The sequence below is a fragment of the Theropithecus gelada genome, chromosome 19, assembly GCF_003255815.1.
Source record: "Theropithecus gelada isolate Dixy chromosome 19, Tgel_1.0, whole genome shotgun sequence".
Lineage (NCBI taxonomy): Eukaryota > Metazoa > Chordata > Mammalia > Primates > Cercopithecidae > Theropithecus > Theropithecus gelada.
In genome coordinates, this window is record NC_037687.1 from 44,773,186 (window position 1) to 44,883,737 (window position 110,552).

The window sequence follows — 110,552 nt, forward strand, 5'->3', positions numbered from 1 at the left end:
TGGAAGGATGGATGAGTGGATGGATGGATGGATGGATGGATGGATGGATGGATGAGTGGATGGATGGATGGATGGATGGATGAATGGATGGAAGGATGGATGAATGGATGGATGGCATGGGCCAGGTGGTAGGTGCAGGTGCCCTGGAAGTGGGCTATGGCCCCATTGAAGGTGAAGTAATGAGGGTCTCCAGTGGCCACGCAGGTGCCCAGGGGGCTCTGGCAATCCAGCTGGCTGCCCTGCAGACCACAGATCTCCCCAGTGGGGCAGCACGCCGGGCTGCAGCAGAAATGCCCTGTTCTGTCACAGCTGCAGCGGCGGCGGGTGCATCGGTTCAGCCAGACCAGGTCCCCCACCTGGGGAGAGAGGCCAGATCAGCTTGCCCTGCCCAGCCCAGCCCAGGTGGACCCAAGCAGGGCCTCGTGGAGGCCCGAGGCTGGCCTGGCAGCTGACCCAGAAGAGCAGAGGCTCAAGGGGTGGCTCAGCATGGGATGGGCATGAATGCCATGCCCAGAGTCAACAACTGGGGTCTGACTGTCACGACAGGCTACTGCCTTACCCAGAGGGCAGCAAACTTGTGACACCTGTTTTCTCTTAGTGGAAAGCACAGCCTAGTGGTTAGCAGCACAGTTTTGGGATCAGAGAGACCTGGAGTCCAGACCTAGCTCTGTCCCTTGAGATCTCTGTGCATCTTGTAGCCTCAGTTTACCCCTCTGCACATTGGGGGCAACAAAGGCTGTTTGAAGGTCAGTGCGGTCATACGCATGAGGCTCTCACCACCCCGCTAGCCTACAGTAACCAAGTTCTTGACATATATCTGATACCTTTATTAATAACATGCTGGCCCAGTGCTCAGGGCATAATATGCACTCAGAAAATATTACCTTTGATCCTGATGACAGGATTACACACGCAGCAAAGGACCAAAATATGTTCACAATGGTTATCATTATAGATCATTGAGTGGTTAGCACAGGAACGCAGCAAATTCCTGGTACATACTAGCCATTATTGTTAATATCACCATTATTTTAATATGCTTACACAAGGCACATTGTAAATGCCCAAACTCTTCATATATTAGCCATTATTATTATTACTATTCATAAAGTGCTTAGCCCAGGTATGAACACAAAGTAAATATTCAACACATTGTATTTCATTTTATTTTATTTGTTTACTTTTTGAGATGCAGTCTTGCTCTGTCACCCAGGCTGGAGTGCAGTGTTGTTAGCTCACTACAACCTCTGCCTCCCAGGTTCAAGCGATTCTTGTGCCTCAGCCTCCCAAGTAGCTGAGACTACAGGCATGTGCCACCATGCCCGGCTTAATTTTGTATTTTTCAGTAGAGACAGGGTTTCGACATGTTGCCTAGGCTGCTCTCCAACTCCTGACCTCAAATGATCCACCCACCTTGGCCTCCCACAGTGCTGGGATTACAAGTGTGAGTCACTGTGCCCAGGCCCCAATACATTTTAATTTTTTTTTTTTTTTTTTTTTTGAGACGAAGTCTCCTTCTTGTCCCCCAGGCTGGAGTGCAATGGCGCAATCTCGGCTCACTGCAACCTCTGCCTCCCGGGTTCAAGCGATTCTCCTGCCTCAAGCCCCCGAGTAGCTGGGATTACAGGCGCCTGCCACTAAGGGAGGAGACCACCACTCACATTGTCTTATGCCTAACTTCTGCTTCCAAAGAAAGAAGCAGTAAAAACTAAAAGGCAGAAATGAAATCCACAGGCAGACAGCCCAGTGCCACACCCTGGGCCTGGCAGTTAAAGATTGACCCCTGACCTAATCGGTTATGTTATCTATAGATTACAGACATTGTATAGAAAAGCACTGTGAAAATCCCTGTTCCTGTTCTGTTTCATTCTTACCAGTGCATGCAGCCTCCAGTCACGTACCCCCTGCTTGCTCAATCAGTCACGACCCTCTCACGCAGACCCCCTTAGAGCTGTGAGCCCTTAAAAGGGACAGGTATTGCTCACTCAGGGAGTTCGGGTTTTGAGATGTGAGTCTTGCCGATGCTCCTGGCCGAATAAAGCCCTTCCTTCTTTTGGTGGGTGTCTGAGAGGTTTTGTCTGCAGCTAGTCCTGCTACACCACCACGCCCAGCTAATTTTTGTATTTTTAGTAGAGACAGGTTTTACCATGTTGGTCAGGTTGGTCTAGAACTCCTGACCTCAGGTGATCCACCCACCTTGGGATAAAGGAATAAAGCCCTTCCTTCTTTTGGTCGGTGTCTGAGGGGTTTTGTCTGCAGCTAGTCCTGCTATACCACCACACCCAGCTAATTTTTGTATTTTAGTAGAGACGAGTTTCACCATGTTGGCCAGGTTGGTCTAGAACTCCTGACCTCAGGTGATCCACCCACCTTGGCTTCCCAAAGTTCTGGGATTATTGGCGTGAGCTACCATGCCTGGCCACATTTTATTTTTTATTTTATTTTTATTTTTATTTTTATTTTTTTGACGGAGTCTCACTCTTATCACCCAGGCTGGAGTACAACAGTTCACAGAAACCTCTGCCTCCCAGGTTCAAGCAATTCTCCTGCCTCAGCCTCCCAAGTAGCTGGGATTACAGCATCTGCCACCATGCCCTGCTAATTTTTGTATTTTTGTAGAGACAGGGCTTCACCATGTTGGCCAGGCTGGTCTCGAACTCCCAGCCTCAGGTGATCCACCTGCCTCAGCCTCCCAAAGTGTTGGGATTACAGGCGTGAACCACCGCTCCCAGCCCACATTTTAATTATTAGTAGTAGTAGTATGGGACCTGATGTGTGATCACTATTCAAATGTTGGCCATCAAAATAATACAAACGGTTTGGGTGTGGTGACTGACGCCTGTAATCCTAGTACTTTGCGAGGCTGAGGCAGAAGGATACCTTGAGGTCAGGAGTTTGAGACCAGCCTAGGCAATACAGTGAGGCCTCATCTCTACAAAAAATTTAAAAATTAGCCAGGCATGGTGGCACACAACTGAAGTCCCAGCTACTCAGGTGGCTGAAGGGGAGGATCATTTGAGCCAGGGAGTTTGAGGCTGCAGTGAGCTAAGATGACACCCCTGTACTCTAGCCCCAGCAACAGAGCAAGACCCTATCTCAAATAATAATAATAATAATAATAATATAAATGAATAAAAATAAATAAAAATAAAAAATAAAAAAATAGAAAATAGCACTGACCACAATACTAAAACATGTAGGACAGAGTCTTGTACCTATTAATGATAAATAAAATGAGCTGTTTTGATTATTGTTATTATTACTACTATTACATTGCCAAAGTATGTAGTGGGGGCCATGCACTCAATAAATAATGGCTAATATTTTAAAAAGTCAATAGTGCTAACAGTAATAATAATAATACATATATTTTTTGAGACAGAGTCTGGCTCTGTTGCCCAGGTTGGAGTACAGTGGCGCCATCTCGGCTCACTGCAGCTTCCTCCTCCGGAGCTCAAGTGATTCTCCTGCCTCAGCCTCCCAAGTAGCTGGGATTACAGGCGTGGGCCATAACATGCAGCTAATTTTTGTATTTTTAGTAGAGAAGGAGTTTCGCCATGTTGGCCAGGCTGGTCTCAAACTCCTGACCTCAGGTGATCCACTGGCCTCGGCCTCCCAAAGTGCTGGGATAACAGGCGTGAGTCACCCCACCCAGCCAATAATAATATTATTAAGCACTTAGCACACAGGTAATGACCTTAGTAATTAGTAGCAGTATTGGAATCATCAGTAATAAAGCAGGTCAACACATTGTGAACCCACAATGTGCCATCCGCACAATTGAATATAGGTGTCCCGGATTGGGCGCCCATCCCTGGCATGTTTTGGGGGCTCCCTGACCCCCATGATGGAACGACCCCCTCACAACAGCAAGACCCTGCCCCCAGCTCACCTGGTAGGAGGGGCCGCCGTGCGCGGAGCCGCACTCCTCCGGGTGCGCGCACCTGGCCCTTGCCCACAGGTGCGCGTTATCGCAGGCGCTGCCCTGGGAGCAGGCAGGGCGGCCGCGGGGCGGAAGCAGCGCCGGGGGGACGCAGAGCCGCGCCCTGCGCGGATCCAAGCATTGCTGGTAGCTACTGTGCTTCGGACACGTGGCGGCTGTGCAGGCAGGAGAAACGGCGCGGGTAAGGAAACAGGATCTGCAGGCCACACTTGCCCAACTCCCTGACCGCGTGCTTAAAATCCCGGCTCTGTAGTGGTGCTTAACCTCTCCAGAACTCCGTACCCATCTCTCCAAAAAGAGTACTGACCTCAAACTGGCTTTGAAGGTTAAGCAAGTTAAAATAAATTAAGTGGTTGGGACAGCGCCCAACACCCTGGCAGCCCTGGATAAATGCCACCTATTGTTATTCCAGAAATAACCCCTAGGTGGCCCACCTTTCTCACTCCAAGAACACTGTCTTACCCCCCACTCCCCTACTCCAAACCCTTTGAGGGTTCCCTATGGCCCAGGTGTCAGAGATTCACATTTGGCTCTAACATAGGTGGGTTAGGACCTGGTTTTAGGGGTGTCCTGACCCCCAGGATGGTACCGGACAGGCTTTTGTTGCCTGTTGGTTGAGCAAGAAAGCGGCACCTTCCACCCCCACCCCGTAGAACATGACCTTGCCCCGATTGCGCACCTCATGTTGGAACCAGCTAGGAACCCTTAATGGGCAAGCATCAGGGGCCAGCAAAGCTTTGGTGCAAGGGAGGAAAGCAGGATGTTTTAGGAACAATCAGAAAAATCTGAACATGGACTAGGCTTTTCATGACATCTGGGAATTACTGCTTATTTTGTTAGGTGTGAGCAAATCACAGCAGGTTGTTTTGTTTGTTTGTTTTGTCTTTGTTTTTTGAGACGGAGTTTCGCTCTTATTGCCCAGGCTGGAGTGCAATGGCGCTATCTCGGCTCACCACAACCTCCGCCTCCCAGGTTCAAGCGATCCTCCTGCCTCAGCCTCCTGAGTAGCTGGGATTACAGGCATGTACCACCACGCCCGGCTAATTTTGTATTTTTAGTAGAGACGGGGTTTCTTCATGTTGGTCGGGCTGGTCTCAAACTCCTGACCTCAGGTGATCCGCCTGCCTCGGCCTCCCAAAGTGCTGGGATTACAGGCGTAAGCGTGAGCCCCGCGCCCGGCCGCAGCAGGTTTTTTCTTTTTAAAAGTCCTAATCTATTAGAAAATCATGCTGGAGTATTTACAGGTTTACACGATGTCTGGGATTTGCTTTACACAAAATAAATCAATAAGGGAGGGGCGGAGGTGGACACAGGTCGGCCACAACTTGGCTGTTGTTGAGGCTGCCTTCTGGGTACAGGGGCATTCAATAGGTTATTCTCTCTACTTTTATGCTCAAATTTTCCATAATAGTTAAATAAGAAAGAAAGAATTGGAGGATATGGCTATTAATAAAACTTGTCTCTGGAGAAAGTAAGTCTTGGTTCAAGTCTTAACTCTGTCTGTTGTGATTAGCTGTGGACAAATGGCTTTACCTCTGGGAGCCTCTGTTTTCCCAAATGTAAAATGGGAATAATAACAGTTATTGCCTCTCACTTGCAGGGTGGTTCTGAGACCGTGGTGGCAAGAGGTACACAGAGCCTTCGGCCCCATGCCTGGAACACTGTAGATGTTCAGTAAGTATTAGCAGTTGTTGGGATTATTATTGTGGCATCTCAAGTCAGGCTTTCTGAGGGTGGAAAAGGACATCCCCTTGATGTCAGGGATCCCATCACCCCAGGGTGGTAGTCAAAATACATAGCGGACTGGTGCCATGGCTCATGCCTGTAATCCCAGCACTTTGGGAGGCTGAGGTAGGTGGATCACCTGAGGTCAGGAGTTCAAGACCAGCCTGGCCAACATGGTGAAACCCCATCTCTAACTAAAAATACAAAAAATTAGCTGGGTGTGGTGGCGGGCACCTGTAATCCCAGCTACTCGGGAGGCTGAGGCAGGAGAATGGTTTGAACCCGGGAGGTAGAGGTTGCAGTGAGCTAAGAACATGTCACTACACTCCAGCCTGGGCGACAGAGTGAGACTCTGTCTCAAAAACAAAAACAAAAACAAAAAAAATAGCAATCAGTAGCAAACAGGCCGCCTACCAATCCACATGCGTCCAGCTGGAGCCTAGGAGGAAGGCCCGGAAGACCTTCCCGTGCTGGAATTGGAATATCGGAAGTGGCTGGGGCACTCAGGCAGCCCAGGAGTGCGGAAGGATGTCAGTCTGTGTGTGGCCGTACAGAGCATGCAGATGAATTCCTGCCCTGCTCAACCATGACTCGCCACAGAAGGAAGAACTCCTCCCGTGCCTGAAGGTGACGTTGGCGCCCTGGCAGATGGCGGCATATGTCTGCACGGCCAGGCAGAGGATGTGGTCGTTGCCTCCAGCAAGACGCAAGTCATTGACACAGCTGGAAACATATGAGTCTGGGTTGATCTCCCAGTGGCAGTGGCTGAAGCGTTCCTGGGGGTCCTGTAGGAGCCAGCACTGCCTCCTGGCTGACACAATCTGCCCCTGGTCATTGCAGACTGAGACTGGACAGGCAGCCCCACAGTTGTCCCCACAAGCCTTGCTCTGCTTCTCCAAGGTAATGTCAGCCTCAGTGGTCACTGGGGTCGCTGTTGAAGTTGCCACAGAGCCCACAGGTGTGACCCTCGTAGAGGTGGGGCAGGGTGAGGGTGAGGCTGTAGGTGAGATCTGTGCTGAGCCAGTGGCCAAAGTCCCACTGCAGCAGGGAGAAGAGGCCATTCCAGTGGACAGCAAGGCTGCCCCCGTTCAGGCTTACGGGGAGCGCTGTTGTCTCACCATTTACCTAAGGAGCAGGCAGAATCAAAGGAAGGCTTGGGGGCATAGGACCACAGTTGGGTCAGTGTTGCTTGGCACATAGTAGGTGTTCAAATACATGTAAAAATGTTGGTATATTTTTGATATAGGGTCTCACTCTATGCCCCAGGCTGGATGCAGTGGCATGATCATGGCTCACTGCAGCCTCGAACTCCTGGGTTCGTGCGATCTTCCCACCTCAGCCTCCTAAGTAGCTGGGACTACGGGCATGTGCCAACACACCCAGCTAATTCTTTTTTAGAGACGTGGTCTTGCTATATTGCCTGCTTGAGACAGGCTGGTCTTGAACTCCCGAGCTCAAGGGATCCACCCGCCTTGGCCTCTCAAAGTGTTAGGATAACAGATGTGAGCCACTGCACCTGGCCCAAATACATGTAAAACATTTTTAGATGATGGAACAAAGACAGAACTGTAATAGCGACCATCTCTTGTTTTATCCTGCTCTGCGTTCATTTCTCCTTTCTCTGGATTTCCCTGAGAACTCCCCCCTCCAAAATCAATCCATGTGGTTCACAGGAAGTCAACCCCACCCTAACTTCCAGCACATGACCCAGGCCCAGCCAATCAGCTAGTCCACCAGGGATTCAGGGGTGGTCACATGACTCAAGCTGGGCCAATGAGGGACACTTTTCTTCCAGTGACATTTGCTAACCTGGCAGCTGTCCTTGTCCCTACAAGGCGGGATGGGATGTTGCATGTCTGAAAATGAAGGAAAGGAGAGCCCAGAAATTGAGACAGATTTGAGACATATTGTTCAAGCATCTGGATCCAGCTATGCCTGAATCCATACACCTATAGTTTTTTTTCAATTGTGTAAATCAATAATTCTTTTTTTTTTCTTAAGCTGGTCTGAGAGTGTTTCTGTTATTTTAACTGAATGCATCTGATGGATATAGTCAAAAATGGGTGTATAATCAGAGAATAGAGGTAAAATGTAGAAATAATGGAGACAGAGTAAGTTTTTCCCTTGGGGCTATGGGTTTGGATGAAGGGTTGGGGTTCCTAGGAATGACATGTCCCCAAAGCTGGTGCTTACCTGAGTCATGCCTGGGCTGTCCCTCTGCAGGTGGACCTGGGTGCCATTAACCTGGACAGATACCTCCATGATAAGCGTGAGGGGGCTGCTGGATCTGTTCTCCTTTCCCGGCTGTACCCTGAGGAACGGCAGTGAGCTGGAGGAGCCACAGGATTCGGCAAAGACAGACACATAGGTACCCGAGAACTCAACGGTTTTCCCATCAAAGGTGATGATGTGTGAGTGCCCAGCTGCTTGGCAGGTGCCACAGGAGAGCAGGTGGCACCCAAAGATGCCCCTGAGGGTCCCACATCTCTGCCCCGGCCCACAGGAGGAGGGGGAACAGCACATGGCATGGGTGGAAGCCTCACAGTGGCAGAATTGCTCCCAGTGCTCCCCAGCCCAGAAGGCCTCTCTGGCCGGATGGTACCTGCCTCCAGTGGAGCAGCCGCACTAGATGGGGGGCACACAGTCCGTGCCACTGAGCACAGACCCTGGGTCACACTGGCAGCCATCCTGGCATGGTGTTGGGCAGCTGTCGGGCAGGGCAGGCTCGCTGCAGGAGCTGGGACAGGAGAAGCCACACAGCTCGTAGTGGCTGTAGCGGGGACAGGTCAGCTCTGGAGGAACACAAGTCATTCAATGCAAGGACGTCAACTCTCTGCCCCACGTTCAAATTATGTTCCCTGCTATCTCCCCAGAGCCCAGCTCATGGCAAACCTCAATGCACATTTGTTGGAGGAATTAATGAATATATCGAAGCCTTCTCTATAGCACATATTTGTTCAACTTTAGCATCCACTATATGCCAGGATCATCCCAGGGCCTGGAGACACAGCAATGACCAAGACAGAGATCCCTGACTTCGTGAAACAGATGTTCTAGTGAGACATTGACAGGCTACACCCCGGGGCCCAAATCTGGCCCTCCACCTGTTTTGGCACAGCCTACAATCCAAGAATAGTCCTTACATGTTTAAGTGGTTAGAAAAAAAGAAACCAGGCCGGGCGCGGTGGCTCAAGCCTGTAATCCCAGCACTTTGGGAGGCCGAGACGGGCGGATCACGAGGTCAGGAGATCGAGACCATCCTGGCTAACACGGTGAAACCCCGTCTCTATTAAGAAATACAAAAAACTAGCTGGGCGAGGTGGCGGGCGCCTGTAGTCCCAGCTACTCGGGAGGCTGAGGCCGGAGAATGGCGTGAACCCGGGAGGCGGAGCTTGCAGTGAGCTGAGATCCGGCCACTGCACTCCAGCCTGGGCGACACAGCGAGACTCCGTCTCAAAAAAAAAAAAAAAAAAAAAAAAAAAGAAACCAAAAGAAGAAATTTTGTGAGGTGTGAAAATCATGTAAAATTCAAATTCCAATGTCTATAAATAATGTCCTAATGGAAGCCAGCTTGTCGGTTCGTGTATTGTCTGTGACTGTTCTTGTGTTACAACAGAAGCTTTGTGTAGTTGTGGCAGAGTGTGGCCCTGAAAGCCTAAAATATTTATTATCTGGCCTTTTATCATAAAAGTATGCTGACCTGTTCTAGAGTGGGGAAATGGGCAACAAACTAGCAATAAATAAAAGATAATTTCAGATTGAGAAACTGTGTCAGATCTGTGTTACCCAGCTTTAGGTAGCACAGAGTGGCCAAGCCCCATGGGCTGATTTGAGGACAGTGGCTAGGGAGGCCTTTCTGCAGAGGTGACATTGGAGCCGAGGCCTGAATGATGGAAGGAGCCAGCCATGTGTACGTCTGGGAAAGAGCATTCCAGGCCGGGGGGACAGCAGATGCAAAGGCCCAGGGGTGGGAAGGCATCTGGCCTGGTTCAGGGACAGCAGAGAGGCCAGTGCGGCTGGACCCTCAGTGTGGAGTGAGCTAGACAAAGACAGTGTAGGAGGAGGCAGGGTGAGCAGGGAGAGGCAGCCGTGGGGGCCTCTTAGGAGGAGGCCTGGAGGTCATCTTTCATTCCAGAGGCAGGGGGGACCCAGGGATGCTTTTAATCAGGAATCTGATGAGATCTGACCTATGCTTTTGTATTTTTTTGAGATTGAGTCCTGCTCTATCACCCAGGCTGGAGTGCAGTGGCACCATCTCGGCTGACTGCAGCCTCCACCTCCTGGGTTCAAGTGGTCCTCCCACCTCAGCCTCCCAAGTAGCTGGGATTACAGGCATGCACTTGTTGTGGGAAGTCAGGGACCCCAAATGGAGGGACTGGCTGAAGCCGTGGCAGAAGAACATAAATTGTGACAATTTCACGGACATTTATTAGTTCCCCAAATTAATACTTTTATAATTTCATACACCTGTTTTTACTGCACTCTCTGAACATAAATTGTGAAGATTTCATGGACACTTATCACTTCCCCAATCAATACCCTTGTGATTTCCTATGCCAGTCTTTAGTTTAATCTCTTAATCCCGTCATCTTCATAAGCTGAGGAGGATGTATGTCGCCTCAGGACCCTGTGATGATTGCATTAACTGCACAAATTGTTTGTAGAGCATGTGTGCTTGAACAATATGAAATCTGGGCACATTGAAAAAGGAACAGGATAACAGCAATGTTCAGGGAACAAGGGAGAGGGCCTTGGTCTCTGACTGCCAGTAAGCCGGACAGAACAGAGCCATATTTCTCTTCTTTCGAAAGCAAATAGGAGAAATATCGCTGAATTCTTTTTCTCAGCAAGGAGCATCCCTGAGAAAGAGAATGCACCCTGAGGGTAGGCCTATGAACGGCCCCCGTGGGGGCGGCCGCCTTTTAGGTCGAAGCCAAAGGGATGAAATAAGCCCCGGTCTCCTGTAGCGCTCCCAGGCTTATTAGGATGAGGAAATTCCTGCCTAATAAATTTTGGTCAGACAGGTTGTCTGCTCTCAAACCCTGCCTCCTGATAAGATGTTATCAATGACAATGTGTGCCCAAAACTTCATTAGCAATTTTAGTTTCGCCCCATCCTGTGGTCTTGTGATCTAGGTGTTCCTCCATTTGCTTTGTGATATTTTATTGCCTTGTGAAGGATGTGATCTCTGTGACCCACACCCTATTCGTGCACTCCCTCCCCTTTTGAAAATCACTAATAAAAACTTGCTGGTTTTACGGCTCAGGGAGCATCACGGAACCTGCTGACATGTGATGTCTCCCCCGGACACCCAGCTTTACAATTTCTCTCTCTTGTACTCTTTCGCTTTATTTCTCAGACCAGCTGATACTTAGGGAAATAGAAAGGAACCCACGTTAAATATTGGGGGTGGGGTTTCCCCCAATATCCACCACCACACCTAGTTAATTTTTATGTGTGTGTGTATGTTTTTAGTAGAGACGAGGTTTCACCTGTTGGTCAGGTTGGTCTTGAACTCCCGACCTCAAGTGATCCACCCACCCTGGCCTCCCAAAGTGCTGGAATTACAGGTGTGAGCCACTGTGCCCGGACCTGACCTATGCTTTTAAAGGCCTTATGGCAGGTTCTGGTGACACATTTGTGATCAAGACAGACCCCATCTTCAACCCTTGTCTTTGGGGGTTTCACAGATCAGGGGAAAAAACATACTGGAGGAGAGATTGCTGGGGGGGGGGGGGGTGTGCGTGAGTGCTGGGGGTGGGGGCTGCCCCCCAGTCTCAGGATTAATAAAGTCAGAAAAGGAGAAATGTCCAGGCGTGGGATGTGGGAGATTTTCTAGCTCAAAGTTCCTCTTGATTTGGGCGCCCAGAGTCTGGGGGCTGGGGGAGATGCCTGTAGCCTTCCTGGATGGGTTTCCTGGGTTCCCGCTGCCTGGAATGTCTCCCCTGCTCCCCCAGCCGGCTCGGCTCCCTTCCCCACCTCCTTCAGTCTCCACTCCCAGGGCACCTCCCTGCACTTCAGTTTAATACTGACCCCCTAGTTTAATACTGCATGCCCCTTCTCCAGCACTCCCCAGCACTGCCCCGCCTGACTTACTGTTTTTTTTTTTTTTTTTTTTTGAGACGGAGTCTCGCTCTGTCGCCCAGGCTGGAGTGCAGTGGCCGGATCTCAGCTCACTGCAAGCTCCGCCTCCCAGGTTTACGCCATTCTCCTGCCACAGCCTCCCGAGTAGCTGGGACTGCAGGCGCCCGCCACCTCGCCCGGCTAATTTTTTGTATTTTTTAGTAGAGACGGGGTTTCACCGGGTTAGCCAGGATGGTCTCGATCTCCTGACCTTGTGATCCGCCCATCTCGGCCTCCCAAAGTGCTGGGATTACAGGCTTGCGCCACCGCGCCCGGCCCTGACTTACTGTTTAATCACCTACTTATTGGCATTCTTTCTGTCTTCTCCACTGGAATGTCGCCTCCATGAGGGCAAGGTTTTGTCTGTTTGGATCACTGCTGTGTCTGCAGTGCCTAGAATGCTGCCTGGCGCTTCGTAGGTGTTCAGTTAACCTTAGTCAAAGCGTGTGATGCCCCCAGGGCTTGTCTCTGGCTTTGGGAGGAGGGGTGGGCCAGGCAGGCCAGAGGCCAGAGCACCCACCAACAGTCCCTTGTGTTGGCCTTTGGAGCTTACAACGGGCTGTTTCCTTTGGACAAAGAGAAATTTTGTTTACAAGATGCTGAACTTGATTCCTGCTCTGAGAGGAGTGGGGGACTATGGGCAGAGAAAAGGAGTTGCGCCTCGGGGTCCTGGAAGTTAGGGGCCCAGTCCTTCAGGATAAAGTCCTCACCTTTTGCCTGCCATTCAAGGCCCCACAGACACAACCCAGGACCATGCCTCAGTCTCATCACTCTCCAGGTTCCCCCACCTCTGGCTGAACTCTACACAGCCGCTGGGCTTCTGAAAACCTTGTGCCTTCTCCCTAGAACATTTGGCATCTCCTTGCTTATCTATTGGCTTTGACTTGTTATTCAGGCCTTAGCTCGCGTGGCCCTTCCTCTGGGAAACTTGGCCTGACTTTCCAGGCTGGGCCAGCCCCTCCTCTGTGCTCCCATGTGGCCCTACGCTTCCATCATCTGAGCCCTGATCACTCTGTCATGGCCGCCCCACCTCAGACCCGGCCACCCTGGCAGCATGTGAGCCCTACGAGGTCCGAGACCCAGCACTTCTTAGTCCTGCCATGGCCCCTGCATCACCCAGGGCGAGATCAGGCTCAGGGGGACCCCTCCCTGCCACTCCCTGGCTGTGCAGCTCTGTGTCTGCTCTTCATCTGTGAGATGGTCCTATTGTCCCATTCACACCAAAGCAATAAAAAGATGACTCAGGACCATCTCAGCTGCCTGCTGGGCTGGGGAGGGTATGGGCCTGGCTGATCCCAGGCCCTCCCCAGGACAGGCTGACCCAGCCTCTGGGATAAGGCCTGCCAACAGCAGGGCCCTGTGGTTCTCAGGACAGAGTGATGTTAACACAGGTTAAAAATCAATTTTAGGCTGGGCGCGGTGGCTCACATCTGTAATCCCAGCACTTTGGGAGGCAGAGGCAGGTGGATCACTTGAAGTCAGGAGTTTGAGACCAGCCTGGCCAACATGGCAAAATCCCGTCTCTACTGAAAATACAGAAATTAGCTAGGCATGGTGGCGTGTGTCTGTAATCCCAGACACTTGGGAGTCTGAGGCATGAGAACTGCTTGAACCCAGGAGGTGGAGGTTGCAGTGAGCCGAGATTACGCCACTGCACTCCAGCTTGGGTGACAGAGCAAGGCTCCATATCAAAAATAACAAAAAAAAATCAATTTCATAATGACAGCTGATACTTGTAGAGCATTCACTATATTCACTACATTGCCAGCTACTGTTTATTTGTTTGGCTCTCACAACAATCCCACAAGAGAAGTGCTATTATCACCATTCTTTCTCTTGTTAAAGGGGAAACTGAGGCACAGAGTGGTTAAGTGACTTCCCCAAGAGCACACAGCTGAAAATGGTGGTACTGGCATTCTAACCAAGGCAGCCAGACTTTGGGATCTGTGTTCTTAATCTCAATGCTATGCAGATCAGTGGGAGCGTTCCCTGCTTTGAAAAATGAAATAGAATAGAAAAGAATGTGGCCGGGCGCGGTGGCTCAAGCCTGTAATCCCAGCACTTTGGGAGGCCGAGACGGGCGGATCACAAGGTCAGGAGATCGAGACCATCCTGGCTAACACGGTGAAACCCCGTCTCTACTAAAAAATACAAAAAACTAGCCGGGCGCAGTGGCGGGCGCCTGTAGTCCCAGCTACTCGGAGGCTGAGGCAGGAGAATGGCGTGAACCCGGGAGGCGGAGCTTGCAGTGAGCTGAGATCCGGCCACTGCACTCCAGCCTGGGCGGCAGAGCGAGACTCCGTCTCAAAAAAAAAAAAAAAAAAGAAAAGAATGTAATGCAAAGTATTGAGTGCATTTTCCTGTTTGGTGACACTTTGTGTGCTGTGTATGCATACATTGGTGTGGTCAGCTGAAGAACGGCCCCTCAAAGATGTCCACGGTCTAATTGCTGTATCCTATGTTACATTACATGGCAAAATGGACTTCGCAGATGTGATTAAGGTTCTAGACCCTGGGAAGGGAGAGATTAACCTGGATTATCTGGCTGGGCCCAGTGTAATCACATGGCCTCTTAAAAGTGGAAGACGGAGGCCAGAGAGTCCATCAGAAAGAGGCAGGGGATTTCGAAGCATGACGGGGACTTGACCTGCTGTTAGTGGCCTTGAAAATGACGGAAGGGGCCATGAGTCAAGGCATGTGGGTGGTGTCTAGAAGCAGACACCAACCCTCAGGTTACAGCCAGCAGAGACACAGGGCCCTCAGTCCTATAACCATCAGAAACCGAATTCGGCCAACAATTGAAATAATTAAGGAAACAGTTCACCCCTAGGGCCTCCGAAAGAAATGCCCTCCTGCAGACACCTTGATTTTTAGGCCAGTGAGAACTGTGTTGGAATTGTAAGAAAAAATTTGACATAGCAAGACCCCATCTGTACAAAACATTTTCAAAAAATTAGCTGGAGTTGGGCCAGGCGGGGTGGCTCATGCCTGTAATCCCAGGACTTTGGGAGGCCGAGGTGGGCAGGTCACGAGGTCAGGAGATTGAGACCATCTGACCAACATGGTGAAACCCCATCTCTACTGAAAATACAAAAAATTAGCCAGGCATGGTGGTGGGTGCCTGTAGTCCCAGCTACTCAGGAGGCTGAGGCAGGAGAATTGCTTGAACCTGGGAGGTAGAGGTTGCAGTGAGCCGAGGTTGCACCATTGCACTCCAGCCTGGGCAACAGAGTGAGACTCAAAAAAAAAAAATAAAAAAAAAAAGAAAAGAAAAAAAAAAAAAATTAGGCCGGGCGCAGTGACTCAAGCCTGTAATCCCAGCACTTTGGGAGGCCGAGACGGGCGGATCACGAGGTCAGGAGATCGAGACCATCCTGGTTAACATGGTGAAACCCCGTCTCTACTAAAAAATACAAAAAACTAGCCGGGCGCAGTGGCGGGCGCTTGTAGTCCCAGCTACTCGGGAAGGCTGAGGCAGGAGAATGGCGTAAACCCGGGAGGCGGAGCTTGCAGTGAGCTGAGATCCGGCCACTGCACTCCAGCCTGGGCTACAGAGCGAGACTCCGTCTCAAAAAAAAAAAAAAAGAAGAAAAAAAATTAGCTGGGTGCGGTGGCTCACGCCTGTAGTCCGAGCACCTTGGGAGGCTGAGCAGGAGGATTGCTTGACACTAGGAGTTTGAGACCTGCCTGGGCAACATAGCAAGACTCTGTCTCTACAAATAAAATTTTAAAAATAGCCAGGTGTGGTGGTGTGTGTCTGTAGTTCGAGCTACTCAGGAGGCTGAGGCAGAAGGATCACTTGAGCCAGGAGTTGGAAGCTGCATGAGCCATGATTGTACCACTGCACTGTAGTCTGGGTGACAGAGCGAGATCCTGTCTCAAAAAAAAAAAAAAAGTGTTTTTTTAAGCTGCTGAGTTTGTTGCAATTTGTTACAGCAGCAAGAGATAGAAAACTAATAGAATTGGATCCTGAAATGAACTATATTTTGTATTGTGGGTCTCCATCAAAAATGTTTGAAAGACTGCTTAATGCTCTTGACAAAGACCGTTTGGCAGCAGGACAAGGATGAGAGGCAGCAGACATTTGTCCTTTGGGTACCAGCCAGTACTACTGCCCACTGCTAATCTCATCCCAACTTCTGCCTGGGCCCAAGGGCAGAGCCCGGGGTCAGGCAGAAGTCAACAGAGACTCACATTCCCCTGGCCACAGTGAGTGGTACAGGAAGAGGTCAATTAAAGCCACAGAGACGCAGTGCAAATCATGCTGGAGCTTCTGGGACCCACGGAGCTCTCTTTCCTGCTGGGCTGCGAAACCTGAATGGCTGCAAGGTGTGGAGCCACTGTGGTCAGGGTGAGCCTGTCTGGATGTGGAACCAATCTGGTGGGAAGCATGAAACCAGGGCCAGTGACATCGAGCGCCTCACTGGGCCAGGCCTGAAGGAGCTACTCTGAGATCATTAATTATGCAGCCCCACAAAATGAGCAGAACTGGTTTTCTGGACCTGGCTGGCAGACTGTGCTGGCTGGCACGGAAAGGACACCACTCACTGTAGTCCACCAGGTGTCTCCAGGGCTTCACTAGGAGGCCATGCTGCTGGCACTGCTGGGCATGGCTCCCCGGAGCCTCGCACAGGATCTGCCGCGAGCCCCTTATGGCACAGGTCGTGGATGCAGTTCTCCATGTGGACTTGGGCCTGGGCCAGCTCATCGCAGGCCTGGAAGGGCCTGTCATGGGCAACCAGCAGCCCACAGAAAGCCAGCAACTGGTACTGGCCCTCTCGGTCGTGGGGACACCGAGGGACGATGGAGCAGCTGGCTGGGGAGTCTAGGTCCTTCCAGCTGAGTGCAAACACCTCCGGGTCTGGCAGGAGGGAGCTATCAGGGGCACGAAGTCATCATGGGGTTCCCCGTTGAAGTCCCCACACAGGCTGCAGAGAGTGCCAGCGTAGGTCGTGGGCACCATGATGGATGGTGGTGCCATCGTAGGAGACCAGCGTCAGTCTCCAGCATGGCTCCAGAATCGCTGAAATAGACGTGCACTTGGCCGCCGGCCAGGCTTAGGGCAGGTGGGCCTGGGTCCTGTTAACCTGGAGACACACCCGGGGCCATGTCCACATCAGACACCCCTAGGTGGGTCTGGGAATCCCTGAGAACCTTTGGGGTGAGGCTGTGTCCCCTCAAGTCTTCCTAGGATGTGACTGGGTCCTCTCCAGACTCCTGAGTCTAAGCGCACCCTTCTGGGGCCGGATCCCAGCCCCTGCCCAAGCTCACCTGTACCCTCCCAGGGGTCTGAGCCTCCATCATCACCTTCACCCTGTGCACGTCCACCTCGATCCACTGAGCCCCAGTCATGAGGGCTGTGGGGCTTAGGTACTCACTGTCGACCTACACTGTGAAAGCTGGTGCCCCCAGTCTGGCCCGACAGGTGCGGCTCAGCACATAGCGACAGGCACCCTGGGCTGTGAAGGCTGCACTGTTGAAGGTGCAGTAACGGGGGTCACCTGACACCCAGCTGGTACCTCTCTGGACCCCACAGTGCCAGGCCCCAGTGCACAGGAGGCAGGCCTCCCTGTCCCCACTCGCCTGGGGACTGCAGTGGGGTGGCTGCCCAGCCTCCCTGCACTCACACAGCTCACAGCAGTTGGGGCTCAGCTCCTGCACCCCCAGGTGCAAAATGTGGCCCTGCCAGGGACAACCACAGAGAGCCAGGGACACACAAGCGCCACCGCTGAGCAGGTAGCCGGTGTCACACACGCAGCCCTCCCGACAGTGGCTGTGGCAGGCCAGAGACAGAGACACGTCCTCCTTGGGGCAGCTGGCCCCGCAGATATCGGCACACGTCTCCCAGTGGCTGTTTTCAGGGCAGGAGGGTTCTGGGTTGAGCAGAGAGAGGAAGAGAAATGGGCACTTGACTCAAGACAAACACCCACACCCCCACCCACAGCTCCAGGTCTCTGAAGGCCCTGACTGCTCCAAGCCTTAGAGCTGTGTTGTCTTCAGCCCTTTCCCCCCACCCCCAGCCAGGGCAGGGCTGTGTCCTCTCAAACCTCAGGGCCAGATATTTTTGTGCAGTTCACAACCTGTGCAACTGTATGCAGTGGTCTCGAACCCAGCTCCCCTGCCATTTCGTTGCTACCTCCCTCCAGCTCACCACAGAAGGCAGGACTATGCCAGGTGCCCACGGGGATGTCAGTGGCTTGGCAGGCCTAGGCGAAGGCAGCCAGTGCCTGACAGAGGACAGGCAGGCTTCCGTTGGCTGCACACAGCTCCTCGACACAGCTGTCCACGAATGGGCCCACAGGGCCCACAGGGAGGGCCCAGGCGCGGGCTGCAAAGGGGCCCCTCAGATCTGAGAGCCACCCTCACGTGGCCTGAGCAGCCCGGCTGATCTGCAGGTCGGTCCCTCCTGCCAGTTGGCTTGGAATGGCTCGGGCTCCAGCAGGGGCATCCAAGGGGGTCAAGGCATCGCGCCCACACAGGCCCCTGGTAACAGTGACCCCAGCTTCTGGCACCGTGAGTTCCCAATGCCCATCTTGGATCCACAGTTCCAGGCCTGTGTCCGTGACCAGGCGGATGGCTGAGCTTTGTGAGTGCGCGGCAAGCCCAGCCTCAGGGAGGGAGAGGAGCAGGGGAAGCAGGCGCCCATTCACCTGTGAGGACAGGAGCCAGCTCTGGGGTCGGGGCCTTGGCGTGGTGGCGCAGGCTCCCAGCGGGAGGCATTCGGATAGAAATGCATTTGTCAGCAAGAAGAAGATGCCATGAGGCTCCGAAACATAGCTGGGACTACAGGTACAGACCACCACACTTGGCTACTTTTAAAATTCTTGTAGAAATGGGTTCTCACTATGTTTCTCAAGCTGGTCAGGAACTCCTAGACTCAAGCGATCCTCCCACCTCAGCCTCCCAAAGCACTGGGATTACAGACATGAGCCACTGTGCCCGGTCAGGTAAAATTCTTAAGAGGAAAAGTAGGAGCAGACTGGGGTGTTTCCAGCAGAAAGCCTGGATGAGTACACAGGAATGGGTGAAGGTGGGGAGGAGAGGAGGGCAGGCTGAGCCCTGGGCACTCCAGTGTTTAGTGTGTGGGCTGATGGGGAGGCACGGCTGGAGGAAAACCAGGAGAGTGTGGGGTCTTGGAAGTTGGGAAGAGTGTCTCATGGAGAAGGGAGGGACAGGGCTGTGTCAGACATCACTGGCTGTCAAGCAGGATGTGGCCTGAAGATTGACCACTGTCCTGGGGGGACCTCATTGAGAGTGGTTTTGGCTGCATGAAGTTGAAGGTGGAAAAAGCCTGACTAGAGAGGGTCAGAAACAGAATGAAGAGAGGAACTGATAGCCAGCCATGGTGGTGTGTGCCCGTGGTCCCAGCTACTTGGGAGGCTGAGGTAGGAGGATCATTTGAGCCTTGGAGGTCAAGCCTGCAGTGAGCTGTGATTGCACTACTGCACTCCATCCTGGGCCATGGCGTGAGACCCTGTCTCTCGAAGACAGAAAAGAGAGGAATTGGAGGCGGTGAGCCTGACAACTCTTCTGTGTGCTTTTGTTGTACAGGGTGTCTGAGAAACGGGGCAGTGGCTAGAGACAGATGAAGGATTGAGGAGAAACGTTTTTGAAGATAGCACAAATTGTAGCCTGTTGGAATGCAGTGAGAAGGATCTGGTAGAAAAGGGCAAATTGGCTAGGCGCAGGGTCTTATGTCTGTAATCCCAACACTTTGGGAGGCTGAGGTGGGCAAATCATTTGAGGTCAGGAGTTTGAGACCAGCCTGGCCAACATGGTGAAACCCCATCTCTACTAAAAATACACAAATTACCTGGGCGTGGTGGCACACGCCTGTAATCCCAGCTACTTGGGAGGCTGAAGCAGGAGAACTGCTTGAACCCGGGAGGCAGGGGTTGCAGTGAACCGAGATTGCACGACTGCACTTCAGCCTGGGTGACAGAGTGAGACTCCAAAAAGGGCAAATTGATGGTGAAGCTGCTCTCATCCCCTCTCTCCTTTTCCTATTCTCTGCCTCTCCATCTGATCATCTCATTCCTCTTGCTTGCTGTCTTGCCTCCTTTCTCTTGCCATTTCTCTCCCTGTTCGTGTCTTCCATCCTCTTTCTCACCTGTTTTCTCTCCCTCGCTGCATCTCCATGCTTCCCTCTGTCTTTCTGTCTCTCTCTTCTCTCCCCTTCTTTCTATCTCTCTCTCGTTCCCCCATCTCCGTCTCTCCTCCGTGGTGTCTCCTCCTTGCCTAGGAATCCAAGCCCTTCTTCCCCAGAGGTTGGGTCAAACAGCCTCAGCCTGGGCCCTTCTCTGCTACCCGCTTCCTCACCTGGGGACCAAGTGCCCCGTAAAAGGGAATTTGGTCCCACGTGGCCACCAGCAGGGCGCAAGAGGTGGGTGGGGCGTGGGGCAAGGCCGAGGCCAGGTCTTGGGCCGCCTGCTGCAGCAGCTCTGGCTGGCGGCTCTGCTGGTGCCACACCCAGCCCCTGCTCAGCATAGACCCATCGGCCCAGAACGGGACTGCGAAGTCCTGGCCCGTCTCCCGGGGAAACGCCTCCAGTGTGAACAGCGCCACAGGCTCCCCAGAGGACACCAGCCCCTTGGTGCAGAACTGGGGGAAATGAGGAAGGACAAGACCTGCAGGGGGATGTTGGCAGGGCAGGGGGCAGAAGAGGGACAGGGCCCTCCCCAGCAAGACAGAGGATGAAGCCAGAAGGAGCCAGGAGCTATAGATATAGACAGGCTCTGAGTTAAGAGTGAGGTGGGGAGAAGAGAGAGAGCCCAGGGACCGCACGGTCAGGGCCAGGGCATTCACATAGGCCGTCCTGTGTGTGGCCTCGAAGAGCATGAAGGGATCCAGCAGCCGCAGCTCCTCGGAGAAGTCATCGTCCTCTGCAGGGAGAACCTGATCCCCATGCTCCAGCCCGTAGGGGTACAGGAGCGAGGCTGGGGACACGAGACCACTGAGGCTATCCTCAGAGCCCCAAGTCAGGGCTGTGTCCCCTCAGTCCCCAAGTGAAAGCTCCAGGTCCCCTGAGGGACTCTGGGGTGGGGCCACGTTCCTCAGATCCCTAGAACCCTCCCTGCCTGTCCCCATGGCCGTGTCCTCTCTCCAGGTTAGGGAGCACGTCCGTCCTCACCTCTGATCTCCTTGCTCCAAGTCACTTGTTTCTGTAGGACTGAGGGGAAGGATGTCAGCTAAGGGCTGGGGCCCACACACCACAGCCAACCCCCTTCTGGAGCCCCTACTCCTACTCACCTACCAGCAGAAGCCACGGCATCCCCATGGTGGCTGCAGGTGCTGCAGGCCAGGTGGGCTTATACCAGGGCAGAGGTGGGGCCAGGGTGGGGACAAGGCGGCTGGAGCTCAGCTGCCATTGTTCATAGGTCCAGGGGGCCTGGGAGTCTCCCAGGGATCCTGGTTCCCATCCCGTCTGCCTGAGGCTGGGCCAGGTCTCGGGGTGGTGGGCAGGGCAAGGGAGGAAAGAGGGGATGGACATCTTCTAGGGCTTTCCCAGGGGGTCAGGTTGCCAGACCCTGGAGGAATCCCCCACCTGTTAGCAGGGCTGGGCACAAGTCAAGCAATCCACGGTGGGGAAGCTGAACCACTGCTTGGTGAGGAGCCGCTGCTGACAGATAGCTGAACATGCAGGGAGCCTCTTCCCATGGGGCCCTGCTGGTTCTCTTGGAGCAGGTTAGAGATGAGCGCACAGCGTCAGGGAACAGAGTGGGTGTGCATCAAGCAGGGCCAAGATATGTGGCTGGGGAGACTAGTGGGCTGCAGGCCAGCCCCGGGGGCCCAGGGGTGGGCATCTGCAGGGCATGGCTGGGGCTGCCATGGTGGATACTCAAGGTCGGGCATTCAGGAGTGTTACTGGGGGACCCAGAAGGGGAGATTCGCCTGGAGAGGTGAACGGGGAGAGGGGGAGGAGGAGCATACAGGCAAGGGGGCTCAGTATTGTGCACCTGTGAGATTCACGGGCCACCCTGGTGGAGGAGGCTCAGAGTTAGGCACTGGGGACTCCATCTTCAAAGCTGTGTCCCAAAGGGGTGCTCCAGACCCCCAAACCCCAGACAGCCCTTCACCTGGTCAAACCAGATGGGACAGAGGGTCACCTGTGTTCCCGGACCACGCTGAGGATTGGGCTATTTCTCATGACCCAGTAAAGAGATGCAATTGAACAGGGAGAAAAGGGAGGTGTTTGTTTGTTTGTTTATTTGAGACAGAGTCTTGCCCTGTCGCCCAGGCTGGAGTGCAATGGCGCTGTCTCGGCTCACTGCAACCTCCGCCTCCCGGGTTCAAGCAATTCTCCTGCCTCAGCCTCCCAAGTAGTTGGGATTACCAGCACCCACCACCACGCCCGCCTAATTTTTGTATTATTAGTAGAGATGGGGTTTCTCCATGTTGGTCAGGCTGGTCTCGAACTCCTGACCTTAGGTGATCCGCCCACCTCGTCCTCCCAAAATGCTGGGATTACAGGCGTGAGCCACCGCACCCAGCGAAAAGGGAGTTTTTATTTCTGTAACTGGTTACAGGGCGAAAGCCTGGAAATCATCCCCAGACCAACTCAAAATGACAAAGTTTTCCAGAGCTTATATACCTTCTAAGCTATATGTCTGCGTGTAAGTGTGCATTCATCTAAAGACATAAGTGATTAACTTCTTGTAATCTATTACTAAGATCTGAGTCCTGAAGACCTTCCTCTGGAACCTCAGTAAATTTACTTAACCCAAATGGGTCCAGGTCCCTTATTTTGTGTCCTGCTAAATCAGGGAGGTTTAGGGAGGTCCTTCAGACTCCCAATGAACTTGTTTGTAGAGGCCTGGGGAGTTTCTTCAGACCCCAATTAAACTTGTTTAATCCTAAAAGGGTCCTGTTAAGAATTCCTTTGTTATCTTGTCATGCTTTAAAGCCCAGGAAAGGCCTGAGCAAAACTCTTGGTGGGCGTTTGTTACATCCTAGCCTCTGTATAGGGCACTGGCTCTATCAGCTTTTAATATTTAACTTAGCCACTCAGTTGGTGCTGAAACAGGTGTTATGGAGGCCTGTGTTAGTGAGACCTGGCCTGCCACGCCTGGGCCCCATCCTGATTTGAGGGCTCCTTTTTGCACCACCAGTCCAGGAAGTGTTTGGGTTAAGGCATCCCATCTTTTTCCCCAGAACACCCCCAGCGTCTGGAGACATGCACTTCCCTAGGGGGCCAGGAACCCCCCTCCAACCCCATCAGGGAGAAAGTGTCCGAACCTGCTCAGCAGAGAGAGACAGGAAGTGAGAGCTCAGTGCCATATCCCGAGCTGGTCCAGCCCCAGGTCCCAGCGCCAGCCCTGCCCCTCGGATGTGGACCTTGGACGGGCTATGCAGCCCCTCTGTAGGACAGCAAACCCCACAGCCGCTTCTTCCCAGCTTGCATGGAGATGAAACAAGTGTTTCCCGAAGGGCGGCACATGGGCTGCTGGTGGGACACCCCGGGAGAGTACAGGATGGCAGTGAAGAAGCAATTGTTATTATTTCACTAGTATTTGTTTATTTAATACGTTTGTTTTGATTTATATTGAAAAACATATGTCTGCCACCACCACATCAAACCCACAGTTTCATAAACACTGTTAAAAGTCAAGGCTGGGCCGGGCGCGGTGGCTCAAGCCTGTAATCCCAGCACTTTGGGAGGCCGAGACGGGCGGATCACGAGGTCAGGAGATCGAGACCATCCTGGCTAACCCGGTGAAACCCCGTCTCTACTAAAAAAATACAAAAAACTAGCTGGGCGGGGTGGCGGGCGCCTGTGGTCCCAGCTACTCGGGAGGCTGAGGCAGGAGAATGGCATGAACCCGGGAGGCGGAGCTTGCAGTGAGCTGAGATTGCACCACTGCACTCCAGCCAGGGCGACAGAGCAAGACTCCCGTCTCAAAAAAAAAAAAAAAAAAAAGGTCAAGGCTGGCAGGGCGCAGTGGCTTATGCCTGTAATTGTAGCACTTTGGGTTGCCAAGGCAGGTGGATCGCTTGAGCCCAGGAGTCTAAGACCAGCCTGGGCAGCATAGTGAGACCCCATCACTACCAAAAATACAAAAATGAGCCAGTCTCATAACCCGGTCTCAAGATAAATAAATAAATCGATAAAAATAATAAAGTCAAGGCTAAGTTTAAAAAAAGACACACACACACACAAAAGGAAAAGAGATAATTTGAATAAAATAATACAGCTGGCACCGGTGGTATTTGTTCATTGTCTGTTTGCTCCTAAGCTCCATAGGGCAGGGATGTGGGTGTGTGTCAGGCCTCTGAGCCAAAGCCAAGCCATCGCATCCCCTGTGACTTGCACATATATGCCCAGATGGCCTGAAGTAACTGAAGAATCACAAAAGAAGTGAAAATGCCCTGTCCCTGCCTTTACCGATGACATTCCACCACAAAAGAAGTGAAAATGGCCGGTCCTTGCCTTCAGTGGTGACATTACCTTGTGAAATTCCTTTTCCTGACTCATCCTGGCTCAAAAACCCACTGAGCACCTTATGACCCCCCACTCCTGCCCGCCAGAGAACAACCCCCTTTGACTGTAATTTTCCACTACCTACCCAAATCCTATACAACGGCCCCACCCCTATCTCCCTTCGCTGACTCTTTTTGGACTCAGCCCACCTGCACCCAGGTGATTAAAAAGCTTTATTGCTCACACAAAGCCCGTTTGGTGGTCTCTTCACGCCGATGACATTTTGGTGCCGTGACTCAGATCGGGGAACTCCCTTGGGAGATCAATCCCCTGTCCTCCTGCTCTTTGCTCTGTGCGAAAGATCCACCTACGACCTCGGGTCCTCAGACTGACCAGCCCAAGGAACATCTCACCAATTTTAAATCTGGTAATTGGCCTCTTTTTACTCTCTTCTCTAACCTCTCTCACTATCCCTCAACCTCTTTCCCCTTTCAATCTTGGCGCCACACTTCAATCTCTCCCTTCTCTTAATTTCAGTTCCTTTCCTTTTCTGGTAGAGACAAAGGAGACGCGTTTTATCCGTGGACCCAAAACTCCGGCGCCGGTCACGGACTCGGGAAGACAGTCTTCCCTTGGTGTTTAATCACGCGGGGACGCCTGCCTGATTATTCATCCAAGTTTCAGAGGTGTCTGACCACACAGGGACGCCTGCCTTGGTCCCTCACCCTGAGCGGCAAGTACCGCTTTTCTGGGGGGGAGGGGCAAGAACCCCGACCCCTTCTCTCCCTGTCTCTACCCCTTCTCTGCTTTTCTGGGGGGCAAGAACCTCCTGACCCCTTCTCCGCTTTTCTGGGGGTCAAGAAACCCCCGACCCCTTATCTCCACACTCCGACCCCTTATCTCCGCGTCCTGACCCCCTTCCCGCTTTTCTGGAGGGCAAGAACCCCCAAATCCCTTCTTTCCGTGTCTCTACTCTCTCTTTTTTCTGGGCTTGCCTCCTTCACTATGGGCAACCTTCCACCCTCCATTCTTCCTTCTTCTCTCTTAGCCTGTGTTCTCAAGAACTTAAAACCTCTTCAGCTCACACCTGACCTAAAACCTAAATGCCCTCTACTTTTCTTCTACAATGCAGCTTGACCCCAATACAAACTCGATAGTAGTTCCAAATAGCCAGAAAACGGCACTTTCGATTTTTCCATCCTACAAGATCTAAATAATTCTTGTCGTAAAATGGGCAAATGGTCTGAGGTGCCTGACGTCCAGGCATTCTTTTACACATCGGTCCCTCCTTAGTCTCTGTTCCCAATGCAGCTCGTCCCAAATCTTCCTTCTTTCCCTCCCACCCGTCCCCTCAGTCCCAACCCCAAGCGTCGCTGAGTCTTTCTAATCTTCCTTTTCTATAGACCTATCTGACCTTTCCCCTCCTCGCCAGGGTGAGCTAAGTCCCAATTTTTCCTCAGCCTCTGCTCCCCCACCCTATAATCCTTTTATCACCTCCCCTCCTCACACTTGGTCTGGCATAGTGTTTCATTCTGTGACTAGCCCTCCCCCACCTGCCCAGCAATTTCCTCTTAAAAAGGTGACTGGAGCTAAAGACATAGTCAAGGTTAATGCTCCTTTTTCTTTATCCGACCTCTCCCAAATCAGTTAGCGTTTAGGCTCTTTTTCATCAAATATGAAAAACCCAGCCCGGTTCATGGCTCGTTTGGCAGCAACCCTGAGATGCTTTCCAGCCCTAGACCCTAAAATGTCAAAAGGCCGTCTTATTCTCAATATATATTTTATTACCCAATCCACTCCCGACATTAAATAAAACCGCAAAAATTAAATACCAGCCCTCAAACCCCACAACAGGACTTAATTAACCTCACCTTCAAGGTGCACAATAGTAAAGTAGAGGCAGCCAAGTAGCAATGTATTTCTGAGTTGCAATTCCTTGCCTCCACTGTGAGAGAAACCCCAGCCACATCTCCAGCGCACAAGAACTTCCAAATGCCTGAACTGCAGCAGCCAGGCGTTCCTCCAGGACCGCCTCCCCCAGGAACTTGCTACAAGTGCCGGAAATCTGGCCACTAGGCCAAGGAATGCCCAGAGCTCAGGATTCCTCCTCTAAGCCGTGTCCCATCTGTGCGGGACCCCACTGAAAATCAGACTGTTCAACTCACCTGGCAGCCACTTCCAGAGCCCCTGGAACTCTGGCCCAAGGCTCCATGACTGACTCCTTCCCAGATCTTCTTGGCTTAGCAGCTGAAGACTGACACTGCCCGATTGCCTCAGAAGCCTACAGGCCCATCACAGACACTCTAAGTAACTCTCACAGTGGAAGGAAGTCCGTCCCCTTCTTAATCCATATGGAGGCTACCAACTCCACATTACCTTCTTTTCAAAGGCCTTTTTCCTTTGCCTCCATAACTGTTGTGGGTATTGACGGCCAGGCTTCTAAACCTCTTAAAACTCCCCAACTCGGCCGGGCGCGGTGGCTCACGCCTGTAATCCCTGCACTTTGGGAGGCCGAGGCGGGCGGATCGCGAGGTCAGGAGATCGAGACCATCCTGGCTAACAAGGTGAAACCCCGTCTCTACTAAAATACAAAAAAAATTAGCCGGGCGCGGTGGCGGGCGCCTGTAGTCCCAGCTACTCGGGAGGCTGAGGCAGGAGAATGGCGCGAACCCGGGAGGCGGAGCTTGCAGTGAGCCGAGATGGTGCCACTGCACTCCAGCCTGGGGGACAGAGTGAAGACTCCGCCTCAAAAAAAAAAAAAAAAAAACAAAAAACAAAAAACTCCCCAACTCTGGTGCCAACTTAGACAACATTCTTTTATGCACTCCTTTTTAGTTATCCCCACCTGCCCAGTTCCCTTATTAGGCTAAGACATTTTAACTAAATTATCTGCTTCCCTGACTATTCCTAGGCTACAGCCACATCTCATTGCCACCTTTTCTCCAGTTCAAAGCCTCCTTCGCATCCTCCCCTCGTATCTCCCCCACCTTAACCCACAAGTATAGGACACCTCTACTCCCTCCTTGGTGACCGATCATGCACCCCTTACCATCTCATTAAAACCTAATCACCCTTACCCCACTCAATGCCAATATCCCATCTCACAGCACGCTTTAAAAGGATTAAAGCCTGTTATCACTCACCTGCTACAGCATGGCCTTTTAAAGCCTGTAAACTCCCCTTACAATTCCTCCATTTTACCTGTCCTAGACCCAGACGAGCCTTACAGGTTAGTTCAGGATCTCTACCTTACCAACCAAATTGTTTTGCCTATCCACCCTCTGGTGCCAAACCCATATACTCTCCTATCCTCAATACCTCTCTCCACAACCCATTATTCTGTTCTGGATCTCAAACATGCTTTCTTTACTATTCCTTTGCACCCTTCATCCCAGCCTCTCTTCGCTTTCACTTGGACTGACCCTGACAGCCATCAGGCTCAGCAAATTACCTCGGCTATACTGCCGCAAGGCTTCACAGGCAGCCCCAATCACTTCAGTCAAGCCCAAATTTCTTCCTCATCTGTTACCTATCTCGGCATAATTCTTATAAAAACACACGTGCCCTCCCTGCTGATCGTATCCAGCTAATCTCCCAAACCCCAATCCCTTTTACAAAACAACAACTCCTTTCCTTCCTAGGCATAGTTAGTAAGGTCAGAATTCTTACACAAGAGCCGGGACCGCATCCTGTAGCCTTTCTGTCCAAACAACTTGACCTTACTGTTTTAGCCTAGCCCTCATGTCTGTGTGCAGCGGCTGCCACTGCTGCTGCCTCAATACTTTTAGAGGTCCTAAAAATCACAAACTGTGCTCAACTCACTCTCTACAGTTCTCTTAACTTCCAAAATCTATTTTCTTCCCCCCACCATCGCTCAAGACAACGCTTATGCTGATAAGGTAGCTAAAAAAGCAGCCATCAAAAGGCATCAGATCCCGTCTCTCAGGACAATGCTTATGCTGATAAGTTAGCTAAAAAAAGCAGCTAGCGTTCCAACTTCTATCCCTCACAGCAGTTTTCCGCCTTCACATCGGTCACTCCCACCTACTCCCCCGCTGAAACTTCCACCTATCAATCTCTTCCCACACAAGGCAAATGGTTCTTAGACCAAGGAAAATATCTCCTTCCAGCCTCACAGGCCCATTCTATTCTGTCGTCATTTCATAACCTCTTGCATGTAGGTTACAAGCCGCTAGCCCATCTCTTAGAACCTCTCATTTCCTTTCCATTGTGGAAATCGATCCTCAAGGAAATCACTTCTCAGTGTTCCATCTGCTATTCTACTACTCCTCAGGAATTTCTCAGGCCCCCTCCCTTCCCTACACATCAAGCTCGAGGTTTTGCCCCCACCCAGGATGGGCAAATTGACTTCACTCACATGCTCCAGTCAGGAAACTAAAATACCTCTTGGTCTGGGTAGACACTTTCACTGCATGGGTAGAGGCCTTTCCCACAGGGTCTGAGAAGGCCACCGTGGTCATTTCTTCCCTTCTGTCAGACATAATTCCTCGGTTTGGCCTTCCTACCACTATACAGTCTGATGGCAGACTGGCCTTTATTAGTCTAATCACCCAAGCAGTTTCTCAGGCTCTTGGTATTCAGTGAAACCTTTATATCCTTTACAATCCTCAATCTTCAGGAAAGGTAGAATGGACTAATGGCCTTTTAAAAACACACCTCACCAAACTCAGTCACCAACTTAAAAAGGACTAGACAAATACTTTTACCACTTTCCCTTCTCAGAATTCAGGCCTGTCCTCGGAATGCTACAGGTTCCAGCCCATTTGAGCTCCTGGGTGGACACTCCTTTTCATTAGGTCCCAGTCTCATTCCAGACACCAGACCAACTTTAACCGCACCCCAAAAACTTGGCTAGAGCCTAAAAACTCACCAACCAAGTAAGTGATTATGCTGAACCCCCTTAGGCTCTGTCCTAGGTCCTCCCAATTCTTAGTCCTTTAATACCTGTTTTTTCTCCTTCTCTTATTCAGACCTTCTGTCTTCTGTTTAGTTTTTCAATTCATACAAAATCGCATCCAGGCCATCACCAATCATTCTATATGACAAATGCTCCTTCTAACAATCCCACAATATCAACCCTTACCACAAAATCTTCCTTCAGCTTAATCTCTCCCACTCTAGGTTCCCATGCCGCCCCTAATCCCACTCGAAGCAGCCCTGAGAAACATCGCCCATTATCTCTGCATACCAACCCCCCAAAATTTTTGCCACCCCAACACTTCAACACTATTTTGTTTTATTTTGCTTATTAATATAAGAAGACAGGAATGTCAGGCCTCTGAGTCCAAGCCACGCTATTGTATCCCCTGTGACTTGCACATATATGCCCAGATGGCCTGAAGTAACTGAAGAATCACAAAAGAAGTGAAAATGCCCTGTCCCTGCCTTAACCGATGACATTCCACCACAAAAGAAGTGAAAATGGCTGGTCCTTGCCTTAAGCGATGATATTACCTTGTAAAATTCCTTCTCCTGGCTCAGAAGCTCCCCTGCTGAGCACCTTGTGACCCCTGCCCCTGCCCGCCAGAGAACAATCCCCTTTGACTAATTTTCCACTACCTACCCAAATCCGATAAAACGGCCCCATCCCTATCTCCTTTCACTGACTCTCTTTTCAGACTCAGCCCGCCTGCACCCAGCTGATTAAAAAGCTTTATTGCTCACACAAAGCCTGTTTGGTGGTCTCTTCACATGGATGCACATGACAGTTTGTTCTGTCCCCTATATTTCTCCAATACCTAGAACAATGCCTGGCCTGACTTGGTCATCATGGAGCAGAGAGAAGCTGTGCCTGCTATTCCCTGTCCAACTTTCTGAGCCGCAGAATCCGTGAGCATTTACTGTACCCACTAGCTTTGGGTGGTTTGTCATGCAGCAAGAGCCAAAACAGCTCCTCGCTTGGTAACTGCAGGACTGAAACAGTGTTACCTTTTATGCAGAAACTAAAGTCCATCTCCCTACTTATGCCGCTATCTGAATGTTCACAATAATTATTTCTGAATATAAAATGAATGGCCTTCACCGTCATTGCTAATCATGGCCATGATTTTATGTATGAAATAACTTTTGTGGCAGAGTAACTGTACACTTCTCCTTCAACCCGACTGGGAGAATGCCAACTTATAACCACATATGGAGCTATCTGTTCCAAGTGACATCCAGAAAGCTTTTCTATATTTGAAAGGGACTATGTAGATATAAGTGCTAAATAGGAATGCAAAGCATGTCTTGGGTTCCTGATATAGTTGCACTAATTCCATAAGATGGGTCAAATATTTCTGATTCTGAGCAGCACCGCAATGACATAGAAGTAATTTTCATATTCAGCTTTTCTAAAGACCGAGACCCTGGCAGGACCTCAAAGCAACCTTGTCACTGTTATTATTCTTTTTTAATATCTTCCTGGCTCCTTGGGGTGAGTGGCAAGGTTGTTGGGAGCAGGAGGAGAAACTGAGGCTCACTGACCCCTGGCATACAAGGGAAACTAGTGAATGGCTGTTGAGTGAATCACAATCTCCCCAGCCCCTCCACTCCTCCAACAAAGCAATAATGCAGACAGAACTCAGAATGGCTGTCAGAGGCGTTTGAACCAGAGCAACTCCATCTTGAATAGGACCTGGATAAAGTAAGACTGAGACCTACTGGGCCGCATTCCCAGTAAATGAAGGCATTCTAAGTCAGAGGATGAGATAGAAGGTCCGCACAAGATACAAGTCATACAGACCTTTCTGATAAAACAGGCTGCAGTAAAGAAGTCAGGAAAACCCACCAAAACCAAGATGGCCCCGAAAGTGACCTCTGGTTGTCCTCACTGCTACACCCCCCACCAGCGCCATGACAGTTTACAAATGCCATGGCAACGTTGGGGAAGTTACCCTATATAGTCTAAAAAAGGCAGGCGTGAATAATCCACCCTTCATCTAGCATAACTAAACAAGAAATCAAGACTAAATCAAAAAATAACCATAACAATTTGCAACCAGCAACCCTTGGGACTGCTCTGCCTATGGAGTAGCCATTCTTTTATTCCTTTACTTTCTTAATCAACTTGCTTTCACTTTACTCTGTGGACTTACCCTGAATTCTTTCTTGCACGAGATCCAAGAACCCTTGGGGTCTGGATTGGGACCCCTTTCCGGGAACATGGCCACCTGGTTTTTATTTTCCCAGCAGGCTGCCTGTTGACTTTTAATGACCAAATTTCCATCGGATCCCCTAGAATAAAGCCACATCCCCCCAGACTTCCCAGGGCAGGGCCAAGCCTTCTTCAGTGCCCCTCACACCCGCCCTCCTCCTCACCAGGGCGAACCGTGTCCCTCCAGGACATGGTCACGTCGGTTCAGAACCCCCAGGGTGGACCGTGTTCTCTCAGAGTCCCCAAACTTCTTAAAACATAGGTACAGTACGTTTCTCAGCTGGCAATTACAAAGGAAAACTCAGTCACTCCTTGTTGTAACTCAATATGTCTCCAGCAAAGCAAGCCTTAGGACAGGTCTCAAATTACATCCCACATCCTCTGGGTAGAACACGACAGCCAGAGGTAGACGTTTGGGGAAACTGCACTGAGGCTCTGCTAACGAGTTGTGGGCCTGGGGGTTCCTGACCAACAAAGTCGTGGTGGGGCTCAACCTCGCCAGGGGTGTGGGGGTCAGGGACTGACGCTGGGATCGTTTTCCAAATGCATAGTTGTGTTTCTCAAAGGAGCTCTTGTAGGTTGTTTACATTTTAGGAAGTTGGGCTGGGCGCAGTGGCTTACGCTTGTACTAGGAGGCTGAGGTGAGCGGATCACCTGAGGTCATGAGTTCGAGACCAGCCTGCCAACATGGTGAAACCCTGTCTCTAGTAAAAATACAAAAATTAGCCAGGTGTGGTGGTGGACACCTGTAATCCTAGCACTTTGGGAAGCTGAGGTGGGTGGATCACCTGAGGTCAGGAGTTTGAGACCAGCTTCACCAACATAGTGAAACCCCGTCTCTATTAAAAATACAAAAATTAGCTGGGTGTGGCGGCAGACACCTGTAATCCCAGTGTCAGGCCTCTGAGCCCAAGCCTGCACGCATCCAGATGGCCTGAAGTAACTGAAGAATCACAAAAGAAGTGAAAATGGCTGGCTCCTGCCTTAACTGATGACATTACCTTGTGAAATTCCTTCTCCTGGCTCAGAAGCTCCCCTACTGAGCACCTTGTGACCCCCGCCCCTGCCCGCCAGAGAACAACCCCTTTTGACCGTAATTTTCCACCACCTACCCAAATCCTATAAAACGGCCCCACCCCATCTCCCTTCCCTGACTCTCTTTTCGGACTCAGCCCGCCTGCACCCAGGTGATTAAAAAGTTTTATTGCTCACACAAAGCCTATTTGGTGGTCTCTTCACACGGACGCGCGTGACACTCAGCACTTTGGGAGGCCGAGGAAGGCGGATCACCTGAGGTCAGGAGCTTGACACCAGCCTGGCCAACATAGTGAAAGCCCGTCTCTACTAAAAATACAAAAATCAGCTGGGCGTGGTGGCGCACGCCTGTAATCTCAGCTACTCAGGAGGCGGAGGCAGGAGAATTGCTTTAACCTGGGAGGCGGAGGTTGCAGTGAGCTAAGATCACGCAGCTGCACTCCAACCTGGGAGGCAAGAGTGAAACTCTGTCTCAAAAAAAAAAAAAAAAAAAAAGGAAAGTGCTTGGGAGCTGTGGCGGTTGGGTGATGTATTATAATTGTTATTATTTACAGTCGTGGTTAACAGGCCCCCCGCTGAGCCTTTCTTCAGCAGGTTTTCAGCAACCCGTGGCCGATTCCAGGCAGAAAAACCCCTTAATGTGTCACAATGTTGAGGCAGCAGTGCCCCCTGGTGGCCACCGGGGCTGCATGAGGCTCTGCAGAGGCTCTAGAGAAGGGGGTTCCCTCCCCAGAAGCTGCCCAGATGGAGAAAGGGTTGGCGGGGAGGCTGTGTTCCCAGCGTCTAGTGTCCCTGTCTCCACCCTGCAGGGCCCCATTTTCCGTCTTGGTTCAAGGTAGATGTCTTTTTTGCTCCCTGAGCATCTACTTCCACTTCTGGAAATAGCACCCTATTTTTCTTTGGGATTCCCACACTCAGGTCACATGGTTCTTGAAGGCCTAGCTCCTCCCACTCCACCCTGCTCCGCCCCTACCCCGTGCATCAGGTGCACAGTGATTTGCCTAGGGATGAGCACGTGACCCAAATCTGTACAATGGGAGCTGGGCCTAGAATTTTGTTGCCTGGGACTTTTTCTGCAGAAGTGATTGGGAAAGAGTTTGTGTGGAAGGGGCCATCTCCCTCGCTGGTTGTAGGAGAGGCTGCTTGGAAATGAAGCTAACACAGAGTAAGGCAGATTTGAGAGAGCAGCTGGATCCAGCTGTACCTGAAGCCAGTGTGCTCCAGGAAAATTCCAGTTAAGTGAACCAACTAAAATCTTATATCTAAAATCAGTGGTAACTGAGGGACCCACACTCTCTGCCTGATTTGCTCCAGGTCCTAATTCATCTCCCTCCCGCCAAAACGTCCTCATTGCTGTGTACATTTGTAAGCTCGGAGGCCGCATTAATCAAAACCATCTTTATTATTTAAAGAGCATCCCGTCATCAGGGGCACCTAGAGAGGAGTCCCAGACAGCAGAACAATATTTACATGGGGGTCAGGAGGGTGAGGTCGGGTGGTCTCGGGGCTGAGTGGGCCCGCCACTGTGGAAGAGAGGACCCTGGAGGGAGGGTGTCCTTGGACCTGTGGACCGGGCCCAAGAAGAAAAATGTCCCATCCTAGGCCCAGCGTGGATCCCACCACCAAGATCACCTCGGGCCCTGGAGGCTGCGCAGCGAGAAGCCACCGGTCAGAGCTGGGTCACCATGCCGCTGGCTTCGGAGTGAGTCTGGGGAAAGACAGCTGGCGGCTCCCGAGGTCTGAGAGGCTTCCATATCCCACCACTGGCCTCCCTTCCCCAGGAGACCTTCAAAGTCCATCTGTTCCTGAGGGGGGCCCTCTTCTAGGCCTGAGCGTAGGCCTCCTAAAACAAATCTCTGCCTCCCTTTCCCCATTAGAGGCCCAAACATCCCCACCCTGGTTCCCATCTGGGCCCAACTTTCACCTTTATGGCCTGGAAGATCCACTCCCGGAAGTCACCGACTTTGGTGTAGACGCCTGGCTTCTGGGCCAGGGCACAGCCAGTGCCCCAGCTCACAATGCCACACAGCCGCCAACGTGGCGTCCGAGAGATGCTGTCCTCACACACAAAGGGACCACCGCTGTCACCCTGGGAGGGGAGAGGGAGGCCTGGCTAGGGGCCAAGGTGGTTGGACAGGAGGCGCCCCTCGGGATGACCATGGGCTGTGGCCCCAGAGCCCTCAGGCTTTTAGATAGGGAGCCCAACCACCCACTCCCCTGCGTCTCCATCCCTGGGGTGGCAGCGGCCAGGGGGCTGCCCCTACAGAGTCCCTCACCTGGCAGGCATCAATGCCACCCTCGGGGTAGCCAGCACAGAACATCTTGGGCTTGATCTGGTTTCCATAGAAGTCAGCGCCATTGCAGACATCATTGCTGATTATGGGGACTCGAGCCTCCTGGAGTACCCCGGCCTGTTGGCCTGGGGGTGTGCAGGCAAGGCTGGCCAGAGCTGGGGGGTGTACACATCCCCCTTCCCTCCTGGTGCCCACCCCATTCCCCTCAGCATCCCTACTCCTCATGGTCAAGACTCATCCAAGCGGCCACACTGCCCATCCCCAGCCCAGTTCAGAGTCTCCCAAACAGTGGCATCAGAGGCAGAGGACAGGACTCACCATAGTACTGCGTGTTGCCCCAGCCCGTCACGGTACAGATCTTGCCATCCACCAGGGCCTGGCCAGCAGCTGGGAGGCACACAGGCTGGATGTATTCTGTGAGAGAGACCATGCTGGTCCAGCCCCCGCTGGGCTGCCCCACCTGGTACAAACCTCTGTCTAGCTCCCACCATGGCCCCTAACACACCCTGCCCTCTGTCCTTTTAAAATAACCACCATAGGCCAGGCACAGTGGCTCATGCCTGTAATCCCAGCACTTTGGGAGGCCGAGACAGGAGGATCACTTGAGGTCAGGAGTTTGAGACCAGCCTGGCCAACATGGCGAAACCTCGTCTCTACTAAAAATACAAAAATTAGCCGGGCATGGTGGCACACACCTGTAATCCCCGCTACCTGGGAGGCTGAGGCAGGAGAATCACTTGAACCCAGAAGGTGGAGGTTGCAGTGAGCCGAGATCGCGCCATTGCACTCCAGCCTGGGCGACAGAGCAAGACTCTGTCTCAAAAACACACACACAAACAAACAAAAAAAACCACAACAGAAGTTGCCATCTACCGAGAACTCATTGCATACTAGGCGCCTTCCTGCACCATTTTCTTTAATCTTCCATCAGTCCAGAGAGGTAAGGTCTGTATTATCCCATTTTACAGAGGGGGAAAATGAGGCCAAGTCATGTGTCCAAAGTTTCATAACAAGTCTGTTTTAACACAGCTTTTCTTTTTTCTTTTTTTTTTTTGAGACAGAGTCTCGCTGTGTTGCCCAGGCTGGAGTGCAGTGGCGCAATCCCGGCTCACGGCAAGCTCTGCCTCCCGGGTTCAAGAGATTCTCCTGCCTCAGCCTCCAGAGAAGCTGGGACTATAGGCGCCCGCCACCACGCCTGGCTAATTTTTTTGTATTTTTAGTAGAGATGGGGTTTCACCATGTTAGCCAGGATGGTCTCGATCTCCTGACCTTGTGATCTGCCCACCTCGGCCTCCCAAAGTGCTGGGATTACAGGTGTGAGCCACCACGCCTGGCCGCTTGTTTTCATTTCTAAGCCTGCAGTGTCACCCAGGCCAGAGTGCAGTGGCAGGAACATGGCTCACTGCAGCCTCGACCTCCTGGGCTCTAGCAATCCTCCTGCCTCAGCCTCCCAAAGCATTGGTATTACAGGTGGCAGGTGCCTGTAATCCCAGCTACTCGGGAGGCTGAGGCAGGAGAATCGCTTGAACCTGGGAGGCAGAGGTTGAAGGGAGCCAAGAGTGCACCATTGCACTCCAGGCTGGGCAACAGAGCAAGACTCTGTCAAAGAAAGAAGGAAAGAAGGAAAGAAAAGAAAGAGACTCCTATCTTGAGACATTTAACTTCCACCTGTCAGAAGATCATAATAATAAATACACAGGTCTACACAGAGAATGGCACCCCTGAGATGTGGTGTCCTTGTGCTGTGCACAACCTATGCAAGGGTTCCTGGCAGCCCTGCCTGTTGCCTGCAGCCTGCTGATGACATCACCTGCCTGAGTCTTCCAGCTCTCAGACGTATAATGGAAAGACGTATAATGGAAATCACTTATCCCCAGAAGTTGTAGTGAGAAATTGGTGAGTCATTGAGTAGCATGCCAGGCAAACAGCAAGTGTTCATATGACTAGTAAAAGTATTAACAACAGTAGCAATTGCTGCTAACATTTACCAGTGTTCACTATGTGCCGGCAGTCCTCTAAGCTCTTTACTCATATTAACCCTTTTAATTGTCTCGATAACCCTGGGAAGTCATTTTACAGATAAGGGAAACTGAGGCACGGTGAGGTGAAGCCCTGTGTCCAAAATCACGCAGTTGGCAAATACCTGAATCTGACCCCAAAGCCCATTCTGTGACCCCCTCGGCCCTGTGTCTGAAACCCCAGTGGCTTCCACCTATCTACCTGTGTCCTCAAAGACACATTCTTACTTCAGGGTTAACTCCCTCACTCTTTTCACTAAGTCTGAGAAGGGTGTGGCAACAATCTTGGCTCACTGCCACCTCCACCTCCCGGGTTCAAGTGATTCTCCTGCCCCAGCCTCCAAGGTAGCTGGGATTACAGGCCCCTGCCACCACGCCTGGCTAATTTTTGTATTTTTAGTAGAGATGCGGTTTCACCACGTTGGTCAGGCTGGCTTCGAACTCCTGACCTCAAGTGATCTGCCCGCCTCAGCCTCCCAAAGTGCTGAGATTACAGGCGTGAGCCACTATGTCAGGACAGGGTTTGGTTTTAAAGAAAAGCATGTATCACTCCCTTCAATGGGAAACCAGTATCACAGATCATGAAAAAGAAAATAAACATAAAAATAAACATAATGCCAACCCCAGCATGGCCGGATTCTCCGTCACCACAGCGTGGGGGCCACAAGCACAGATTCCAGTGCCAGTCCACCTGGACGCAAATCTTTCCGTTTACCAGCTGTATGAATTCGGGGCATTGTTTGCCTTCTTTGGGTTGGGACCTTTTCCCAGGTGGTAAAACAGGATCTAAAGAGAACGCCCCCTTACCAGGGTGTGCTGGGGTTGCTGTGAGAACTAAGTGAGTCCATACACGGTGCCTGGCACACAGGAAGCTGCGTGCCAGCATTGGTGTTCACTGCTATGTTTACCAGATTATTTTACTGTGTTGTGTACACTCATCATGATCGCTATTACTACTTCATGATCATCATTATCACCGTCATTATTATTATGTTTTGAGACAGGGTCTCGCTCTATTGCCCAGACTAGAATGCAGTAGTGTGATCATGGCTCACTGCAGTCTTGATCTCCTGGGTGACCAGGTGATTCTCCTGCCTCTGCCTCCCAAGTAGCTGGGACCACAGGCACGCACCACCATGGCCAGCTAATTTTTTTTTATTGTTTGTAGAGACGGGGTTTTGCCATGTGGCCCTGGTGAGTCTTGAACTCCTGAGCTCAAGCGATCCCCCTGCCTTGGCCTGGGATTACATGCCCGGCCTATTTTTATTATTATTATTACACTGTGGGCTGCTGAAATCTGAAGCCCAAGGCCTGTTTTTAATCCAAAAGGAAGATGTACGTGTTGGAGAGGTGTTAAGGACACGTTGGCACCCAAGTGAGTCTTTCTCAGTAAGACCAAGGAAGTACTCCAGGGAATTGCAGAGGGAATGACTCCTAACTTACTTTCTAACTCTGATTCATTCATTTTTTAACAAATTTTCTTCTCATTTATTAGTTTTTTGGTAACAGCTTCATTGAACTATTATTCACATATTACGCAATTCCTTTCAAAGGCACCAAGTCACTGACTTTTTGTATAGTCACAGACAAGTGCAACCATCATCATGATCGACTTACAATCTTTCATCACCCAGACAAGAAACCTTGTGTCCTTCACCAGTCACCTCCCAATCTCCCATCTCCACCTCCCACCCTGCCACCATCAATCAACTTTCTATCTCTACCAGTGTGCCTATTCTAGACATTTTTCTCTCTTTTTTTCTTTCTTTCCTTTTTAACAGACAGGGTTTTGCTCTGTTACCCATGCTGGAGTGCAGTGGCACAATCCTAGCTCACTGCAGCCTGGAACTCCTGGGCTCAAGTGATCCTCCTGCCTCAGCCTCCTGAGTAACTGGAACTACAGGTATGCACCACCTCACCTAGCTCATTTTTTTAAAGTGTTGGGGTCTTGCTCTATTGCCCAGACTGGTCTTAAACTCCTGAGCACAACCAATCCTCCCATCTCAGCTGGCCAAAGTGCCGGGATTACAGTCATGAGCCACCATGCCCAGCCTTGGACATTTCACATAAGTGGCATCCTATAGTACGTGGCCTTTGTGGCTGGCTTGTCTCATTCAGCACTGTTCTTAAGGTTCATCCGTGTGGTAGCATGAATCAGTACCTCATTCATTTCTATGGTCCAATATTCGCCCGTTGTATGGATATACCACATTTTATTTTTTTGTTATTTATTTATTTTCGAGATGGAGTCTTGCTCCACCCAGGCTGGAGTGCAGTGGTGCGATCTCGGCTCACTGCAATCTCCACCTCCCCGGTTCAAGCGATTCTCCTGCCTCAGCCTCCCGAGTAGCTGGGATTACAGACACCTGCCACCACGCCCGGCTAATTTTTGTATTTTTAGTAGACATGGAATTTCACCATGTTGGCCAGGCTGGTCTCAAACTCCTGACCTCATGATCCGCCCAACTCGGCCTCCCAAAGTGCTGGGATTACAGGCTTGAGCCACCATGCCCAGCCAATATACCACATTTTCTTTATGCATTTGTCCGATGAAACGCACTTGGGCTGTTTCCATCTTTGGGCTATTATGAATAATGCTGCTATGAACATTGATGTACAAGTTTTGGTGTAGACACAGTTTTCATTTGTCTTAGGTATATATCTCCTACGCTAGGAGTGGAAGCGTTGGGTCCAATGGTAACTTCATGTTTGCTTCTTGGGGAAATGCCGGTAAGTTTTCCAAATTGACTGCACTGACCATTGATAGTTAAGGCTCACTTTGTGCTCCCTCGAGATCATTCCCCTTATTGCCAGGGATGCCTGAACCATAAGTTGATTCCCCTGTGCCCGTGGTCCCCTCCTCTGTCCTCCTGGCCTCAGGTCCCCAAGTCCCAAGGCTTACCCCTCAGACTTACCTGTGAGGGGCAGGGGACTGGAGAGGTGGACCAGGGCAATATCATTGCTGTTCTCCTCGCTGTTGGGGTCCCGAAAGGGAAGATAGCCCCCGTGGTAGACCACAGCCTGCACCCCCAGCTGCAGGCCGTGGGGAGAGGCCTGGGCCACGGCACCGGCAAACACTCGCCATCGGGACAGGACCCGGTTCCGCCTACCAGGGAAAGGGGTGGAGGGTGGCCACCTGCCTGGGCACAATCCGCCCCCCTCCCCACTGTCTCTCCGCTCCTCTGCCTCCCCCTCATCAGCACCATGGGGGGCACTCACTCCGGGAAGCAGTGGGCAGCTGTCAGCACCCAGTCCCCGGAGAGCAGGGACCCCCCGCAGAGGTGCGCTCCATCATAGCGAAGGCTGACTTGCCAGGGCCACCGGCCCAAGCTGGTGTCCCGGCCTCCCACGATGCGGTCCACGGGCAGCTTCCTGCGGCCACAGTCTGTGGGACAGGGGTCAGCCGGGGGCGGCGACAGGGGACTGGAGCCCAGGTCCCCAGAGCCCAGGTTTGGCCCTGCCCTAGGGGGTCTGAAAGGACACAGCCCCATCCTGGGGAGCCTGAGGGGACGTGGCCTCCCCGAGGGTCTAAAGGAGAGGGTTCTGAGTTTTAGGGTCTCACCTTGGCAGACGGTGGCCAAGAAACGGCCTCTGGGACAGTCACTGGGAGAGACGGGATTGGAGACACAGAAAAAAAGGAAATAGACCAATTAAGACAGGTGGAAGGAAAACGGGGAGAGGGAGTGCCTTGGGGGTCTGAGGTGTTGCCCCACCTGCCCGCTGCCCTCCTCACCACACGGAGATGACCTCCAGCAGCCTCTGGGTGTGTGGCAGCCTCCCCTCATCCACACAGAAGAAGCCTGACGTACCGTTGGCGCCCGCCGTTCGCACGTCCAGCTCGGAGTGGGTCAGTGCCCTGGGCAGGGCCGGGGTTAGGCCTGCTCCCCCACCCCTCCCGGCTCGCACCCCTCTGAGGGCCCCCAGTACCTGAGGAAGCCCATCTCCTCGCAGCTGAGTCCGGCTACCCTGGTGTTGGAGCGCGAAGAGCACAGCAGCCGCCACGTCCCTTCCGTCTTGTCAAAGACCATGAGCCGAGCGTCCGCAGAGCTGACCTGCACTGCAGGGTGACAGGGCCCGGGGCCGCCTGGGTCCCACAGCCAGGCTCCCCACGTGCTTCTCCAGCCGGAGCCCCTCCTGGCCTGTGCTACGGCCATGTGGTGTAGACGTGAACCCCAGCCCACTGGAGGGCTGCAGCCCCCACATCTGTGATTGCATCTGGAATCATGACTCAAGGACTTTTTTTTTTTAAGACAGGGTCTCGCTGTGTTGCCCAGGCTAGAGTATAGTGATATGATCTTGGCTTGACCTCCCAGACTCAAGAAATCCTCCCACCTCAACCTCCTGAGCAGCTGGGACCACAGGCATGCACCACCACACCTGGCTAATTTTTGTATATTTTTTGTAGAGACGGGTCTTGCCATGTTGCCCAGGCTGGTCTCAAACTCCTGGGCTCAAGCAATCCTCTTGCCTCAGCCTCCTAAAATGCTGAGATTACAGGTGGGATTACAGAGCGCCATGGCACTCTGCCAGACTCAAGGACTCAGGACTGACCAATGAACAGCAGCCTTGGGGCTGTGGCCGGCCCCTCGGCAAACTGGGGGAACTTCCCTTTCCCCTAGAAGTCCCAAGTTGGCTGCTCAGGAGCTGCAGGTCTGGAAGGTGACTTGGACATTCAGGATGATAAAAAGACATTTAACCAAGTTCCCAAGAGAATCCAGCACAGAAGGCTGGATCTGTTAAGGGTCATCTTCACTCTCTTGAGGCAGAAAGTAAGCTAATATGGAGGACAGCCAAGAGATCTCTGATAACATTTTATTTTATTATTGTATTTTTTGTGGAGAAACTGGAGCTGTTTATTAGTATGTTTATCATTTGTCTTTTTCCATTTGTCTTTGGCCACACTCTTAACTCATATAAAAAGACCTCTCACTTTATATGTACACAGACAGCATATGGAAAATAGAAGAACAAATTTGTTGCCAGTCTGTAGATCGTAGCCTGATTTCTTCATATGAACTTTTCCATAGCTATATGGAGTATTATTATTATTATTATTATATCGAACAGATGAACTCTCCTTCCAGAGTGATTTCTATCTTTTAAAATATGTATTTATTTAGAAGGCCGAGATGGGTGGATCACCAGGTCAGGAATTCAAGACCAGCCTGGCCAAGATGGTGAAACCTCGTCTCTACTAAAACTACAAAAATTAGCTGGGCGTGATGGCAGGTGCCTGTAATCGCAGCTACTCAGGAGGCTGAGGCAGGAGAATCGCTTGAACCCGAGCCGCAGAGGTTGCAGTGAGCTGAGATCTTGCCACTGCACTCCAGTTTGGCCAACAGAGTGAGACTCCATCTCAAAAAAGTATATATATGTATTTATTTTATTTTTATTTATTTATTTTTTTGAGACAGAGTCTCACTCTGTTGTCCAGGCTGGTGTGCAATGGTGTAATCTCAGCTCACTGCAACCTCTGCCTCCTAGGCTCAAGTGATTCTTCTGCCTCAGCCTCCTGAGTAGCTGGGATTACAGACATGCACCACCATGCCTGGCTAATTTTTTTATATTTTAAGTAGAGATGGGGGTTTCACCAAGTTGGCCAGGCTAGTCTCGAACTCCTGACCTCAGGTAATCTGCCTGCCTCGGCCTCCCAAAGTGCTGGGATTATAGGTATGAGCCACTGCGCCCGGCCTTAAAGTATGTATTTACTTTAATTGACAAAAATTATATAGATTGATAGTGTACAAGATGATATGAAATAAGTATACATTGTGGAATGGCTAAATCAAGCTAATTAACACATGCACTACCCTTTGTGTGTGGTGAGAACACTTAAATTCTCTTTTAGCAATGTTCAAGTATATAATATATTGTTATTAACTATAATCACCATGTTGTTCAATATACCTCTTGAACTTATTTTTCCTGTCTAATGGAAATTTTGATTTCTTTGTCCAACAAGACATTTACATCTTTAAATCAAATAATATTTAATAGTTTTGGTATAAATACTTCTCATTTCTTAAACTTACCCTTCTACATTTTATGAAAAATAACTTTAATAATATAGTATACATAAACATCAGTTTTTAATATCAGAATTCATTCCCCATCGGATAACTTTTTTTTTTTTTTTTTTTGGAGACAGAGTCTCACTCTGTCACCCAGGCTGGAATGCAGTGGTGCAATCTTGGGTCACTGTAACCTCTGCCTCCCAGATTCAAGCCATTCTCCCTCCTGAGTAGCTGGGGCTACAGACACGCGCTAATTTTTTGTATTTTTAGTAGAGATGGGGGTTTCACCATGTTGGCCAGGCTGGTCTCGAACTCCTGACCTCAAGTGATCTGCCTGTCTCGGCCTCCCAAAGCACTGGGATGACAGGCGTCAGCCACCGCACCTGGCCCCCATCTGATAACATTTTAAAGCCCCTTGATGCAACCAGGTTTAAAGAATCTATGTGATTGTCAGTTAAGCGAGTTAATCATATCCCCTTTTGTTTTTTTTTTTTTTTTTTTTTTTTTGAGACAGAGTCTTGCTCTGTCGCCCAGGCTGGGGTGCAGTGGCCGGATCTCAGCTCACTGCAAGCTCCGCCTCCCGGGTTTAGACCATTCTCCTGCCTCAGCCTCCCGAGTAGCTGGGACTACAGGCGCCCGCCACCTCGCCCGACTAGTTTTTTGTATTTTTTAGTAGAGACGGGGTTTCACCGTGTTAGCCAGGATGGTCTCGATCTCCTGACCTCGTGATCCGCCCGTCTCGGCCTCCCAAAGTGCTGGGATTACAGGCTTGAGCCACCGCGCCCGGCCCATCCCCTTTTGTTTTTAGCCATTTATTTTTTCTTTTTGTCTTTTGTAGGCTGAAGACCCTTGACTAATACACCAGATTGCCAATCTTGACTATTGCCAGATTGCTAATCAATATCCTGTAGTCAGAAAGAAAAGAAGAAGGAAAGAAAGAGAGAAAGAGCCGGGCGCGGTGGCTCAAGCCTGTAATCCCAGCACTTTGGGAGGCCGAGACGGGCGGATCACGAGGTCAGGAGATCAAGACCATCCTGGCTAACACGGTGAAACCCCGTCTCTAGTAAAAAATACAAAAAAATAGCCGGGCGAGGTGGCGAGCATCTGTAGTCCCAGCTACTCGGGAGGCTGAGGCAGGAGAATGGCGTAAACCCGGGAGGTGGAGCTTGCAGTGAGCTGAGATCCGGCCACTGCACTCCAGCCTGGGCGACAGAGCAAGACTCCGTTTCAAAAAAAAAAAAGAAAGAGAGAAAGAAAGAAAACAATAATGATCTTTTCTGCAGGACTTGTCAGAGCCTTGAATATGCTAACGTGCATAATTCTCCAAGCAGTGAATGGAGTATTCATTCACTCAGCAAGCGTTAACTGGACACATACTCCATGCCCAGTGAGGGGTGATGCTGGAGACACAGAGATGACCGAGACAGCCCTGAGCTTTGCTTTTGGCAAACCACATTATGGGGGATAGGGAGACAGATGGCCATAGAAATGTCATCCAGCCAAACACATCATTACAAATTGTGACATGAGGCAGGGCTGGAATATACGAGAAGGCTAGAGGGAGCTCCCGGGAGACTGTTCATGTCTGGGGCTGGTTGGGGGGCAATTTGTGGTGAGAACAGATATTCCCTGAAATCCCTCAGTCTGCTCCCCACACACCTCAGAGGAACCTGTTAACACCTAAGTCAGGTCACAGCCCCTGGGGTATTGATTTCTATTTATCAAACACTTTGTACCTGCCAAGCTCTATTTTAGGCAGTGAACAAATCACCACTGCAATGAACAAATCAGACAAAAACCCTGACCCCTGTGGAACTCAAAGCCCAGTAGGTGAGACAGATCATGAACGGGACAAATAAGTAGGATATATTGTGTGTCACAAGATAGGAAGGGGCCACGGAGAAAAATAAAATGCCACCGAGGGAGGAGAGTGCCAGTGTGGGGGGTGGGGTGAGGTTGCACTTTTCAATCACTGCAAGGAGAGTGTCCCTGGGAAGGTGGTGCAGGAACAAAGACCTGCAGGGGGTGAGAAAGTGTCAGGCGGTGTGTGAGATCAGCATGGAGACAGAGAGACTTGCAGGTGCAAAGATCCCAAGGCTGGTGCGGGGGATTGGGGGGAGTTCTCCAGGAACAGCGGGAGGCCGGAGCAGAGTGAGCCAGGGATGGGGAGATGAGGTGGGAGCTAGAAATAGAGCAATATCAGGGCTTTGCTGGTACCTGGTGTGAGGTGCAGCCAGGAGCGGGCCCTGACCTGACTCAGGTGGTCACCAGCTCCCTCTGGCGGCAGCATGAGCCATCACACCCGGTCCCCATCTGATAACGTTTTAAAAGCCCCTTGAGGCAGCCAGGTTTTAAGACCCTCCAGAATTGCCGGTTAAGTGAGTGAGTAATATCCCCTTTGTGGGATATGATTGGGGGGCAGGGATGGGAGCAGGGAGGCCAGGGAGGAGGTTCTGGAATGTCCAGCAGGCAGCAGGAAGGGGAAGGGGGCTGGAGCAAGGTGGGGGCAGTCGAGGGGAAGAAGAGTTCAGATTTTGGAGAGGTTCTGTGGTGGAGCTGACAGGGCTTCCTGCAAGATCTGATTCATGGGTGGCTGGAGGAACTGGGAGGGTAACCGAGGGGTTTGGTCTGAGCCTGAAAAGATGGCTCGGACAGAGATGGGGACAGAGGGAGCAGGTTCGGGGAGAGATCAGCTGTGAACGTCTTTGTCCTTTCCTTTCCTTCTCCCCGCCATCTTTTTTTTTTTTTTTTTTTTTCTTTTTTGAGACAGGGTCTTGCTCCATCACCCAGGCTGGAGTGCAGTGGCACGATCATAGCACATTGCAGCCTCAACCTCCTGGGCTCAAACGATCCTCCTGCCTCAACCTCCCAAGTAGCTAGGACCACAGGTGCATACCACTGCACCCTGCTAATTTGTTTACTTTTTTATGTTAGGATAGAGCTGAGTGACAATAGCCAGGTTAGCATCCAGCAAAGCCTGAGCTAAAAACACCTTTTAAATTTATTTTTTTCTGTAGAGACAGGGTATTGCTATATTATCCAGGCTGGTCTCAAACTCCTGGCCTCAAGCAATCCTCCCACCTTGGCCTCCCAAAGTGCTGGGATGACAGGTGTGAGCCACCACGCCCAGCCTTTTTGTCCTTTTCTCAGGAGCCTCCCACCTGGCCTGGGCTCTGAGAGCACATTCTGGGAAACTGAGTCATATGAAAACTTGCTTTTGCATCCTCTTAGAAGGAACCTGGTGAGGCTACACACCAGCTGAGGGATCTTCCCACAGCCCCACAGGTCAGGATAAGGAGAAGCAGGACTTCCAAGTAGAACTGTCCCCAGCTGAGGACCTACTGTGTGCCCCCACCATCAACCAAGGCCTCGTCGCACGCCCTAGGAGCCACAAAGATCATCCCCCATTTCCAGACGGGGAAGCTGAAGCTCAGAGAGGTGGAGTGGCTTCCCCACCACCACCAAGTTCATGAGAAGCAGGGAGAGAGGATTCGAAATCAGGTCTGAGTGACTTCAAACCCCAAGTTTTAACATTGCCCTGGACAGCTTCTCAAGAGACTTCCCCTCTGGAGGGTTAAACAACAGCACAGTAATTATAGCACTGGCTATGTTTACTGGGGGGTGTCAGTGGGCTGGCCCCATGCTATGCATCCTATCCAAGTGGCTCTTTCTTTTTTTTTTTTTTTTTTTTTTTTTTTTTGAGACGGAGTCTCGCTCTGTCGCCCAGGCTGGAGTGCAGTGGCCGGATCTCAGCTCACTGCAAGCTCCGCCTCCCGGGTTCACGCCATTCTCCGGCCTCAGCCTCCCGAGTAGCTGGGACTACAGGTGCCCGCCACCTCACCCGGCTATTTTTTGTATTTCTTAGTAGAGACGGGGTTTCACCGTGTTAGCCAGGATGGTCTCGATCTCCTGACCTCGTGATCCGCCCATCTCGGCCTCCCAAAGTGCTGGGATTACAGGCTTGAGCCACCGTGCCCGGCTCAAGTGGCTCTTTCAATCCCACAACCACTTTTTTTCTTTTTTTTGAGACATAATCTCGCTCTGTTGCCCAGGCTGGAGTGCAGTGGCGCCATCTTGGCTCACTGCAACCTCTGCCTCCCAGGTCCAAGCGATCCTCCTGCCTCAGCCTCCCAAGTAGCTGGGACTACAAGCGCCCACCACCACACCCGGCTAACTTTTGTGTTCTTAGTAGAAACGGGGTTTCACCATGTTGGCCAGGCTGGTCTCGAACTCCTGGCCTCAGGTGAGCCACCTGCCTCGGCCTCCAAAAGTGCTGGGATTACAGGTGTGAGCCACCATGCCCGGCCAACAGTGACCACTTCTATGCCCATCTTACAGATGGGAAAACTGAGCCTCAGAGGAATAAAGTTGCCCAGGGGCCATGGCTAACCAGCAAAACCAGGACTTGAACCCAGACCTGCATATTCCCTGTTCCTTCTGTGGGTCTCATACAAACCCTTGCGTGTCTCCCTGCCTAATGTATTCAGCTATGGCCGGGACTGAAAAGCCACCTGGCTGGCCTGCCTTAATTATGGCCTCCTGCTCTGGGGTTGGGGCAGGGAACGCCTGGCATCTCTGGCTGTGGGGTCCTCATCACACCATGAATTCCAAGGTCAAGTCCCGGGGTTTGAAACACCAACTGAGGCGGGGAGGGGGGTGGATTCTTATTTTATTTTATTCTATTTTAAGTTTGTTTTGAGATGGAGTCTTGCTCTGTCTCCCAGGCTAGAGTGCAGTGGCAGGATCTCAGCTCACTGCAACCTCTGCCTCCTAAGTTCAAGCGATTCTCATGCCTCAGCCTCCCAAGTAGCTGGGATTACAGGCACCAGCCACCACGCCTGGCTAATTTTTGTATTTTAAGTAGAGATGGGGTTTTGCCATGTTGGCTAGGCTGGTTTCCTGACCTCAAGCGATCTGCCCATTTGAGCCTCCCAAAATGCTGGGATTACAGGCATGAGCCCCCGAACTGGCTTGGCCTGCCTTAATTACGGACTCCTGCTCTGGGGTTGGGACAGGGAACGCCCGGCACCTCCAGCTTGGGGGTCCTCATCGCCCCATGAATTCCAAAGCCAAGGCTTGGAGTTTGAAACACCAGCTGGGGCGGGGAGAGGGGTGGATTCTTATTTTAAAATGACTGCTAACTGCTCTGGAAATGTGATTTCCAGAAAATGTGAGGTTTTGGCGGGGGGGGGGGGAATCACTTTATAGATGTGTGTTGGGGGAGACGGGAGTGGGGAGAGAACATCAAATGTCCCCTCTGGCTATTTTTAAAGTCACACTCTCTGCCGCTGTTTCTCACTTTTCAATTCTTTATTCTTGTTCCTATCATTTCAGACAACACAAAAAGGATGTTCTGGGTCACCTGGTGTGCCTGCCAAGTTGTTGGATATATTTAGAAGTGTGAAAATCCCAGGAAAAAAAAAAAAAAAAAAAAAACACGAGGTGGGGATACAAGCTCGGGGTTGCTTTTGTTTGTTTGTGTTGGTTTATCATTTCCCTGAGTTGTTGAAAAACCCAAGTACCACTACAGGGCGGGGGCGTGGCGCCAGCCAGAGCCCGGTATGAGTGCTGACCTCACTCCCATCCAGCTGGAGGCCCATGACTCTCTAGTTCATCTCAGTGTTTTGGCTTTGGGTGTACTCACAACTCAAGGATTTCCTGAGCACCTACTATGTGCCAGGCACTGTCTGACCACAAAAGGTCCCTGCCCTCCTGGAGTTTGCCAGGAGTAAATAATTCACAGTGAGTGAGGAGGGTTTTACCGGGCTGGCAGGGACACCACCATAGGGTGAGGGGCCATAGAGTCCGGAAGATCAGGAAGATCTTGCTCAATAAATTTCAAGAAAGAATTTCAAGAGTGAGAAACAAAAGCCAATGTCCACTGTGCTGGTTAAGAGCCAAGTACTGCATGGCTTTTTTTTTTTGTTGAGACAGTCTCGCTCTGTTGCTTAGGCTGGAGTGCAGTGGCGTGATCTCAGCTCACTGCAACCTGCAACCTGTGCCTCCCCGGTTCAAACAGTTCTCCTGCCTCAGCCTCCTGAGTAGCTGGGATTACAGGCGCCCACCACCATGCCCGGCTAATTTTTGTGTTTTCAGTAGAGATGAGGTTTCACCCTGTTGGCCAGGCTGGTCTCGAACTCCTGACCTCAGGTGATCTGCCCGCCTCAGCCTCCCAAAGCGCTGGGATTATAGGTGTGAGCCACCGCGCCCCGCCCAAGTACTGCACAGATTTTTATCTCCTCTTATTCTCACTGATTCTTCTTACCCCCATCTCACAGATGAGGAAACTGAGGCTGGGAGAGGGTAGGGACTGGTGGGAGGCCCTACAGCTCAGAAGGAACTGTGCAGAACTGAAATCTGCCTCCAGGTGTGAGCTAGAAAGAAGTGGGTGAATAGAGACTTCTGTGTGAACACGTCATTTGAGCGAGGTACTGGGCCCCGAGGGTGCTCGAAGCCAGTGTGAGGTGGGGGTAGAGAGGGGCCCCCACACTAGGAGCCTTGGAGCCTGTGATGGGTTGGGATTTTATCTCAATGCCACGTGTTGTCATGGAGGAGCTTTTGGCAGGGGCATGATCCCTTCGCTCTGTCTCTTATCTGATGTGTGGTCTCGGGCAAGTCAGTTTGCTTCACTGGGACTCAATTTCCCCCACATGCAAAATGTTGTGACATTAACAGCCCCAACTTCATAGGCCTATTGGGTAAAGGCTGCAGCCAGGGCCCGGCATATGTTAGTCTTCACTATGGCAATGAATTCAGCTCTTCTTTTTTTTTTTTAAACAAGTAATCAAGTGTAGACATTATATACAGTTGCTACGCAGGCTGCCTGGGTTCAAATCCCAGTCCTGACACTGACTAGCTCCATGACCTGGGGCAAGTCACTCAGCCTTTCTGTGCCTCAGCATCCCCATAGGAAAATGGGTTGTGGTGGTGCACACCTGTAATCCCTGCACTTTGGGAGGCCGATCTGAGAGGACTGCTTTGAGCTCGGGAGTTCAAGACCAGGCTGGGAAACATAGCAAGATCCCATCTCTACTAAAAATTTTTAAAATGAGGTTGGGTGCAGTGGTTCATGCCTGTAGTCCGAGCACTTTGGGAGGCCGAGATGGGTGGATGGGAGGTCAAGACGGGCGGATCACCTGAGGTCAGGAGTTTGAGACCAGCCTGGCCAACATGGTGAAACCCCGTCTCTACTAAAAATACAAAAATTAGCTGGGCGTGGTGGCACGTGCCTGTAGTCCCAACTACTCGGGAGGCTGAGGCAGGAGAATCGCTTGAACCTGGGAGGTGGAGATTGCAGTGAGCCAAGATTGCGCCATAGCACTCCTGCCTGGGCGACAGAGTGAGACTCCAGCTCAAAAGATAAAAATAACAATAATTTAGAAAATGTATATTAGATGGGCATGGTGGCATTAGCCTATAGTCCCAGCTACTCAGAAGGCTGAGGTGGGAGGATTGCTTGAGCCCGGGAGATGTAGGTTACAATGAGCTAAGATCGTGCCACTGCACTCCAGCCTGGGCGACAGAGCAAGACCCTATCTCAAAAAAAAAAAAAAAAAAAAGAAAAAGAAAAAGAAAAAAAAAAAACAGGTTGTTGTGAAGACTTCATGAGTTGACACCATAAGATCCCAAGGCCTTGCCTGGTGCATACAAATGCCAAGTGCTGGTAATGATGACTAATGTTGATGTTGGCTTTCCTTGTCTGGATTTTCATTTCTGATTTTAGTGTGAACTGAATCCTTTATGGAATTAGATGAGGCTCATAGACATGAAAAATATATCCCACCACCCAACTTCCCCTTTTTTCCTGCTGTCCTGTACCAGGGAACGGCAGCTTGAAGTTGGCATTTGGGAATATTCATTCATTCATCCCACAGTTTCTTTATCTATTTATTTGTGTGGCCATTCATTCCATATGCCTGCAGACACACCTACAGTGGATAAGTCTAAGAGCTGTTCCTGGCCCCTCATTCCCCAGCTGCATGTCCTCTCTGGTCCTCATTTTGCACATCTGTAAAATGGAACTAATAACAGCAACTACCAGGGACAGGCGCGGTGGCTCACGCCTGTAATCCCAGCACTTTGGGAGGCTGAGGCAGGTGGATTGCTTGAAGTAAGGAGATTGAGACCAGCCTGGCCAACATGGTGAAACCCTGTCTCTACTAAAAATACAAAAATTAGCCGGGCATGGTGGTACATGCCTGCATTCCTAGCTACTTGGGAGGCTGAGGCAGGAGAATCGCTAGAACCTGGGAGGCGGAGGTTGCAGTGAGCCAAGACTGCACTATTGCACTCCAGCCTGGGTGACAGAGCAAGACTTTTTTTTTTTTTTTTTTTTTTTTTTTTTTTTAATAAACCCTGCCTTCTAGGAGCGTTAGAAGGGCCCACTGAATTTATACCATGCCTCGCCAACATGTTTTCACCATGCCCTGTAGTAAGAAACACATTTTTACATCCTGATGTAGCCTGTAGCTCTGTAATCTGTGGCAAACTATCACACTGCTTGAAGCCTCAGTTTCCCCAACTGTAAAATGGGGAGAATAACAGCCCCACCCTCACAGCGTGGGGATGCAGTGGGATTACATGTATATGGATGCAAAAACAAAACAAAACAAAAATTAGTGTAACCTTTGCTTATTGCGAGATGCACCGTGATAGTCTGTAATTTAATCTATTTCATACTTTAAAAAAAAAAAAAAAACGTGGTTTTCCAACTCACTAATTTAATTTTATGAGGCACTCATGAGTAATACACTGGTGTCTGAAAAAGTCTGGGTTAGACATGTGGGGTGCTTAGAATAGTGCCTGGTACATAGCAGGCACTCGATACAAATGCACTATTATGATTCGCATTTCTGCATGCATTTGTACATTTATTCAACAAATACGATTGTTGAGCTCCCGCCAGATACAGGTGTCCTCCGGGGCTCCCCCAGAGGGTCCCAGCCTGCTCCACTCACCTGGGTAGAGCGGCTCCTGGTCACTCCTGAGGAGAACAGCCACTGCAGAGAAGGGAGGGGTGAGGGCAGGCAGGCTGGAGGCTGCAGGGGCCAGGGGAGGTCAGAAGCACAGGAACCGCTCTCACCAATGGCCCAGGATGCCGCCCCGATGGCTGTCAGAAGTAGCAGGGTCCCTGCAGTGAGAGCTGCCACCTTGGGTCCGGAGCAGCATGGCACAGTCCGGCCACCTGCAACAGACACCATGCTGGGGCCACAGCCAGGCCTGTCCTCATTGCGGCAGGGTCTGGGCACGAGGCCAGCTCTGCCCTGCCCCCAGGGCTAACTTACTATGCCCAAGCTTGCCCTCCCTGGGCCCAGTTTCCCGAGGCCGGCAGTTGACAGGGCTGTCCCTCCCCTGCCACGTGAACAACCAGGTGCCCAGCTCCCCCAGGGTTCCAGCTGGGAGGCAGGCATGGCCGGGCCACCTGCCACCGTCTCTGCCTCCGCCCTGCGCTTACTGGCACTTAGGGAATGTCTCCTCCCCAGTGACACTGTGCTTTTGTATTTCTGTCTTTACTTTGGGTCGTCTCTTCTTGGGACTGTGACTCCCAACCTTTGCCCTCTTGGTAGCTCTCTTTCCTGCCGCTGGCATTTCCTTGCTGCCTCAGTTGTTTCTGCTGTTCTCGATACTTTGCCCCTAGATACCCCCTAAATCAGACCTCTCTCACGGTACCCAGTTGCAAGATCAAATTTGCCCCTCCACTTGAAAATCTGCCAGCCTCATTTGATTTTATGTATCTATTTTTTACAGACGTGGTCTTGCTACGTTGTCCAGGCTGGTCTCAAACTCCTGTGCCGAAGCGATCTTCCTTCCTCAGCCTCCCAAAGTGCTGAGATTACAGGAGTGAGCCACTGCACCTGGCCAGCCCCATTTAAAAATATTGACCCAACCCCTTCCTAGCTGGGATGCAAGGCAGGTGCCATCCTATCTTTGAGCCTCAACTTTCTTATCTATTAAATGGGCATCCACTGAGCACCTACTTGTAAAAATAATAATTTAAAGTTATTTTCAAGAAGAAGAAGAATAGCCCAAATTGTATAGATGCCTCCTAGGTGCTAAGCACTGATCTAAATACATCAGCTCATTTAGTCCTTATTTCAATCCCACAACTATGATTCCTGTCTTTCAGATAGCTCAGAGAAGGGGGGTCACGTGCCCACAGTGACAGCCTGGAAGAGGCAGAACAGCGTCCTGAACCCTGAGCAGGTTTGACGCCAGGTCCCCTGTGTACAGCCACGAAGCCCTCCAGTCTGTCACTGTGCAGAAGTGCCTGGCACATAGCAAGTGCTTTATAAATGCTTTATAAATCATTAGAGCTGTGTGGGCCTGAGCGACTCCCCTCCCCTCGCTGAGCCTCAGCCTCAGTTTTTTCTTTTCTTTTTTTCTTTTTCTTTCTTTTTTTTTTTGAGACAGCGTCTCACTGTGCTGCACAGGCTGGAGTGCAGTGGCGCGATCATAGCACACTGCAGTCTCAAGCTCTCAGGCTCAGGTAATTCTCCCACCTGTCAGTCTCCTGAGTAGCTGGGATTATAGGCGCACACCACCACATCCGGCTAATTATTGTATTTTTTGTAGAGACGGGGTTTGCCATGTTGGCCAGGCTGGTCATGAACTCCTAGACTCAAGCTATCTGCTTGCCTCAGCCTCCCAAAGTGTTGAGATTGCAGGTGTGGGCCACCACGCCTGACCCTCAGTTTTTTCATCAGCCTAATGGAGCTTTATTTGTTTACCATCCTACTGAGCATCCGCTGTGTGCCTGGCACCTTTCTAGGTTCCGGGAACATAACCCAAAGAAGACAGATAAGGTTACGGCTCTCAGGGGTTCACATTCTCATGCGTGTGGGTGGGGAGTGGGAGACATTAACAAGGAAACAAGTAAATGAACCCGATAATTTCCAGATTGTGGCAGAGGCTGTGAGGAAAACCGTGCAGGCTGGGGGCAGCAAATGGGCTGCTGCAGGGGGATCAGGGATCAGAGGGCCTCCCCTAGAAGAGACTTCTGAGCTAAGCTCTGAAAGGTGAGGTGCCAGCCATGCACAGACCGCAAGGAAGGGCACTGTGGGCAGAGGGAACAGCACAGGCAAAGGCCTTGAGGCAAGAATAAGCAGGCTCTGTTATGTCAGAGGCTGGAGAGGCCATCGAGACGACCAGATGGCCGGAGCTTGGGGAAGGTAGTGGGAACCAAGGCTGGGGCCAGCTGGGGAGGCCTGGTGGCATAGGAAAAGGGATTTTATTCCCAGTGCAAAGAGGTCCTGGAGATTAAAAGCCAACCGCTTCACTAGGGATTATAAGAGGACCAAAGAGTAAAGGCTGCTGAAAGCCTTCAGCTGGGCCTGGCTTGGGCTCAACTGCCCTTGGCAGCCGCAAAGCACCCCTGGGGCAGCAGAAGCTCCCAGCTCTCCCATCTGCACCCATGGTGGTGTGGCTGGTGAGCACGGCACCAGGCCAGCGCCCAGAACAGAGCAGGGAGTGGTATAGGACCTTCCCGGGGTGGACATTATCTGGGTGTCTCGAGAATTTGAGAGCTCAGCTGGGCACGGTGGCTCATGCCTGTAATCCCAGCATTTTGGGAGGCCAAGGTAGGCGGATCACAAGGTCAGGAGTTCAAGACCAGCCTGGCCAATATGGCGAAACCCCGTGTCTGCTGGGAATACAAAGATTAGCTGGGCATGGTGATGGACGCCTGTAGTCCCAGCTACTTGAGAGGCTGAGGCAGGGGAAATGCTTGAACCCAGGAGGCGGAGGTTGCAGTGAGCCGAGATCGGGCTACTGCACTCCAGCCTGGGAGACAGAGCGAGACTCTGTCTCAAAAAAAATAAATAAATAAAAGAATTTGAGAGCTCAGGCGGGGCACAGTGGCTCATGCCCATAATCCCAGCACTTTGGGAGGCTGATGCAGGTGGATCACTTGAGGTCAGGAATTCGAGACCAGCCTGGCCAACAAGGCAAACCCCGTCTCTACATGGTGAAACCCTGCCTCTACTAAAAATACAAAAATTAGCTGGGCGTGGTGGCGGGCGCCTGTAGTCCCAGCTACTTGGGAAGCTGAGGCAGGAGAATCGCTTGAACCTGGGAGATGGAGGTTGCAGTGAACCAAGATTGCACCACTGTACTGTAGCCTGGGCAACAGAGCGAGATTCTGTCTCAAAAAAAAAAAAAAAAAAAAAAAAAAAAAAATTGAGAGCTCAGTGGCTCCCATCAAGGCATGAGGGAACACTGCTTTCCCCAAAAGAGGCCCCAGTGGGCCAGACCAGCCCAGCTACTGCTGGCTGACCCCTGCCTGTCCTGCAAGGGGCTCTCAGGCCTGCCACCCCCCAACTCTGCCCAGAACCATTCTCCAGGTTCCGGCGGGAGGTCTTACCTCCCCACAGCCATGGGGCTGGTCTTGCTTCCTTTGTTTTCAGCTGTGCCTGCCAGGGCTCTAGGCCACGCAGAATGCAGCCTAGAGGCCTTGGCACATCTGGTGGGACAGGAAGCAATGCCACTATGTATGTGTCTCCTAGGGTGAGAGGAGGAACCTCCTTCCATGCTGCATGGTTCAGAGGACTTCAGTGTCTCCAGTGGGACAGGAAGCATCTGCATCCTGGGGTTCCCCCAGTATGACAGGCATCCTCCCTGCATGTCTCTACAGGGACAGGCAGCATCCTCATCTGGCCCAGGGTGTGGGACGCATCCTCATCCTCCTCCCTGCGTGTCTCTACTGGGACAGGCGACATGTCATCATCAATTCTTTGATCCCAGCAGCAGGGCCATTTCCCTCGGTAAGCCAGACCTCCGCCACCCCCATGTCTCCCTGAGACTCTCTGCCCCTGCTTTCTCCAGGCCCCTCCGGCTGCCTTGGGTCTTGTCACAGGTCAGTTCTTCCACCTCCACCATTTGGCTGCAAAGACCCTCACACGTGACACCTTTGGCTCTCTGGCTCTGAAAATCCACTCAACTGGTGGCTGTGTGTCTCGGGCCTCATCTTACATGACTGCAGCTTCCTGAATCTCCTCTTTGGACTTCCGGGACACCACGTACATCTGATTCTCCTTCCTGTCTCTGAGGCTGCTGTCTCTGTCTCCACCCACGCTCTACCTACTCCGTAAAATGTAGAGTTTGTAGGGCTGGCCGCAGCCTCACCCTACTGCTCCCTACCCCTAAGTCTGTCCATCCACCTCTGTGGACTCAGTTTCCCCTCTGTCCCCAGCCCTAGACGGTCTTCCAGGTCCCAGGTCAGGGTTCCTGCAGTCCTTTAAATACCTTTTTAATACCTTTCCCTGGGACCTCCTAGTCTCTTTACCCCTACCAGGTCCCAGAATGACCTCAATGTCTCCCCAAGTATATTCTTCCTCCCAGGTCCTGTCTCAGAGGCCGGCCCTCACTCCTAGGACCATCCCCATCTGCATAACATTCCCGTCCCCCCACAGCCTGCCAATCCTCCTGAGTGACTCTCCTTCTCCCGGTTCCTTCTCTCCCTCCATCTCCACCTTGCTCCAGCCCCATCCAACTGGTGGGCTCAGTCTCCCTTCTAGCCCACCCTCCACACGGAGGCTTGGGGAACCTACTGAGACACCAAATCCAACCTGTCCCCTCTTTACCTATAGAGCCCTCTGTGACTCCTTAGTACCCCCAGGACAGCTTAAGTCCCTCAGCCTGGCATTTCCAGCCCCACTAGGGTATAAGCATGGCTTTTAGAGAATTGGAAGTATGTTTACCCCAATTCCCAGACAACCATGTGGGTCATTATCAGGCACCAGACAGAGCTCCCAGAAACAACCCAAACAGTAGAACTTGTGAAATACAAGTTAGACAAGAGAAGCAGGGACTAACCACTGGCGCCACCTTGTGGACAGACCTGGCACTGCGAGGAATTGGCCGGCTCTTCCTCAAAGCAGTCCCACCCCTGCCTGGTCCAGCTTGCACACCTCTTCTCCCACCCAGCTCCACTTCCAACTTCACCTCCAGAATTACCACAACTGGCTATGTGCACACCAGCGCTGTGTCACCTCCCAGCTTCCCACAGAAGAGCAAGAGCCTTGCTCTTCCCTCTGCCTGGCATCTTTGGAATTGCAACTCCAATATCACCTCCTCCAGTTCCAAGTTCCCAGGCAGCACGCAGAGGCCAGCAGCAATAACAGTGACACCACCAACAGCAGCCACTGCAGCCACAACAGATCTCAGAACCACACATGGACACACCGCCCTGCCCTAACCCCGTCCAGTCCTGCACAGCATCCTTAAATCCTTGCAGCTGTTCACGAGGAAGGCGCCGTTGCCATCACCCCCAGTTTACAGATGAGAAAAGGAGGCCCAAAGTCTAGCAGCCACCAAACCTGGGTCACCCGGCAAGTAAGTGCCGAATTGGAACGCTTCAGCATCTGTGTTCGGGTTCGACTCCCACATCCCCAGCCCTGACAGCAGGACTCCCCTCCAAGACCAGCCAGGAGCTGCCAGGGAGGCACCAGAGCCCACTTTGTGTCTGTTTCTCTTTGTACCCAGGCCATCTCTGTCCATGCAGACATTTTCTGCTTTTCTTCCCTGGCTCATTCACCCATAGGCCCAAGCCTGGGTGCTGTCCTTCCGGCAGCTCCAGGAAAGACGTTGTCCCCAAGGAGCTGGACTCTGTCATCCACCTGCTCAGCTAGGGGTGCAGTGCCTTCTCCTGAGTAACTGGGAGCCTGGGTACCCTCTGGACCGCAGTTGAATGGTTTGGGGTCTGAATTGCCAGCTCTGCTGAGACCCGAGGAGGCCAGAGATCTGAACTAATCATTTCAGCCAACGCGCTCAGTGCTTCCTGCCCATCCTGGCATTTCAGGCCTCGCCCCACACTGTCGGACATGCACTGTCACCCTCTCCATTTCACAGATGAGAGAATGGAGGCCCAGAGAGAACACGCCGCCTGCCCAGGGCCATAGAGCTAGAAAATGCTACTGCCTGGGACTAAGCCCAGCTAGCCTGGTTGCAGGAAGGAGAGAGGGAGTCAGCCCCAGCTAGGAGAAGGCGGAAAGAACAGGCCGCCCCTCCATGTGCCCCTCCAGCTGGGTCCCGTGTGTGAGAGGTAAAAAGGAAGCCAGGCTAGCTGGGGGCTGCCCGGAGCCTCCCAAGAGCCAGCAACTCCATCACGCAGTCTCTCTCTGTCATCCTTATGGTGGTTTATCTGCCGCCTCTCCCCTCTCCATCCATCCAGGCCTAGTCCAAAGTCCTCCCTCTGCTCTTTTGCCCACAGTGCCAGGAGGTGGAGGAATGTCTGGAATCGGTGGGGATCCTGGGGCTCTGGGACTCTGAGTCTGCCAACCTCTGTCACGACAGCTCTGGTTGACGGCATGTGTCTTATATGCAGAGCCCCAGCCAGTGCCTGGTGTGTCTCATGCACTCAGCAACCTCATGGAGGGAGGACTGAGATCCATGCTTGACCCAGAGGGAGACCAAAGCCCTGAGAATAATGTCACTTGCATAAGATCACACAGCAAAAAAGGTGGCAAGAGCAAATTCAAATGCAAGCCTGTGTGTTTGACTCCAAACCTGTGTCCTTAACCATGACAGCTACAGCCTCCCCGCCTCAGCCCCAGTAAAGGACAAGTCCAGGGTTAGCTGAGAAATCACGGGGGGATGAGGGGAAACTGAGGCAGCATGCCAGGAAGGTCATATAGGGTAGAAGGGAGGCTGGTGGTGGCACAGCTGCACAGAAAATGTAGTTAATAGTTAATCAGGTGGAGGAGGACTAAGAGGGGGTGGGGATACGTCTGGGAGGGGTGCCCAGAGAGAGGGGGCTCCGAAGAGTAGAGGGTAGAGAAAAGAGCACAGAGGGCGGGGCGCCAGGCAGAACCAAAGCTGGGGCTCAGGGAAGGGGACTCACCCTCCTTCTGCGCCATGTCACCGCCTCTTGTTAATGATTCCCTGGCTGACCTCCTGGGCCAGGGTGGGACCTGTGAGGAGATGGACGGGGAGGCAGGGCCTGGGGGAGCCCAGCCCAGCCCAGTCCTGGCGCCCCCAGTCCCAGGCGTCCATCCAGGCAGGCTGTAGGGACTGGGCCTTGGCCAGAGCACGCCGTGATCACGGACGCAGATTGGGCTGGGTTCAAGGATGGGGTCAGTGTCTGACCAGCAGTGGGGGGACGCCTGGATTTGCAGGGCTGGGGACCCCCATGCCTAAGCCTGGTGGAGCAGGGGACTGAGGATCGGGTTTGAGGGAGGAGACAGCTGAGGACCTGAAATCATAAGTCCTGGGAAAGGAGGAATTTGGGGGCCAGGACTCCTTAGTATGAGGGAGGAGGGGCCTGAGGGCTGGAATTCCTGGGTCTGGGGAGGAAGGACTGGGGTTCAACCGCTGAGTCTGAAGGAAGAGCAGGCCAGAACACCTAGGTGCTTGGGGGGACGTCACAGTGCACCCTCTTCAGGTCCCCGGGAACCCCTCCATTAGGAGGTGGGCATTAGGCTGGGTGGGGGTATGAGGGAACCCCTGTCCTCAGGGCTGGAACTGTGAGTCTGGGGGCCCTGGTCCTTACCCTGGGGTCCGGCAGGTGAGGGCGGAGCCTGGAGGTGGTTCCGGGGTCGGGTCAGTCTCCAGGCCTGGGCAGGAGCATGGTGGCCCCGCAGCAGCGGGTGGCCTGGAGGCAGAAGCGGTGGCGTGGGGCCTGCTAGGCCAGGCTGCCTCACCTGAGGAGGAGGGGGCTGGGCAAGGGGCGGGGGAAGGGGCGGGGAGGGGCCGGACCATTCGATTGGCAGCGCTGGAGGCCACCTAGCTGATGGGGCCGTGCTTGCGGGGGCTGGACCAGGCGGGCCCAGCTATGGGGCTCGCCTTGGACTTCCAGGGGGACCCAGGTGTGCCTGTCTGCGGGGGTGTGGGAACAGGGACACGCCTGGCTGACGACTGGGGGTTTAGGGAGAAAGTGCAGGCTGAAGGGTGGGGGTGTGACCAGAAGAGATCAGATGGAGGGCCCCAGTTGCCCTAAGCCCACTCCATCCCCACCCGGTGACCCCTTCCCCCTCGGCCTGTCTGCACTCTCCAGCCCCAGGTCCAGGCTGCGCCCGCCACTTGCTGCACCTCTGCCTACTTCCCTGCTCAATTCCTGGGCCCCGACCCCAGCCCCAGCCTCTCCCGCCTGCCCTGCTCATCCTCCCCCGGCCCCTCCCCCGCTGCCTTCCTACAAGTCACGGGGCTGGTTTGCTTTGGCAGCCTCCGCCCGGCCGCAGTGACCTCTGGAGCCAGAAAGTCCTAGCACTAGATGGGGGGGATGGGGGGCTTGGCCCGGAAAACACAGCGCTAAGGGCAGAGGCCCAGGCCAAGTGGCCGGAAGCGTCCGCAGGCAGATAACACACTGTCCCGCCAGCAGCCAGGCGCGGTCCACGTCAGACCCAGGGCCAGGTAAACACCAGACGCGCAGGGTCACTGCCAGACACCTGCCCGTGCTCAACCACACGCCGGACACAGTCAGCCTCCGCTGCTTGCTCCAAATAGGCCTCCCGCACAACCGGCCCCACCCGCTTACCCACACGTGCCCGCTGTGCCCAGCCAAACCCATCTCCACCGCACCCATTTCCTCCACTCAGCCCAGGGCCCCTCACTGGGACACGCTGGTTTAGCCTGGCTTCCTCTGCTTTTCCATCCATACCTGTCTCTCCTTCCCTCTCCTTCTCCCCAGCGCCCACCTCTCCAGAGACCCACACTGCTGGGCACACCGCACACCCCATGCCACCCCTGCACCCCAGCATCAGCCTCCATTCTCTTCCCTCCACAGCACCCCCTCGCTTCCTGGCTCCGTTCTACTCTCCCTCACCCCTCATGGTCCCCGCTGAGCGAATGGCTCCCCCAACCCCGACACAGATCAGACATTAGTGTCTTCACCTGTGGGCCCTCGGGTAGGGTCCCTGGAAAGCGGGCTCTAGGATTCGGGGACGGGGATGGGGGGAAGTGACGGGGCTCACAATCGAAACTATGCATCAAGTCCAAGAGTCTTTATTTCATGAACAAAACTACTTCTGTAAAGAGAGACGAGGCTGAAAGGGCCCCTTTCTAGGTGGCCACAGTTCAAGGCTGGTGAGAGAGGGCGAGGTTGGGCCGGGGCAGGAGTGCATTACAGGGAGGGGGGACCCCAGGTCCAGCCGGAGGAAGCGGGAGAGGAAATGATGCCGGGGAAGGGGAGTCGGAGTGGGTCCCAGAACCCCCTGCCCCAGACTGCTCCAGCCCATCATCGCGATCCCTGCCGCCGGGCAGGGAGGAGGCGGGGAGGGGCTGGCCCCAGAAGTGCATGTCTGAAGCGGCCAATGTGTGCAAATCAGCAAGGAGGAGGGGTGCGGGGCCGCTGCCCCCACCTCACCGCCCCCCTCCCCAAACAGGCAGCAGAAGCAGGGTGGGGGCAGCGGCAGTATTGCTTTACCCATCATGCATGGCGGTGCGCGGCCGGCGGGGCAGGAGCTGGAGGAGGCCAAGGCGGGGGTGCGAGCCAATCCCCCTGCCCCTCCCACCCCAGCGGCTCCGTCGGCAGGACTCAGGCTTTCCCGGGCCCAGGAGTGGCCACCCCCACACTGGGCGCAGGCGGTGCCTGGAGAGTCCCCATTAGGGCTGGCTCTTCCTTGAGGCGGGGCCCAGGGCCTGAAGGTGAGCAAGAGAGGGGGAATTAGGGACCTGGGGGACTTTGGCCCCTCCCAATCCCCTTCTCCTCTGCCCGCCCATCCGCCTTACCGGGGCTATTCGGCCACCTGGACGCCCGTGCAGTTCTCTTTGCTTTCGGAGGTGATGGCCAGGTATTCCGAGCTGTGGGGGAAAGGCCAGGTATACAGTGACCCCATTATCAGACCGACCCAACCCCCAGGGGATGGGGGAAGGTAGCGGGCTCCACCCCAAGTACACAGGGCTCCTTAGTTAGAGGAGGGGGCTACGGCTGGACTCCTCAGGGTCTCTGAGGAATCTGGCTGGGAGCCTGGGCTCCTGGGTTTGAGGGAGGAAGGGACTGGGTCTGACACCCCTATCCCATGTCTGACAGGGAGCGCTCCCCTCTGGGTGGTGCTGAGAGATGGCGCCCTGGGCCTCTCCACTGCCTCCTCCCCGCCCGGCTCCGGGTGTTCCTCTCTGGCAAGTGCGAAGCTGCCCTGTGTGCCCTCACTCCTCGCAGCCACCCCACTCACGCGTTCTCTTGTGCAGCAGTCTCCGTGGCGGCAGCGATCTTCTTGTAGCAGTAAACCATCTCTGCCACGAGCCATATGGTCAACACGACGATGAGCACATACATCATGATCTCAGACACGATGGATGCCATGTCTCTGTTGGCTGCAGGGGCCAGGCAGGGTTAAAGGGGTAGCCCAGACTGCATGACAGCCTGAGTGTGCTGTGAGCTTGCTGTGTGAGCTTGGGCAAGTGGCTCGACCTCCCTGGGCCTGGTGTATGCACTGTGATTATTAATGCCCAGCCTTGGGTGGGCCTGGTGGGCGTCACCCTCAACCTGCCTCCCTGTGTAACTCGAGGGCACATCTGTGTCATTCCAGAGGCCCTCAGCACAGTGCCTAAAAGCCGTAGCTCTGCAACCAGAAGGCTCAGGTTCAAAGGCTGGCTCTGCCACTGGCCAGCCGTGTGACCTTGGGCAAGTGACTCAGTGTCTCTGGGCCTCTGTTTCTTTTTTTTTTTTTGTGACGGAGTCTCGCTCTGTCGCCCAGGCTGGAGTGCAGTGGCCGGATCTCAGCTCACTGCAAGCTCCGCCTCCCGGGTTTACGCCATTCTCCTGCCTCAGCCTCCCGAGTAGCTGGGACTACAGGTGCCCACCACCTCGCCCGGCTAGTTTTTTGTATTTTTTAGTAGAGACGGGGTTTCACCGGGTTAGCCAGGATGGTCTCGATCTCCTGACCTCATGATCCACCCGTCTCGGCCTCCCAAAGTGCTGGGATTACAGGCTTGAGCCACCGCGCCCAGCCGCCTGTTTCTTCAATTGTAGAATTAATACTTCCTTCATCAGAGTGCTGTGAGAATTAAATATGCTTTAAAATCATTAGAATAGTGCTTGATCTATAAATAGCATTCAATGAAGGTTCACTTTTATGAATGTTATTATTATTATAACTGGGGCAGTAAAGCCTAATGGTTAACAGCCAGGGCTCTGGGGCCAGACTGCCAGGGTTCAAATCCCAGCTCTGCCTCTTACTAGCTGTGTGACCTCAGGCAAAGGACTGCACCTCTCTGAGCCTCTGTAAAATGGAGGTGGGAATACGCAGACCCTCTCACAGGGTTGCTGGGAGAGGAAATGAGTTAACATTCGTAACATGCTTGGATGGGCACATAGTCAGCACTGCTGAAGTGCTGGCTATTTTCCGGAAACTCTACATTCTCTCTACAGCACTGGCCCCGCCAATTGCCAGCTTCTCCTTGAGCCTAAATTTAAACTGTAAAGGGAACGCGTTCAGCCAGGGGACCAGAGTCAAAGGCCACTCTGGTGTCCTCAGCTGGATTTCCTAGGTGTCCATCCCACATCTCTGGCCCCCTCCTGGATGGCTGAGATCCCATTTTCCCTGCTGTCCTCAAATGGCCTCCCTCTGCTGCGAGTGGGGCACTTTCTGTGGCTCCACCCTGTGCAGATGGCACCAGTGCTTTCTGGGCCAGAGTGAGGGAGGGAGTGGGGCTGGATGCTCCCCCTGCCTGCCCCAGCTTCCCTGTGGGAGGAGCTGGGACAGGGTTTCCTTCTCATTCCTTCCTTCCTTCCTTCATTCATTCTTTTCAACAGACTTCTTTATTTTTATAAGAGACAGGGTCTTGCTCTATTGCCCAGGCTGGAGCGCAGTGATGCAGTCATAGCTCACTGCAGCCTGGAACTCCTGAGCTCAAGCAATCTCCTGCCTCAGCCTCCTGAGCAGTGGGGACTACAAGTGTGCACCACCAGGCTCCGTGAATTTTTTCCTTTTTTTTCTTTTTTTTTTTTTTGGTAGAGATGAGGTCTCGCTGTATTCCTCAGGCTGGTCTTGAACTCCTGGCCTCAAGAAATCTTCCCACCAAAGTGCTGGGATGACAGGCATGAGCCACTGCACCCGGCCTCCACAGACATTATTAGTGTGTCTCATGTAGTGGGCACCTGCTGTCAGTCAAGCTCTGTGCTAAATTCTTTATCCAGCCATCTCCCTGATGCCTCGGAAAACCTCAAGGACAAGCGCATCCTGGCTGCCCACAGTGGCTGGCCTCAGGAACCACTCTGAGCTGGATGCACACCGGATAAAGCCCCATCATCGGAATTCATGCCCCCGCTCCTGGAACTCAGTGCCCAAATGGGTTTAGGTAACATGGCATCTCACAGGCAGCCCGCAGAGCTGAAGGCCAGCCGCGACTCTGCAGGCCGGATTTCTCACCCGCCTCAGACGCTGCTGCGCCTCAAGGCATTTTCCACTCATGTTGTATGGATCCAAAATAGGATTCCTGCCCCCATGGGTCCCCATCTGCCTGCTCCTACCACCGGTGGGCAGCCCCCAGCAGCTTCCCAGCATCTTCTTCACTTCTTCCAGGTCAGTGAAGTTCTCACCACCATGACCCGTCGCCTCCTCCTATGGAAATGACATGGCTCGTTCCTCAGGGGTCATTACCAGGAGGCAATAGAGGTTGATAGGCAATACTGAAACTGCAGCGAGATGGTGGATAAAAATAATAAAAAGGTCAGTGTGGTGGCTCCCATGTGTCATCCCAGCATTTTGGGAGGCCAAGGTGGGTGAATCAATGGAGGCCAGGAGTTCAAGACCAGCCTGGTCTACATAGCGAAACCCCATCTGTACTAAAACTAAAAAAGAATTAGCCAGGCATGGTGGCATGCACCCGTAATCCCAGCTACTTCGGAGGCTGAGGCAGGAGAATCGCTTGAACCCGAGAGGTGAAGGCTGCAATGAGCCAAGATCGTGCCACGGCACTCCAGCCTAGGCGACAGAGTGAGACTCTGACTCAAAATAATAATAATAGGCCGGGCACGGTAGCTCACACCTGTAATCACAGCACTTTGGGAGGCTGAGGCGGGTGATCACCTGAGGTCAGGAGTTCGAGACCAGCCTGGCCAACATGGTAAAACCCCGTCTCTACTACAAGTACAAAAATTAGCTGGGCATGGTGGAGTGCACCTGTAATCCCACCTACTTGGGAGGCTGAGGCAGGAGAATCGCTTGAGCCCGGGAGGTGCGGTGAGCCGAGATTGTGCCACTGCACTGCAGCCTGCCTGGGTGACAGAGCGAGACTCCCTCACAAAAATAATAATAATAAGGAATGGCAGGCAGTGCTAACAAATACAGTAATATTGTGGTATTGTGGGTAATGAAAAAATACAGTAGCACAGTGAGTCATGTTAAAAATACTGTAGTATCGGGGTGATGATGAATATAGTATAGTATAGAATGGAATATTTTTAAATGCTACAATAGGATTGATTTTTAAAATACTATAGCCGGGCGCGGTGGCTCAAGCCTGTAATCCCAGCACTTTGGGAGGCCGAGGCGGGTGGATCATGAGGTCAGGAGATCGAGACCATCCTGGCTAACACGATGAAACCCCGTCTCTACTAAAAAATACAAAAAACTAGCCGGGCGAGGTGGCGGGCGCCTGTAGTCCCAGCTACTCCGGAGGCTGAGGCAGGAGAATAGCGTAAACCCGGGAGACGGAGCTTGCAGTGAGCTGAGATCCGGCCACTGCACTCCAGCCTGGGTGACAGAGCGAGACTCCGTCTCAAAAAAAAAAAAAAAATAAAATAAAATAAAAATAAAATAAAATACTATAGCATAGCATGGTGGATAATAAAAATACCCACCATGGTGGGGAATGTTAAAAATACTCTAGCATGATGGATTATAATAAAAATACTGCAGGCCAGGTGTGGAGGCTCACTCCTGTAATCCCAGCACTTAACGGCGGCTAAGGAGGGAAGATTGTTTGAGGCCAGGAGTTCAAGACCATCCTGGGCAACATAGCAAGATCCAGTCTCTACAAAAAAAAGACATATATATAGAGAGAGAGAGAGCTGGGCATAGTGACTCACACCTGTAGTCCCAGCTACTTGGGAGGCTCAAGCAGGAGGATCGCTGGATTTGGGGAGTTTGAGGCTGCAGTGGGCTATGATTATGCCACAGTATCCCAGCCTGGGCAACAGAGTGAGACTTGGTCTCTCTTTAACAAAAAACAAAAAACTGCTGTGTTTGGCAATATTATGAGTATAATATATTGTGTAATATAAAATATACTATAGTGGGTAATATAAAATACTATAATATAGTGGGTGATGTTTAAAAGGCAATACTACATATGGTGAGTAAAAAACACTAGAACTGGGTGGATAGTGCAGAAAACAAACTCTGCAGGGCCAACATAAGGAACTGCATACAACGGTAAATGCTGGTAAAAATACGGGCTCTGGGATGTAGTGTGATAACAGTGGACAATCCTAAAAAAGAGAGGCTCAGGCCTGTAATCCCAGCACTTTGGGAGGCCAAGGCAGGTGGATCATCACCTAAGATCAGGAGTTCGAGACCAGCCTGGCCAATGTGGGGAAACCCCATATCTACTAAAAATACAAAAATTCGCTGGGCGTGGTGGCGCATGCCTGTAATCCCAGCTACTCAGGAGGCCAAAGCAGGAGAATCACTTGAACCCGGGAGGTGGAGGTTGCAGTGAGCCGAGATCACACCATTGCACTCCAGCCTGGGCACCAAGAGCAAAACTCTGTATCAAAAAATAAAAATGTAAATTAAAAAAAAAAAAAAAGAGAGGCTCTACTGGGTCATGGTGTACAGAGGACACAACACCCTGGCCAATTGCCAATAACAAGATGGAAAGCACCTAGGTGGCTGAACAGTGCCCTGGGGCCTCCCACCCTCTCCCATCTCACCTCTACAGATTTGCAAGAGCAATAACAGGTTTTGTAAAGCCCCAGTACCAGGGGCGTCTTTGTCACAGCAACTCCGCGGGCGGGGCTCCATCGTCCACGTCTGCGGCTGACCCCCACCCCCCAGCAGCATGACGAACACCAGAATGGCTCAGACATGCCTGCTGAATTGCATTTGGCTACACCGCTTTGACAATAAACGTAAAAATGCTCATTATAAAAAGAAACCCACAGGCTCTGGCTGATCACAGAGTACAGTGAATCATGCCAAGAACGGAAACACAGTCACCCAAGCTCCTCTGGGTTCAAGTCCAGCTCCCAATCACATGACTTTGGCCACATAACTTTCCCTCCCTGAGCCGTGGTTTTCTCATCTGTAAAATGGGGATAGGAAGAGCCCCTATCCCAAGGGTGGGGAGAGGATTCACTAAGGAACTCCTTGTAAGGCACTGAGGCTGGCATCCATCTCACAGAAAAGACAAGCAGTGCATGTTGCCCGTGAGGATGTGTGTGCCAAGGACCTTCTTGCCACGGCTTGTAGCTGGTTCAAACCTGGGCTATCTCCCTGCCTCTAAGCCAGTGGCCACAGGGCCCTGGACAATTGCAATTGATGCTGAGCAGAAGATGGTTCAGAGAAGGGGTGGACCTCCCTCAAACAAGGGGTCCAGGGCGGCTAAGGCAAAATGATGAGGCATCCGAAAGCGCTGTAGATCCTTGCTGCTCAGAGGGTGGGCCCCACACCTGTGGCCCCACACTGCCTCACCTGAGAGTTTTAGAAAGGACCCCTGGGCCCGCCTCAGAGGTGTTGAGTGAGACTCTGCAGGCCAGCGCGGCTCCCCTGTGGCAGGAGTGCAGAGGGGTGTGCGGAACTCTGCTCTAGGTGGCACGCTCTCTTGTCTCATCACGACAGAGGGCAGCAGGGCTGAGTTACTCAAACAGTAAGAACCGCCACCCTCACCACCACGTGCAAGGCTCTGCTGGAAGCCGGGCATGTGCCTGCAGTTGCTCAATCCTCATGACGCCCGTGATGGAATAATGGCTCAAACTACACCCCGAGAAACACATCAGATTATTATCCTGGGCGAGCCCAGGACAACCCTTTGGCTCAGAGACAGAAGGCACCTGCCAGAGATCATGCAGCACAGGTGACAGAGCTGGGTTCTGTACCCGGAGCATCTGTGGGGGAGATGCATGCTTTGACCTCTCCGTGGGCTGGAGGGAAACAGAGGCCAGAGCTGGAGTGGGCGGGAGAGGCTGCTCCCCTCTTCCCCCAGCCCGCTGCTGTGGGCGGATGGCTGGCCAGGCACAGAGCCAGCCTGTCCTGTCCGCTACCTGCCATCTGTCCCTCCATCTGGCTCGCCGGTGGGTGACGGCAAAGGGGCAGGCAGCGCCCAACTCACCTTTGTCTACTACCTCAATGTGGATCTTCTTGACAACGCTGGTGTTGTGCTCGTAGTTTTCGAAGAAGAGCAGGCGGTAGACGTGGCACTCGTAGTCGCCCGAGTGGTTGTAGGTGACGTTGGTGATGAAGATAGACAGATCCTGCAGGTCCTTGGTGCCCCGGCTGCCGTTCCACACCACGCGGCCCTCGAAGCGCTCGTCCTCCTCCAGCTGCAACACCTCATTCTCATAGCGCAGGATCTAGGGGTAGCCAGGGAGGGGAAGGTGTCGCTGCCTGGGCCTCTCTTCCCTCACCTGACCCTGATTCTCTCCCCTGCCGTGACACCCACAGACACAGATGGTACATAGATGGGCTCAGACGCCTTGACCTCAGGCAGAGAGGGCACAGGGGTGGGGGGGCGGGGGCTAGGATCATGCCTGGAGTCATCCAGACCCCGCTTTTGCCTCCAACCGAGATGCACATGTGCACACACACGTTCCTCAGTCATCCTCTCAAGCCCCATCTGGCCTCTAGGCCATCATTCTCTGCAGTTCTTTCCCAGCCACCAGATACACTCCTCCAGCAGGGACAGGGCAGTCTGATCCCCGCAGCTGGAGACCCCAGTTCTCCAGCACGTCATTGAAGTTTATGGTTCCCTCTCCCATATGTAATGCAAAATACACACGTATTTCAAAGGAGGTTAAAAAAAAAAAGAAAAAAGTTCTGTCTTCCCTCTGTAATGACTATCCGAGACATTGTTTGCTGGTGCCAAATAAGTCCATTGACATTTATTTCGTGCCAACCATGTGCCAGGTGCGTCAATGCATTCGGTCCTCACGCAAACCTATGGGCTAGAGACCACTGCCACCCCATCTTTACTGAGGAGGAAACTGACTTTCAGAGAGGCTCACTGATTTGGCCAAGGTCACCAGCAGGCCACTGGCAGAGCCAGAATCTGAATCCAGGTCAGCAATCACAGCATATTATTAAAACAAACAAACAAGCCCCCTCCCTGAGATCCAGCCCCACTGCCTCCCACACGCGGATTCCCGCCATCCCACACCCGTGCCCGGCACCCGCACACCTTGACAAACTCCTCAGTGCCCTTCTGGCGGAAGGTCCACTCGGTGAAGGTCTCAGCGGTGGTCTCGCTGCGGCGCTTGCAGGAGATGCAAAGAATTTTGAAGGTCATCCCATACACGGCCTCGGTCTCCGAGTCCACCTCCACGCAGCCCCCCCAGGCTGAGGACACTGTGGGGACAGCAGGCTCAGGTCAGGCAGAGGCACCCATTGCCCTAAGCAATGCCAGACCCCTCACAAACCATCTGTTCCCCCCTCAATGATTACCAGCAGACGAGACTGGATGCCAGGCTAAGCCCTGTCACTCACTGTGTGACCTCAGCAAGTCATTCGTCTCTGGGTCTCAGTTTCCCTCTCTCTTGTTGAAAGAAATGGTCCTCTGCTTCCAGCATTGGCTGGGCCCATTTTCATACATTAGGTAGGGCCTTTTACATGGGAGGCCCCATAGGGACTGTCATCGTTGCCAGTAACTCAGACTTCTTGCTACCCGAGTGCCCCTCCCTCAGAAAGTCCCTTGCTGGAGGAACCCAAGCACCTAGGTGGTAGAATGACACTTCCAGCTAAGTTAGAAGTTCAAGGTGGCAGTCGTTTTCACCATTAAATTGCAAAACCAGCTAGCTCCAGGAGAAATGGGTTGGGAGAAAAGAAGGTCTGGGGGTGGGGGATTGTGGGGAGGTGGGCACTGGAATTGGGGCTGATCCACACTCAACCCCTCTTCCCAGCCCCACAAGCCCCTGTGTGAGCCATCCCCTCCCCAGCCTCTCCTGCTTCCACCATCCCCTCTTCCCCAGGGTCCTCGCCTCTAGAGCTCTTCCCACCCCAACCTCATCCACTACTCAAAGCTTTCCTGAGCTCTCTCCTGCCCCAGGGCCTTTGCACCCCATGGAATTCCAGTCTTAGAATTCCTTCACTCTCTTACCTGGCACCTCCTTCCTGCCTCCCAGCACTCTGTAGCTAACGCGGTGTCTCTTCTGCTGCAGCCCTGTGCTGTCCTTGTCTCCTGATCCTCAGGACTTCTCATCCATCCGCCCCTACTGCGGTCCCTTTCAGACTCCCTGAGGGCCTCTGTCTCAGTCCCTCCCATCTTTGTCCCTCTCAGGGGTCTCTCTGAAGGTCCCTCCACTTTGTGTCCACTCTCTGGGCTCAGAAGGAGACCTCTCCTAATCCCTTTCCACCTTTCCACGTCTATCCCTTTTAAAACTCCATGCCAGATTCTCTCCCGGTGTTCACGGGCACCCCCATCTCCCTCTCTCTTCTCTCCATCTCCTTCTGCCTCTCTCAAGTTTCCCTTTCTCCATCGCGCTCAGTCTCTTAACTCTCTTTCTTTTTCTTTCTCTCTCTCTGTCTCCAATATCCCTCTCTCTGTCTCCGTCTCCCCCTTGACCCCCACGTCCCCAGCCTCCCAGCGGACCACTCAGGTGCGCTCTGAGTCCTTCTCTGTCTCTCGCCCCCTTCCTCCCGTCTCCATCTCTCCCTGTCCCTCCGTCTTTCCTGTCCCAGTCTCCGGGCGCCGCCTTCCCCCCACCCCCCTCCCGCGGCTGTGGGTGTCACATTGCAGCCTGCGGGGCTACGGGAGCAGCTGACTCCGCGTTTTCTCGCCCCCGGCTGGGCGCCTGCAGCCGCGAGGCTGTGCCAGCCCGGCCCCCGCCCGCTGGAGCCCACCCGCACCTCCACCGCCCTCCCCAAGCCCGGCTCCCGCGCGCACAACTTCTGAAGCTGACTTGGCGGGGCCCGGGGTTGGGCCGGGGGCGGCCCTCGCGCGGCTGCCCCGAGTCCCGAGCGCCACTCCCGCCGCCCCACCAAGCGACCCCGCGGTGCCCCCGGCCGCGCGCGCCCCCTGTGCACTCACCCAGTGCCGCGCCGACCACTAAGGCCAGCAGCCTCCCCATGGCTGCGCGGCGCGTGCTGCGCCCCCCTCCCGGGCCGCCGGTATTAATAGCCGGGCGAGAGGCGGCGGGACCCGGCGGCGGTTAGAATGTCCCCGGGAGCGCGCGGGCGCAGCAGCTGCGGCTCTGGGACCGGCGAGGGGGGAAGAGGGGGGGCGCGGCCCCCCCCGCTCCGGTTACCGCCGGGGGCCCAGCCCCGGGGCCCGGCGTCCGGGCATCCCCGCCGCGCGGGCGGCGGCCGCTGCTCGGGCTGCTGCGCTGGCGCGCACAGCCGGGCACATCCGCTAGGTGCACCGACCCAGGTCCCGCTTCGGCTCGGGCGCGCTCGGGCGCGGACCGCGGTCTCCTGCGCACTGCAGCGACGGCGGCGGCGGCCTAGGGAGGGAGGAGGGAGGAGAGGGAGGGGGCGGGATGAATCACCGCGGGGGGAGGGCGCGGTCGCCCAGCCTTTGCCGCAGCGGCCCGGGAAGCGGCCGCTGCACGGGCCTCTCCGGGTGGCGCAGGGACAGCGACTTCTGGGAACGCGGCGGATGGTCCGGGTGTCTCCGACTCCGCTGGGGCTCTGAGGACCACCCCGCCACCTTCCCAGGGAGTCTGGAAAGGTCACCCCCAGAGTCACAAGAGGACTTGGAGCGCAGTTTGGGGGCCGGGTTTCCGATTTCAAATCATGGAGGTCATCCTCAGGAGTTCAAGGAAGCGAACCTCCGAGTGATCTCCCCTCAGAGCCCTGATATCCAGGCCTGAGGGTCACTGTGCAGGGACCCCCAAATAGGCATTAGAGGAAGGTGGGGGCCGTCAAGCTAAGACTACAGCTACAATCCAGACCTCACCCAAGCAGGCGGGGCACCCTGGGCAGAAGCAGCCCCGGGGGTCTGGAGGTGCTGTTTCAGGAGGATGACCCCTTCAATCCCCTGCACCCCTTTATGTCCCTGATGTCACCTTCTACCCCTCTTTCCTCCCACTCCACTCTGGCTGTTCAGGCCCTCCTGCTGTTCCCAACACAGGGAACCCATTCCTGCCTCGGGACCTTGGCCCCTGCCCTCCCCTCTACCCCTGCTCTTCCTGCTGCCCCGCCACTCTCCCTCCGCCTCCATGGCTCCAATGTCACCTTCGTTAGGTCTTGTGTCGCTTCAGGGCAAACTGCCTCCCCCGCTCCTAACTTGACCTCCTTTACTCTTGTTGAATGTTTTTCATAGCAGCCTCACTACCTGACATTTTGTTTTTGTTTTTTTTCTTAGACAGGGTCTGGCTCTGTCGCCCAGGATGAAGTACAGTGGCCTGATCTCGGCTCACTGCAACCTCTGCCTCCCGCGTTCAAGAGATTCTCCTGCCACAACCTCCGGAGCAGCTGGGAGTACAGGCGCGAACCATCATGCCTGGCTACTTTTTTTATTTTTTAGTAGAGACAGGGTTTCACCATGTTGGTCAGGCTCGTCTGGAACGCCTGCCCTCGGGTGATCCGTCCGTATCAGCCTCCCAAATGCTGGGATTACAGGTATGAGCCACCCGTCGCCTTCCCAGCACTTTGGGAGGCCAAGGGCGGGGGGGCGGGGAAGATCACCTGAGAGCAGGAGTTCGGGACCAGCCTGACCAAAATGGTGAAACCCCATCTCTACTAAAAATACCAAAAAATTAGCCGGGAGTGGTGGTGGGCACCTGTAATCCCTGGACAAGAGCGAAACTCCCTCTCAAAAAAAAAAAAAAAAAAAAAAAAAGGCCAGGTGTGGTAGCTCAGGCGTGTAATGACAGCATGCTGGGAGGCTGAGGTGGGCGGATCATGAGGTCAAGAGATCGAGACCATCCTGGCCAACATGGTGAAACCCCATCTCTACTAAAAATACAAAAATTAGCTGGGCGTGGTGGCGTGTGCCTGTAATCCCAGCTACTCGGGAAGCTGAGGCAGGAGAATTGCTTGAACCCAGGAGGTGGAGGTTGCAGTGAGCCGAGATCACGCCACTGCCCTCCAGCCTGGCGACAGAGTGAGACTCTGTCTAAAAAATAAAAAATAAAAATAAATTGTAAAAAATCCCCCAGGTGAGGACACTGTCTTGTGTACCACCATGTCTCTTGCACCTTGAACTGTTCCTGGCACATTGCAGGTACTCAATCAATATTTGTCAAACAAATAAATGAAAGTCAATGTTCACTAAGCCCTTGGGATTTGCTGAACCCACTTCTACTGCCCCAAATCTTCAGTGAGTTCTATTATGCCCATTTTACAGATGAAGAAACTGAGGATGAGAGGGCCGCTCCCTTGCCCACAGTCATGTAGCTGGCCTAGGATGGATGTGGAATCCTGCCCCAGCAGTGGTAAGTGGCCTGTCCTACCAGTAGGTTCTGCCAAATGGAGAAAATGGAGGTGGGAGTTCTGGTCTGTCAGGACCAGGGTGGGAGTGAGACTCTCAGCTGAAGGGTCACTACCTAGGTCCCAGCCTCCAATTCTGGGTGGGGTAAGGTCTCAGAATCCCCCTGGCCCAGCCCTGCCAGACAAGAGGAGCTAGGGTGCGGGGCAGGACCATGGCAGAGGGGCAGGGAGCCAGGGACACCCGATACCTCTGTGGTCTAGACTTTTATGCCAGCGCCTCCTGAGCTGTGAAATTCCCCTGCAGAGAATAACCCTCTTGCTGTTCCGGGCCCTTCCACTGGTGGGGGATGGTAGGTGAAGGCACAGGGAGGACAGGCCTCAGCACTGGACAGGAGGCACCTCACAGCCCTATAAGCTATGTTCAGTGAGCACCTACTATGTATGGGCTTGGTGCTGTTCTAAGCATTCTAAGCACTTTACTAACATTAGCTCATTTAATTCTTCCTATAGGTGATATTATTATACCCATGTTACAGATACAGAAGACTGAGGCTCAGCATGGGTACCTTGCCATGATCACACAGCTAGAGGGTAAGAGGGGCTGGCTCTGCCTCCTATGCCACTCCTGATCCACTCTCCAATCCCTCCCCCAGTCCCCTGCCCCAAGCCATCAGTTAGGATGATTCTTATAGCCAGAGGTGTGACATGCCAAAGGTGTCTCTTTACCCCATACACTCACTCTAGAACCAGGACAAGGTTTCAGTGAGGTAGACCTGGGTTCTATCTGGACCAGGGACTTTGCCTCCAAGCTCATTTCCTCATCTGTAAAACAGGGATCCAACAAACCCTCAGCCTGAATGGGCTGTGGTAGGGTCCTGAGGGGGTTAGGACCTTGCATCTAAATGTGGAGACCCCAGGGGTCAGGCGTGGAGTCTGCCTCCCTGCTGGGTAGCCTCAGGCGTGTACATCTTTGTCTCCACCTCATGGAGTCACTGTGAGAATAAAATGAACATCAGATCTTGGCACAGAGCTCAGTACGTACGTACTTGGTACTCACTACACAAGTTACTTTTTTCCCTCTATTTTTATGCAATAAGTGTAACATTTATTGAATACTTACTCCATTCCATCTGTGCCAGGCCCTGTTATAAGTAGCCACATTTATGAACTCCTTGAACCTGTAACAGCGGTTCTCAAAGTGTGGTCTGGGGCTGGGCATGATGGCTCACGCCTGTAATCCCAACACTTTGGGAAGCTGAGTCAGGAGGGATCACTTGAGGCCAGGAGTTCGAGACTCGCCTGAGCAACATAGTCAGATCCCATCTCCAAAAAGAAATAAAAAATTAGCCGGCCATGGTGGCTTACACCTGTAGTCTCAGCTACTCAGAAGGCTGAGGTGAGAGGATGGCTTGAGCACAGGAAGTCGAGGTTGCTGTGAGCCATGTTTGTGCCACTGCACTCCAGCCTGGGCGACAGAGAAACCCGAACTTAAACAAACAAAAAAACAAAGTGTGGTCTGGGATGGCACCATGAGCATCCCCTGGGAACTCATTATAAAGGCAGAATCCCAGCCCTGCCCCAGACCTACTGAACCAGAAATTTGGAGGGAGGGGCCCCACAGTCTGTTTTTCATCAAGCCCTCCAGGAGATTCGAACGCAGCTCAAGTTTGAGAACCACTCCCCTCTAACAGCCCTGAGAGACAGGTACTGTCATTCTGCCCATTGCACAGGAAAGGGCACTGGAGCTCCAGGGGGTTGACCTGCTGCAGTTACACCACTGCTAGGAAGCAGGATTTGAACTCTGGCTCCCAGAGTCTGTCCCCGGACTTCCTGCGTTGACCTCAGATGATGTAAAGCTTGTGTAAGATGCTGGGGGAATTCCAGATCGTTTCAGTGACTATGGCCCCAGAACACAGACAGAGGTCCCCTCCCCACCACGGCAGGATCTGAGTGTAACAGGAGGCTCCCACCCACTCCCAGGGCCCCACAGGCACAGCCACAGCCACTTCTGACCCTTTATTGGGGCACCATCAGCCCCAAATAAATATAATACATTAAACCCAGAGCTGAGGGAACTGTGCACCCCAGGAGGCGCCCCCCACAACCTCAGCCGGGCAAAATAAGTTAGTGGGGGGCCTGCCAGAGGCCGGGCCAGCTCCCTGGTCTAAAGTGCATCTCGGTTCCATGGCCCCCACGTCTGCACAGCCCCCGGTCGGGCCGTCGGGAGGGGCGGGTGGGAGATGCCTGGCGCTCACACCGTGCCAGCAGTGGCCGCCGAGGCTCTGTGTGTCCATCTGTCCATGTGGGGAAACAGCTGCGTGGCTGGGGACCTCAGGAAAAGCTGTCTTCGGGCCGGGGCTGGGTGTCGAAGGGAGGATCTGAGACTGTGATGCCTTGGTGCAGCTTCTCCAGCGAGAACTTCATCTGTGGGGGGGAGGTGAGCAGGGTTGGGGGTGAACGCTGGAGGTTGGGGGGTGATGTCGCCCACCCCCATCCTGCCATTGAGAAACTGAGGATGGTCTAGAGGCCATACTGCCCCACCCCAGGGTCCCTCAGTGAAAAGAGCACAGCCACGCTGCACCCAGTTTAAATTCTCAGAGGCAGCAGAGGAAGGGGCTTAGTGTGTGCCTGGCACCCCGATGGCCTGGGTTCAAATCCTGGCTCTGATCTCGTTACCTCAGTTAACCTTAGGCACGTCCTGTAACCACCCTGAGTCAAAATCCCCTCATTTGAAATACGGGTCTGTAACACATCTGCTCCACAGGATTATTTCAGGGTTCTGAAGAGCACTGAGAACCCGGTGTACACTAAGTGCTCAGCACATGTTAGCTGTCACCATTACCCCATCTGTGACCTCGGGCAAGCTCCTGAGCTCCTCGAACCTGTGGATGCCTCATACCGCCTGCCTATGTATAAAACCGGGATAACGGCCGGGCGCAGTGGCTCATGCCTATAATCCCAGCATTTTGGGAGGCCGAGACCAGTGGATCACTTAAGGTCAGGAGTTCAAGACCAGCCTGGCCAACATGGTGAAACCCTATCTCTACTAAAAATACAAAAATTAGCCAGGTGTGGTGGCAGGTGCCTGTAATCCCAGCTACTTGGGAGGCTGAGGCACGAGAATCGCTTTAACCTGGGAGGCAGAGGTTACAGTGAGGCAAGATCACGCCACTGCACGCCAGCACGGGTGACAGATTGAGACTCTGTCTCAAAAAAACTGGGATAACAAAAGCATCTTCCTTAAAGGCTGGCTGTGGGGATAAGGCAGTCATGCTTAAAACTTAGAACAGGCCGGGCATGGTGGCTCACATCTGTAATCCCAGCACTTTGGGAGGCCGAGGCAGGCAGATCATGAGGTCAGGAGATTGAGACCATCCTGGCTAACACGGTGAAACCCCGTCTCTACTAAAAAATACAAAAAATTAGCTGGGTGTGGTGGCGGGCGCCTGTAGTCCCAACTACTTGGGAGGCTGAGGCAGGAGAATGGCATGAACCTGGGAGGCGGAGCTTGCAGTGAGCCGAGATCATGCCACTGCACTCCAGCCTGGGCAACAGAGAGAGAGACCCAGTCTAAAAAAAAAAAAAAAAAAAAAAAAATTGGAATAGCCCAGCCACAGGTAAGTGCTCAGTCTGCATCTACTGTGAGTACCAATCTGTGACATCAACTCTGCACCCTTGGCAGTTTGAGAGGGAGGAAAATGATAAAAATTTAACTCAGGGCCAGGTGTAGTGGATCACACCTGCAATCCCAGGACTTTGGGAGGCCGAGGCGGGAGGATTGCCCGAGGCCAGGAGTTTGAGACCAGCCTGGGCAACACGGTGAGACTCTGGTCTCTACAAAAAATTTTTAAATTGGCCAGGCATGGTGGTGTGTGCCTATAGTCCCAGCTACTCAGGAGGCTGAGGCAGGAGGATCACTTGAGCCAGGAGTTCGAGGCAGCGATAAGCCATGATCGTGCCACTGCACCCCAGCCTGGGCAACAGAATGAGACCCTGTCTCAAAATAAAGTAAAATAACGCAGGATGGGGGGCCCTGCCCACCCTCTCTGAGTGATGGGGCCTCAGCCTTCATCCTCTCCCAACCCCGTCCTGCCCCACCCTTCCCAGTGTGAGCCTCTCCCAAGCTTGATTTCAGGGGGGAAATGAGACTCCTAAAGATGAGCCTTCTGATATGGAAGGGTCTGATGAAACAAGGTTTTCACCGTCACCCACAGCTTCAGCTCTGATGGCCTTGGAAATGCAGGCAATGCCAGACTCTCTGTTTCCCAACCGCCTTCCCACTTCGACACCTTCCCCAGTGCCCAACACTTGCTCTGACCCACCGCAACTGCTGGCCTGAGTCTACTGGGGCCTGAGGGCATTGCTGTGTGATGACATCACATTTATTGGGCATCTGCTTTGTCTCTGGCACTAGGCTCACACTCAGGACACCCAGCCCACATCCAGTGTTTCCTGTGTGTCTGGCACCACTCCCAGTGTCAACTTGTCTCATCCTCACAGCAGTCTTTGAAGTAGCATCAGCCATTATCCTATGCACAGAGGCGGCCACGGCCACCATGGCAAAATCGCTTGCAAGAGGTCACACACCGGAACTGGAACCTGGTTGTCTGAGTAGACACTGTCCCTGAACTACACTGGGTGTCTGGATCCACTCTGTTTTGGAGATGAGACCTCAGATCCTTTGAAGAGTCTCTCCCCTTCAGACCCTGTGACCCCTTAGCTACCCCAGAGGGGGGTAGGGGGTAGAGGGACCACACCTGGCCTGCCCTGGCTGCTGTGATAGGTCAGGGGTGGGCCTGAGACCCCAGCAGGCAATGAGAGTAAGCGCCGTGGTCCCCGGTGGGGGGAAAAGTGTGGCTTCCAATGAACTCAACCCTGGAGATGGGCACAGGGCAGAATGAGCACGAGACTGACTCTTACTGCCATTGAGTGACCAAACCCAGCCGTGCCTAACGTGAGATGCCTCTGGACTTTTCTCCAGGACGTGAGTCAATCAATTCTTTCTTCCATTCACACTTCCGTGCTTTACCCTGCAATGCTGTGGGATGGGGACTCTGAGTGGCTTCCTCATTTTACAGAGGAGGACACTGAGACCCGGAGAAGGGAGGTGCCTGACGCATGGTGGGGTTTCAACACAGGACCCTACAGCCCTGTAGCCCCGGGCCCTGCCCGAGCGGCGCCTCCTACCTCATCCAGGAGCTCCACGGAGGCCCGCAGGATCTGCCTCCACTTGTGCACCTCCACGCTGTGGAACTGCTTCTGTAGCGCCAGGATCTCGGCCCACTCTGTGGCCGTCTGGGGGAACTTGCTGTGGGGATGCCGGGCCTGAGCAGGGCCTTGGCCTCCCCCAGTGTGCCCAAGCCCCCCCATTTCCCCAGGCTACCCACTCACCCCTTGGCCAGGGCCAGGCTGTGCCAGGACTCAAAGGTGTGGGCTGTCCTTTCCAGGGACCAGAGGCGGTAGAAAAGCAGGACGTTGAGGGCGATGAGGATGATAAGGCTGGGGACAGGGGTCAGAAGTCAGGATTCCTGGGGTCTAGATGCTCTGAACCCCCCCATATAGCTACACCTTGTAGGGACACCTCTATCCTCCATTGCAGAGGAGGAGAATGAGGCTCAGAGAGGGTGAGACATGCCAGGGTTGCACAGTCCATAGCAGGAAAGTCAGGGTTCAAATCCAGGCCTGTCTGATGCCCATACCCTTGACTGCCATGCCAGGTCGCCTCCCTGGGGGAGCCGGGGGGCGTGGGGTGGGGAGAAGAGGCTGCAACAGGCATGGGGTGCAGGGCGGGTAGGGCAGGGGGAGGACTCAGGACCCTACCTCACACAGATCCTGCAGCAGCAGCAGTGAGGGGAGACAGAGAGATGAGCACCGCCCGGCCTGCCCCCGACACCCCCAGCCCTCCTCACCCTGGGCAGCTCTGGGCCGAGCGCACCATACCCCCTCACTGGATGAGAGCTGAGAGCTGAGGTTCAGAGGCTGAGCACGTAGCCGGCCTGACCCTCACCTCCCAGGGTCTGCTCAACCCCGGGATCCGGCTTCTGTTTCCTCCCAGCGTCCTGCCCGCCAACTCCTGCAGGCTTCTGGGCAGGCGTGTGGATTCTCCCTGCCCAAGCCCTTCTCAGCCTAGACGGTCTCCACTCTCTCAGGACGCCCATCCTGACTGCCTGCTGTGGCCTGGGAGGAAGCCGCCGCTGGCCTCCCAGGGCTTTCCCACTCCTGGCCCTGATCCCTCTGCCCATGCATCCTCCATCCCGGCCCAGACCACTCTGGTCTAGTGTCAGGTCTATCTTTTCCTCAAGGTCACTGCTGTGTCCTCAGCATCGCCCGGCTTAGGGGTGGGCACAGAGAATGCAACGTGCATAAATGACCTCACTGGTTAGGCACACTTCTCCCTGTGCACCTAATTCCAGAATCTTTGTGTGCCTGCTCCTCCAGAGAGCCCCCCTTGATCCTTGGGTGAGGTCAGGCCCCTCTGATCTCCCATAGCTCCCCCGGGCTCTGCTCTTCTAGCAGGGAAGGCTTCTCCATGACAAACCGACACATCCCAAACATCGCCTCATCTAATCCTTGCTGTGAGCAAACCCACGCTCCCACTTAAGCAGAGAGCCCAGAGAGGCCATGCACTTGCCCAAGGTCACACAGCCAGGAGGCAGGTTCAGGCCTGTGTGGCCACTGCTCCTGTCTCTTACTCACACGATGCTGATGAGAACCAGGGCATTGGGGATGCCTGCCCCGGGGCCCTGGTCCACAGACGGTTCGGAGAAGCGGGAGCTGAGGGAGCCTGCAGGAGAGCAGCTTGGAGTCAGAGGGCCCGGTCCAGGCCCCCAGTCCCCCGCCCACCCCGACCCGGCCCCAACGGAACGCACCCGAGGTGTGCATGCCAGCCCGGGCACAGGGGTCAGGATCTGGGTGCTGGGGCCCGTCCCCGTGAGCCCGCCAGCTCAGGGGCCGCTTCCGCCGCCGCAGGCCGGATAGCAAGCTCCGGGCATCCTTCCCGCCTTCCTCCAGAGACAGCTTCTCGGCCTTGGTGAGCTCTCGCTCTGCGTAAAAGAGAGGGGGCTCTGGATGCCCATCCCTGGCCAGGCCATCCCCCAACCCGTGCCCCGGCTGGCCTTCTGTCCCTACCCAGATGGTGGAAATAGTCTTCAATGCCGCTCCACGAGTTCTTCTCAATGAGCGACTTCACCAGGCTCCATGGCTGCTTTCGGTAGCGGATCTCAGAGGACACTCTGGGGTTGGGAGATCAGGGGAAGGAGGTCAGGGTCTGACTCCAGCCCTGGCTGTCCCATCCCCCACGTTGAGTTCTTTCCTTCCCATAATTCAGAGAGGGCCCCTTGTCACTCACAGACAAAACAGATGGGTTCCCTACCGTCCATGGCTTCCCTGGATACCCCATACACCACCCCGCTCAGCCCGAATGCCAGCCAACTCAGCCTTCGGTCCTTCTCCACCCATGCCCAGTACATGGGCAAGGCTCCCGGTGACCTGAGCCCTGTCCACCCACTGACCGACGTCTTAGCCAGACCTTGCCCCTGAACCTCTTCCATCCAGCTGCTGCACCCCAACTCCACACAGGCTCAGCTCCACACAGACAGCTCAGTCCCACATTGACCTCCTGGTCGTTCCCCAAACCCATTCCTCCCTGCCATCCCCATCTGGGTCAACGGCAGCTCTGTGGTTGTAGTGGCTCGGGCCAAACGCCTCGGGGTATTCCTTGAGCTCTCTTTCCCTCACCCCCACATCCAATCTCTCTGCAAATCCTGTCAGCTAAACCTACAAAATCTCTCCGGAATCTAACTCTTCCCCCTCCATTTCCCCACCCTGATTCAGCCTCCGTCCCCTCCAGCCTGGGTGACGCCAGCAGCCTCCTCCTCCCTGCTCCTGTCCCTGTCCTTGCAGTCTATTCCACCAGAACAGAGGCAGCCAGAAGGAGCCTGGGACCACCTGAGTCAGTTCAGCCCCTCCTGGCTCAGAGCCCTGGCCTGGTTGCCCTTCCCTCCAGGTAAAAGTAAAGTCTTCACCATGAGCCACATCTGGTTCACCTTTTTTTTTTTTTTTTTTTGAGACAGGGTCTTGCTCTGTCGCCCAGGCTGAAGTGCAATGGCATGATCACGGCTCACTGAAATCTCCACCATATCTGGCTAATCTTTTTATTTGTTTTTTTGTTTGTTTGTTTGAGACAGAGTTTCACTCTGTCACCCAGGCTGAAGTGCAGTGGCCCGATCTCGGCTCACTGCAACCTCCGCCTCCTAGGTTCAAATGATTCTTGTGCCTCAGCCTCCCAAATAGTAGAGATTACAGACATGCACCACCACCCCCGACTAATTTTGTATTTTTAGTAGAGATGGGGTTTCACCATGTTGGCCAGGCTGGTCTCAAACTCCTGACCTCAAGTGACCCACCTGCCTCGGCCTCCCAAAGTCCTGGGATTACAGGTGTGAGCCACTGCACTGGGCCCCGGTTCACCGCTTTAATCTCAGCTCCTTCTCACCCAATCTTACTCCACTCCAGTCACTGCCCCCGCCCCTGCCTCAGGGCCTTTGCACCTGCTGTCCCAAATGAGTTGCTCTCAGCTCCTTCAGGTTCTTGGTGAAAAATTTCTTTCCCAGCGGGCCCTTCCCTGACCAGCGTATCGGGTGTAAAAGCCTCCACGCCCTGCTTCTTCAGCCTGCCGTGTTTTCCTCGTTTTTCTCCATAGGCCTAACTGCCAGTGAATGCTCTGCAGATTTTCCTAATTATTTCTCTATTGTCCAATTCCCTACTAGACTATGAGCTCCCTGAGAGAAGTGATACTGCCTGGCTTTGCTGTATCCTCAGAGTCTTGAGGCTCAAACACCCTCTGCAGATGGGAGGAGCCATCCCTGGGCCACCCTTTCTCTACCCTCCACTATTCGGAGCGCAGGGTCCTCAGGAACCCCACGCTTCTGTTCCTCCACGAGGGTGGGAACCAACGCTTTGCTGTTGACTTGAGAAGTGGACAGGAGGCCCTGGGGCCACCAGGGCATCGGGTGGAGGGGCCCAGTCACCACTCACCGGAGCCGCGCCTTGTTCCGAGCCACACCCAGGATGCAATAGCGGTGGGCAGTGTAGAAGTAGTCCTGGTAGGGGATGCCCTGCGTCAGCACCTCGGAGTCCACTACACATCCGCCGGCCTGGGGGCCGCGCCGGAACAGCGTCTGCAGGGACAGAGCTGGGGCAGTCAGGGCCACCCCACCCACCCAGCTGCCCCACCTGCCCGGCTGCCCCGCCTGGCCCACCTGTGTCTCCACCACAGAGGCGCTCTTGGGGCCCAGTGGGTTGCTGATGGGGATGGTGTACGTCAGCACCCGGCGCTGGTGGCACTTGCTGTCCCCGCTCCAGGGGCTCAGGGTCACGTCTAGGGGAGGGAGGAGCAGCATGAGGAGGCCACACCCCAGTCCTTTGCCCACAGGCCGCAGGAGACTCAGCCTTCTGGGAGGTCACTCTCTGGGGACTTGTTCCAATCCACACCCCTCCTCTGTGTCCCCACCTTCCTTCCAGGAGCCTAAAACCTTAGCTGTTGGGGTAGGGCCATCCCATCCACTGCTGCAGCCTCAGTTTCCCCCTCTGCACCCGTCCTGGCTTCTGCCCTGAGCGTTGGACCTGCAATCTTTTGAACAGCTTCTCCTGGAAGGTCCTTGGACCCCTCGAACCCACTGAGCTCCACACGGCCTCAGCATCTCCCCAAACCTGCTGTATCTCTCAGGCCCCCACTCGGGGGTGGTCCAGGGTCCTCCAGGCTCCCACTGGAGCACCAGGCCTTGCCGTGGACACCCCCTAGTCAGACCCCTAGTTTGTTACCTACACTGTGTGTTCACCAATACTCCCAAGCGTCACTCCTGGTTCAGCCCATCTTTGCCTGCCCGGTGCCCCTCCCGGCCTTCCCTTGAGTGTCTGGCCTCAGTCTCCTCATCTGGTCCAGGGGCATCTTGTTAAAGCCAAGCCTGACTCTATCCCTTCTCTGTCTAGAACACTCCATGGCTCCCCAGTACCCCTAGAACAGAGTCTGAGTTTGGTACAGTTTGGCTATTTGTCGCCACCCACATCTCATGCTGAATTGTAATCCCCCGTGCTGGAGGCGGGGCCTGGTGAGAGGTGTTTGGATCATGAGGGTGGATCCCTCATGGTTTGCTGCTGTCTTCATGATAGTGAGTTCTTCCGAGATCTGGTCATTTAAGTGTGTGGCACCTCCCCTCCACTCTCTCTCACTTGCTCCCCCTTTTGATCAAAAGCTCCCCGATAGCTGGGCATGGTGGCTCATGCCTGTAATCCCAGCACTTTGGGAAATTTGGGAGGCTGTGGCAGGAGGATCACTTGAGGTCAAGAGTTCGAAACCAGCCTGGCCAACATGGTGAAACCCCGTCTCTACTAAAAATACAAAAATTAGCCAGGCGTGGTGGTGGGTGCCTATAATCCCAGCTACTCAGGAGGCTGAGGCAGGAGAATCACTTGAACCCCGGAGGCAGAGGCTACAGTGTCCCAAGATTGTGCCACTGCATTCCAGTTGGGGTGACAGCAAGACCCCGACTCAAAAATAAATACATAAATACATGTTAATGATCACACGCTTAATGTCCACTCTGTCAGGCCTATGCAGGGCTTGGAGGCCAGTGGGAGACCAGGATAGATGAACTCCTGTCCTTAGCACCCAGGACCTTTTGAGAACAACAGGAAACATCTAAAAATAAAGACCACACACTACCGGCGTGGTGTGAGTTAAGGGCAGAGGCTGAGTATCTGGGGGTACGTGGGATCTGAGGAAGGTCAGGGAAGGCTGCCAGGAGGATGTGAAATCAAAACCAAGGCCTGAAGAAGGAACTGAGGAAGGAAGGGGGTGGGGGCAGAGGAGCCCGGGAGAACGGTGTGATATCAGTAAAGGCCCTGAGGCTGGAGGCTGACACTGGGAGAAGTCCTCTGAGGCTGGGACGGAGCAGCCAGGTATGGAGAGGGGCAGCCACAGCACTGGGTGAGGCTGGAAGGGTTGACATGGGACCAGTCAAGGAACCTGGGAGGCTACCAAAGAGATTCAAGCAGGGGAGGAGCACGTAAGAGTTTCTCTTTGTTTCTTTTTCTATGTTGATGAGACATGTAGTATCTCCTGCAGAGTCAGGACGACTGTGCCTCGTGTTGTGGGGCTACAAGGCTCCCAAAACTATGCATATGTCCTAAAGGGGCTGGCATGTCAGGCTGAGGAGCTCTGTATTAGGCTGTTTTTACATTACTATATATACCTGAGGCTTGGTAACTTATAAAGAAAAGAAGTTGGCCGGGCGCGGTGGCTCAAGCCTGTAATCCCAGCACTTTGGGAGGCCGAGACGGGCGGATCACGAGGTCAGGAGATCGAGACCACCCTGGCTAACACGGTGAAACCCCGTCTCTACTAAAAAATACAAAAACCTAGCCGGGCGAGGTGGCGGGCGCCTGTAGTCCCAGCTACTCGGGAGGCTGAGGCAGGAGAATGGCGTGAACCCGGGAGGCGGAGCTTGCAGTGAGCTGAGATCCGGCCACTGCACCCCAGCCTGGGTGACAGAGCGAGACTCCGTCTCAAAAAAAAAAAAAAAAAAAAAAAAAAAAACCAAAGGTTAATGGGTTCACAGTTCCACAGGCTGTACAGGAAGCGTGATGCCGGCATCTGCTCGGCTTCGGGGAGGCCTCAGGAGCTTTTTTTGGTTTTTATGAAGTCTCTCTCTGGAGTGCAGTGGCATAATCTCAGCTCACTGCAACTTCCACCTCCTGGGTTCAAGCAATTGTCCTGCCTGAGCCTCCAAAGTACCTGGGATTACAGGTATGCAGCACCATGCTCAGCTAATTTTTTTTTTTTATTTTTGTAAAGACTTAGTCCCATTATGTCGCCCAGGCTGGTCTCCAGCTTCTGGGCTGACATGACCTTCCTGCCTTGGCCCCACTCCTGCTTTTTTTTTTTTTTTTTTTTTGAGACAGAGTCTTGCTCTGTCACCCAGGCTGGAGTGCAACAGCACGATCTCGGTTCACTGCAACCTCTGCCTCCCAGGTTCAAGCGATTCTCCTGCCTCAGCCTCCTGAGTAGCTGGGATTACAGGTGCCCGCCACCATGCCCGGCTAATTTTTTTGTATTTTTAGTAAAGACAGAGTTTCGCCATGTTGGCCAGGCTGGTCTCGAACTCCTGACCTCAGGTGATCCACCTGCCTCAGCCTCCCAAAGTGCTGGGATTACAGGTGTGAGCCATGGTGCCCAGCCCTGCCTCAGCCTCTTAACTTGTATTTATTAAACACTTACTATATGGTATTGCTCCAGGCACTTTTCTAATATGAACTCACTTAGATCTCATGATAACCAATAAGCCAGGTACTATTATCATACCCCCATTATTCAGAAGGAGAAACTGAGGGACAGAGTCTCAGAACCCCTCCCAAGCCTACCCAGCTAGTAAGAGGCAGAACTGCTTCTGGTCTCAGAAACGTTGCTTTTCAGCACCCCACCCAGCCGCACTGGCTAGCAGTGCCTTCCCCTGTCCTGGGCTACCCTTTCTCACCCCTCCCCTGCACCTGGGTAACCTCGGCCTCTCCTTCATGCACCCGCTGACCTGTGAACTTGCACTGCTGTAGGAAGCCCTGGAGGAAGGGCGAGTCCGAGAAGAGCATCTGCTGGAGCCGCTCAGCACCCACATGGAAGACAGAGTTGATGAGGAGGCGGCCGGAGAGGTCGGGAAGCAGGGCAGCCAGGTCCGCTAGAGACAGAGGAGAGCTGGGGATGACGACTGCCTCCACTCTTCCCTCCCTCCGCGGGCCACGCCTCCCCACTCCCAGGCCTTGTAGGGCGCATGGGCAGACCCAACCTCCTGGAGCAGCGCAGGACACTGACCCAGAGCCCTCCTGTGACTCAGGGATGGGCTGAGGGTTGGCATGTGCTCCAGGTCCAGACAGTCAGAGCCACTGTGCTTGGTTCTGGGTGGAGAACACACCTAGGCCCTGAGACTTAACTCACAGGGATTCATTACCGGATAGCACGCGCTCCTGGGAGCATCAGCCTAGGAGCACAGCAATTGGTTCAGGGGTGAGTGAGGTCTAGCCGATCAACCAGTGATTGGTTCAGGGGCAGGCATGCTCTCAAGTTGGCCCAATCAGAGCCAACCCTAGGGTGTCCGCGGTAGACACTGGGAGAAATAGGCTGCTCTCTCTCACTGGGCTAGGCTGGGGCAGGGCTGAGGCCATCTCTGCCCCATAAGACACAAGAGTAGAGGCTACCTGAGACTTAGTGGAGAGACAAAATGAATATAATAATGATAATAGAAATACTAATAGTCAACACTTACTAACTGGCCCAAGTGCTTTAGATGTATGAAATCACTTAATTCTCTCCCTTTGTTCGTTTTAGAGACAAGGTCTCGCTCTGTTGCTCAGGCGGGAGTGCAGTGGTGCAATCATACCTCACTGCAGCCTCCAACTCCTGGGCTCGAGCGATCCTCCTGCCTCAGCCTCCCCAGTAGCTGAGACTACACAGGGTGCATGATACCATGCCTGGCTAATTTTTTAACTTTTTTCTAAAAACAGGGGTCTCACTATGTTGCCCAGGCTTGTCTCACACTCTTGGCCTCAAGGGATCCTCTTGCCTTGGTCTGCCAAGTAACTGAGACTATAGGTGTGCACCACCACAACTAGCTTTTTCCTTTTTTTTCTTTTTTGTACAGAATGGGGTCTTGCTTTGCTGCCCAGGCTGTTCTCCAACTCCTGGCCTCAAGCAATCCTTCCCACCTTGGCCTCCCAAAGTGCTGGGATTACAGGTGTAAGCCATCGCACCCGGCCTCATTTATAGTCTCTTAACAACAACCCTATGAAGTGGGTATTATCATTGTTAACTCCGTTTTCAGAGGAGGAAAGCAAAGCTCAGAGAAGTTACACAATTTGCCCACGTGACATGGTCAGGAAGTGGTGTGACCAGGATCTGAATCCTGGCAAGCTGCCCTCAGTCTGTGCTCGTGTTCACCCTGCCATGCTGCCTTCAAAGCAGGGTGAAGACAGAGATTTCTAGCAACAGTGCCTGAACGCCATCCCGCCTGCCCCTGGATTCTCAGTGCCGCCAGCTAATCCATCCCCTCTTGCTTAAGACTAAGAGAGGCTTGCAAGTACCGGAGGCAAATGAATCAGGCCCGCCTGCCTCACCTTCCTCCCCAGTGGACGAAGAGGAGTTACTCGTGTCTGTCAACAGCTCCTCGCTGGGCAGCAGATCCAAGGGGCCCAGGGTGGTGGGCCCATCAGGCTGGGTGGGCTCTGTGCTCGGGGGTTCAGCCACCGGGGTCACTGTCTGGCTGGAGGAGGCGTCTGGCTGGCTGTCTACCTGTTCCTCCTTGTCCTCCTCTGCCTGCAGAGAAATGCCTGATGCAGCCTTGGCCACCTCCATCCCAGCCCCAGGGCTCCCAAGTCCACACTGGCCACAAGGATTCCAGAGCCTGTGCAGACCCTGGGTGGTGTGTGCACCAAGGGCTCACGGCTGAGCTTCCAGTGGCCTGGGGCCACCCAGATGAGAGCCCCTCTCAGCCCGTCAGGCTTGTTTCAGATGCCTGGGCCATAAGCCTTCTGACCTGTCCTGTCCGTTTGTCTGTCTGCTGCTTCATCTATCGACCCATCTCCCACCCCTTCTGTCTCTCGTCCTTTCTGTCTGTCCCCTCTCTTCCCTGTCTCTCTTTTCCAATCTGTTCCATGCCCGTCTTCCCCTCCCCATCCTATCGCTCCATCCAGGCCTCCCCTGTCCCTCTGTCCATTCCCCTCCAAATCTGTCAGGCTGTCCTTCTCCCACTGCACCCCCCCCAGCCCTCCTGTCTCTTCCTATCAGTATCCCACCCCTCTTCCACCCCACCGCTCACCCCATGGTCTGCGTCGCTGCTGGCTCGGGAAAGGTTGGGCGTGACGCGGCCACGGCGCGAACCCACTGGGCTTGGCTCCTGGCTTCGGTCAGCTGCCCCCGAGGAGGTGATGTCGCTCAGGGCGATCACATCTCCCACTTCCTTGGGGGCCCTGTGGGGAAGGGGAGGAAGCAGGACTGCTGTGTCCTTGAGACCCCACACACCCTCCTGAATCCCCCAGACTTCGTACCAACACCTCAGGCCCCCCAGCACTCCAGTAACTCTGCACGCCAGCCGTCCAGTTCTCCCCCGAACCCTTCAACCTCCCTTGACCTCCAACTCACCCCAAACCGTTCAGCTGCAAGGGGCAGACATAGTCTTCATCCTCACTGGTGAGGCCCAGCTCTGAGCCATAGCACTGATGCACCAGGTGCCAGAGCTCGCGAGGACTCAGCGTCTGGGGAGGCAGGATCTGGGGTTGGCTTCCATCTCACCCCAGCCAGAGCCAGGCCCACCAGATTCCCCACCAGCCCTCGGCTTCCGCAGTTCCCCTGGCTTCCACAAGGAGGCAGCCACGATCTCCCACATCAGACCTGGCCCCAGCACACAGGGAAACCCCTGCTACAGCCCCTCCAGGCCCTGCGCCCAGAACTCAAACCTCCCACCTCCCAAGTCCCCACAATACTCTGGCCAGAAAATGTTCCCATTCTTTTTATAACTTTATTTTATTTTTTTGAGATGGAGTCTGGCTCTGTCGTTCAGGCCGGAGTGCAGTGGTATGATCTCAGCTCACTGCAATCTCTGCCTCCTGGGTTTAAGTGATTTTCCTACCTCAGCTTCCCAAGGAGCTGGGATTACAGGCGCCCGCCACCACACCCAGCTAATTTTTGCATTTTTAGTAGAGATGGGGTTTCATTACATTGGCCAGGCTGGACTCGAACTCCTGACCTCGTGGGCACCATGATCTGCCCATCTCAGCCTCCCAAAGTGCTGGGATTACAGGCATGAGCCACCGCGCCCAGCCATGAATGTTCCCATTTTTACAGAGAATATGGAGGCCCAGGAAGGGGAAGTCATGTAGGAAAAGTCACGTGCTCAAGGTCACCAAGTGACTTGGTCAAGCCCTGCCAGACTCCAGGGCTGGGGCTCCCACCCCTATGCCATCCCGGCTCCCCGAATCTCTTCCCAGGTGTCCTCGGGAGCCTTGGGCTTTCAGCCACCCACGGCCAGAGTGGCTGAATGACAGTGATGACAGATAACAGTAAGTGATCATAGCAGCAGACATTTGCCGCCTTGTCAACTAGGCGCATTCTTCTAACGGCTTTACAGATGTGCTAACTCACTGTGTCTTCATAACCATCTGGAAAGTAGGTGCTAACCTCATCATCCTTTTAAGACAATGGCGCTGAGAAGTGCAAGACGACATGCCAAGGTCCTGCCAGGAAGTGGCAGTGCTGAGATGTGACCCTAACCACTGGGCTACTCTGCTCCTAAGAGCTGACATGACTGAGTACTTATTCTGGGCACAATTCTGGGTGCTGTGAAGTGGGGATGGCTCCCATTTGACAGATGGGGTTCAATCACTTGCCCCAGGGGATGGAGCTGGAACTCCGGGGCTCTGCCCTGTCCTCCTTAGGGTCTGACTGTGCTCTGTCCCTCTCTCAGGATGCTGAATGGGACCCTCAGCACTCCTGCCTGCCCAAGGGAGATCGGAGCCTCTGAGAAGGCAGCGAGTGAGTGCCGCGCAGCCAGAGGATGGGGCTGGGGCTCTCTGAGGTGCTGTGGGCCAGCCATAGCCGGTATCCTATGATGACCGCCCAACCTCTATCCGCGCTCCACGCTCCCCTACTACCAGCGGAACCTGGACTTCCTTCAGGGTGAAAATCATTCCCAGCCCCAGGGAAGAATTACGACGGTTTACACCAATTCATGTCCCTTTGCCAGAGACTCAGCTTCAGGGTCAGGTGGGGCCCAGGGAGGCGCTGCAGGGGCACCGGGCCCGGTGCCCATGGAGAAGAGCCAGGCTGCCTACAGCTCGGCAAATTCTGGGGTCCCTGGCTCCATGGTCCCCCTGGGAACTCCCCATCCCCACCCAGGCCTCACCCAGGCCCACCTTTTCAAGCAGCGCATTCTGCCAGAGGCGGAAGATGAGGAGGAAGCAGCGGTCACGGGCCCCGAAGGAAGTGAAGAAATGCTGTCAGGTAGAGAGACAGAGGTGTGAGCAGGCTGGGGAGAGACCAGGACAGAGGCGGAGAAGCGGCACCCTCATCTGCGCTGATGCCACATCTTTGTCCCCGTGAATCCACTAATTCACCTCTGCATTAGTTCCACAGAACGTCTGTCCTGCGCCCAGCCCTGCGCTGGACAATGCCAGAATCACTGGGATGGGGAGACGGCCGCTGGCCCTGTCCTTGGAGTTCCCAGTCCAGGGAGGGGACAGATGCATCTCTAGACAGGGTCAGCCCAGAGAGGCTGGGATATGATGGGGGAAGCCCAGGGAACTTTCCCAGCCTCCTTTGCCACTAAGAATGGTCAGTTGATCTTTTTTTTTTTTTTTTGAGACGGGGTCTGGCTCTGTCACCTAGGCTGGAGTGCAGTGGTGTGATCACGGCTCACTGCAGCCTCAACCTTCTGGGCTCAGGCCATCCTCCCGTCTCAGCCTCCTGAGTGAGTAGCTGGGACTACAGGTGTGTGCTACCACACCCGGTTAATTTTGGGGGGTTTTTTTTAGAGACCGGGTCTCACTATGTTGCCCTGGCTAGCCTCGATCTCCTAGGCCCAAGCAATCTTCCCACCTCAGCCTCCCCAAAATGCTGGGATTACAGGCATGAGCCACTGCGCCTGGCCAGATCAACTGTTAACCAACAAAACACAAAGGGAAGTCTGCTGGGAAGTGTCCCCTACACCTGTCCCCCTTCTTATTGGACCGCTGGTGAGAAAGCCATCTTGCAACCAACGGACATAAGGCCACAATGACAAGGACAGGACACAGCATCAGGGGAGACTTACGAAGGGAGGGGCGGCTGAGGTGCCACATGCATGGAAGAGTTTTACTATTTCTGCTATTCCTGAGCAGCTGTGTGAGGTGACAGGTTGCAGGGAAAGAGAGGAGAGGCTGGTGCAGGGATCAGGTCAGGGGTGATGGGCGCCTGGGCCGGGAGAACAGAGAGAAGGGGACAGCACGGAGAGAACTCAGGATGCAGAACAAATGGGGCTCTGCATGGTTGGGGGAGGCGGCCTGCTGAGAGGGGGGACCGTGTGGTCCCATCACCGGGTCCTCCGTCACCTTCTCGCTCTCCGTACAGATCTGGATGGCGTTGGGGATCAGCTTGGCTGTCTTCTCCTTCTTCAGGCATGTTACTTCCTTCAGCTGGATGGAGATCTGAGGACAGCAGAATGGTCAATAGGAGCGGGGTGGGGCCTGGACGTGAGGGCCCCTGCCCCTGCACCCCGCCCCGCCGTGGGCTCACGGTGGTCTCCCAGCGGAAGATGTTGCTGTAGAAGCAGATCCAGTTCTCCGAGAGGTAGAGGCGGCCCTGGAGCAGGATCTCGCGCTGCAGGGCGCAGGAGTAATCTGAGAGTGGTCGGGGAGAGACAGGAGGACACCCAAGTCACAAGGCTGTGCTGGCGCCCGCGGGCTGGCGGGGAGTCACAGGGCCAGGCTAGGAGCTGGGACTGGGGGTCCGGGACTCACCCACAATGAGGCGTTCTGCTTCGGGCAGTTTGCTAAACAGTTTCCGGAAGTCCTCATTACGCTGCTTGTAAGTGGGGCTCAGCATCTGAGGAAGTTTGGGAGGTGAGAATCTGGATGGGGGTTCACACTCCCAATTCTGCCCCACAAAGCTCCTGGAACCCCCTCAGCCTCTTAAGTCCCTGACAAATTCTAATGCACACAACACACCAGTAACCGCAGTGACAGCTGCCATTTACAGATTTCTTACGTAAGCCAGGCCCTGCACCAAGCACCCACCAGCATCACTGACTCATTCAATGTTCCCTCCAGCCTTGTAAGGTGGAGCTGTTTCTCAAGGACAGAGAGAGGCCCAGAGAGGTTAAGTAACTCACCCAAGGTCACACAGCACATAAATAACAGCACAGAATGTGACCCTAGGTCTGCACCCACTCCATCTCAGCACGCACTCCTTGACTGCTGCAGCCTGGGGCTCCTGGCCCAGCACCCTGTCCTCCCAACCCTCCAGCGAGCCCCTTGCCCAGACACTTACACTGTACCAGCTCTGCATCTTCTGCAAAGGAAAGGAGAGGAGTCAGGATGAGTCCCTAGATCACCGGCCAGCCCCCCGCCAGCCCTCTCCCCACCCCACCTGGGTTTGCACCAACCTTGCTGTTTCGGATGAAGTTCCGGCTGCCTAGGCTCTGGGTGCTGGGGGTACCAGGCACCCCACCCTTCTCTGAGGAGCTATCCGACCCCTTCTCCACCATGGTGCCTGGTTCTGGCTCAGGTGGGGGCCGGCTTGGGGGCAGGAGCTGCAGCCGCTTCCGGAGCGATGGGGAGCTGCTTGGCGTGCTCCGGCCGGAGTGGGGTGTGGTGCTGGGGGCAGGAAGAGGAAGAGAAGTGTTAACTGGAAGAAACAGGCTGGGGTTCGGGGACAGGCCACCCGAATACACACCCATCCACCCAGCCATCCCGTTCCTCTTCCCAGCAGTGAGACTCAGAACATGCTCCTTAATGTCTCTGTGCTACGGTGACTTCATCAGTAATCCAGGGATAATAAATACACGTCCTCATCTGGTTGTTTTGGGGCTTAAACACATCAGGACATGTAAAGCACTTCCTTTATTTTACTTTATTTTATTTATTTTTTGTGACAGAGTCTTGCTTTGTCGCCCAGGCTGGCGTCAGTGGCATGATCTCGGCTCACTGCAACCTCCACCTCCTGGGTTCAACTGATTCTCCTGCCTCAGCCTCCCAAGTAGCTGGGACTACAGGTTCCTGCCACCACACATGGTTAACTTTTGTATTTTTAGTAGATGGGGTTCCACCATGTTGGCCAGGCTGGTCTCGAACTCTTGACCTCATGATCCGCCCACCTTGGCATCCCAAGTGCTGGGATTACAGGTGCGAGCCACCATGCCCAGCCCACTTTAATTTTTTTTGAGATGGGATCTTCCTAAGTTGCCCAAGCTGGTCTCAAAATCCTGGCCTCAAACAATCCTCTGGCCTCAGCCTCCCAAAGTGCTGGAATTACAGGCATGAGCCACCATGCCCAGCCCACGTAAAGTAATTCTAACAGACGGTGGCACACAGAGAGCTCTCGACGACGACACCTGCTATGTTTTGTTTTATTTTGAGACGGAGTTTTTCGCTCTGTCGCCCAGGCTGGAGTGCAGTGGTGTGATCTCAGCTCACTGTAACCTTCTCCTCCTGGGTTCAAGTGATTCTCCTGCCTCAACTTCCCGAGTAGCTGGGATTACAGGATCACACTACCATGCCTGGCTAATTTTTGTATTTTTAGTAGAGACACAGGTTCACCATGTCAGCCAGGCTGGTCTCAAACTCCTGACCTCAAGTGATCTGCCCACCTCAGCCTACCAAAATGCTGGGATTACAGGCGTGAGCCACCATGCCTGGCCTATACCTGCTATTAACTTCCTAATTCATACAACAAATATGTTAACTTCCTAATTCATACAACAAATATGTATTGAACAGCAACTTTCCACTCAGTTGTTGGAGCTAAACCCTAAGCATCTTTCTTAATTTATTTTCCTCACCTCTCACTTCAAAATCTATTTCCATTATTTATTCTTATTTTTATTTTTAGAGATAGGGTCTCGCTCTGTCACCCAGGATGGAGTGCAGTGGCACAATCATGGCTCACTGCAGCCTCGAGCTCCTGGGCTCAAGAGATCCTCCTGCCTCAGCCTCCCGGGTAGCTGGGACTACGGGTGCACCCCCCTGCATCAGCTTTTTTATTTTTAAAACATTTTTGTACAGATAGGGTCTAGTTATGTTGCCCGGGCTGTTCTCAAACTCCTGGCCTCAAGTGATCCTCCCACTTTGGACACTACCATAGGTGCTGGTATTACAGGTGTGAGCCACTGCACCCAGCCCTATTTCCATTATTTTTAGTTTGAGATGGAGTCTCGCTCTGTCGCCCAGGCTGGAGTGCAATGGCACAATCTCAGCTCACTGCAACCTCTGCCTCCCAGGTTCAAGCGATTCTTCCGCCCCAGCCTCCCTAGTAGCTGAGATTACAGGCACCCACCATCATGCCTGGCTAATTTTTGTAGAGACGGGGTTGCACCATGTTGGCCAGGCTGGTCTTGAACTCCTGACCTCAGGTTATCCGCCCGCCTCGGCCTCCCAAAATTTTGGGATTACAGGTGTGAGCCACCGAGCCCGGCATCCATTATTTTTATTATACCCATTTCTCCCTGCTCCAGCCTCCATCACCTCCAGCCTGGACATCCCAGCAGCCTCTTCCCTGCTGTCCGACAACCAGAGGGGGCCTGTAACTATCTGAGTCAGGTCTGAGCCCTGCCCTGGTTGCATCTCACTCCAGGTAAAAGCAGAGACCTCACCCTGGTGTGGTGATTTGGCCCTGGAACCTCGCTGACCTCATGTCCTCCCTCTCCCTGTCCTCCCTCCACCCTGGCCATCCCAGCCTGCTTTTGTCCCTAAGCTCTCCAACCTCATTCCCATGCCAAGGCCTCCACACTAGTAGTCCCTCCACCTGAATGTCCTTCCATGGCCCGGCATCACTGGTTCTGTCCTCTTCAGCTCAAATGCTCTCCTTCCCCATTATCCAGCCTAAGGCAGTCACCTCCGTTGCCACACCTCAGGTTATCTGGAGTGTCCTGCTTATTTATTGTTTGTTTACTGTCTACCCAGACTGTGACCTTCAGGAGGTCTTGGTTACCACCGGGTCCCTACAGCCCAAAACTCTAGGCACATAGCGAATGCTCAATAAACACCGGAGGCTAAATGAATAATCTGCACACTGGCTGGAGCTAGCATCAGCAGAGCCCGCCGGACACAGCCCCTGCCCTTGGGGAATGAGCCTTCTGGTGGGGAGGCAGACACTGAACAAACAGGACACTCCCAACTTGACTGTGCAAACATGAACTGTAATAAGGACTGTGGGGATGGCGTCGGGAACCTTAAAAGGACATTCTTTGTTGACTCCTTATCAGGAACTATGTCAAGCTCTCCGTATGATTAACTGTATTATTTCTCAAGCCGGTGCCTTTGATACTATTAACCATGCCTGCTTTACAGAGGAGGAAACTAGCTCCAAGCGGCAAACCACTTGCCGTAGGATACAGACCTGGCTTATTTCTTTTTTCTTTCTTTTTTGGAGACAAACAGTCACACTGTCGCCCAGGCTGGAGTGCAGTGGCACTAACTCAGCTCACTGCAACCTGCACCTCCCAGGTTCAAGTGATTCTGCTGCCTCAGCCTCCCGAGTAGCTGGGATTACAGGCACCCACCACCACGCCTGGCTAATTTTTTGTATTTTAGTAGAGACAGGGTTCCACCACGTTGCACAGGCTGGTCTCGAACTCCTGAGCTCACGCAGTCCACTTGCCTCAGTCTCCCAAAGAGCTAGGAGATTACAGGTGTGAGCCACTGCACCTGGCCACAGGCTTGGTTTATTTCAAGGCAGGATTCCCATTTGGGGGCCTCGATGTATTCTGGGGTGCAGGTGGGATTCCCTCCACCACCTGGGGCAACTCAAAGTTGTCTCTCTTAACTCCAAGCCTTAATACATGCCATTCTGTCTGTCCAGACCATAGTTCTTCTTTGTCTAGCAAATCCTTATTTGCCTTCAGGACTTTGGCTCATGCGTGACCCCACAGTCCCCTGGACAGCTCCCATCCCAAACTACTCTGGGCCGTCACTCTCCGATGACAGGTCCAAGTCCCTCATGGGTCTGTGGGTCACTGCTCTGTCCCCAGCACAGTGTAGGACAGGATGCAGGGTAGGCAACACTTACAATGTAACACTTGTAAAATAAACGTGTGGAATAAAATAAATGAATAAAATAATTAAATAGCCAGTGGCCCAGGCCACTGCTTTTCCCCTGGACCATCCCAGCAGCCTCCTCCCTGGTCTCCCTGTTCCCGTCCCTGCCCCCATCTGCAGTCGGAGGGAGCCGGGGATCACCTGAGTCCATCAGTGCCCTCCTGCCTGGTCCCTCTCTACCCTCATCAGCCCTGCACTCCCTCTCCCAGCTCCTGCCTTGGCCGGTGCCTCTGCTCAAAATGCCCTTCCTCCCAGACATCCACATCCACAGGGCTCCCCAACCTCCCTCAGGTCTCTGCTCAGTGGACACCTTCCCCACCTCCCTATTTAACACCGCCCTCCCGATCCCCCTCCTCCCTGCTCTCTTTCTGCAAAGCGCATCTCCCTGCTGCCTCCCGGGACCTTCAGTATTTCCCCTAGTTCTTATCCATCTCTCCCCACCACACCCCCCACCCACGATGTGAGTGTCCCCATCACCTAGAGCAGGGCCTGGCGCACAGGAGGTGCTCCGTGAGCACTTACTGTTGAGGATGGCCTGGGTGATCGGCCCTCCTCCCCCACCCCTCATAGAACTTAGGTCCAGCAGGTGCACGACTCCTTGGACCCGCAGGTCTCCGGGGCAGCAGCCTGGAGTGTGGGCCCCACGGTCCAAGGAGCTTCCAGTCAAGTACAGCCGCGTCCTTTCCATGTGACCCTGAGCCAGTGTCTGAAGCCTCCTGTGCCTCAGTTTCCTCTTGGGTATGATGGGAATTACAGTGCTCACCTCCTAGGGTTGTACAGAGATGGAGGTGAGGCGAATCCACAAAGCCCAGTACCTGAAAGGCACCTGGTTTAACTATGCTGCTTCCCCTCCTGCAGGGACTGGCGGACTAAAATGGAGTGTACAGCCCGGCTGCCAGCCCAGTGCACCACTGTCCATGACGCTCTGCTGACCCTGACCGGGACCTCACAAGCACTACGCCTGATGTTAGGAGCCTCCATGACTGACCCTCAACTCCAGCCTGTCACCTCTACATACCGTGCACCTGCCACAAGGAAGTGAGCAAAGCCAATACAAGTCCCTGCCTGCAGAGACCTGATGCTGTAACAGGGAAACACAGACCATCAGTAAGAAAACAAATGAGCAGGGATGGCGACCTCAGACACTGGTGAACGCCATAAAGCAATGCTGCTCAGAATGGTCCCCAGAGAGCAGCAGGCAGGACTTGGAAGGTGTTCAAAAGGCAGAGTCCAGGACCACTCCCAACCTCCTGAATCAGAACTGGGGTGGGGCCAGAGATGCTGATGCACATTCAAGTTTGAGGACCACAGAGACAAGGGATGGGACAACTAGGGGGGCAGAGATGCTTTTAAAATTTTTTTTAGAGACAGGGTCATACTCTGTCACCCACTCTGTCACTGCAGTACACTGGCGAAATCATGGTTAACTACAGCTCCGAACTCCTGGGCTCAAGCAATTCTCAAGCCTCAGCCTCCCAGGTCACTCCAGGACCGAACTCTTGGGCTCAAGTAATCCTCCAGCCTTAGCTTCCCAAGTAGCTGGGACTACAGTCTCACACCACCACGCCTAGCTGAATTTTAAAGTTTTTGTAGAGGTGGGGTCTTGCTATGTTACCCAGGCTGGTCTCAAACTCCTGAACTCAAGTGATCCTCCCACCTTGGCCTCCTAAAGTGCTGGGATTAAAGGCATAAGCCACTGTGCCCAACCAATTTCTTTAGTAAGAGTCAGCAAAAGCCTCCCTGAACAAAGCCCACTTGTTCACCTGAGGACAAAGAACAGATGTGGTTGGCTGGGCGCGGTGGCTCAAGCCTGTAATCCCAGCACTTTGGGAGGCCGAGACGGGCGGATCACGAGGTCAGGAGATCGAGACCATCCTGGCGAACACGGTGAAACCCCGTCTCTACTAAAATATACAAAAAACTAGCCGGGCGAGGTGGCGGGCGCCTGTAGTCCCAGCTACTCGGGAGGCTGAGGCAGGAGAATGGCGTGAACCCGGGAGGCGGAGCTTGCAGTGAGCCGAGATCCGGCCACTGCACTCCAGCCTGGGCGACAGAGCAAGACTCCGTCTCAAAAAAAAAAAAAAAAAAAAAAAAAAAAAAAGAACAGATGTGGCAAAGGCTGGGAGACTGTTCCAGGTGCAGAACATCAAGTTCAGGGACAGGACTGAGCCTGGCAGGTCTGAGCATGAGTGAGGTGGCCAGTGGGGCTGGGGGAGCAGCGGAGGTGCACAGGCCTGGTGATCCTGGTCAGGAGTTTGGCTTCACCCAGACAGCACTGGTGAGCAGGGAGGGACTCTTAAGTATCAGGGACCACATCCTCCCCTGTCTGCTTTTCTCAGCCCTCTAGCCTGAAACACAGACCTGCCCTACTTTCCCACAACCACAGGTCTAGGGGCAGGGCCTGGGGGAAGGAAGCTTGAGGAGAGGCTCAAGGCACACAGACAGGGCAAGGACCACGCCCCCAGTTTTTGCTCCAGGGCTGGGCAAAGAGGAAGTACTCAAGGGCGGGCCCTGGGGTTGCCCAACCGGGCTAGCTGAAGGCAGAGTGAAGGGAGGAGCCTGGGGGCAGTTATAGGGGTGGGGAGACTCGGAAGGGATGGGGTTTTGCTACAGCAGGCACCTGACCTCCAACTTCCTAGGCCCCAATGGGCCTAGAGCTGCCTCTGATCAGAAAAGGGCAGATGCATCCACAGGTGTGCATAAATGGGAACCTCGATGAGAGTCACACAGTAGGTGTCAGGGGTAAACTGCATTTCCCTACAATTGCAAGGAGTCTCTTTCCTCTCTCTCATGTGCGCGTGCGCACGCACGCACAGAGCAACAGCATCACAGGTATGCTACAGAGAGCCACAAATTACACACACACACACACCTGCAGCACTGCTAGTCTGCTACAGTTACATGGCAATTTCCCAGAAAAGTTATCCAGACACATGCATGTGTGCACACAGACACAGAGCTGCAGAGGGTCACAGAAACAAACAGCAATCCACAGAAAGTCCCCGATAAATTATATTCACACACACAGGCAGGAGGAAATCTCAGCCAAGAGCTGAAGACAGCCATACTGTGAGACTGGTCCCAAAAGACCCCAGGTGACACATACATAGTCCCAGGTAAATCAGGTCCCACGGTCGGCCAACATCCCCACTGAGTTGTCCCTGTGCCTGCATGGGGCTCACTGTCTGGCAGAGAAGACAGAGCAAAGGCTACTTCTTTTTTTTTTTTTTTTTTTTTTTTGAGACGGAGTCTCGCGCTGTCACCCAGGCTGGAGTGCAGTGGCCGGATCTCAGCTCACTGCAAGCTCCGCCTCCCGGGTTCAGGCCATTCTCCTGCCTCCGCCTCCCGAGTAGCTGGGACTACAGGCGTCCGCCACCCCGGCTGGCTAGTTTTTTGTATTTTTTAGTAGAGACGGGGTTTCACCGTGTTAACCAGGATGGTCTCGATCTCCTGACCTCGTGATCCGCCCGTCTCGGCCTCCCAAAGTGCTGGGATTACAGGCTTGAGCCACCGTGCCCGGCAGAGCAAAGGCTACTTCTAAAGTGGCAAGGGGCTGGGCGCAGTGGCTGATGCCTGTAATCCCAGCACTTTGGGAGGCTGAGGTGGGTGGATCACTCGAGGTCGGGAGTTCGAGACCAGCCTGACCAACATAGTGAAACCCCATCTCTACTAAAAATACAAAAATTAGCCAGGTGTGGTGGCAAGCGCCTGTAATCCCAGCTACTCGGGAGGCTGAGGCAGGAGAATCGCTTGAACCCAGGAGGGCGGAGGTTGCAGTGAGCCGAGATCGTGTCACAGCACTCCAGCCTGGGCGACAGAGCAAGACTGCGTCTAAAAAAAAGAAGAAAAGAAAAAGAAAAAATACAGTGGCAAGAGGTGGAGGTGTCAGCGGCTGTCGCTGGTGGAGAGCCCGGGCGCTCACACAGTCAAGCAGGACTTGGGAATAATGCAGCCCAGCGGGGTGTGGATCTCGAGGACACAGCGGCCAGGTAGTGGAATAATGTGTGGCACATGCTATACTAACTGTAACAGGTGGACATCGTCAGTTATCATTATGCCCTCCAAAGTGCCCTAGGTACTCCCAGGATCTTAGAAGGGAGGGTCCCAAGCCCACAGAGAGCCACAAGAGGTCTCACACTGTTCACACACACACACAAAACCACAGAGGGTCTCAGCTGTACACAGAGAGGCCTAGGTACCACTCAATACGTCACAAAGGGATACACAAGGGAATGTTCACACAAAGATGGAATCAGATGTAAGTTACAGTCACACTCACAGAGCCCCAGACACACAACAATGTCACAAATGGACACACACAGGTAACTTACATTGGCACACAGAGCTAAATGAGTTTCAAGCCAGGCACGGTGGCTCATGCCTGTAATCTCAGCACTATGGGAGGCCGAGGCGGGTGGACCACCTGAGGACAGGAGTTCAAGACCAGCCTGGCCAATGTGGGGAAATGCCATCTCTACCAAAAATACAAAAATTAGCCAGGCGTGGTGGCACGCGCCTGTAATCCCAGCTACTAGACAGGCTGAGGCTGGAGAATCGCTTGAACCCAGGAGGCGGAGGTTGCAGTGAGCTGAGATTGCGCCACTGCACTCCAGCCTGGGTGACAAAGCCAGACTCTGTTTCAAAAAAAAAAAAAAAGAGAGTTTCTGAGCTAAATTACAAGCATATGCAGGCACAGAGGGTCACGGTAGAACCCGGAGCCCCAGGCACACTTGTACACACACCACTAAGTCACAATGGGAAGCACACTGGTAACTTACAGCGACGCTTGGAGCCACAGATGGAATTAATGGTAAAACACACACAGCCCAAGAGGAATCAGGGCTGCTACACACAGTAGCTCCAGACACACGTACACACACTCCAACGTCACACTCAGACACACAGGGGTAATTTATATTTGCACAGGGAGCCACAGATGGAATGAGACACAGGACACGCGGACACAACCAGCTGCTCACAGCCACAGACTTGGAACCCCAGACACACACAGGTAACTTACAGTAACATACAGAGCCGCGGTCGGAATTAATGGTAAGTTACACGCAGGAACCCTATCAAAGGCCCAAAGCTGCTACAGGCTAGCAGCCCCAGACACATGGACACACACTGGCAAGACAATTCAGAGTCGGAAGCACATGCGCCCACCTGGACCGGAAGGGGAGTAACAAGTCAATTCCAAGCACACAGGACCCCCCGCCCCCCATGATCTCAAGCACGGGGGAGACGCAGGAAGCCCCCACCCCCGGCAGCCGCGAGACCCACAACAGTCGAGGACGGTGGGAGGGGGCCCAGCCAGGAAGGGGCTGCTCCGGGCGCGCCCAGAGCTCCGCGGCCTGTGGGCCTGGGCTGGTCCCGATACTCCCTCCATCCCAGGCCAGAGCCCCAGTTCTGCCTCGCGTTCACCCCTCGCTTACCAGGCAGGGGGGTGCCAGGCCTGGGGGCCCTCCCCGCAGGCCGCCCTCCCCGCCAGATGAGCCGGCGGGCCCCCAGCCAAACCCCGCAATCCAGTGCGTCGCTGGCCGGCAGTGGCGACCCAGACCTCAGGCCCTGCCCTGCGTCCGCGCCCCACCCCCTAGCTGCACCCCTCGCCCGGGGGCCCCCTGCCCCGCCCCCACCTCCATCGCCCCGGCCAGGGCCACGTGCAGAGGCCCCCGACCTCTGCAGCGGCCGCGCCGCGCCCTCTCCGAGCCCGCGGCGCCCCCTCCCTCCGGTGGCCTCCCCGGCGCGCCCGGTCCCTGAGCCCCGGCCGCCGGGTCCTTACTCGAACATGGATGCGGCGCGGCGGGCGCGCCCCGGGCGCAGGGCAGGGCAGGGCAGGGCAGGGCCGGGCTGCGCGGGGCTGGGCTGCGCTAGGCGTCCCCGCAGGGCACCGGCCTGGCCTTCCGCGGCCGCCGCCCCCACCCGACCCAACCGCCCGCACAAAAGGCCGGAGCCGCCGGAGGCCGCCGCGGCGTCAGCGACACCCCCTTCCTTCCCCCGCCCCGCCGCGTCACGGCGCCGCCCCCCGCCCGGGAGGGAAGGCGGGGAGGGGCCGCCGAGGCCTAGAAGGAGGGAGAAGCCGGGGAGAGGGACTGGACCGAGAAGGGGCGACAGAGGGGCAGAGAGACAGAGAAGGAGACAAAGAGACTTTATTAAAACCAAACATCGTGGAGGCAGCTGCCTGCCGCAGGCTGGGGAGCCACTTCCCCTAGTACCTAGAAAAGGGTCCCCAGCAACTACTATGCCCCTGGCCAGGAGCTCCCGGACCTCCCAAGGAGGAATCTGAGAGCCGGGGCGAAGGTGGGGGAGGACTGGAGATGCTGGGAAACTGAGGTGTGTGTTTTGGGGAGGGAGCCCGAAGCTGGCGGGAAGGGGTGGGGCCTTTTAGCCTCCTCTTTCCCTCTCCCAGTCTCTGAGCCCTGGTTCCTGGTCCTAGGAGGTCCTGTGCCTCCGTTTCTAGGGACTTCCCAGTCTCGGTCGGCCAGTCCAAGTACTAAGTCAGAATCCAGCCTCCCTAGCTCTTATCTGTGCTGAGACCTTGGGCTCATCATCCCAATGCTGGGAGTCCCACTGACTAGGTGGTAAGGGCTTTTCCCGGGGACAGCGCAGGAACGGGCAAAAGCAGTCCTTTTACGGAAGGAGAAGCCCGGCCTGTAAGCTGGGAAGTGACTTGGGGTCACCCGGTAGGTAGCCGGCAGAGTTGGATTCGATCCTGCCCTGACGCCATAACTTGCGTCCTCCACTCTGCAAGAGGTCAGAGTCGCGGTGTCCTGGACTTCTGGCCCAACCGCTCAGAAATGCGAGTCCCACCTCACAGCTCCGGGCCGTGGCTCCCCAGCGCTCTCCAGGGTACGCTGTCCCCGCCTCTTTTGGAAAAACGCCCTTCCCATCGCTCTACATCAACCCTTCCCCTCCTCCTGCAAGAGAACCCCACCTGACTTCTCCATTTTGATGAATGGCAGGCCCAGAACTTCGGAGTCATTCCTGACCCTCTCCTTTCCTTCACACCACATCCAATCTGTCACAAACTCTGTGGGCTCCACGTATAAAATCAAATCGCTCCAGATTCTAAACTCTTCTTCCTCCACTGCCCACACCCTGGCCCAGCCTCCATCCTCTCCTGCCTGGACATCCCAGCAGTCTCCTGCCTGATCTCCCTGCTCCCATCCCTGCCTCTACTGTCTGTTCTCACCTGCAGCCAGAGAGAGCCTGGGACCACCTGAGTCAGGTAACAACCCTCCTGGCTCAGAGCTCTGCCCCAGCTGTACCTCACTCCAGGTAAAAGCAAAGTCCTCACCTTGGCACCCAAGGCCCCTGTCAGCTGTCTGACTTCAGCTCCTCATCTCACCCCTCAACCCCGCTCATGCCCTCCATCCCGCATTCCCGCTGTTCTAACTCACCAGGCACCTTCCTGCCTCCTACCCAAGACCTTTGCACCGGCTATTCCCTCTGCTTGGACAGCACCACCCCCCCTACCCCACCCCCGCCATGCCCTACCTCCCGTGCTACTCCCCACCCCCCAAACCCCGCTTCCCGCATCTGACATTTGCTGCCTCCCACCCGCCAATGTCAAAGAGGCCCTCCTCCCACCACCTTCCTCTATCCAACTGATCTCTTTAGATTTCTCTTTGGTCTGTTTCTTCTGTAATGCTTTTACTTTGTTAATTAAAGAATATTTATTTCAGGTCGGGCGCAGTAGCTCATGCCTGTAATCCCAGCACTTTAGGAGGCCAAGGCGGGTGGATCATCTGAGATCAGGAGTTCGAGACCAGCCTGGCCAACATGGTGAAACCCCATCTCTACTAAAAATACAAAAAAGTTAGCCAGGTGTGGTGACTTGCGCCTAAAATCCCAGTTACCCAGGAGGCTGAGGCAGGAGAATTGCCTGAACTCGGGAGGTGGAGGTTGCAGTGAGCCAAGATCACGCCATTGCACTCCAGCCTGCACAACAGAGCAAGACTCCATCTCAAAAAAAAAAAAAAAAAGGAAAAAAGTATAACGGTACTCTGTGTCCCCTGTACCTATATAGAATAGATGTGGACATTTTGCCATTTTGCTTCAGGTCCTTGTTTTAAAAGAAATAAGTGATTACAGTTACAACCAAAGGCCTGGCTCCCCATCCCTCCTTTCCCTTCCTGTGTCCGCCAAGGAGCCTGCTGCCTGCCCTGCAGTTAGTGTGTTTCCTTCCTGTGCTTTTTTTTTTTTTTTTTTTTTTTGAGACAAGGTCTTGCTCAGTCGCTCAGGCTGGAGTAATTCAGTGGCTCGATCTCGGCTCACTGCAGCCTCCACCTCCTGGGTTCAAGCCATTCTCTCACCCCAGCTTCCTGAATAGCTGGGATTACAGGCACGCGCTACCATGCCTGGCTAATTTTTGTGTTTTTAGCAGAGATGGGGTTTCACCATGTTGGCCAGGCTGGTCTCGAACTCCTGACTTCAGGTGATCTGTCTGCCTTGGCCTCCCAAAGTGCTGGGATTACAGGCGTGAGCCAGCACGCCTGGCCCCTGTGCACTTTTCTGTCCTTTTGCTACATCAGGAGGCATCCACCAACAATATCGCCCATTATCCAGTGTCCTTTTTAAAAGATACATGATTAGGCTTCCTCTGTTTCATTTGCAACTTGCTCTCCCCCATCATTAGTGTTTCTGCGATTTCTCCACATCCATGCACAAAGCTCTGCTTCATAAACTTTAACTCTTATCGAGTGTCCCTTGTTGGAAGAAACCACAGTGGCTACTTCTGTTCAGGGTCAGTAGAGTTCTTTCCTCTTCCCCCTATGGCCCTGAACCTCCCATTTTCTGTCTCCTTGTACCAGAGGTAGTGTTTCTTTGCAGAGGTTGTGTTTAAACTTTCTTTTTTTCTTTGTTTTCTTCTTCTTCTCTTGCTCCTTTTTTTTTTTTTTTTTTTTTTTTTTTTTTTTTTTTTTTTTTTTTTTTGAGACAGAGTCTCGCTTAGTCGCCCAGGCTGGAGTGCAGTGGCGCGATCTCGGCTCACTGCAAGCTCCGCCTCCCGGGTTCACGCCATTCTCCTGCCTCAGCCTCCCGAGTAGCTGGGACTACAGGCGCCCGCCGCTTCGCCCGGCTAATTTTTTGCATTTTTAGTAGAGACGGGGTTTCACCATGTTAGCCAGGATGGTCTCGATCTCCTGACCTCGTGATCCGCCCGCCTCGGCCTCCCAAAGTGCTGGGATTACAGGCGTGAGCCACCGCGCCCGGCCTTTTTTTTTTTTTTGCCTGTGATCTATAGCAGGAAATACCTTTCACATGGGCTTCCAGCACGCACTTAGAAATACACATAATGCCACGGAAGTTGTAAGAAACCACACTTACCCTCACTAGGCCTTATGCATGGTGTTATTTGCAATTCTATTTTATGCTGATTTGGATAAAGAAGTGCTGATTGCGGTCGGGTGCTGCGTCTCACAATCTCAGCACTTTGGGAGGCTGAGGAGGGTGCATCACCTGAGCTCAGGAGTTCAAGACCAGCCTGGGCAACATGGTCAGACCTCGTCGCTACTAAAAATACAAAAAAATAGACGGGTGTGGTGGTGCACATCTGTGGTCCCAGCTACTGGGTGGAGGGGGGAGCGATGGAAGTTGCAGTGAGCCAAGATCGTGCCACTGCACTTCAGCCTGGGTGACAGAGAGAGATGCTGTCTCAAAAAGGAAAAAAAGGGCTGATTGCAATTCACTGTATTAGTTTTAAGGCCCTTAAATGGGTCTTGACCCACAGTTTGAAAAACACTGGGTGGGGTTCCCCTCCACCCATTCACTCGTTTTTTTTGTTTTGTTTTGTTTTGTTTTGTTTCCGAGACAGAGTCTTGCTCTGTCGCCCAGGAGGGAGCAGTGGTGCCATCTGGGCTCACTGCAACCTCTGCCTGCCAGGTTCAAGCGAACCGCCTGCCCCAGCCTCCTGAATAACTGCAATTACAGGTACCCACCACCATTGCTGGGTAATTTTGTATTTTTAGTCAACATAGGGTTTCACCATGTTGGCCAGGCTGATCTTGAACTGCTGACCTCAGGTGATCCACCAGCTTCGGCCTCCCAAAGTGCTGGGATTATAGGCATGAACCACTGCGCCCAGCTTCCCCTCCATTCTTACTAGGCAGAGCTCAGCTGAGCTCACTCATAGCTGGTTGTCCCAATGCACACCCTCAGTTTTTACCTTTTGTTTGTGCATCTGTTTCGTGGCTTTGAGTCAGCCCTCCGTGGGACTAAGGTTGCGCTCTGACCCGCAGCCACAAGGAACCCACCCTTGACAGAGAGACCCTCTTTCCCGTCCCACTGCCCAAGTCTGACCTGTCCTGGGACGGACTCTGTGGGTCTGGCGTCCTCAGCTGCTGCCGGCGTTGGAGGGTTGGGGTGCAGGCAGGGGACTCCCCATCACTGGATGGTGTTATGTGAATGATGGGGACTTCCAGGAGCTTCCAGGACTCAGAGGCCAGGCCCTGGGCCCTGTCACCCTGTGGCTGCTGCTTCCGCTGCCCAGCTGGGAGGGCAGGTGAGCCCTGGGGACTGCCCTGTGCCAACAGGGTCTCCCAAGGCATCAGGGGCAGGACCTCATCCATGGGGAGGGTCTGAAACAGCGGTGTGGTCTCTGGGAGACAGAAAAGAGAGGTGACAGGTAGAGTTCCTGCTTAAGCCCCTTACCACCTTCCCCTGTGGCTCCACTAAGAGAAATGAGCTATGATTAAGAGCACAGTTGGGGACCAGGCGCGGTGGCGTATGCCTATAATCCCAGCTCTCTGGGAGACTGAGGTAGAAGGATCACTTGAAGCCAGGAGTTTGAGGCTAGTCTGGGCAGCATAGCAAGACCCTATCTCTACAAAAAGTTAAAAATTAGCTAGGCATGGTGGCACATCCCTATAACCCTGGCTACTCGGGAGGCTGAGGCGTTAGGATCGCATGGGAGTCCGAGAATTTGAGGCTGCAGTGAGCTATAATTGTGCCACTGCACTCCAACCTGGGCAACAGAGCGAGACCCTGTCTCAGGGAAAAAAAAAAAGATCATGATCTGGGGGTCAGAGAGATCTGCGTGGGATTACCACCTCTGCTACCTTCCTTCCCTTATGACCCCAAGCCTGTTTCCTCTTTTGGAAACTTGAGATCCTGATAGGACCCCGTAGGATGGCCAGACAGTATCTGGAGGGCTCTGACATGCAAGGCGCTAGGCCAGGGCCCCAACACAGTAAGTGCCCAGTTAATCCCATTTGCCTGTAGCTGGAACTGAGGTTTACCGAACCACATAGCTCCTATCTCATCTGTGGGGGGCCTGGGCAATTTTTTCGGAAAGCCCTGGGTGTTCTCTGTACCCACTCGTGCCCTGTGTCCCTTCCACACAAAGGGCCAGGAAGGAGCCAGGCCTCAGTGGGCACCAGAGGCCCGGGCCTGGGTAACAGCTGGCTGAACAGACAGAGAGGCCGAACAGGGATTCCCCTTCCCTGTTTGCCTAGCAGTTGCGCCTCCCAAGACAAACAAAGGGAGGTGGCCAGCTGGGGCCTTCTGGGCCCGGGAGGAAGCCAGGCCAGTTCCTGAGCTGTGGCTGTGATGTTGGAGACTGCCTGGGTCTGGGGAGGCCAGACTGCAGTCTCTCTGTCCTCACGACAGGGGCTTCTTGGCACCCAACTGTTCAGGGAATAGGGAAGGGAGGACCTTCGGGAACCAGAGAGGGTTTCCCCCGTTTTGGAAAAGACCTTGACCCCTACAGGCCAGGCCTGGCTCTTCCCAGGCACCCGAGTACCCCAATACCCCTACCTTATGGAGTCCTCCTCCTCCTGTCCACACAGGGTTCAGACTTGCAGGGAAAGGGCGGTAGACCAGGCACTTCCTTTCCCCTAGGAGTCCTAGCTGGGCCAGAGTCATGACCTTGCAGGCTGGAATAGTCATGACCATGTCCGGCTAGAGTCATGTTACTCTCTGGCCAGCTGCTCCTGGGAGAAAGGACAGAGTGGGGATGGAGGTGGAGGTGCTTGTACTAAGGAGGAGGCAGAAGGAACCCCTCTCATCCTTCCATTCTTAGCTGTACAGGGAGGATAGGCTACCTACCCCAGGCCTCTTGTGGTCCATCTCTCGTGTTGGTCTGTGGCCAGCCACAGTGTAGCACATCCAACTACACTGGAGCCCAAGTCCCTAGACAGAGAGGCCCCCTTTCCCATCCCACTGCCTAGGTCTGACCTGTTTCAGGACAGACTCTGCAGGTTTGGAGTCCTCAGCCGTTGCAAACATCGTAGGGGCGTCCCCCAACTCCAACTCCCCAAGAATGCTCCTCCAAGTTCAGAAAATACACCCAGGTGGCCAAATCCAAATTCCAGTCCTTGTCTTCCCCAACTGCTCTTAGAAGCCCTGACCCTGGGAGATGCTTCTTCCTCCTGGAAGGCTCCCTTGGCCACTGTGATGTCACAGTTTCCTCTTCTCCCACCTCGGGCAGCTCCATCTCATTTCGTGCACAACTCCTGCGCCTCTCCCTGGTCCGTAAAAGCTGGCATTCCGCATGGCTGAGGTCTGGGAACCTCTCTCTTACTTTTCCAGTTTCTTTTTCTTTTTTTTTTTTTTGAGATGGAGTCTTGCTTTGTTGCCCAGACTGGAGTGCAATGACACGATCTTGGCTCACTGCAACCTCTACTGCCCAGGTTCTAGCAATTCTCTGACTTCAGCTTCCCAAGTAGCTGGGATTACAGACATGCCTGGCTAATTTTTGTATTTTTTTTAGTAGAGACAGGGTTTCACCATGTTGGCCAGGTTGGTCCCAAACTCCTGACCTCAAGTGATTCGCCTGCCTCGGCCTGCCAAAGTGATAGGATTACAGGCATGAGCCACCATGCATGGCCATTTTCCAGTTTTATTCTATGAGACTTGACATATACCCATAGATGTGGATTATAATGTATAACAATAAAATGTTATAAGATATGGGGTGTATAACAATAAAACGACCCCCTAACTCCATCCACCAATTCAGTTTGAGAACCAGCACATCACCAGGGAGTACCCTGTGACTGCCTTGGGCCCCTCCCCATTCCACTTTTGTCTCGCTTTCAGAAGTCTCCATTGCCCTTTGTTTGATGGTTATCATTCCCTTACATTTTTATTTTTATTTATTTATTTGTTAGAGACAGGGTTTCACTCTCTCTCCAGACTGCCATCATACTCATTACAGCCTCCAACTCCTGGACTCAAGCAATCCTCCTGCCTCAGCCTCCTGAGTAGCTGGGACTACAGATTTGTACTGTCACTCTTGGCCAATTTTTAAATTTTTGGTAGAGATGAGGTCTCCCTATATTGCTCAGGCTGGTCTTCAACTCCTGGGCTCAAGTGATTCTCCTGCTTCAGCTTCCCCAAGTGATGAGATTACAGGCACACACCACCACACATGGCTAATTTTTAAAATTTTGTGTAGAAGTGGGGTTTTGCCATGTTGCCGAGGCTGCTCTTGAACTCCTGGGCTCAAGCGATTCTCCTGCCTCAGCCTCCCAAAGTGCTGGGATTACAGGCATGCACCACCACACCTAGCTACTTTTTTTTTTTTGTAGAGATGGGGTTTTGCCATATTGCCCAGGCTCATCTTAAACTCCTGGGCTCAAGTGATCCTCCTGCCTCAGCCTCCCAAAGTGCTGAGCTTACAGGCATGATCTCCCATGCCCAGCCCAGTCCCTTACTTTTTTTTCTCTTTTTTGAGACGGAGTCTTGCTCTGTCGCCCAGGCTGGAGTACAGTGTGCCATCTCGGCTCACTGCAAGCTCCGCCTCCCGGGTTCACCGCCATTCTCCTGCCTCAGCCTCCTGAGTAGCTGGGACTACAGGTGCCTGCCACCACGCCTAGCTAATTTTTTTGTATTTTTAGTAGAGATGGGGTTTCACCGTGTTAGCCAGGATGGTCTTGATCTTCTAACCTCGTGATCTGCTCGCCTCGGCCTCCCAAAGCCAGTCCCTTACTTTTTAAATAGTTATTGTCATATTGGTATGCATCTCTAAACAATATGATTTTTAGTTTTCCTTGCTTTTGAGCATTTATTTATTTATTTATTTAAGACAGAGTTTCATTCTTGTTGCCCAGGCTGGACTACAATGGCGTGATCTTGGCTCACTGAAACTTCTGCCTCCTGGGTTCAAGTGATTCTCCTGCCTCGGCCTCCTGAGTAGCTGGGATTACAGGCATGCGCCATCACGCCAGGCTAATTTTGTATTTTTAGTAGAGACGGGGTTTCTCCATGTTGATCAGGCTGGCCTCGAACTCCTGACTGTCATGCGCGTCCGTGTGAAGAGACAACCAAACAGGCTTTGTGTGAGCAACAAGGCTGTTTATTTCACCTGGGTGCAGGCGGGCTGAGTCAGCGAAGGGAGATAAGGGTGGGGCCGTTTTATAGGATTTGGGTAGGTAAAGGAAAATTACAGTCAAAGGGGGGTTGTTCTCTGGCGGGCAGGAGTGGAGGTCACAAGGTGCTCAGTGGGGGAGCTTTTTGAGCCGGGATGAGCCAGGAAAAGGAATTTCACAAGATAATATCATCGCTTAAGGCAAGGACCAGCCATTTTCACTTCTTTTGTGG

The 110,552-nt window shown here is 53.6% G+C and overlaps 3 protein-coding genes across 8 annotated transcripts; all 3 read right to left on the bottom strand.

Annotated features, from left to right (window-relative positions):
• Positions 1-33,783: 33,783 nt before the first annotated feature.
• Positions 33,784-60,587, bottom strand: HPN (hepsin). 2 transcript variants are annotated; one of them, XM_025366754.1, is made up of 13 exons: positions 60,550-60,587; positions 58,562-59,360; positions 51,809-51,910; positions 51,684-51,725; positions 40,640-40,769; positions 40,446-40,568; positions 40,275-40,315; positions 39,932-40,097; positions 39,628-39,818; positions 35,013-35,108; positions 34,677-34,819; positions 34,325-34,489; positions 33,784-34,108 (listed from the first exon to the last, which is right to left on the bottom strand). In XM_025366754.1, exons 2-13 carry the CDS (start codon positions 58,575-58,577, stop codon positions 34,070-34,072), a joined length of 1,254 nt encoding a protein of 417 aa, XP_025222539.1. In that variant the 5' UTR covers positions 58,578-59,360; positions 60,550-60,587; the 3' UTR covers positions 33,784-34,069. The 2 variants fall into 2 exon arrangements, with proteins under 2 accessions (XP_025222539.1, XP_025222538.1); XM_025366753.1 differs by lacking the exon at positions 60,550-60,587 and having other exon boundaries at positions 58,562-58,631; positions 59,210-59,388.
• Positions 60,588-60,644: 57 nt separating this feature from the next.
• SCN1B (sodium voltage-gated channel beta subunit 1) lies at positions 60,645-71,246 on the bottom strand. 2 transcript variants are annotated; one of them, XM_025366755.1, is made up of 6 exons: positions 70,843-71,246; positions 68,998-69,164; positions 67,933-68,173; positions 61,830-61,971; positions 61,387-61,458; positions 60,645-61,296 (listed from the first exon to the last, which is right to left on the bottom strand). In XM_025366755.1, the coding sequence occupies exons 1-5, from the start codon at positions 70,880-70,882 to the stop codon at positions 61,392-61,394; spliced, it is 657 nt and encodes a 218-aa protein (XP_025222540.1). In that variant the 5' UTR covers positions 70,883-71,246; the 3' UTR covers positions 60,645-61,296; positions 61,387-61,391. The 2 variants fall into 2 exon arrangements, with proteins under 2 accessions (XP_025222540.1, XP_025222541.1); XM_025366756.1 differs by lacking the exon at positions 70,843-71,246 and adding an exon at positions 69,913-70,477.
• Positions 71,247-75,185: 3,939 nt separating this feature from the next.
• Positions 75,186-102,272, bottom strand: GRAMD1A (GRAM domain containing 1A). Of its 4 annotated transcripts, XM_025368030.1 has the most exons (20): positions 101,794-102,272; positions 92,363-92,573; positions 92,248-92,268; positions 91,719-91,803; positions 91,495-91,598; positions 91,311-91,406; positions 90,138-90,218; positions 88,369-88,481; positions 88,046-88,196; positions 87,345-87,543; positions 85,769-85,912; positions 82,445-82,563; positions 82,221-82,363; positions 80,313-80,416; positions 80,054-80,227; positions 79,881-79,968; positions 79,005-79,016; positions 78,576-78,683; positions 78,372-78,492; positions 75,186-75,608 (listed from the first exon to the last, which is right to left on the bottom strand). In XM_025368030.1, the coding sequence occupies exons 1-20, from the start codon at positions 101,799-101,801 to the stop codon at positions 75,516-75,518; spliced, it is 2,175 nt and encodes a 724-aa protein (XP_025223815.1). In that variant the 5' UTR covers positions 101,802-102,272; the 3' UTR covers positions 75,186-75,515. The 4 variants fall into 4 exon arrangements, with proteins under 4 accessions (XP_025223815.1, XP_025223816.1, XP_025223817.1 ...); XM_025368031.1 differs by lacking the exon at positions 79,005-79,016; XM_025368032.1 differs by lacking the exons at positions 79,005-79,016; positions 92,248-92,268.
• Positions 102,273-110,552: the final 8,280 nt, after the last annotated feature.

Coding starts and splice junctions, on each gene's coding strand:
- HPN (XM_025366754.1), bottom strand. Junction 35,109..39,627: donor CAGTCCCCTGCCCCTCACAG/GTAAGTCTGAGG, acceptor TCTCTCTCACAG/AATACATCCAGCCTGTGTGC. Junction 34,109..34,324: donor GGATCTTCCAGGCCATAAAG/GTGAAAGTTGGG, acceptor GTCTTTCCCCAG/ACTCACTCCGAAGCCAGCGG.
- GRAMD1A (XM_025368030.1), bottom strand. Junction 91,599..91,718: donor AGCAGAACGCCTCATTGTGG/GTGAGTCCCGGA, acceptor GACCACTCTCAG/ATTACTCCTGCGCCCTGCAG. Junction 75,609..78,371: donor CCGTGGAGCTCCTGGATGAG/GTAGGAGGCGCC, acceptor TCCCCCCCACAG/ATGAAGTTCTCGCTGGAGAA.
- SCN1B (XM_025366755.1), bottom strand. CDS start 70,882: ATGGGGAGGCTGCTGGCCTTAGTGGTCGGCGCGGCACTGG. Junction 68,174..68,997: donor GCACTGAGGAGTTTGTCAAG/GTGTGCGGGTGC, acceptor GGCTACCCCTAG/ATCCTGCGCTATGAGAATGA. Junction 61,972..67,932: donor CATTGAGGTAGTAGACAAAG/GTGAGTTGGGCG, acceptor TGGCCCCTGCAG/CCAACAGAGACATGGCATCC.